The 144,179-nt window shown below is 40.9% G+C and overlaps 3 protein-coding genes across 3 annotated transcripts in view; 1 reads left to right on the forward strand and 2 right to left on the reverse strand.

Annotated features, from left to right (window-relative positions):
• Positions 1 to 24,548: 24,548 nt before the first annotated feature.
• On the reverse strand, positions 24,549 to 53,883 carry dcp1b (decapping mRNA 1B). The gene is made up of 11 exons (XM_034163904.1): positions 53,613 to 53,883; positions 47,600 to 47,640; positions 45,626 to 45,753; positions 33,624 to 33,690; positions 33,295 to 33,436; positions 30,312 to 30,410; positions 29,460 to 30,225; positions 29,292 to 29,342; positions 28,122 to 28,351; positions 27,729 to 27,941; positions 24,549 to 24,955 (listed from the first exon to the last, which is right to left on the reverse strand). The coding sequence occupies exons 1-11, from the start codon at positions 53,763 to 53,765 to the stop codon at positions 24,878 to 24,880; spliced, it is 1,968 nt and encodes a 655-aa protein (XP_034019795.1). The 5' UTR covers positions 53,766 to 53,883; the 3' UTR covers positions 24,549 to 24,877.
• Positions 53,884 to 54,809: 926 nt separating this feature from the next.
• LOC117504493 (mRNA-decapping enzyme 1B-like) lies at positions 54,810 to 75,523 on the reverse strand. Its single transcript, XM_034163952.1, has 5 exons — positions 75,137 to 75,523; positions 69,113 to 69,153; positions 67,140 to 67,267; positions 55,154 to 55,220; positions 54,810 to 54,969 (listed from the first exon to the last, which is right to left on the reverse strand). The coding sequence occupies exons 1-5, from the start codon at positions 75,287 to 75,289 to the stop codon at positions 54,810 to 54,812; spliced, it is 549 nt and encodes a 182-aa protein (XP_034019843.1). The 5' UTR covers positions 75,290 to 75,523.
• Positions 75,524 to 94,010: 18,487 nt separating this feature from the next.
• Positions 94,011 to 144,179, forward strand: part of cacna1c (calcium channel, voltage-dependent, L type, alpha 1C subunit) — a 531,481-nt gene continuing 481,312 nt past the window's right edge. The window contains exons 1-2 of the mRNA XM_034163903.1: positions 94,011 to 94,460; positions 94,987 to 95,101. Coding sequence (XP_034019794.1) covers positions 95,044 to 95,101 — 58 coding nt within the window. The 5' untranslated portion in view covers positions 94,011 to 94,460; positions 94,987 to 95,043. The remainder of the gene's footprint in view (positions 94,461 to 94,986; positions 95,102 to 144,179) is intronic.

Genomic DNA, 144,179 nt, shown 5'->3' on the forward strand with positions numbered 1-144,179 from the left:
AAGCAGTAAATCGTAGCATTAGAAGCCACAGTTTATCTTTGCATTATATTTATAAACTGTTACAAGAACAGCTCACCCATGTTGCATTCAACACGATTGGTAAAATCTACACCTCACCCATCGCGTTGAGCTTCCCCCACCGAAGAAAACCCACGTATGTTTTGTATTTACATAAAAATACAGCAGTAAGTGTCTATTCACTTTTAAAAAGTAAAGATTTGCATGGACACGCTATCTTTAAAGCAGACACAGTAACTACGGGACCACCGGCCTGACCGTTGCAGACACACAACAGACACATGATTGGTTTTAAGGTTTACAAATGTTTTTGACCATTAAACTTTGCTCACTTTACCAGCAAAAAAAAAAAAATTTTTTAGTGGACTGAAAGTTAGCAGAATTAAATTTAGTGGAACCTAATTGGTCCACTGATGATTTTCAAAGTTAGCTGAAAAGCTAATCCGGTAACAAAAAAAGGTATGCTAGTTAGCAGTTATTTACTTGTGTAGAGCACGCAGGGTATGCATGCTTTTCATTTTTTATACTAATTCCTTAAGCCTGTGTTGAGACCCCGTACAGTTCTCACGGAGGTGGAAATCAAGGCTGTAATCGTGTTTATTTCTGCTCTAAAGTTGGACATTTTAACATGGACTCCTACGGGAATGTGCTGCAACAAGTTCGACTTCCAGGAAGGCGTCAAAACACGCCATCGAATTACCACTTGGTGACACAGAGCACTGCAACTGTTTTTTGTTTTCACAGATATTTTTTTCTGTCTTTTCTGTGTCCAATTTAATAAACTGTACACACAGTTCTGTCATGTGGACATGTTTCTACAGTATTTTTTATGTGTGAAGCACCATGTAATGTGGTGTTTTTATCAACTGGTGCTGCTAATATTGGCTAACAGTGACTAGCTAGCCAGCCCTACAAACCCAGCAGTAAATTAAAACACAGATGTAACTTGTGTCCTCTTTTGTGGACAGCATGTTGTATCACTCTACAGACCCTTCAGACATAAACTTTTTTTCCCCTGTAGGGTCTCAGCATATCTTCATTCCAGCGATGATACTGTTATGTAGCTAATTAGCTTCCCATGTGCATCTATTCATTTCCTTACGTGAAACCATATTTGTCCATTCATCACAAAAATTGCTGGTGACCTTTATGCACGCCGCAGACATCTAACCTCTGAATTCCAATTTTAAAGGGCATTTTTAAACACATTTTAAAGGGCAATTCTGAGACTTTTATGTGTAAACACGCAGGATCTGCACATTTTCTGGAACCCTAGTGTTTGTGAAATTGCTCCATTGCCAGAAACCTATTTCCAAAAATACGTACACAATAATGTTGTTGATCCTAATGTTAAATTCCATGATTTGTCAGTCTTGGCACAGGTATGTGTTCACAGAGTGATATTCTAGATTGTGTGTGTGGTCTTTTACCTTCTGTAGCAGCTTGGCTCCAGAGTATCTGGCCGAGAGGGCAACCATCTCTTTACCAAAGGAAACGGCCCACTGCTGCACCCTGTACACACAGAGGACACACGATCCCTGATCGGTCATCCCAACAATACGGATGAAAACAATGTATCAAATTTAAAATCAGTACTGGCTCGACTTGAGAGATACACATACAGTACAGTACAGTACATACAGTACATATGGACAGTACAGAGAGGAAACTTATTACTACAAACAAAGGATGCTACTGAACTTGAAGTGTCCTTGAATAAGATAGCTCATCCTTGGGGTGCACACAATGGTACAAAACTCTTAGAGAAGAATTAATATCTTAACCAAGGAGATTTTGCTTTTGTTGCTGTTCTTGGCCCGTCTTTGTCAGACTGCCAGACAACTACTACAACTTGGTGGAACTTTTGGAAGTTATGAATGGAAAAGTCCTTTAAAGTTTGTTACAGATCCATCTTGATCTCTTTTTTGACTATCAAGATTTGATCTCCTGCACTTACAGATGAAGGACAACCTGTCCAACTAAAGGAGCGATAGTTTGCTCAGTGGATAATCTCCACACCATCATAGTGTCGTGCATCTGACGGCTAATTTCAGACCTTCATTTGATGTAATCGCATGTTGTCATTGACATCAGAGGTCTGACACATGTTTTAGCCTCAGGAGGACAGCAGAGGTCAATGCAGAAACATAGCATTTCAAGTGTGGTCATCTATCCATTTTCTATTACCTCTGATTTGTAACCACCACTTGACTGGTGGTTGGCTCTTACTGCGGTATTGTATCACTTCCTGTTCCGGAGCACAGCGGTGTTTTGCTGTATCTGTTAGCTGTTTAATCTGCGCAGTTAGATTGATCTAGTTAACTAGATAACGATTTGTTTCACAGTTTAATCTTCACGTGCCTTAACTAAAGCACTCCCTCTGCTGAATCACCTCTAAATTATTTACACATTATTCACTTTGTGTGTTTTTAGGAATCCGCTAGCTTAGCGCAGCTACTAGCTCTTAGCCGATTTAGCATGGCGGCTTCTCCTGTCTCTCCTGGACTTTTCTGCTCTGGGTGTGAAATGTTTAGTTATTCCTCGGCCTCCTTTAGCAGTAATGGTACTTGGAATAAGTGTAGCTTATTCGTAGCTTTGGAGGCCAGGCTGGGCGAATTGGAGACTCGGCTCCGCACCGTGGAAAATTCTACAGCTAGCCAGGCCCCTGTAGTCGGTGCAGACCAAGGTAGCTTAGCCACCGTTAGTTCCCTTCCAGCAGATCCCGAGCAGCCGGGAAAGCAGGCCAACTGGGTGACTGTGAGGAAGAAGCATAGTTCTAAACAGAAGCTCCGTGTACACCGCCAACCCGTTCACATTTCTAACCGTTTTTCCCACTCGGCGACACACCCACCGAGGATCAAACTCTGGTTATTGGCGACTCTGTTTTGAGAAATGTGAAGTTAGCGACACCAGCAACCATAGTCAATTGTCTTCCGGTGGCCAGAGCAGGTGACATTGAAGGAAATTTGAAACTGCTGGCTAAGGCTAAGCGTAAATTTGGTAAGATTGTAATTCACGTCGGCAGTAATGACACCTGGTTACGCCAATCGGAGGTCACTAAAATTAACACTGAATCGGTGTGTAACTTTGCAAAAACAATGTCGGACTCTGTAGTTTTCTCTGGGCCCCTCCCCAATCGGACCGGGAGTGACATGTTTAGCCGCATGTTCTCCTTGAATTGCTGGCTGTCTGAGTGGTGTCCAAAAAATGAGGTGGGCTTCATAGATAATTGGCAAAGCTTCTGGGGAAAACCTGGTCCTTGTTAGGAGAGACGGCATCCATCCCACTTTGGATGGAGCAGCTCTCATTTCTAGAAATCTGGCCAATTTTCTTAAATCCTCCAAACCGTGACTATCCAGGGTTGGGACCAGGAAGCAGAGTTGTAGTCTTACACACCTCTCTGCAGCTTCTCTCCCCCTGCCATCCCCTCATTACCCCATCCCTGTAGAGACGGTGCCTGCTCCCAGACCACCAATAACCAGTAAAAATCTATTTAAGCATAAAAATTCAAAAAGAAAAAATAATATAGCACCTTCAACTGCACCACAGACTAAAACAGTTAAATGTGGTCTATTAAACATTAGGTCTCTCTCTTCTAAGTCCCTGTTAGTAAATGATATAATAATTGATCAACATATTGATTTATTCTGCCTTACAGAAACCTGGTTACAGCAGGATGAATATGTTAGTTTAAATGAGTCAACACCCCCGAGTCACACTAACTGCCAGAACGCTCGTAGCCCGGGCCGAGGTGGAGGATTAGCAGCTCAGATAAGATAATTATAGTGGGCGATTTTAACATCCACACAGATGCTGAGAATGACAGCCTCAACACTGCATTTAATCTATTATTAGACTCAATTGGCTTTGCTCAAAATGTAAATGAGTCCACCCACCACTTTAATCATATCTTAGATCTTGTTCTGACTTATGGTATGGAAATTGAAGACTTAACAGTATTCCCTGAAAACTCCCTTCTGTCTGATCATTTCTTAATAACATTTACATTTACTCTGATGGACTACCCAGCAGTGGGGAATAAGTTTCATTACACTAGAAGTCTTTCAGAAAGCACTGTAACTAGGTTTAAGGATATGATTCCTTCTTTATGTTCTCTAATGACACATACCAACACAGTGCAGAGTAGCTACCTAAACTCTGTAAGTGAGATAGAGTATCTCATCAATAGTTTTACATCCTCATTGAGGACAACTCTGGATGCTGTAGCTCCTCTGAAAAAGAGAGCCTTAAATCAGAAGTGCCTGACTCCGTGGTATAACTCACAAACTCGCAGCTTAAAGCAGATAACCCGTAAGTTGGAGAGGAAATGGCGTCTCACTAATTTAGAAGATCTTCACTTAGCCTGGAAAAAGAGTCTGTTGCTTTACAAAAAAAAAAAAGCCCTCCGTAAAGCTAGGACATCTTTCTACTCATCACTAATTGAAGAAAATAAGAACAACCCCAGGTTTCTTTTCAGCACTGTAGCCAGGCTGACAAAGAGACAGAGCTCTATTGAGCTGAGTATTCCTTTAACTTTAACTAGTAATGACTTCATGACTTTCTTTGCTAATAAAATTTGAACTATTAGAGAAAAAATTACTCATAACCATCCCAAAGACGTATCGTTATCTTTGGCTGCTTTCAGTGATGCCGGTATTTGGTTAGACTCTTTCTCTCCGATTGTTCTGTCTGAGTTATTTTCATTAGTTACTTCCTCCAAACCATCAACATGTCTATTAGACCCCATTCCTACCAGGCTGCTCAAGGAAGCCCTACCATTAATTAATGCTTCGATCTTAAATATGATCAATCTATCTTTATTAGTTGGCTGTGTACCACAGGCTTTTAAGGTGGCAGTAATTAAACCATTACTTAAAAAGCCATCACTTGACCCAGCTCTCTTAGCTAATTGTAGGCCAATCTCCAACCTTCCTTTTCTCTCAAAAATTCTTGAAAGGGTAGTTGTAAAACAGCTAACTGATCATCTGCAGAGGAATGGTCTATTTGAAGAGTTTCAGTCAGGTTTTAGAATTCATCATAGTACAGAAACAACATTAGTGAAGGTTACAAATGATCTTCTTATGGCCTCAGACAGTGGACTCATCTCTGTGCTTGTTCTGTTAGACCTCAGTGCTGCTTTTGATACTGTTGACCATAAAATTTTATTACAGAGATTAGAGCATGCCATAGGTATTAAAGGCACTGCGCTGCGGTGGTTTGAATCATATTTATCTAATAGATTACAATTTGTTCATGTAAACGGGGAATCTTCTTCACAGACTAAGGTTAATTATGGAGTTCCACAAGGTTCTGTGCTAGGACCAATTTTATTCACTTTATACATGCTTCCCTTAGGCAGTATTATTAGACAGCATTGCTTAAATTTTCATTGTTACGCAGATGATACCCAGCTTTATCTATCCATGAAGCCAGAGGACACACACCAATTAGCTAAACTGCAGGATTGTCTTACAGACATAAAGACATGGATGACCTCTAATTTCCTGCTTTTAAACTCAGATAAAACTGAAGTTATTGTACTTGGCCCCACAAATCTTAGAAACATGGTGTCTAACCAGATCCTTACTCTGGATGGCATTACCCTGACCTCTAGTAATACTGTGAGAAATCTTGGAGTCATTTTTGATCAGGATATGTCATTCAAAGCGCATATTAAACAAATATGTAGGACTGCTTTTTTGCATTTACGCAATAGCTCTAAAATTAGAAAGGTCTTGTCTCAGAGTGATGCTGAAAAACTAATTCATGCATTTATTTCCTCTAGGCTGGACTATTGTAATTCATTATTATCAGGTTGTCTTAAAAGTTCCCTGAAAAGCCTTCAGTTAATTCAAAATGCTGCAGCTAGAGTACTAACGGGGACTAGAAGGAGAGAGCATATCTCACCCATATTGGCCTCTCTTCATTGGCTTCCTGTTAATTCTAGAATAGAATTTAAAATTCTTCTTCTTACTTATAAGGTTTTGAATAATCAGGTCTCATCTTATCTTAGGGACCTCATAGTACCATATCACCCCAATAGAGCGCTTCGCTCTCAGACTGCAGGCTTACTTGTAGTTCCTAGGGTTTGTAAGAGTAGAATGGGAGGCAGAGCCTTCAGCTTTCAGGCTCCTCTCCTGTGGAACCAGCTCCCAATTCAGATCAGGGAGACAGACACCCTCTCTACTTTTAAGATTAGGCTTAAAACTTTCCTTTTTGCTAAAGCTTATAGTTAGGGCTGGATCAGGTGACCCTGAACCATCCCTTAGTTATGCTGCTATAGACTTAGACTGCTGGGGGGTTCCCATGATGCACTGAGTGTTTCTTTCTCTTTTTGCTCTGTATGCACCACTCTGCATTTAATCATTAGTGATCGATCTCTGCTCCCCTCCACAGCATGTCTTTTTCCTGGTTCTCTCCCTCAGCCCCAACCAGTCCCAGCAGAAGACTGCCCCTCCCTGAGCCTGGTTCTGCTGGAGGTTTCTTCCTGTTAAAAGGGAGTTTTTCCTTCCCACTGTTGCCAAGTGCTTGCTCACAGGGGGTCGTTTTGACCGTTGGAGTTTTTCCGTAATTATTGTATGGCCTTGCCTTGCAGTGTGGGGCGCCTTGGGGCAGCTGTTTGTTGTGATTTGGCGCTATATAAATAAAATTGATTTGATTTGATTTAACCTACACCTTTTCTTGACCTGTGTTGCGAGGGCACAGACCACTGATTTTATTGCTCAAGTTTGATTGAAATTACTCTATAGATTTTAAAGAAATTACCATGGACAGTAAACAATTACTTTTGTCCTGATTTTGACCTTAGACCTCTTTTATATGACCTGTGTTGCAAGGAGATGGTCCACTGATGACATCTACTAAGTTTCACTGAAATTGCTATTGTTGCAGACAGTAGACAATGACCTCTGATTTGACCTTGACCTTAGACCTATGACCTTTGTATTACCTGTGTTGCAAGAAATGGTCCACTGAGTTTATCTACTAATTTTTATTGAAATTGCTATTGGCACACATATTAGACAATGACCTCTGATTTGACCTTGACCTTAGACCTATGACCTTTGTATTACCTGTGTTGCAAGAAGATGGTTCACTGAGTTTATCTACTAATTTTTATTGAAATTGCTATTGGCACGCATATTAGACAATGACCTCTGATTTGACCTTGACCGTACACCTATGACCTTTGTATTACCTGTGTTGCAAGAAGATGGCCCACTGAGTTTATCTACTAATTTTTATTGAAATTGCTATTGGTGCAGACAGTAGACAATGACCTCTGATTTGACCTTGATCTTAGATCTATGACCTTTGTATTACCTGTGTTGCAAGAAATGGTCCACTGAATTTATCTACTATTTTTTATTGAAATTGCTATTGTTGCAGACAGTAGACAATGACCTCTGATTTGACCTTGACCTTAGACCTATGGCCTTTGTATTACCTGTGTTGCAAGAAGATGGTCCACTGAGTTTATCTACTAATTTTTATTGAAATTGCTATTGGCACACATATTAGACAATGACCTCTGATTTGACCTTGACCTTACACCTATGACCGCTGTATTACCTGTGTTGCAAGAAGATGGTCCACTGAGTTTATCTACTCATTTTTATTGAAATTGCTACTGGCGCAGACAGTAGACAATGACCTCTGATTTGACCTTGAGCTTAGACCTATGACCTTTGTATTACCTGTGTTGCAAGATGATGGTCCACTGAGTTTATTTACTAAGTCTTACTGATATTGCTCTATGCAGTTTGAAGATATTGCCACAGACAGTAGATGATGACCTCTGATTTGACCATGACCTAACACTTATGGCCTAGATATAACCTGTTTTCCAAGAGGATGGTCCACTTAATTTATCTACCAACGTTGATTGAAACTGCTGACATACAAGCGTAAAGACCCCTGCATGGACCCCACAGATACCCACTTGTGGGATTTCCGGCACTGGGGATAAAAAGACAAGATCCTTTTCTGAAGGCATCATTAGTCAAAATCAGTTTGTTTCTATGTTGCGTATAAAATAAGTGTGATTATGAAGATGATACAGGTGGTGATTACTAACACATGCAGCCAATCATATTAGGAGGCGATCCAGCAATTTACGAATAACAGATTTACCCTGATCGCTGTAAAGGTGGCAGTAAAAGCTGAGAGTTGCCCAGGTGAAGGGTTTATTTGTTGCACCACAACATCTCGTAAATCTACAAATCCTCCAAGTGAAAGCAGCCTTGGTGAGAAAATAGAGGTTAGAAGGGTTGATAGGATGTGGCAGATGGCGCAACCTATAGGGAGTCAGCCAGCGCTGCTAGTAAACAAGCAGGGTGGTTTTGTTTTCAGTGCAGGCAACACAGCCTCTTTCATTTGTAGGCCAATCCGGGGATATCTACGTTGGTCCGGTGTGTGCGTATTCATCCCTGCTGCCAGAGGAAAGCTGTTCATTTTCAAAATTGTTGTTTTAAAATGCGGCGTAGGTATTGATGTTTGTTTTGTGTCAGTTATCTGATGTTGTAACGCCCTAGAGGCTAAAGACAGAAGCGTATTGGCCCAAAATGTTCAGGGTCATGGCCAAGATAACTTCCAGAACCAGAGGGAGTCGACTGTCAAATTTTCTCCAGCCGGAGAGCGCCGCTTTGGTCTTGGTGACCTGTGTTGGCCTGCTGAACTTTGCTGTCACTAGACGTTTAATCTGCTTCAGTCGCACCAAACAGCGCGCACACACACACACCGCGTTGCAGACTAGCCATGTAGCTACAGCAATGACATATACACAAACACTTAACTGCTGCATTTTCACAGTAAATTGTTGCATAATTTGAATTTAAAAGTCATTTTCTTCATCCACTAGACTAAAAGTGGCAAAAGAATGCAACGCAAAGTCAAGTTTGCAAAATGCAAAACATTTACAGCATTACTCAACTCAATTCAACTCAACTTTATTTATAAAGTGCTTTAGAACGACAACTGAAACAAACTGCTGTACATGGGGGGGTGTCATTAAAAAAACAACAAAACAACCCAACAACAATAAAAACAGCAGAGATCAAATAAAAATTAAAACAGAGTGAAATCTCATGCTTGATTTAAATATATTATTGGCAAAATTCAACATAGCGACTCACAAGACAACCACGTAATTAATCCATTCAGCAGTTGGTGCTCTGCATTTTTGCTAATGTTTCATTTTTCATGTTCATACAAGACAAATGGGTTTCTTGAAAGACATGCCTGTGACTGCTACTAAGCTGAATTGCGTTCCTGAAAAACTGGCCTCCACCGCCGTTCATTTAGGAAGAAAAGCTGATAGCTAAACTCTTAGCTGTTAGCTAAACTCTAAAAACAAAGAAAGAACACAAAGCTGACACTAACAAGTTTAGGAAAATAGGGAGCATTTAAAAAACAAGGTAAAATGAAGCAATAATGAAACATCAGAAATTAGCGATGTGACATCACCCATAGGTTTTCTGAAGAGCGGATGTGAAAGTTAAATGCGGCGGCTCAATATGTTGCCATCTTGACAATGCCTTAGCTAACTATGTAACTTGTGTGCGTAACATGGGCGGGAGTCGCGGCACTAATGAAACATGAACGCACACAAGTTACATTTAGCTGTGGTTCACAGGTTAAGCCACCTGAATTCAGATAATTAATGATACTTTTTGTACACTGGGTGGTGGTTCTTATAACGGGCTGCTTGGATATGGGTCTTAGTAACCATAAATAGTTGTGATAACATCACCAAGCCATCTATACCCGCTAATTAGTGCTAACAGTGCTAAATATACAAATAAAAAAAACAAAAACTAAAATTTCACTTAATGAAAACACTAGAGCAAAGTGTTCATAATGTTTTTTTAATGGTTTCTTAGTACATTTAACCACACAGCAAGATATATTATCTCAAATATTTGTAATAAAATGCTCATAAAGTGCAAATATGGCCCATAACAGCTAGCAGGCTCTGCTAGCAGCCTCTGCTCGTGAGGCCCTGAACCTGGCACAATAGTCACTCAGAGTGACCCTGTCTCTAATTCATAAATTTATGGCTTAAACTATCTTAAAAAGATGAGTGACATAAAAGATGGTGCTTACAATAATGACTGTCGACACCGTACTACAAAACAAGCAGTAAATTAAACCATGAATGTAACTTCTGTGTACCATTTGTTCTCTTCCATAAGGTCTACTTAGTGAAACAAATATATATATATATTATATATATATATATATATAATGGGTTTTATTCCAGGTTTGATTTTTTTTTTTTTTTTTTTTTACAGTTCTCTATACTCCAAAATTCTGGAGGTGGCCATCTTATTTTCCAACTTGCGGTGCTGTGTGAAAAATGGAACGCATTTGCCTTGGCTGTGAAGTTCCCAGTTACGACTTATGACTTCCGAGGTAAATGGAACACAGCAAAACATGGCACTCTATGGTGAGTCAACCTCAGTTGGCCATTCAAGGAAATGCAAGTTTTGGAATTTCTGTGTGGGCTTCATTTTTCAGCACCAGAGGTTGAGACTTGGTTTTACACAAGTACTAATGCTCTCTTTATAATGTGTATTTTTTTTTTTTTTTTTTTTTTATTTCATTGTCCATGGACGTGATTTTCTGTAAAATTTACAAAAATTGAGGAAAATAACCCCAATTTACTATGTAAAAAATAAAATAAACTTTTTTTTAAGTCCTGGATAATGGCCTTTATTCCTTTCCTGCTAAACAAACAAAACATGGGTGGAAATAGAACCTCCTTGGTGGAAATAATAAATCGACATAAAAGCAAATAAAACTGAATTTTCATCTCTGATATTTGTCTTCACAGCCACACACCATATCATATTTTTTAAAAATTATATATTAATTCTTGTGTGCCATTTGTACTGTCTTTATATCAGCTAATTCCAGTGTGTGTACATGTGATTAAAGTGCTGAGAGGCTCTATCAGAGTTTGGCAGCTGGTTACAGTCCCCACAGGGGCCAGGAGGAGTCAACTGTCCAATGTGTGTCTTCAAAAAGGATAACACTGCATGCAGATCAGCCGCAGAGGAAGCAGAGGAATGACTTCATAATGATGATGTAATGCAATATTGTGAGGTAATGTACTCCTTGTGGTCATCTATCATGTGTATGCATGAGCCGCTCACTTGTGCCTTTTCAACAGAAGTTTTCCCATCTGTGGCTGATGCAGAGCTCCGTTGTGAGAGATAAATACAACCCCTGGCAAAAATTATGGAATCACCGGCCTCGGAGGATGTTCATTCAGTTGTTTAATTTTGTAGAAAAAAAGCAGATCACAGACATGACACAAAACTAAAGTCATTTCAAATGGCAACTTTCTGGCTTTAAGAAACACTATAAGAAATCAAGAAAAAAAGATTGTGGCAGTCAGTAACTGTTACTTTTTTAGACCAAGCAGAGGAAAAAATATGGAATCACTTAATTCTGAGGAAAAAATTATGGAATCACCCTGTAAATTTTCATTCCCAAAACTAACACCTGCATCATATCAGATCTGCTCATTAGTCTGCATCTAAAAAGGAGTGATCACACCTTGGAGAGCTGTTGCACCAAGTGGACTGACATGAATCATGGCTCCAACACGAGAGATGTCAGTTGAAACAAAGGAGAGGATTATCAAACTCTTAAAAGAGAGTAAATCATCATGCAATGTTGCAAAAGATGTTGGTTGTTCACAGTCAGCTGTGTCTAAACTCAGGACCAAATACAAAAAAACATGGGAAGGTTGTTAAAGGCAAACATACTGGTAGACCAAGGAAGACGTCAAAGCGTCAAGACAGAAAACTTAAAGCAATATGTCTCAAAAATCCAAAAATGCACAACAAAACAAATGAGGAACGAATGGGAGGAAACTGGAGTCAACATCTATGACTGAACTGTAAGAAACCGCCTAAAGGAAATGGGATTTACATACAGAAAAGCTAAACGAAAGCCATCATTAACACCTAAACAGAATAAACAAGGTTACAATGGGCTAAGGAAAAGCAATCGTGGACTGTGGATGACTGGATGAAAGTGATATTCAGTGATGAATCTCAAATCTGCATTGGGCAAAGTGATGATGCTGGAACTTTTGTTTGGTCCCGTTCCAATGAGATTTATAAAGATGATTGCCTGAAGAGAACATCTAAATTTCCACAGTCATTGATGATATGGGGCTGCATGTCAGGTAAAGGCACTGGGGAGATGGCTGTCATTACATCATCAATAAATGCACAAGTTTACGTTGATATTTTGGACAATTGAAAGGATGTTTGGGGATGATGAAATCATTTTTCAAGATGATAATGCATCTTGCCATAGAGTAAAAACTGTGAAAACGTTCCTTGCAAAAAGACACATAGGATCAATGTCATGGCATAGGGTCAATGTCAATGAGCAGATCTGATTTGATGCAGGTTTTAGTTTGTGGGATGGAAATTTACAGGGTGATTCCATAATTTATTCCTCAGAATTGAGTGATTCCATATTTTTTTCCTCTGCTTGGTCTAAAAAAGTAACCGTTACTGACTGTCACAATCTTTTTTTCTTGATTTCTTATAGTGTTTCTTAAAGCCAGAAAGTTGTCATTTGAAATGACTTTAGTTTTGTGTCATGTCTGTGATCTGCTTTTTTTCTACAAAATTAAACAACTGAATGAACATCCTCCGAGGCCGGTGATTCCATAATTTTTGCCAGGGGTTGTACATATGGAACCAGGCCATTTCATTCAGCGCTCAAAAATGTAACTGTGCTTGCAAAAAGTATCATCATCTGCCATGAGTCAAGTTGCCAAGTGCACACAGAGAAATCAGACAGAAAATGACACCCTGCATGATATAAGTTATTACTGGGTGCTTTTGTGGATAATAACAAACACGGAAATACATTTATTTAGTACAGAATAGATTTTGTTGCTCACGTTTTCCAATGGCAGCATGCGCTGGCAAAATCATTTAAGTAGAACTATGGGAACGGATTATATGTAAAATAAGATTTTGGGCACAATACGTCTTTTCTATTTTGGTCTCTCCGTGGCCGCTGCAACGCTCGATTGACACCTTGATGTGGACTCCTTGCTGCTGCTCTTATTCTGGGTTTTAACTCCAGCGAAGTTAGGACGTTGTGTAAAATGTAAATAAAACAGAATACAATGATTTGCAAATCCTCTTCAACCTATATTCAATTGAATACACCACAAGACAAGATATTTAATGTTCAGACTGATAGACTTTTTTGTTTTTGTGCAAATATTTGCTCATTTTGAAATGGATGCCGGCAACACATTCCATAAAACCTGGGACAGGGGCAACAAAAGACAGGGAAAGTTGATCAATGCTCAAAACTACACTTTATTGATTTTATTCAAATATTTGCTCATTTTGAAATAGAACGATATACACAGACTGACTTCAAATATGAGTAAATTAAGCACTATTATTTATTTATTTATTTTTGTGTGTTTCTTGTAGCGTTTTGGAAATGAGAAAATACCTCCGTCCTGAAAAAGGTTCATGTATTCAGAGCGGGTGTGCCATCTAGTGTTCAAGAGATGAAACGTCAGCCATTGACCCAACAATAAATAAATGTATTTAATACTTTCACCAAAACACGAAATCTCAGCTTGCATCTTAGATGTACCTTTTGGCAACTTGTTGCTGTAGGTTTGAGATCTGCACAATAAATGTATCTGGGGTTTTTTTGTTGTTGTTGTTGTTATTATTGTTTTTTTAATTTTTTTTAATGAATCTAGCTTTGCTAAGGGACTATATAGCCCGTTGAGAAACACTTCCATTATAACTTTTACATTTAAGCTTATCTTGCGATATACACCATTACCATGAAGGGATTCAATTTATACCGCAATTTGAGTTTTAAGTTATATCGCCCAGCCCTACATGCAGGATTTTAAGTGGTCCATCTGAAACAATGCCTTTAGGAAACTCCACATCATGATTCATGGAAAAAATAGACAGTGCATGCCTGCATGTCTTTCAGTTATATCATCCAAAAATGGAGACAGCTGGGTCAGTAGGAGAAACGATGATTAAGATCTTCAGCATTGCATAAGATTCGATAGTGACAAAGCCTCCGTTTTTTTTGTTTGTTTGTTTGTTTGTTTTTCCAACATCACTGTGCTGGTGTAGGGGCAAAATCAGAAAAACTCTCACTGTCCCAATACTCATGTCCTGACTGTATATTTAAATGTCCTTAAAGTAACATAAATGTTATGTGGGCCGCTGAAGAGGAGGTACTGCTGGCCCACCACCACCAGAGGGCGCTCTGCTTGGAGTGCGGGCTCCAAGCACGAGAGGGCGCCAGACCCAGAAGAAGTGACAGCTGTCACTCATCCTCAGCTCCAGCTGTCACTCATTCCTCATCATCACCATCACCATAAAGGTCGGACTGCAACTCCACCTCCTCGCCGAGAAATCAACTACCGAAGAGGTAATATTCTCTGCTGACTCAAATCGTTGAGTGATAATCTGAACTTCTTTTGCAGCCGTTATCCTGTGGTGTTCTGCCTTATCTGTGGGATTGGCGTTTGGTGTGATCAGCGACGGCTTCGCCTCACACCCCAAACCAAGATAAGTGGTTAAACAGGAGCTGCACGAGTGTGTGATTGGAGGTGGAGGTGCTCCCTCCTAACTGAGTGCAGACTGTGGATTACTGAGTGTGCGGAATCACACTCATTCATCTTGTCTTTGTTTTCTGCCAGCAGTACCAGGGTCGACAGCCGAAGGCAGAGGCCACCTGGGGATTCGGGACTTGGCGGCTCCGGTGTTCTTCAGACCGTTGGTGGTGGAAGCCGTGTGGGACGCGGCTCCTCTCTCGTCGGGGGTCTTCTATCTTCGAGCCTGCCCACACGTCACCTGGTGTTAATTGACTTTACTGATTTTGTGTGTTTAGTTGTGTGTTGTCACAACATTAAATTGTTACTTTTTGGCTTATTCATTGTCCGTTCTTTAGCGCCCCCTGTTGTGGGTCCGTGCTACGACACCTTCCCAACAATAAAAATTATTCTCATTCTGTTAATGGCTTTTCATTGACTGAAGTGTCACAGTTAAGAAAAGAAAGTATTTTTGTAGAACTGCCTTTGCTGTATTTTTTTTTAAACATAAGTTTATATTTTGGATACTAAAAATGTACTTTGGCCACCAGATTTAAAGGCTTGGCGATCAGCGGCAAAGTGAATCAAAATATTTGTGTCAAAAAGCAAAAAGTCACTCTCGGGGTAGTATCACTCACGTTTCTGGTGAGATCTTCATCTGGCCGTCGACCATGAGGCAGAGTGAGCTGGAGAGGATAATCCACAGCTGTATCCCCAGCCTCATCGTGTGCGGCCTGTGTCTGCCATTCCCTGCACTTTGCCGTCTTCTGTGGTCCATCCCTGCAGCTGCACTCTTTTGCATCAATCCACCGACTGTTGCACGCTGACTCCAAAGCAGGAGGATGAAACCGGACTGTGCAAAGTGAGATTAAGCGCACACAGGTCAAAGTGCTGAAACAGAAAAGGGGATGAGATAAAGGACCACACATATATGGTACGTATGCGGAGAAATCAGAAAATTAGTTACTTCCCTGATGAAGTCTAATGGAGGATTGTAGTTATTTAGTTTTTGGAAGAAATCTTGCAACATGTTTTCAAGTTTAATGTAAACTAAACCAGAATGACTATGTATTTTAAAGCTGCAGTGTGGAGGATTTAGTGCCATCCAGTGGTGAGGTTGTAGATTGCATTATGTCATCGCCAGTAACGATTTTGTTCCTCTTTATATTTTGGCATCTTTGCCAATGAGGATTCATGCTCCCTTGCCTTCTCTTGTGATAAGCAATCTACATGAAACACCATTTCACAAAAATGACGGTTCCTGTTAGCCTGTACAAACAATTTAATTCAATTTCATTTTAATTTATATAGTGCCAAATCACAACAAAGCTGCCTCAAGGCGCTTCACACAAGTAAGGTCTAACCTTATCGACCCCTAGAGCAAGCACACAGGCAACAGTGATAAGGAAAAAAACTCTCTCTGATGATATTGAGGAAGAAACCTTAAGCAGACCAGACTCAGAGGGGTGACCCACTGATTAGGCCATTCTAACAGGAGACATTGGCTGTGTCTCAATTTGGGGCTGCATCCTTCGAAGTCTGCATTCGCCAACCGCATACATCATAGTTGCGCGAGTAGACTGTCTCATGTCAAAGACTCCTTGGAATGTGTCCGATGAATGCAGCCTTCTTTTCCCTGAAAATGAAGGACACAACAGGTGTATCCTTTGTGGCCCAAATAATCTCAAAAGTCATTGCGTATTTTTTTTTAAAGACAGATTTTAAATTTACATTTTTCTTCAAAAATGTTTAAAAAAAAATTCTTTTTAAATGTGAAGCTTTAAAATAAATAAAAAAGTACAATTTCAGGGTCTATTTAATGTCTACAAGGAAAGTTTAAATAAGTATTGAAAAAATTGTTCAACTATGAGTTCGAGGAGGCAACTACGCTAGCTTGTGCAAGCGGCTGTCAAGGTTGCTAGGAAACAGGGGGTAGGGGATTATGCAAAATGTGGGCTCTGTGGGCTACACTGTCTCATTCCAGAATGGTTGGTTTGGCTTTCGCAGCCTCTGAAGGCCAGATCTCCGCAGAATGTGGCCTTTGAAGGATGCAGGAGTAATCACTCTTTCAACCGTCCTGCAGACGTTTGACCCTTTAGGGCTACTGTATCAATATGGCGGCCTCTATGAGGAAGTCCACGCCCATGTAGATATGATGGGCTCATTCTAAGTTGGTAAAAACACATTGATTTGTCATTGCAGCTGGTTATGAAAGCTACAAACAGCCCTAAATCCTCCATACTGCAGTTTTAAACAGAAATTAATCAGTTTTTTCAACTTACCTTGTGAAGTAACTTGCAAAAAAAAAAAAACCCTGTAAGAATCCAATTCAAAACTTGGTGAAAGTCATTCATGTACAGATTGTCCATAAAGTGAGCACAGGATGGCAGCGAGGAGTTAAAAATATTCAATAATCAAACGTGAGATGTGCAGATGTCCCAAGGACTTTGCATCCAAACAATCCTGTGCAGCTGCAGACACAAGATGTCATTCTGAAATCAGCCACGGATTCAAGGAAAATTCCTACTTCCCGGCAGACAAAACATGCACACAATCCCATCTGCTGTCTACAAACGCTAATTTGAAAGAAACGCATCATTGAGCCCTAAAGTAGGTTGCAGGAAGATTAAAACAAAACAAAAAAAACATCCGCCAAAGATTATTCATTATGCCTCGGTGAAAGTCATACAGCAAGAATTCCTTTGAGACATCTGGGTGTGCAAAGAAAGTTCAGCTGTGACAGAATAGATGTCAGCTGAGATGGGTACAAGCTGTAGGAAGCAAAGGTCAGCGTCAAAGGTCATTTCTGCACAGCAGGAGTCCCCGTCTCAGTCTGCAGACGCCCTCTGCTCCATTCTTCCTCCATCATCCAATTTTCCCGGGATTAAAACTTCTGTCCTGATGTGTATTCCTGATCGAGCAGCGTGATTGACCTGCAAACAATCCCCAAAAGGAATCCCGCTGCAGCACACTTTCTCTGCTAAACTGTGGAGTTCTCTCCTGATTGATAGCCGTCAGCTAACCTCCCGTTCCTGGTGGATCCGACCCAAAATTGCACCACGCCGGCCCGGACACTCAGATGGAGGAGGGCTTCCTCTCTCCAGCGTATCTCCGCCTGCTCTCTGGGGCTGGTTTATACAATAATCCCGCCAGGATTAAACCCCTCCTCCCTCCATCCCTTTCTCTCACTTGCGCTTATCTATCATTAACCCACCGTCTATTACTTCACACACACACACACACACACACACACACACACACACACACACACACACACACACACACACACACACACACACACACACATACACACACACACCCCTCCTGCCACCTCCTCCCTCCCTGTTATTTGTGATTCAAAGTGTGTGTTGTTCAAACATAAGGCGACATGGAAAAACTGGCAGTAAAAATCGGCCATGGGAGAGGAGCAGAGCTAAAAAGAAAAAATGAGGAGGGAGTGAAAAAGAAAGAAAAGTGAAATAGAAAATAGGATCAGGAGGAGGGACGAAAATCTGGAAACAGACAAAGGAATCTGGCAGGATGATGTATGTAAACAGACTACTACTGGACTCTCAAAATTGTAAAACAATTTGTCAACAGCAGCAATCTGAGGTTCCTGACATCCGCCAATCCGGATCTGGATCACCTCCAAAATTCAGTGGCATCTTCCATGACATAATATTTATCTGTGGTGCAAATTTGGTGAGAATCCGTGAAGTAGTTTTGATGTAATCCTTCAAAACCCATATAAAGTGAAATCCTGAGCCAGAATCCAGATCCGGTTCTGGATCACTTCAACAATTTAATGGAGTCTTCCATGGCCTAATATCTATCTGTGGTGCAAATTTAGTGAGAATCCGTGAAGTAATTTTGACGTAATCCTTCAAAGCCTATATAAAGTGATATCTTGATCCAGAATCCAGATCACCTCCAAAATTCAGTGGCGTCTTCCATGCCCTAATATCTATCTGTGGTGCAAATTTAGAGAGAATCCATGAAGTAATTTTGACGTAATCCTTCAAAGCCTACATAAAGTGATCTCTTGATCCAGAATCCAGATCTGGATCTGGATCACCTCCACAATTTAATGGAGTCTTCCATGGCCTAATATTTATCTGAGGTGCAAATTTGGTGATAATTCGTGTAGTTTTGACATAATCCTTCAAAGTCTATATAAAGTGAAACTTGATCCACAATCCAGATCTGGATAATGGAGTCTTCCATGGCCTAGTATGTACCTATGGTGAAAATTATGGCAAAATCTGTGCAGTAGTTTTGAATTAATCCCGTTAACAGACGCCAATGATTTTATTACGTTCTTGGCAGCCGTAATTACATAATGAATCAGTATATTATTATTATTATTTTTTTACGAGACAAGAAGAAAACACAGTGTCGTGGTTGAAATCGTTAACATATTTTGACCTTCAATTCAAGAGTGAGGAATGCACTATGGACTCGCAAATACACCTGCATGCTGAGATAATAACACTGTCTTTGAAATGTGCAAAAATAGCACACATTGTCTATTAGATTAGATTAGATTAGATAGAACTTTACTGATCCCTTGGGAAGACCCCCCTCAGGGAAGTTGAGGTTTCAGCAGCATTGTATAGCAGCACACAGGCTAAGAAGCACATAGTTTCAAAAGTGAACATATAAAACAAAAAACAGTTTGCAAGTGTCAATAAAAATACACAAATATAAATACCAGACATACTGATCGCTACTGGTTACTACTGTTCCTCTCCTTCCAGTCCTCTGTCTTCCTGTTACTCCTCCTCCCCCCTGAGTGAGGAGTTGTATTTAGCATGCTTGCATTCATGCATTTGCAATTACCAGTGTGTCCACCCGAGTGCGCAAATTTCTGGTGATACTTGCACATACAACACAATTTGTTAAGGTCAAAAGGAAGCAAGTGCTGATAGCTTGAAACTTTGCAGTTAACTAATTAGCTTGACAGAATGCTGTTCCAGCATTTGAGCATATTTAAAATAACATTTCCTCTGTGCTTGTTTCTTTCAGAATAAAAGTGCCCATGCGTAGGCGGACCACACGCACACGCGCAGGATGAACGATGCATGCTGTGACCACTGCAGTACCCATTCGCCAGTTTGCTTAACATGGAATATTAGAAGTACAGTTGGATATATTATTTAATATTTATATTTCTGTGCATGGTTTAAAAATTTAATAGCGCAAAAAATAAGATAATGTGATCTTTACAGTAACTGCACAACAGGACCTAATGCTGAAATAAAAAAATATATAGTGCACATATGTGCTGGGTGCTGCTGCAAACATGAAGCTGCATTTAACCAAATAAGAACACACAGAGATGCATAAACACAAATAAGCAGTGGAACACATGTGAAGTAAAAATAGCCAGTGTGCACGCATGCACACAGCAAAACATCTGTTCAGAGACTGACGGGAAAGAAAATGCTGTAAGTCCAGCACATGTACTGAAGCAGTAATGATGCAGTAAATGCATAAAGAATTGCATCGAGTAATACAAACGTTTCATACATTGCTGACAAGTCATATGTACGTGATGGAACGGACACGGCACAAAAACATGTGTCTGTGCAAAATTACTTAAAAATTGAAGCTCAATAACTGCAATATGTCAATCATTGCCAAAGGTCAATCACTTGATTCAAGGTCAAATTTTATGTTTTTTTCCACTCAGATTTGCACCAAAGTTGGCACACATATATGTAAGTGGGTTCTGAAATTGTGTGATATCAGATTCGCCAAAGGTCAGTCATTGGAGTCAAGGTCATAGGGGTCAAATGTCAAAATTTCACATTTTCATTCTGTTTTGCACCAACCGTGGCACACATATGGAGGTGGGTTCTGGAAAGTCTAAGGCAGAGTCACATTTGCCAACATCAATCATTATTAAATTGTATCCTGGCTAAAATGTATGTTTGTTTGTTTTTTGTCCCTCTGATTTGCAATAAACTTGGCAGATATTGAGGCTGGTTCTGGAATTGCCTGGGTAAGGTCAAGTTTGCCAAAGGGGTCAAGGCCGTGTCTGCCTGGATGTTCGTTTACTCTTCTTAAATCCTTTTGCTGATTTCTCCTAAACTTGGTATGTCATTGAAAATTAGCCCTGAAATTGCCAGAAAAGAAATGATGCTACAAGCGGCAGCAAGCAACAGAGGCAAAGTGGTGACTTGCCATTCATTCTCAATGACAGTGGGAGTTTTGAAATGGCAAGAGACAGTTGCTCTGCCACCGGCTGGGTGGGGCTAAAATGGACCAGAAGTCTATTTTATGCAAATGGTGAGCGACACGACACAACACGACATGACACGACACGACGCAGCAACTGTCAGTCAGAGTGAACAGGCAGCATAACGTCAGCTTGTTGTTCACTTGAACAAAATAATTCAAGATGGTGGAAAACACGCTAAAACAGCTGTTTCTGTATAAATCTAAGATGTTTCTTATATATTTTGTAAAAGTTAGCAAGAAATGAACAGTTCTAAAACTAAAAACACTTTTTGTAACCAGATAACACTTCTGAAGTGATTTACAGGACATCTTATGGAGATGTAGCTGGCACGCAATGGTAATGCCAATCAGGCAATAAAGCCAACTGCGTGTCGCCGTCATTTGTAGCTAATGTGACAGCAACATTATGGGCAACTTACTTAAATTCAGCTGGCTTGAGAATTAGTTTTAAGGTTTTAAGGTGAGCTCAGCCAGAACTGAGGTAAAACATACTAGCTCAAATATCACATTTTTAGCATTGTTATTCCAAGAAGCAAAAATAAAGACTTTGCAAGCGGGTTTGTGGGGATTAATGTTTTGCTCATGGGCATGTAGAATTGCAGGTTTTGAGCATAGGTAGAGGATTTACTTAAGCAAATCAAGCTACCCCTCTTTATTCCTTTCCTATGCCCTTGTTCTAACTTCCTTGTGTCAGTTGCTGCTTTGTCAGGTTGTACTGTGTGTACTTAAACATAACAAGCAAGACAGAGCAATTTAATATTAGGAATATTAATGTTACGACGAGTATTAGAGATAACTGGCCAACCTATATCAATACTGCTAAGTGTGTAAAAACAAGCTAATTAGTTATTTATAGTACTTGGCCCGTAAGCAATTGGACAGTAACAATATTTGTATTTTTGCCTCCGTACTCCACCACAGTAAAGTTAAACTAATCAAAATGCTCTTAAATGCTCTTGCAGTGAAGACTTCCAGCTATCATTCAAGAGGATTAACAAAAATAAAGGCAAAATTTCCAAATTGTATCAATATCTTTGATCCCAACTGTATTCAAGCGACATACAACTCAGTCATTAAAGTCCATATAAAAGGTGGAAAACAACAAAAATACTTCAGAGTATTTAATGTCAAACTTAGACATATTCCAGTTTGTGTAAGCGCAGAACATCCTTGGCAAGAGCAGACAGAGCTTCTGCAAAAAACAAAACAAAAATATATATATATATATATATTTATAACATTCCAACATTTGAATATCAATTTTACAATCAAAGTTTTCATAAAAAGGTTTATGACATCATTAAGATCAACTAGTAAACCAGATGTATATTCTTTTCAACTGCACATTTGACTACATGCTGGTAATTTGAACCACAAGAACATGTTTGTTCTTGAATTTAAAAAATACGACTTTTAAAAGTGTATTTGAAGGAAAAATTGGAGCAGTTTTCTCTCTGACTACTATACAAAATTAGAATGCGAGATGAAAACAAACAGGAAATCTGGACAAAATGAAACATTTTTACCAATAGATTTCTGTGTTTTGTGAAATAACATTCGAACATAACTGCGTATTACTTACTTCATTGTCTACTTTAACGCCTACTTATATCATACTTCTATATCATACTCAAACTCTTACACAGTAAATACCCGGGGTAACAAAAAACAACCAAAAAAACAAAAAAAAAACAAAAAAAAAAACATTGTTTCAATTTTATAAGATTTATACAAGTCATCTGGCTTTAACACAATTTGCCATACAAGTTGACAAATCTGATTCACTACGCAGAAATTGGTGAGAAAGTTAAAAGAACTGAAGCATGAACAGAAAGTTATAATTTGTCAGATAAAACTAAGACAAAGTACAAAACACTGACATTTCACTGATTTAAAGTGATGTCAGTTATTCTGTAATCATGAATTCCATTTTGACCCGTTGAAAAAGAAATCCTTACTTGGTTAGAAAACCTTTTAAACCACATAAATGACAGCTAATAACACAGGTACACCACTGAACGAGCTCTGTGAGGTAGCACACGTTCCTGCAGATTCGTCAAGCTGGATACCACACTATTTTACCACGCCAAGACTAACAAGACAAATCACGGACAGTTACTGACCAAAAACTGTGAAAAACAGAGTCTTATTGCCCGAGAAGGGGAAATATATGTTCAGAAAAATTAAAATCCTGTTAGCACAGTTACATGAAAGAAAAAACATACAACCTCAACAATAAATGTTGCTACAGGCTACCAAATTCTACCAAAACCATGGGTCAATACTTAGTTAAAGGGTCATATTTTGTAAAATTATTTGCAACTGTTGGCATTTTATGATAAGCATCCTCAAAGTCCCACATATGACTAAAAATAGGATTACAATAAAAATCCTATATCTATGAGTGCATTAGGGTCATCATAATTTGACAAAAATCAGAATTTCCAACTTTAAACACTAATGTTCTCTGTGATTAAAAGCCATAAATGTGACAAAAGCTCACAAATTAAAACAAAACAACAACAAAAAATGTGTATTCCGTGACAATATAAAGTCATGAATTCTCAAATCTCAAATTTAAGTCAAGTTTAGATATTCTTTCAAATTGTAACATCATAAATTTGTAAACTTGGACATTCTCTGAGATTACAAAATCTTACATTTGTGAGAAAAATTTACAAGGAAAAAAACTGGGATAGTCTAAGATTCTCTGAGTTTAAAGTTACAAATTTCTGACAAAAAAGTTGGGGGAGAAAAAAAACTGAACACAGCTGCATATTAATATCATCGTACTGACTGTTGTATTATTTGAACAAAATATACAGAAAACCCATTATAAAACAGATAAAACAACTGATAATATGACATTAATATGTAGCCATGCTCAACTTGTAAAGTGTTCTGGTTCTGTGAAGAGAACAACCCTTCCCCCCCCCACACACACACAGAATTTTTTGTTGGGGGGTAAAATTGTGACTGTAATCTCAGAGAATGGCTGTTTTCCTTGTAAACTGCTGACCTCATAATCTGAGACACTATGCAAGATTTTTCCTCTCAAAATCTACAACTTTAAATCCCCCATAACATTTTTTAACCCTACAATGGCTCTAATACACTGTCATGAACAAGTTCTTAAGTCACCTGATAAACTGTATCAGCTCCCTCGGGTGTATAATGCAACCCCTTTAAGTAAAATACCAATCAATACCAATTCTAACGAACAGCTAGTGTTGATTATGATTTTAAAAAGTAATTACACCCCGTTAATTTTAAAAGCATTTTGATTAAAACAAAATACATTTATCATTTCTGAAACGTGTACCCCAATAAGACCCTAATTTAAAAGAACTGGAAATTTGACATTCCAATGAATTCTGGCTACATTAAACAGTCTGTAGTTTCCCTCTATGAGGAAAGAAACAAGTCTGACATGTTTTATAATTTACTTGAAAAAGCTCCAAGTCACTTTGGGCATGTTCTTCAACAACTAGTTTTTCAGGGGAGGAAGACTTGTCTTAAGGTGCAGAGGCCTGGCTGGTGTTAGATAAATGTAAACAACTAAACAGACTATAACAAGAAAATAAAATAATGCTCTGCTACATTTGGTGAAAAAAATATAGTGCAGGGTACTTTGAATTGACCTTTGAAAAAAATAAGTGAGATTTTAGGATGGGGTGCGTTTTCCCTTAAATCCAGGTAAGGTAAAAAGTGTCAGGAGAACCACGTTTAGTTAAATGACATTAGTGGTCCTTAGTTTGAGAGAGGGGACTACACAGAAATACACAGTGAAAAGTTTTCTTTATACACTTATTTCTTTAAGATATCAAAAACCACTGCTGTGATTAATTTTAACCCTGCAGAATTACAATACTCGTATATGAGCATTTTTATTTGGGGAGTTCAGGATGACGTGAGAGCAACTTGCTGATTTCTGTGGTCATGTTTATCTGGCATCCCCTTGCTAGTATGTGTGTTTGCACGCACAGACAGCGGGTCTCAGTACTTGGAGGTGGAGTTGACTGCAAGCTGCCGGACGAAGGCTTCGTAGATGGTGTCCAAGAAGGAACCGTCGGTCTGAAACACACAAGGATCACCAAACTTTAGGTTAATGATGCAAGCAGCAGGTGTGCAGTTTACTGACTTTGCAAGTTTTTGTTCAGTCATTTTTCTGGATGATGAAAAGTGACCAGGAGTACTGCTCAATCAGCAACAACGAGGCTTCACAAGCCAACCTGATAGCTTCACTGGTTCTCACCTGTAACTATCAGAACAGAAACAGACACAATGACTGTCCAACGGACTCACTGTTTCACTAACTGACTGATTCACCATTCTATCCTGCAATGACTGACTGACTCATTCACTCATTCTATGCTGCAATGACTGACTCATTCACTGACTAACTGTCCCACTGGCTCAATGACCAGCTGATTCACTCACTGACTGACTGTCTCACTGACTGATTAACTCACTGACTGACTGATTAACTTACTGACTGTCCTAATGGCTCAATGACTGCCTGATTAACTCACTGACTGACTGCCTCACTGACTGATTAACTCACTGACTGTCCCAGTGGCTCAATGACTGCCTGATTAACTCACTGACTGACTGCCTCACTGACTGATTAACTCACTGACTGTCCCAGTGGCTCAATGACTGACTGATTAACTCACTGACTGACTGCCTCACTGACTGATTAACTCTCTGACTGTCCCAGTGGCTCAATGACTGACTGATTAACTTACTGACAGTCCCAGTGGCTCAATGACTGACTGACTAACTCACTGACTGTCCCAGTGGCTCAATTACTGACTGATTAACTTACTGATGGTCCCAGTGGCTCAATGACTGACTGATTAACTCACTGACTGCCCTAGTAGCTCAATGACTGACTGATTAACTCACTGGTGGTCCCAGTGGCTCAATGACTGACTGACTAACTAACTCACTGACTGTCCCAGTGGGTTACTCACTGAATGATTAACTTACTGATTGTCCCACTGGGTTACTCACTGACTGATTAACTCACTGACTGCCCCAATGGGTCAACAACTGACTGATTAACTCACTGATTGTCCCACTGGGTTACTCACTGACTGATTAACTCACTGATTGTCCCACCAGGTTACTCACTGACTGTCCCAGTGGCTCAATGGCTGACTGATTAATTCACTGATTGTCCCACTGGGTTACTCACTGAATGATTAACTCGCTGATTGTCCCACTGGGTTACTCACTCACTGATTAACTCACTGACTGTCCCAGTGGGTCAACGACTGACTGATTAACTCACTGATTGTCCCACTGGGTTACTCACTGACTGATTGACTCACTGACTGTCCCAGTGGCTCAATGACTGACTGATTAATTCACTGATTGTCCCACTGGGTTACTCACTGAATGATTAACTCGCTGACTGTCCCACTGGGTTACTCACTCACTGATTAACTCACTGACTGTCCCAGTGGGTCAACGACTGACTGATTAACTCACTGATTGTCCCACTGGGTTACTCACTGACTGATTGACTCACTGACTGTCCCAGTGGCTCAATGACTGACTGATTAATTCACTGATTGTCCCACTGGGTTACTCACTGAATGATTAACTCGCTGATTGTCCCACTGGGTTACTCACTGACTGATTAACTCACTGACTGTCCCAGTGGGTCAACGACTGACTGATTAACTCACTGATTATCCCACTGGGTTACTCACTGACTGTCCCAGTGGGCCAATGTCTGACTGATTAAGCCACTGATTGCCTCACTGGGTTACTCACTGACTGATTAACTCACCAACTATCCTAGTGGCTCAATGACTGACTGATTAACTCACCGATTGTCCCACTGGGTTACTCACTGACTGTCCCAGTGGCTCAGTGACTGACTGATTAACTCACTGATTGTCCCACTGGGTTACTCACTGACTGTCCTAGTGGCTCAGTGACTGACTGATTAACTCACTGATTGTCCCACTGGGTTACTCACTGACTGATTCACTGTCACTGTTCACTGACTGAATGATTGACTCCATTTTCCCTATGCTTGATTTGGTAACTGCAGAGAGTGTAAACTGATTTTTGTTTTTCATATCTGTTCAAAGTTGTCAACTACATTCTGAGTCTTTGGAAAAGCCCGAGCATGGACTCTATAAAATGCAGATTAGACCAGAGCTGCACAAATCTATTCATGAAGGGCATCTGCCCTGCATGTTTTTTTTCATTCTCCTTGCTCCACCCACAGCTAGTTAACTTGGACAGACGTGCTCAGAGGAGCTGGGAAACAACAAAGTTAAATAATCATGTGTGAGTAAATCAGGTGGACATGGAAACAGGCAGAGCAGGTGATATCCAGGAACAGATTTGGGCAGCCTTGGATTAGACAGATAGATGAGTCTATCCCCACCAGTTTGTTAAAATTATCATAGGCTATACTGCCACTCACAAAATAAAAAAATGCACACAACAAAGACAAATCCATCCAAATCGGGTGAACTGATGCACCAGATAAATCTAAAATCAGCTGTTTTTCCTGGGTCATATCCGATAGATGTGTCATCCACGTGCAGGTTGGTTGGTGTAAACTGGACTGATGATGCATGAGGAGAAAGTCTGGTTGCCAGACAGATCATTTCCAACAGTTATGATTTAAGACTCAAATAACACTGTCACAACTCAACACAACCTTGCAGAAAGGATTAAGCAAACACGTCTTCTTTCTCGCTGTTATTATCAAAATACATGTAGAGTTGAAGGCACATTTAACTTGAAATAAGTTTATTTAACAGTTCCCTTCATTAACAAAACCCCAGACTACTGATTACTACTGCTTGTTCATTTTAACCTGAATGAGATGCAGCAGCGTCGCTTGGAGCTGGTTTCTGGACAGAACTCTGAGTTCCCCCTCCGATGGAGGTCTGGGGAGAGTTGAGGCGGTCAGGCAGCTGTCCTGGGTAACTGCTGGCAGTCCGCTGCTCGACTTTGCCTGAGTGAAGACACTGGGGGAGAGGAGCAGTGTGGGGGCCACAGTGGCAGGTATCGTCTGGGGTGAATTCACCTGGACCGGGGAGGACACTTAGTTAGTACTTCACTATACCTGTACTGAACCTGTACCTAGCCAAGCAAGTAGCCAAGAGTCCATTTAAACTCCAGAAAATTTTGAACAGGTTCAAAACTGGCACATGGCACCAAACTTGGCCAAGCGTAAGAGCTGCTTCACTGTAAACTCAGTGGTTACCTGAAACTGTAGCACAGATTTTTGAGCTGTGGTGACTGCAGTTTGGTTTGGGCCCGGACCTACATCAGGAAGCGTCCCCTGACTTTGGACAGGACTGAAGAATCGCGGTGCCAGTGCCGGGCAGTGTCGAGGAGGATCATGGGAAGTCCAACTTTGTTTTTGCTGGACAAGTTGGAGTTTATGGAGAAGTTCGTGAGGGGACACGACGCCTGACATGTGTGAAGATGGACCTGGCAACAGTGAATGAATGAAAATTTTTAAGATGAAGAATGAAGATCTATATATTATTATACTACTACTACTATTATACCCTTTAAATTCACAGTGAAAATAAACCTCCACAACATGGCATATGTAAAGCAATTAATAACATCAAAGCCAAAACAATACATGATGGAAAGTAGAGGCAGGTGTGGTGGAAGTTACAGGTCACTTGAAATGAGTTTGCCAGCTGCTCTCCCCCCAAAACAATTTAAAAATCCTATGTTTGGTGGCCACCAAGGCAACCACTGACTATGTTACTTAAGACCAAAACCAAAGATATATATATATATATATATATATATATATATATATTATTTATTTATTTATTTTTTTACTGACATCCCCCCATCCCGTCTCCACATTACTTGGAATTAAAAATTAAAAACTCCCATATTTAAGATTCAATAACTCCAGAAATTTACAACCCCAATTCCAATGAAGTTGGGACACTGTGTGAAATGTAAATAAAAACAGAATACAATGATTTGCAAATCCTCTTCAACCTATATTCCATTGAATACACCAGACAAGATATTTAATATTCAAACTGATAAACTTTATTGTTTTTGTGCAAATATTTGCTCATTTTGTAATCGATGCCTGCAACACGTTTCAAAAAAGCTGGGACAGTGGTATGTTTACCACTGTGTTAGATCACCTTTCCTTCTAACAACACTCAATAAGCGTTTGGGAACTGAGGACACTAATGATTGGGTATAAAAGGAGCATCCCCAAAAGTCTCAGCTGTTCACACTCACACAAAAAAAAAAAAAACATGATAACAACAGATGTGATGGTTAGTTACTATGTAATATGTTAGTTGCCCTTCATGTCCTGAGCTCATTGGGGGAAAATGAACAAAATGTACTGTGATCGACCAGTGTAGAAAGGTGAGTGATGTCATACCTTGAGAAAGTTGAAGACCTTGGCCATTAAGCACCTGAGAAGGCAGCAAACCTGGCACAATAAATACAAATAATGAATAAAATTACTATTTAGTATGAATGAATATGTTATGTAATGCTACTCTGTTACAAGAAGGAGTATGTGGTTGTAGTAATGGTACTATAATACCTGCTGTTGACTGACTGCTGTGCTGGAGTCTGGGCTTGGAGAGGTTGAAAAACAGCGTCTGGCTGGTTTGCGGTTGAGACTGTGACAGTGAGACAAAGTCCATCGAGGGTGGGGAAGAGACAAGGGGGGCCTGGTGCAGTGCTGGATGGTTGGGGCAATAAGGAGGTGGTGGGAGGCTTGTTATGGAGGTGGTGGGAGGAGGAGGAGGAGGTGGCTGAATCTGGAAAAGTCTCTTGAGTGGGTCAGCTTGGACTTGCTGTTGTTGTTGTAGATGATGATGATGGTGGTGATGCTCTAGCGGCACCCCGTTGTCACACAGTCTGTTCTCGGGGGACTCGGACACGGTCTGAAGCACCCCTCCAACTCCTCTCTGTCCCTGAACGAGCTTCTGGATGACCAGGCTGTGCTGTTGCTTGTTCCCGGTGGAGGTGGGACTCGTCAGCACGCCTGCGTCAGAACCCTGAACTACCTTTGGCCCCGTGACTCTGCCGTCTTCCTGCACGGTTTGCCCCCCAATTACAGACCTCACTCCTACAGCTGAACACGCGGCGTGGGCGATGTTCCCTCCCGCTGACGTGACATTTTTGCAAACTGCGTCTCCATACGTCAGGGTTCGAGCTACGTGAGGGCGAGCGACTCTTCCAGATGACGATCCGGTCCCGGAGCTGGCCAAAGGAGACACAGGATCAGGTTGGAACGGGTGTTGAGGTTGAGTGCCAAACAGAGTAGCCAGGGAGAGAGGTTTGGGCTCAGCACCTTCACCATCCTGAATGACACAAACAGAAAAGGACAGAAGAGTAAAGACACAGCATGAGAAAGAGGATCTTCCTGGACTGGAACTGAGTGTGTCACCTGAGTGTTGGGTTTAACAGGTATTGGCTTGATCAGGTTAGGGTTTCCAAACAGAACACTGCTGCCGCCAATCTCCTTTGGCTCTGATGTAGATTTTTCCTGTGTGATGTGCAGAGAGAGGAGAGAAACAAAAAGGAGACAGAGAGCTGTAACAACATCCACCCAGCGCAGTGCCAAGTGTCACGCTCCAAACCAAAACACCTCAAACTGCAACAAGAAATTATTATTTTTTTAATGAAATAAAAGTAAACTAATGGAAAAATACAAAACTTTCTAAGCTCCAATTTATATCCAGCCCAGTCTCATGTTTGTTTTTTGTGACTTTTTTTTATTTTTCTATTTATAATCTTCCCCTTCTACTAGTGTAAGTGTGTACCCTCCCCAAACATTAACCCTGACCCCTCCAGACCATGCCCTTCACCCCACATTTTGTGCCTCCTCGTCATGAAATTAATTTGTGGCCCCATTACGAAAAACGCCCCATTTTTGTACCCCCACCGTCACAAACCCATAGATTAAGGTACTTTTTGTAACCCAGTCCCACGAACTGGCGTGAGACTGGGTTTTTTATATATCACACTGTGTGCAGACTGACTTTGAAATTCTTCTACAGATCTCCTTTGTGGAACTAATGAAGAAATATGTTGTATCTTTCAGCGTTCTTCTTGGGGCTGCGATATGGTAGATCGTAAATGGACTGCATTTATATAGCGTTTTCCATCTGCATCAGACGCTCAAAGTGCTTTACAATAATGCTTCACATTCACCCGATAACAGGGTGCTGCCATCCAAGGCGCTCACTACACACTGGGAGCAACAAGGGGATTAAGGACTTTGCACAAGGGCCCTTAGTGATTTTCCAGTCAGGCTGGGATTTGAAGCGAGGATCTTCTGGTCTCAAGACCAATCTTAACCACTAGATCATCAACTCCCCTGATTGATATGTGAAAATGATGCTTGAAAATGTAAAATGTCGCACTGGTTTCACAATAAAAACATCTGTTGAAACCTGTTTAAAAGCCCTCGATGTGGCTACCAGTTAGTCGCCAATTTCATCTTCACTTGAAGGCTCATAGGTACATTCACAAAACCAATAGTCAGTTGGCAATTTGACGAACTCGAAGCATTAACTAATGCGATATCAATCATTTTCAAGCATCCACAGCGCTTTGAGTGCTGTTTCCCTCAAACACAGTCTACTGTGGAGTAACCGTTTTTCAGAAGTCATGTGACAGCAGCTTTAGTCTGCTTTTTTAAATTATTTTATCTAACAGGATGTCAGCGGAAGGTTAAAAACTCCACACTAGTCAGAAGGCAACTGATGTCACAATTTGAGATCTGTTCAGCACATTTTGACTTAAGAAAACATGTTATTCATGGACTTGGAAATGTGCATGTATCCTTCCCCTCACTTCTTTGAAGAAAACTGGCAACAATACAAGAGTATTTACATGTTTTACCAAAGGGGCCCATTACTTATGTAACCTATCATCTTGCCTTTGATAGTAAGTCCCTTCGGCTGCTCCCTTGTTTGCACTCGGGGTCACCACAGCAAATCCATTTTTGAACCCATCCAAATTTGAACCCAGAGCCTTCTGAACTGATACCAAGTGCATTAACCACTTGATATTTTTATTTAATTTATATCTAGTTCTAGAGATTTACTTTGAGTTTGAGGAAAACAATTTTTGAAATGTTAATACTGAGAAGCCTGAATTACTTTTTGGATATGAAATGGGCATAAACAAATTACAATGTGTAAAATCCCAACGTGCACCAATTGATAGCGCACTTTTCTTTGACAGATGATAAATTTAATTCAGGTTTTACCCAAAATACACTCAAGAATAACTAAGGCACTAAAAACAACTCACTTGCCCCTTCAGAAATTTCAATTTCAGAAATTGAAGAAGCGAATTGAAAATACCTTTAATTGAAATAGGTGTAAAAAAAAAAAAAAAATCTGTCCAACGTTGTTAAAAACAAGAGAGTGGCTATACGCCCAACCGTTGGGTCAATAAAGTAAATACGTCAGCATATATGCCCAACCACAACCGACCAATGAGCACGCTTGTAAGCTCACTTCTGGTTTCAACGAGGGAGGAAAAAAAGGCAGATATTTTCTCGCCGGCTGCGGGAGGGCTCGCAGCCCGCGGAGGAGGTGTGATCTAAAGCGGTTCTGTTTGGTTCATCACACCCAGGGAACAGTGTCAAACTAACACCATCTTACAGCCAACAAGCAGCATTTTGTTCAAAAACTGTTTCGTCGTCGTTAACAGGCTTAAGTTCAAAATGCTTATCAAGTTTGTCTGTTTTCATCCATTGCGGTGTTTTTGCAGTAATTAAAGACGGCGCCATTAAATATGTCAAACATACGTCACAATAGAGCCTTAAAAATGTAAAAAACGTGGTTTAGATACACAAAACATGTCAAATACACAATCACGGTTGGGCGAATAAGATAAGACATTATATTTATCTGCCCAACGGTTGGGCGTATAGCCTTTGCCTAAAAAAATATGCATGCTTTAGGTTTTTTCCCATTTCAAAAAAGCCTAGTTGTTAAAAACACCAATGGTCACACATTTTTGCTATTACAGGTCACATGACATGCAGAAGGAGTCACATGACCTTCTAAAATGGACAGAGTGGTATGTATAGACGTAATAAGAGACGGTGAGCTTGTTAAATTATATACAAGATGACACTGCGGCAATATCGGATTAACAACCCCCCCCGCCCCAAAAATACAAAATGGCAATATTTAAGGAGACTTCTGTTCAGCCACTGTGTCTACTGGACTTACAGTTTTCACAAGAGCTTCACTAGAATGACAGTTGTCGACATTCTGAAAATATCGCTAAACTTTTGTGCAAATATGTAATGGAAGTGCACTTGTTTTAATTCTTATTATTTACATTTGAAATAACCTTCAGTCACTCAATCGATAAAACAAAAGCAGTGTTCACTGGTGTTTTCCTACCTTGTCGTATTCACTGCGCGCTTTGGTCAGCATCTGGATGATGTCGACCGCCTTCGCGTCGCCTCCCCTGCCTCCTCCACCTCCGTCTGGAGACAACCAACCGCCCTGCGACTGAGCCACGGCCTGCTCCTGCTGCGTCAGACTAAACAAACACACACACACACACACACACACACACACACACACACACAGCAAAAGATTCTCAAACAGAGCCATTAAGCAAACATGTCACTATAAAAAAAAAAAACTGTCATGTGCAGACGAAGACATCAGACACATGACGTCATTGTTTAACAAAAACAGACTTTTCCTGCCATAGGAGTACTTACATCTTCATCATCTGTGCAATGCGGTGACAGTCTTCCTTATCATAGAACCAAATCCCGTGGATAGCCACTGTTTTTGGGGGGGGTAGTGCAGTGTTGTGGGGCAAAGACAGACAAAAAGTACAAATCAAACTTTTGAACATCTTCATCAACAACAACGCTCCTGGTCTGGATTCGTGTCCCACAAGATATTCAACATGCGAGCTGTGTATTATTAACCCCTCAGGGTTTACAGTCAGGGTCTTAAAATTAGTCATTCCCAACCGGGCAAAAAGGGAAAACAAGACATCGGTGCAATTATACAGTGAAACATGGGCCCCAGGAGTCCCCTGACGTGCACGAATGCGGCCAGTCGAGGAGAAAAGAGCAAAGCTAACACACATTAGTCAGCACGTGACACAGAAGTAACAATGATGTGGTACATTACAGAATGAGGACGTCTGATAACAGATTTACTAAGTAGACTTTAGACATAATTATCCAGTTCTGGTGAGTGATGACAGACTCAAAATTTAGCAACTGGATTTAAAGGACAAGTTCACTTTTTTTGTAAACATTCGAGCCTTTGAGTGCTCTACTTTCTTTTGATAATCTCTTGCTATATAAAGACAATAATGTGTGTGTGAGATACTTATAGAAATCTACAATTCTGATCCCATCTACACCAAATTTGGGCCACTGGGCTCCACATGGGCATATTTAAAATATTTTTACGAAGCATTTAACACAATATGTGGATTCAATTTTCTTAATCTATACTGTTTAAATCATGGGCAGCCATTCTGTGATTATAAATAGCTTAGCGGTGCTTACTTTGCTGATGTCCTGGCCAACTAACAAATGGGATGGAAAAGCGTCAGTTAGCTGAGTGAAATTAATGCAACCCACACCCAATCCATCTCGAAGTTACCAAACAACCTAAAGCTAACAGGCAGGCTATCCTTGGTTTGGGTGTTTTACTAAAGCATATATTTGTGGACTGGGCAGTGGTTTTCATGACAGGTAGCTTGGTTGTTTGTATTAAAATTATGACTGGCTTATTAACTCACTGACCGTGGAGTGTTAGGGTTAGTGTGGCGTGGAGCTAATGTCAGCGAAGCTACAATACCTGCTAATGCCGCTAACATAAAAAAAATTAATAACACGAAAATTTCGCTCAATGTTTACTGGAGCAGAGAGTTCTTAGATGATCAATTAAGGCAGTCCTCCCTATGGTATGTAGGCAAAATCAACACAGAATGTATTGCGTTGTTAACAATCAGTATGGTTTGTTTTTTCCCCCAGTGAACCAAAATTTCAGTCACATTCACACTGTAAATATTTTCAGTTTAGAAGGCCTTGCAATTATGTTTTATTTCTACGGTCATCTATGAGAAAGTTGACAGATTTGTCCAATCAGTACAGCAGACTGCTCTGTTAACTGTTATGGGCAGACGCAGGTTGAGGAGCAGACCAACGTCTGAGCGAACCCAGCGCTAAATAACCAGAAAGTGGTTCCACAAACAAAACGACTTTATTTCCCCCTCTAGTGCAATAATTAGTGTACAACATAAATATGTGGTTTGTCTGGTGGAGTGAAGGACGGCGCGCTCTCCAGCGCCCAAAAGGATCGAAGCCTCGGCGCTTCTGGACCCAGACTCACCGCCAAACACCCCCCAGGTGGACACGACAAACTGACTCTGTGAAGGATGGAAAAGGTGAGGTAAGTCAACAGAGCTACAGCAAATCTCTTTCAGAGGCACACACTATCAGCAACACATTCAGGTCTGAATTTAAGCTTTATGTAAATGAGCAGCTTCTCACAACAGGTGGAGGATCATCAGTCCGTACGCCACGGCAGTGAGAAGCAAACTGCACAATTCTCATCAATGTTCAAATATACTGCGTAACAAAATGCCAAATTACTATTAACGATCATTCAGACAATAATCATCTCTGATGTGTGCTGACAGCATGTGTCCCTCACCCGTCCTCCTTCACAGGCACGATGTGTCAAACCCTGGCGCGGTCCTCAGCATCTCACAAACGAACGTCACAAGGTCGAGTTCCCGGCAATTCTGCTTGAACCACTCATGGCTTAAATGCAGAACGCCATCTCATTATCTGCTTCAGCTGAAAGTCTTTAAGTTTACACGTGAGCATCATCCACAGGTGCAGCTAATAATGCTGATGAGGGTGAAGGACTCTTCTGCCAGCACCGTCTCCACAGACAAAAACCAGTTTGCATACCACCTGGAGAGCAAAGAAAAGAAAACAACACAAAAACATCCAGCCAAACCCCCCAACACACAACAGTTAACAATCTTAACGAAAGAGCTAACAGTTAGCATTGCAATGAATGATCACATGGGTCTGCTGTATGAACAGATGGATCAGTCAGCCTCAAGTGGCCATTCAAGGAACTGCAACTTTTTCCGTTTTTTTTGGGTAGATGTCATGATTGAAGGGAGGTGGAGGCCCGGGTACACTGCTACTGTGTGATATAAGGCAGTGGTTCCCAACCTTTTTTCATTGGAGAACCCCTACTTGTACTTAAGAAAGGCCTAAGGGGGCCTCCAACCCCAGGCTGAGAAGGACTGACATAACCAAATCACATTTTCAAAAGAAACTGTTGAAAAATGGTATCGTTAGTTCTCTAAATAAACTTCAACCACATTTTTTTGTAGCCTGAGTGCACAGTAGGCCGCTACACTAACTTTGAAATGCAGCTGCCCACAGGATGGGTAACTTTGAAGATGAACCTGCTTCATTCCATATTGAACCCATATGATTTTTACAGACTGAGATGAAAAGATGTTTAAGAAAAACACAGATGGTGAAGAGTCACTGATTAACTTTGAGTCCCCGTCCACAGAGCTGTCCTGACATAGTGAGAGCTAAACACTAACCCTACTTTCCTGCAGCTGGTTTGTAAAAACTCAAACGTCTGCTCAAACTGACAAAACTCATCATATTCCAATATTTTTGAGCCTCTGTTAATGAAAGAAAGGATATAAACATTAGAAAAATCAATTAAAGCTCTTAGCAGATTAGAGGACACAAGACACGGTGACAGACAGAAAGCACAGACCAAAGAGGTCTGTGGTGGACCTGTCCATCAGCAGTCCCAGCAAAGAAGAAAAAAAAAAAATGGACACATATTCCCACACAGACAGAAATGCACCAAAAAACACACGGCTACAAATGACGCTGGACAAGTCACTAAGGTCAAGCTAGAAGAGGGAAATGGTGCGGGAGGGAAGGAGAGAGAGAGCCTGGGAAAAACAGTCCCGTCCCAAATAAGTAACTGCAGTGGGAGACTGTCTGGTGGAGCCAAAACCACTTAGGGCTTACTGGGGATGAAGACAGTTTGACAGAGACAGACGGGCATATGGTTAAAGCCAGAGAGCTGGAAAATTGAGGAAAAATGAGCAAGAAGGAGATGAACTTGGAAGAACTAGTGAGGTGTGCTGACAGAGCATAATCAACAACTCCATCAGGAGAGGAACGACTCGTCCGGAAAGCGCTTCAACTGGAAACAGAACTGGAGTTCTGCCAATGTATAAAACATCTCAACCTGAGCTAAAATGAGAAAAGAGGACACGAACCCGTGACCTTCTGACTTCAGGATGATTCATCTGACCGACTCTTCCGATTTGCACCAAAAAGAAAAAAAACTAAAGATAGAAAATCCCGACGTTTGCCGTCTTCACCTGCAGAACTCCAGTGGGCTGTGACCTCAATGAGACAGAAACCCCTCAGGGACAAAAACGAGAGTGAAGGAGTACAATCAGGTGTACCAAAAAAAAGGCAACTGTAGCCGCAAAGTTCCGCTGCCAGTGTGAATGACAGAGACAGACAGAGGATGTCTGCGCTGTGTGCATGACGCAAGCTGACGAGGGAATTGGACCACATGGGCGCACGACTTCAGCAGGACAACTAAACTCTGAAGAGCAGTGACCCCTTAAAACCACCCTAAAGCATGAATACCGTCAACTCCGAACACCACGTCCTCCCTCTTCGCTTTGAACGGGGCCTAATTTACACTTGAGGGAATCTCGATAAGCCGGTAAACGCTCCTTTCAAACCCTCTGTGACAAAATGGGACAAACCAGTGAGCCTCTGGCACATGATTGATCTCTGCTAAAACCTCTGTTGGGATCCTAAAGCCTGGAGTTTTGTGTATTTTTATACCTGAATGCTGTAACCCAAAGAGAATTAGCACTTTCACTATAACAACTATCACCATCTACTCGGACAATTCCACTGGAATTGATCTAATTAATGTGTTTAGTTGCACTTGCTGAGCAACACTGCATTCCTCTGAGGTATAAATGTGCTTTGACAATACAGTCATTGTTTTTGGCTGGAACTCAAACTATGCAACTGGGACTTGTCGACTCAAAGCATATTTTTTTTGTCAAGGTTTTGTTTAGTTTTGTATATTTGAGCTATTTGTAAGCAGCATTCTTGTTCCGAGGAGGATTAGGTGTGCCATAACTATGCCATTAGCTTTGAGCAGAGCGCCTGCGTCCATCATGAGAAATGACATTAATGTGAGTTTGCTGAGGGTCTGTGAAATACAGGCTCCCTTACAGGCGCCCAAACAGAACTAACACCGAGTTTTGTTTGTATATGAATGGAAGTGAATATCAAGAAGCAGTAAGCATTAAGACTGGGAGCTGCTGAATGCCCTTCCTGTCAAACGTATACCTTACTGTTGGTACTATTAAATTCCACTAGTAGGCATTGTGAAGAATCTACAATTAGATGTTTTGCTACTGAATCAGACTTCTGAGAAAACATTAGCCAAGCTGCTGCACAACACGACACTCCTAAAGGCACTGAGATAGTCTCAATACCTACTTTATTGCTGAAGAAGAAACATCTCCCCAAAGGAACGACCACAGTACCTCGGCAACAATTTTATTGGAACATTTGTCAAAGAAGGAGCTAAACCAATAAAACACCTTGAAGAGACATTTACTACTGCAGTGCCAGATTATCGAGAGAGGAGCCATGCTGAGAGGCTTGTTTCAGAGAAAACCTAAACATGAGAGACTGGAGGAGGAACCTGAGGTCAGATTTAAGGGCTCAGTGGTGTCAGAGGCAGACCTGGGATATACGTTTGTTCAACCTGGAGGTAAGACCACATCCTAGTGACGGCTTGTGTTGATTACAACTACAAATCTGTGATAAAGCAAAAAAACAAAAAACAAAAAACACCACACCCCCTGCCGAAATGCCGTAATAGTTAGGTTATAAATCAGCAAGATAGAGAGAAGCTACCGAGCTTAGTCAACTTTTTTACTCAACGTCTCAGCTTTTGCTCTTGTTTTACCATTCGTGTTCACCATCTTCTTTGTTTTCTTCTTCTGTGTTTATATACAGCATGCAAGCTTTATGCCATTGACCTGTAGCCATTACTGGATAGCTCACTGGCCTGCACACTCAGTACAATCTGCTGAAGCAAAGTGGCGGCCATCTTGCCACTCCCAACTTATGCAGACCGCACATAGCTTATTAGAACGTCAACGATTTCAAGTAATAACTGAGTTGATTCTCTCATTTACTTATTTTTATTCTTCGGATAATCTATGCTTGCCATGATTAGCTATTTGATTTATTTTCTTTCTTTCTTTCTTTCTTTCTTTTATTACTTTGACACTTTCAATTACTCATATCTCACTGGGACAAATACTCAATTATAAAAATTATCATTCCTTAATCAAAGTTTATACAAGTTTTGCGGAATCATCAGCATATTATTATTATTATCTTTGCCTATATGCTGGAATAAGGGAGAGAAATCTTCAAATCATTGTTCATTACTTCCCATTTCAATCATACTTAGAGGTGAAATATTCGCCCACAGTCTTTGATCTGGTGATTTGCGCAGTTTATAGATGCACATAAAGGTTTTTTTTTTTTATGACAAAGAATAAGGTTGCATGCGCCTCATTAAAGATTAATAGAAAAGAGCCTTCAGGAGCGGAACATCGGACTGGTAATATGACGGCCGGTTTGCTTCAAAATATTGGTCAATGAGCGATCCAGTAATATATAGAGATCAGTGCTTTATGTATGCTCCTTGTCTTCTTCTCTTTTTTGTGGGAGTATTACAGCGCCACATGCAGGCCTGGTATATATACTACAGCGATTTCAACAATTTGGTGTGTACGCAGATATTTCCTGAAATGGTGCCGTGTTTATGCAACACTATTTGAAAAGGACAAAGAAAAAGATTGTACAGGGAAAGTTCTGTTTCCATGTGGACAAGGCATCATTAGAAGAGGAGCATGACAACGTGGATGAAACACCTCATCATTCCATTAACCCAACTGTTTAAAATCACCAGTATCAAATAATATCCAGCCCAAACACCTCAACTGTTGTATTTTTCTGAAGATCTTGAATACTTTTCTACTGGTCACAAAAAAAAAAAAACACAGCTGTGATGAGCAATTTTCAGTATTTTCTAGCACTTTATAGATTACGATGTATAATAATTTTTCATTCTAGGCCTACTATAGTTGTTCCCGTTGTGTAGTGAGTGCCTTGCATGGCAGCACCCGGACATCGGTGTGTGAGTGCATTTGTGTGAATGGGTGAATGTGAGGCATCATTGTAAAGTGCTTTGAGCTTATGACACAGATGGAAAAGTGCCACATAAATGCAGTAACCCATACCGAGCACAGCACATCAGAGTCCTGGAATGCCAGAAACAGCTGTGAATCTCATTATAAAACTGATCAAAGTATTCTAAAGGTTACTGGACCCTCAACTTTGAAGAGAATGCCTGTGATTTGACCACAAATGGAATTTTAGACTCAAATATCAGTCAAATTAAATGTTGTAAATACACGCAAGCACAGTCAAATTTAGCAGCCACAGCCAAAATTCAAAACACTAACATGTCCACGGTGTAGATAATGCTTGAAATGCGAGGTGGCAAAGCGCAACTGGACCATACACCAAGAAAAAACAAACAAATCATGCCTTTTTATCCCAGTTGAATTTCATGCTGCTGAATCTTGCTTTGTTCTGTGGTATATTGCCGCCATATATTTTTAGCTTGGGGCGCCACTTTGTGCCAACTGCCATTACGGCAGCACTGAGAGCTTCATGTTTGTCTAATGATAAGATTTCATGACCTCGCTGCACAGAGGTTATTACACGGTGCAGCCGGCAGCATTACCGGCAGCCTGGGGACAAAGTGTCCAAACAGCCTCACCAATCAGAAGACAGCCGGTGAAACTGAACTTCCTTTCTTGAAGCTGTGTTTCCAATTTTCTGGAGAGCATTCTTTCAGCACTGCACATGCAGTCGGTCCTGTAAATGCTCCATGAATGACGGCTTGTTCTGCCTGTACGTTGGCAGTGAGATGGTTGATGTCTCCCAGACACCCAAGTGCACCGTGACTCTGTTCTTTTGGCTCAAACCTGTCTCCTAGTTATTCCCTTCCAATTTTAGCTCATCTTTAAAGTGTCCCAAGAGCAGATAAAACTGGATGAAAACATTCAAAGGGGTCAGTTATAAACGTTTATGGCGTTGGTCTTATTTCAGAGAACCTTCAGCTCATTTCTTGACCGTTGCGTATTAGTGTCACTACGACTGATACAGCGATACAGACTGAGATCCAAAGCAGGCATCGGGAATCGGCTGATATCTAAACAGCGCATTCTGAAGGATGATGTGAGACAATGAGAAAGGAGGAGGAGGTCTGTACTGTTTGTGGCAGTGGTTCGTATGTGTTTATATTATCAGTGACTGTTGCGGTGTATCTAATCTCTCCCAGCTGGTTTTGTAGTGCCATCAGACTGGTGTCCGGCTCGTAAGTATATGCAGGTCTGTGTGCGCGGATAAGCTCGATGTCGCTCTCAGCGATACGAGGAGACAGGCCGATGGAATTCGAGACACCAGAATATCTCTGCTCCTTTTATGGCTCTATTGGCTCTGTTAAAATGAATGGCACGCTACACCTTTCCTTCACTCTCTATCAAGTTCTCCCTCGAGCTGTCTGCCAGTCTGACATTATGTGGCTGGAGACACACCTGTCAATTCAAAGTGATCTGATCACAGTGGCAGTTACAGCTTTAAAGGTACAAGGACGTGATCAGACGTAGAATATCAGGTAGGGATGTCATGATCCCTTTGTTTTTGTTTTTTTCTGAACCGATCAGAGCCATTTAATATCAAGTATCTGCTGATACAGAGTCCCGATCCGACGTCTGCATTTCCCTAGATAATAAATTTGCACTGTAATGACATCAATGCCAATCCAGTATACATGCTTGACTGAACAGCTCTGCAAAGCCATCAGTAAAAAAACAACACTTGCAATCCAACTGAATTATTCTTGATTTTCAACATAATAAACAGATTTTATATATGTCTTGTGTACAAGCGACATATGCGCTACTCCATGTACAGACCCGACACAGTCTTGCAATGTGAAATTCATAATTTGATACGTATGGTCATTACTGAATCATTCAGCAGGTGGCAGCACCGCATGTGACGGTTTCCTTTCCATCCAGATATTCTGACACAATGCCCCAAACATGGGTGCTTTAGAAATTATGAAAGCTTTTGTCATGATAAATCTGCAGTACCAATGACAAGTTTTGTTATTATCCATACTCACATGTTCTACCCATCGCTTAATTCTGGTTTTACTGAAATTGCATGTAAACAAACAGCCTATTTCATGTGTGCCTACCTAAACAAGTGCAGACACGTCCCACTGTGACAACTTTTATACTAATATACAAAAAAGTAACAGCAATTTATGTTAACAAAAGAAATCTCAATATGGCCCAAAATAGGAGGTTCACGTGTGTTCATGTGTATCTACCACAATTCAAAATTTTGGAGCTGAACGTGCCACAGTTTTTCTATTATTTGATGGTGTATATTACAACCCCAAACTGATTTTAATGTTCACAGATAAATATAATACTTTCACATAGCTAACAAACAAGATCAGTTTTGTTCAATTTACAAAAATACACTCAACAAAAATATAAACGCAACACTTTTGGTTTTGCTCCCATTTTGTATGAGATGAAGTCAAAGATCTAAAACGTTTTCCACATACACAATATCATCATTTCCCTCAAATATTGTTCACAAACCAGTCTAAATCTGTGATAGTGAGCACTTCTCCTTTGCTGAGATAATCCATCCCACCTCACAGGTGTGCCATATCAAGATGCTGATTAGACACCATGATTAGTGCACAGGTGTGCCTTAGACTGCCCACAATAAAAGGCCACTCTGAAAGGTGCAGTTTTGTTTTATTGGGGGGGGATACCAGTCAGTATCTGGTGTGACCACCATTTGCCTCATGCAGTGCAACACATCTCCTTCGCATAGAGTTGATCAGGTTGTCAATTGTGGCCTGTGGAATGTTGGTCCACTCCTCTTCAATGGCTGTGCAAAGTTGCTGGATATTGGCAGGAACTGGTACACGCTGTCGTATACGCCGGTCCAGAGCATCCCAAACATGCTCAATGGGTGACATGTCCGGTGAGTAACCCCACCGCCACCATGGGCCACTCGATCCACAACATTGACATCAGAAAACTGCTCACCCACACAACGCCACACACGCTGTCTGCCATCTGCCCTGAACAGTGTGAACCGGGATTCATCCGTGAAGAGAACACCTCTCCAACGTGCCAAACGCCAGCAAATGTGAGCATTTGCCCACTCAAGTCGGTTACGACGATGAACTGGAGTCAGGTCGAGACCCCGATGAGGACGACGAGCATGCAGATGAGCTTCCCTGAGACGGTTTCTGACAGTTTGTGCAGAAATTCTTTGGTTATGCAAACCGATTGTTTCAGCAGCTGTCCGAGTGGCTGATCTCAGACGATCTTGGAGTTGAACATGCTGGATGTGGAGGTCCTGGGCTGGTGTGGTTACATGTGGTCTGCGGTTGTGAGGCTGGTTGGATGTACTGCCAAATTCTCTGAAACGCCTTTGGAGACAGCTTATGGTAGAGAAATGAACATTCAATACACGAGCAACAGCTCTGGTTGACATTCCTGCTGTCAGCATGCCAACTGCACGCTCCCTCAAATCTTGCGACATCTGTGGCATTGTGCTGTGTGATAGAACTGCACCTTTCAGAGTGACCCTTTATTGTGGGCAGTCTAAGGCACACCTGTGCACTAATCATGGTGTCTAATCAGCATCTTGATATGGCACACCTGTGAGGTGGGATGGATTATCTCAGCAAAGAAGTGCTCACTATGACAGATTTAGACTGGTTTGTGAACAACATTTGAGGGAAATGGTGATATTGTGTATGTGGAAAAAGTTTTAGATCTTTGAGTTCATCTCATACAAAATGGGAGCAAAACCAAAAGTGTTGCATTTATATTTTTGTTGAGTGTAAAACATAAGATTCTGTTGACATATACCAGGGGTGGCCAAGTTTGGTCCTCGAGAGCCACCTTCCTGACACTTAGTTGTCTCCCTGCTCCAACACACCTGAATCCAATGAAAGACTCGTTAGCAGACTTTTGATGAGCCTTTCATTGGATTCAGGTGTGTTGGAGCAGGGAGACAACTAAGTGTCAGGAAGGTGGCTCTCGAGGACCGAACTTGGCCACCAATGACATACACCATGAATGACCTTTAACTGTACTGTTGTCTATAAATCTGTTGAATTTAAAATCAACAAATAATGGTAATTCACCATAATTAAATGTTTTATTTTTATTGTCACACTTTTTTTAAGCATGCCATAAATGTAAAAACAACTTCAACATGCTCTCTTTAATACTAGGGCTAGGAGACCCTAGGAATAGTGGGAAGCTCCCCTTTTAATTCATTTTATTAGGAAACGGAGCGGGCCGCGGCTTTATCTAAATTCTGGGTCTTTTAGTGAAGCTTAGGGCTCGTGGCCAGCGATCACCTTAGTATTTCTTCTGTTTTTCTTGTTGTTTAATGCTGAACAAATTGTACTTTATTTGTTGTCTTTCTGATGCCTGATTCTGTTTTTTCTCTCTGTTTTAGGTGCGGCTCCATCCAGAGGTGGGAGTGGTGTCTACTTCTGCAACCCTTCCATCCTGTGCACCAGCAAAATTTCTTGTATATTTGTTTTGTAAATTGTGTCAGTAGTATGGTTCAAGCAGAGAGTCACCCCTTTGAGTCTGGTCTGCTTGAGGTTTCGTCCTCAAATCAGAGGGAATTTTTTCTTACCACTGTTGCCTAGGTGCTTGCTCTGGGGGTTGGTAAGGTTAGAACTTACTTGTGTGAAGCGCCTTGAGGCAACTTTGTTGTGATTTGGCACTATGTAAATAAAAATAAATTGAAAGTTGCCTTTTTATAGAGTTAGAGGACATTTTGCAGGTTCAGTAACTCAATGAATAATTGACTCTGTTAATCCTGTGTATGTCCTGCTAATCACATTGAATATTTCATGTGGACATTATGGTTCTCACCGTGATTGATATCTAATGTTGTTAGCTCACGTGAAAGTGGGCAATGCCTTGACAGACAGGTCTATGGGATATTATACAGGTGTAACAAAACTGCTTGTTTGATTAATCGAATGCATCAAAATTCACCAGATATTCATCAGCTTCTCCCGATTATATGCCCTTTTAAGATGTAGATGTACAAAAGAATAACATTTACTGGTTTTGAGTTATTGCTTACACAAGCTAGATGGGAAGGACCAACCCACATAATCATCTAAATTTTGTACTGCAATGTCACCAGTGCAGTAAACAGTAAAAGCACATCAGATTTTGCAGTCAAAATTAGCCTTGTGGTGAACAAATAACATTCACAAAATTAAAAGATCACATCATGTTTTGCTGGCTTAGAGAAATATTTGCAAGTCTGTCAAGTCTGTCATTATGCTCCTCTTCTCCTCAAGACTTCAAAGACTAATAAAAGCAGAATTGACCATAAGTGTATATATGGAAGACACAAACATGAAGCTATAAATCCTATAGTGGCAGCTGTTACAGTGCCGGAGTCTCTGTGTGTATTTGTGTAGTGCCTACACCGAGCGTTGCGGTAGAGCAGAAAGGGGTCCTGGAGTTGAAAGTCCAAGTCTTTGGTGATTGGCTCTGTCAGGTTCTCCATGCTGAGTCTGTTCTTAATCGTGAAGCCATGGCGGGGAGACGCTAGTCTGAAATACACAAAGACATAACACAGAAATTCCACATGTTGACAATGCTTAAACAAGCTGCTGACAACTGGAACAAAACATTAAAAGAATGACAAACATAGCTTGATGATGAATTTTACAACAATACCTTATATTAGTGTCCACAGAAACAGTTGCCATAAAAGATGTCAAACTCTATGCATCAACAAAGAGTTGTAATAATTTAATAATACAAGAATGATGCAGTTAATCACATTTTTCTTCAGCAAAGATTTGATGCATTATGTTTTTTTTCTTTTTGCTTACTTACAGATTTGAGTCAGTCAGATTTAATTACAGTGGGGGAAATAAGTATTTGATCCACTGTCAATTTTGCAAGTTTTCCCACCTAAAAAGAATGGAGAGGTCTGTAAGTTTTATTGTAGGTACACTTCAACTGTGAGAGATAGAATCTAAAAACAAAATCAACATATGATTTTTAAATTAATCATTTGCATTTTATTACATGAAATAAGAATTTGATCCACTGGAAAAAAAAAGACCTTAAAATTTGGTACTGAAAGATTTGTCTGCCATTAGACGTTTCCTGTAGTTCTTGACCAAGTTTTCGCACACTGCAGCATTTTGGTCCACTCCTCCATACAGATCTTCTCCAGATCTTTCAGGTTTAGAGTTTCAGCTCCCTCCAAAGATTTTCTATTGAGTTCAGGTCTGGAGACTGGCCAGGCCACTCCAGGACCTTGAAATGCTTCTTACAGAGCCCCTCCTTAGTTGCCCTGGCCCTCAATGCTCTTACTGAGGGAAGGAGGTTGTTTGCCAAAATCTCACAATACATGACCCCATCCATCCTCCCTTCAATACGGTGCAGTCGTCTTGTCCCCTTTGCAGAAAAGCACCCTCAAAGTATGATGTTTCCACCCCCATGCTTCATGGTTGGGATGGTTTTCTTGGGGTTGTTCTCATCCTCTAAACATGGTAAGTGGGGTTGATTCCAAAAAGCTCTATTCTGGTCTCATCTGACCACATGACCTTCTCCCATGCCTCCTCTGGATCATCCAGATGGTCACTGGTGAACTTCAAACAGGCCTGGACATGTGCTGGCTTGAGCAGGGGGGCCTTGCTGCCCTGCAGGATTTTAAACCATGACAGCATCATGTGTTACTAATGTAATCTTTGTGACTGTGGTCCCAGCTCTCTTCAGGTCATTAACCAGGTCCTCCTGTGTAGTTCTGAGCTTTCTCAGAATCATCCTTACCCCACAAAATGAGATCTTGCATGGAATCCCAGACTGAGGGAGATTGACAGTCATCTTGTGTTTCTTCCACTTTCTAATAAATAATCATAACAGTTGTTGTCTTCTACCAAGCTGCTTGCTTATTGTCCTGTAGTCCATCCCAGCCTTGTGCAGGTCTACAGTTTTGTCCCTGGTGTCCTTAGACAGTTCTTTGGTCTTGACTATGGTGGACAGGTTGGAGTGTGATTGATTGAGTGGGTGAACAGGTGTCTTTTATACAGGTAATAAGTTCAAACAGGTGCAATTAATACAGGTAAAGAGTGCAGAATAAGAGGGCTTCTTAAAGAAAAATTAACAGGTCTGTGAGAGCAAGAATATTATTTACTACAATAAAATGCAAATTAATTATTTAAAAATCATACAATGTGATTTTCTGGATTTTTTTTAGCTTCTGTCTCTCACTGTTGAAGTGTATCTACGATAAAAATTACAGACACTGAACAACAGTAGCATTTGTTTCATTTAAAAATTCCAGCACAATAATTAACAAAGCTGAAGTCACATATTTCGAGATCACACCACAGACCTAATCAAATAATTGACTTTTTTTTTCTTATCACCTTCTGTCATTACCTTGTGTAGATAAAAAGTGTGCCTTCCACCTCAGTCTTCTCCTGAAAACATACAGAAATAAGCAAATTAAAATAAGAATAAAATAAGAAAGAAAAGCTTGATATAACTGTGCCTTTGTGAAGGTTTTGGCATAAGATGAGATACTTGTCTATTTGATTTGTCTTCACTGGGTGAAATTCATGCTCACGTCCTCACAATAATCACTGAAATTTCTGACAAATCTGTACACGGCTCATTATTCATGGCGTTATTATTCGTGGGACCAGGGATTAAGTCCCTTCAGCTGCTCCCTTGTTTTCACTCAGGATCCAATGTGAATCTACACCAAAACCAAGTGCACTAACCACTTGGCCACCACACATATCCCAGTTTCTGTCTGGAAGTAGTTGGTCAAATTAAATATAAGGATTATAACCTCTGTCAACAAAGTTGGAAGAGGTTATGTTTTGGAGCCCACAATTTGTCATATATCGTTATGATGTTTTTTACTGAAGATTCATATTCTGATAGTCAAGAACTGATTCAGTTTTCAAGGTCATAGGTCAAAGGGCAAAGTCAGGAAAAATCCCTATCTTTAACATTGAACAAATTCTAAAAATTCATAACTCAGACAAAAAAGATCAAACTTCTTTCTTCTTTTTATGCAGGATGGTATCCTTTATCGACTGACAAAGTTTGATCTGGATCGGAACCAGATTACAGCTTTTGTGGCCATTTAAATGTAACATTGAAAAGCACATCTGGTGTGCATTTTGCATTATATCTCAATCAAAAGTGTCTCAATCACTCTTAAGAGGTTCAAACTGATCTGTATTGTGGGATTTGATTTTAACATTGAAAAGTCGTTTTGATCTATATTTTGTATTATATTTTAGTTTATGAAAAAGCCACTTCTAACAGGACTTTGACCTTAAAAATTTTTCCAAGGTAAAAATATGTGAAATTGGAAACTAGTGTTGGAGGAGGTTTGCGCTCTACGAGCACGGTGCTCTAGTTATTAACAAATATTTACAGTTTTAGCCATGTTTCTTCTTATTCCTTTAGATAAGTCACTGAATATGTCTTGGACTTCACATTAATCATTAAGAAATATAAACACGATGGTACTGTATTTTAAATCTGTGAGGAGTTGGCACTTGGCATTCTAAAAAAACTGAATGAGTGCCTGTCAAGAGAGAGAAGTGAGGGAAGCCATCAAGACACCCATGACAATTCTGAAGGGATTAGAGGCTCTTCTGTAGTTGTAATTGGACAAACTGTGCATAGTGCAACATTTGCCTGGTGGGCCACCAGTCACAACGTCATGGTGGAATGGAACAAAGTTTTTAACTAACAAAAAAAAAAGCAATAACCGATCTTTGCCTCCAAGCAAACTGTAGTTGAAATTTCAAATCTTCTTTTTAGGAAAAGCTTTCTTCTGTCCCTTGTCTGTAACACTCCATCATGAAGGTGTTTAACTGGTGATGCAACAGACATAACTGAGACTCTCACGCATGCAGAGACTCTCCAAACACAGTTACAGAATACTATGTTTCTTGGTAGGTTCCATCTCTGAGCCATGTTTCGTTGAATTCTGAGTTGGCTTGAATCACAGCCCGCCTGATCCTTAAAAAAAATTGGCTATTAAATTAATACTCAATGCAATGTTTTAGATTCAACACTCAGTACACTGTGCCGTAATGGAGTTAGGACTTTAGCACGTTGGGTTTTAGTGACCCTTCCAGGTCACTTTGACATCCAGGAGAACTCATGGACCAGTTTTCTTTACCACCTGCACCATAAATCCAAAGCAGTGCTTGTTCTTTCAATAAATGTGTGTAATCTGTACTATTGTGCTTTTGTCGTTTCAGTCCAATATATATAAACATCTGAGTCTGCCTCAGTCAAATGAAAAAGACTCAAATTTCATCTGAGGATCAGTTTTTGTGAGATATGTTTGCACAATATGACTGCCTGTAGCTACAGTATGTTGGTAGAACAAGTTATTCACCACCAGGTTCAGTACCTGACTGCTTCTTTTATCAGAGTGTGACATGCTGAAAAACAATGTTACGTTATTACATTCATTTAAGATGATATAACTCAAATTATGTATTTTAAGTACATAAATGGAAAAAAGGCATTCAATTGCATCATTAGTTCTGCTAACTTATTGTGTTCACATTGAAGGTAAACAGTGACTTAGAAAAGAGAAACGAGACCAAACCAAAAGAAATAACTGGAATTGGTTACACTCAGAAGAATTAAATTGATCTAACAACTTGTCATAAATACTACTTGTTAAGTTCATTTGGATCAACCTAATTCATGTGAGTATTATCAATTTGAAGAACTTTAAGTTGGTCCAACAGCTGTCTTTTTTCAGTGTTACTTTGTTAAAAGAAAACTGGCTTCACAAGTGATTATTTGTTTTAAATAATAATAATACAATAACATGCTTTTGGAGGGCGATATGCATTTTCTGAGTCCCTCCGTTCACACCCAGTCGCCCCAAATGACAGATATTCGCCCTCGTCTAACTCGGGCGAATATCTGTCATTTGGGGCGACACACTTCTCGCCTTTTCATCTTTTCCTCTGCGGACATTTTTTTTTTTCCCCTCTGCGGACAGTCCTTGGGCTGCGCACTTACAGCGGGCGGGTATAGCCAGGTAGCATTGACGTAAATCTACGATACCGGCCTAGCAACGCCCCGGTAAAGTGATAATAATCATATTTAATTTATCCACTTACTCTTGTCCTCTGAAAATGGAGTGACTGTGCATATGACTGTAATTCTTAAATGGATTATACAATAAAAAAAAACAAACCAACCTTGAATTAAAGCTGACCATTTACATGACATGCACATTTCATTCAACTCCACTGTGGTGGTGCATATGTAACAGTGGTCAACCTGTCTAAAACCAGGTTTTAGCTAGTTTATCCATCTAAAACTGGTGAATATTCCTATGAATATTCATATGACAAATATTTAGATGTCATATACCTCTGTGTACATTTGATGTAATACATGTACATGTTGTCTGATAACTGTAGAGTAGTTTACAGGCTATTTATAATGTGGTAAAAATTTAGATAATATGACAAAAACATTAGGTCCGCGGCAAAGTATAGAGAATTTGGATTTGTGGAGAGGGGTGAAATTGGCACAATATTAATAACATGCAAGTTGATACACTTGTATTAGAATGGTTTTACTAACATTCTGATGGGTGCTGAGCCAAAAAGGTGACTCTCTCGATCAACTGGTCAATCTTTGTTCTGACTCTCACCTATGGTCATTAGGGTTGGGTCATGACCAAAAGAACTAGAATGCAGGTACAAGCAGCTGAAATGGGCTTCCTCAGGAGGGTGACTGGTGTCTCCCTTAGACATAAGATGAGAAGCTCGGTCATCCGAAGGAGCTCAGAATAGAGCCACTTCGCCTTCGCATTGAAATTAACCAGCTGAGGTGGTTTCGGCATCTGGTAGGATGCCTCCTGGGGCGCCTCCTTAGGGAGGAGTTCCAGGTATGTGCAGAAGGGAGGAGACCCCAGGGAAGTGACGAGATCACATCTTCACACTGGTCTGGGAACACCTCGGTATCCCCCATCAGAGGTGGTTAATGTGGCCCGGGAAAGGGAAGTTTGGGGTCCCTTGCTGGAGGTGTTTCCACTGCAACCTGATCCCAGATAAGTGGTATAAGATGAGTGAGTGATGACTGTAGAAGCATCTCTGGAAACAAAGACTCCGATCAGACTGGGGTTGACAGTTTGGCTTGAGTTGGATTCAATCCGGACTGGTTTTTAGCTGGACAGCATTCAGATCTGCTTTGAACTCCAGCTCATCGTACACATGCATCCAAACTCAAATAGTTTTCAAGCAGAATTCAAGCAGTGTGTGTGTGTGTGTCTGGACTTACGCTGTGTTAACTCCTTTCTGTAATATCATGCAAGTGTTCAGGTTTACCTGTTTGAAGCCAGGAGAAGCTCTGCAATTAAATAATCCATCTCTCGCTGTTCATTTGTCCTCCTTGTCAAAGACAAAACACAGTCAGCCGCCACCTCCGGCTGTGACCACAACAGCCGCACGCCACGATGATACTTGCTCTCAAAAATTAAAAATTTTCAACTCTGATTGCTTACCGAGGTGACAAAGACAAACTGGACGCTGTTTATATTTAACAAGGAGGAACAATAGACAACGAGGCATTGATTATTTTAGCTGCTTAACGTGAATAACTGTGATTATTACAGAAAGTTAACTTTTTAAGCTGCCAACAGATCCGGGGTTTCTGGTTTTAATAAAATGCTGCGCAAAAGACTACAATTCTGTATCTTTCAATTAAAATATTGTCCGTGTCATTATCATTGAAAAATTATGGTGCCTCCTGTTATCACCTGCAGTCTGTCACCGCAGATGACAGAAATTCTGCGGTAACAATTGCTGTGGCAGTTTCCATGATGCTGATATCTGAAAGAGAGCTTTACTGAGCATTTTAATCAATCAATCAATCAATTTTTTTTATATAGCGCCAAATCACAACAAACAGTTGCCCCAAGAGAAGACACTGTGGGTGCACGAATGTAGTGAATACGTTTGATGTCATGATGCCAGAGCTACTCAGATTCTAGCCACATTTCCGTTCAGACCTCCGTGAATCTTGCTCAAATCTCACTCAACTCACCTCTCAGAGGTGACAGAAAACAATCCATCTTAAATCTGATTTGCACCGTTCAGATTCAGGAAAAAAAAGCTATCTGGCTTGAGCTGGCCAACATCAGTCTGAACGGGGTCAAAGAGAAATATTTTTGCCACTTCTTTTTAAGTAGGTGTGAAAAACGTATATGCAAGAATTTGGACAATCTGATAAACTTTTCCATAATTATATTTTGTCACACTGTGTTTTTGCCACATACATATGGGCCAAACTATGTTACCACATTTATCACAAATTTTGTTATGATATATGTTTTTATGCAGTTATTTTACTTTTAGACAAATTTCAAAAATATGTTTTCCTACTTTAAAGATATTTTGTTTTTGCCAGCAAAAACTGTCTCAAACCCGTTTTCACCATGTAGCGAGATGAAGGCCTTGGGTCCTGATTAAAAAATTGTTCCCGCTAGCTTGGCTAATGGAGAATTCCCCTTTGGTTGACCTGGTAAAGGAATGGTCTTTACTGCGAGCCTTCCTGGTTCGATCCCACTGCCGTCCGGGCCACAAAGGTCCTACGGTCACAATCTGGTGTCACGAACAAGATGTGGGTAGTCACAGAACATGCTTAAATGCACCTGTGACTTCGAGACGAAGTCAAAATGGTGGGGAGATATGTAGCGGGATTAAGGTCCCGGGTCCTGATTGAAAAAATGTTCCCGCTAGCTTGGCTAATGGAGAATTCCCCTTTGGTTGACCTGGTAAAGGAATGGTCTTTAGCGTGAGCCTTCCTGGTTCGATCCCACTGCCATCCCGGCCACAAAGGTCCTACAAGTCACAATCAGGTTGGATTTGAAAGGTTTTAATCATCATGATACTTCTAAAATGTCCCAACCTCATTCTGAATATGTACTTATTTAACTGACTGACTGCCGATTTTCTGGACAGTGTTCTTGATCTGGCTGGTTGCCATACAGATAATGAATTTTCTCCTCTTTTTCTTTTTCTAGGGTAACACCTGTCTGCTTCACAGGCAGTGACAGCCAGGTCAAACTAATTCCAAATACGAATGACATACTTTGAAATCAACTTGTAATCTGCTGATTTGCAAATAATAGAACATGAAGGAAAACCTTCAATCAACAGGGAAAGTCTGCACTTTACTTTGAACCCCAACATGGAGCGGTAGAAAGTTAAAACAATATGAATCTTGACATTGTCCAAATATTTTGAACTTAAATATGGAATTTTTTTAGTGGATGGTATGGTATTATAAACAAAGGGGACAACACAGGATGACAGGTAACTAACTGTCTGACACGTCAGTGATAAAGCGCACCAGGAACTAAACTAACACAATGTAAGTTCAAACTCACCCACTCATGTGTCCTGTTGTTATAAGTATAGAGAGCGACTTGGCAAGCCACATCCACGATGTTATTGATGTATGGGTCCTGTCTCTGCAGAGCAGCTAAACTGATATCCAGTCCTTTGGCAGTCAGGCAACTGCTGTTAGCTCCAGCACTCATTGTTTCCTACGGAGGAGTTAGCTTAAGACGCTAACCATTCAGAAACACGCGATAAAAAGCCACCCCGATACAAGCGTAAAGAAGAAAAGAAAACCTCTCACTGCATGGTTGCCTTTCCAGAAAAGGAACCGGGCAAAATAATTTTTCCCCCGAGTTATCAAGCTTTAAGTGTCATGAGTGTCTGGTTTCAACGAGGGAGGAAAAAAAGGCAGATATTTTCTCGCCGGCTGCGGGAGGGCTCGCAGCCCGCGGAGGAGGTGTGATCTAAAGCGGTTTGTTTGGTTCATCACCCAGGGAACAGTGTCAAACTAACACCATCTTACAGCCAACAAGCAGCATTTTGTTCAAAAACTGTTTCGTCGTCGTTAACAGGCTTAAGTTCAAAATGCTTATCAAGTTTGTCTGTTTTCATCCATTGCGGTGTTTTTGCAGTAATTAAGACGGCGCCATTAAATATGTCAAACATACGTCACAATAGAGCCTTAAAAATGTAAAAAACGTGGTTTAGATACACAAACATGTCAAACACAATCACGGTTGGGCGAATAAGATAAGACATTATATTTCTCTGCCCAACGGTTGGGCGTATAGCCTTTGCCTAAAAAAATATGCATGCTTTAGGTTTTTTCCCATTTCAAAAAAGCCTAGTTTTAAACACCAATGGTCACACATTTTGCTATTACAGGTCACATGACATGCAGAAGGAGTCACTGACCTTCTAAAATGGACAGAGTGGTATGTATAGACGTAATAAGAGACGGTGAGCTTGTTAAATTATATACAAGATGACACTGCGGCAATATCGGATTAACAACCCCCCCCGCCCCAAAAATACAAAATGGCAATATTTAAGGAGACTTCTGTTCAGCCACTGTGTCTACTGGACTTACAGTTTTCACAAGAGCTTCACTAGAATGACAGTTGTCGACATTCTGAAAATATCGCTAAACTTTTGTGCAAATGTAATGGTGCACTTGTTTTAATTCTTATTATTTACATTTGAAATAACCTTCAGTCACTCAATCGATAAAACAAAAGCAGTGTTCACTGGTGTTTTCCTACCTTGTCGTATTCACTGCGCGCTTTGGTCAGCATCTGGATGATGTCGACCGCCTTCGCGTCGCCTCCCCTGCCTCCTCCACCTCCGTCTGGAGACAACCAACCGCCCTGCGACTGAGCCACGGCCTGCTCCTGCTGCGTCAGACTAAACAAACACACACACACACACACACACACACACACACACACACAGCAAAAGATTCTCAAACAGAGCCATTAAGCAAACATGTCACTATAAAAAAAAAAACTGTCATGTGCAGACGAAGACATCAGACACATGACGTCATTGTTTAACAAAAACAGACTTTTCCTGCCATAGGAGTACTTACATCTTCATCATCTGTGCAATGCGGTGACAGTCTTCCTTATCATAGAACCAAATCCCGTGGATAGCCACTGTTTTTGGGGGGGGTAGTGCAGTGTTGTGGGGCAAAGACAGACAAAAAGTACAAATCAAACTTTTGAACATCTTCATCAACAACAACGCTCCTGGTCTGGATTCGTGTCCCACAAGATATTCAACATGCGAGCTGTGTATTATTAACCCCTCAGGGTTTACAGTCAGGGTCTTAAAATTAGTCATTCCCAACCGGGCAAAAAGGGAAAACAAGACATCGGTGCAATTATACAGTGAAACATGGGCCCCAGGAGTCCCCTGACGTGCACGAATGCGGCCAGTCGAGGAGAAAAGAGCAAAGCTAACACACATTAGTCAGCACGTGACACAGAAGTAACAATGATGTGGTACATTACAGAATGAGGACGTCTGATAACAGATTTACTAAGTAGACTTTAGACATAATTATCCAGTTCTGGTGAGTGATGACAGACTCAAAATTTAGCAACTGGATTTAAAGGACAAGTTCACTTTTTTTGTAAACATTCGAGCCTTTGAGTGCTCTACTTTCTTTTGATAATCTCTTGCTATATAAAGACAATAATGTGTGTGAGATACTTATAGAAATCTACAATTCTGATCCCATCTACACCAAATTTGGGCCACTGGGCTCCACATGGGCATATTTAAAATATTTTTACGAAGCATTTAACACAATATGTGGATTCAATTTTCTTAATCTATACTGTTTAAATCATGGGCAGCCATTCTGTGATTATAAATAGCTTAGCGGTGCTTACTTTGCTGATGTCCTGGCCAACTAACAAATGGGATGGAAAAGCGTCAGTTAGCTGAGTGAAATTAATGCAACCCACACCCAATCCATCTCGAAGTTACCAAACAACCTAAAGCTAACAGGCAGGCTATCCTTGGTTTGGGTGTTTTACTAAAGCATATATTTGTGGACTGGGCAGTGGTTTTCATGACAGGTAGCTTGGTTGTTTGTATTAAAATTATGACTGGCTTATTAACTCACTGACCGTGGAGTGTTAGGGTTAGTGTGGCGTGGAGCTAATGTCAGCGAAGCTACAATACCTGCTAATGCCGCTAACATAAAAAAAATTAATACACGAAAATTTCGCTCAATGTTTACTGGAGCAGAGAGTTCTTAGATGATCAATTAAGGCAGTCCTCCCTATGGTATGTAGGCAAAATCAACACAGAATGTATTGCGTTGTTAACAATCAGTATGGTTTGTTTTTTCCCCCAGTGAACCAAAATTTCAGTCACATTCACACTGTAAATATTTTCAGTTTAGAAGGCCTTGCAATTATGTTTTATTTCTACGGTCATCTATGAGAAAGTTGACAGATTTGTCCAATCAGTACAGCGACTGCTCTGTTAACTGTTATGGGCAGACGCAGGTTGAGGAGCAGACCAACGTCTGAGCGAACCCAGCGCTAAATAACCAGAAAGTGGTTCCACAAACAAAACGACTTTATTCCCCCTCTAGTGCAATAATTAGTGTACAACATAAATATGTGGTTTGTCTGGTGGAGTGAAGGACGGCGCGCTCTCCAGCGCCCAAAAGGATCGAAGCCTCGGCGCTTCTGGACCCAGACTCACCGCCAAACACCCCCCAGGTGGACACGACAAACTGACTCTGTGAAGGATGGAAAAGGTGAGGTAAGTCAACAGAGCTACAGCAAATCTCTTTCAGAGGCACACACTATCAGCAACACATTCAGGTCTGAATTTAAGCTTTATGTAAATGAGCAGCTTCTCACAACAGGTGGAGGATCATCAGTCCGTACGCCACGGCAGTGAGAAGCAAACTGCACAATTCTCTCAATGTTCAAATAGCGTAACAAAATGCCAAATTACTATTAACGATCATTCAGACAATAATCATCTCTGATGTGTGCTGACAGCATGTGTCCCTCACCCGTCCTCCTTCACAGGCACGATGTGTCAAACCCTGGCGCGGTCCTCAGCATCTCACAAACGAACGTCACAAGGTCGAGTTCCCGGCAATTCTGCTTGAACCACTCATGGCTTAAATGCAGAACGCCATCTCATTATCTGCTTCAGCTGAAAGTCTTTAAGTTTACACGTGAGCATCATCCACAGGTGCAGCTAATAATGCTGATGAGGGTGAAGGACTCTTCTGCCAGCACCGTCTCCACAGACAAAAACCAGTTTGCATACCACCTGGAGAGCAAAGAAAAGAAAACAACACAAAAACATCCAGCCAAACCCCCCAACACACAACAGTTAACAATCTTAACGAAAGAGCTAACAGTTAGCATTGCAATGAATGATCACATGGGTCTGCTGTATGAACAGATGGATCAGTCAGCCTCAAGTGGCCATTCAAGGAACTGCAACTTTTTCCGTTTTTTTGGGTAGATGTCATGATTGAAGGGAGGTGGAGGCCCGGGTACACTGCTACTGTGTGATATAAGGCAGTGGTTCCCAACCTTTTTTCATTGGAGAACCCCTACTTGTACTTAAGAAAGGCCTAAGGGGGCCTCCAACCCCAGGCTGAGAAGGACTGACATAACCAAATCACATTTTCAAAAGAAACTGTTGAAAAATGGTATCGTTAGTTCTCTAAATAAACTTCAACCACATTTTTTTGTAGCCTGAGTGCACAGTAGGCCGCTACACTAACTTTGAAATGCAGCTGCCCACAGGATGGGTAACTTTGAAGATGAACCTGCTTCATTCCATATTGAACCCATATGATTTTTACAGACTGAGATGAAAAGATGTTTAAGAAAAACACAGATGGTGAAGAGTCACTGATTAACTTTGAGTCCCCGTCCACAGAGCTGTCCTGACATAGTGAGAGCTAAACACTAACCCTACTTTCCTGCAGCTGGTTTGTAAAAACTCAAACGTCTGCTCAAACTGACAAAACTCATCATATTCCAATATTTTTGAGCCTCTGTTAATGAAAGAAAGGATATAAACATTAGAAAAATCAATTAAAGCTCTTAGCAGATTAGAGGACACAAGACACGGTGACAGACAGAAAGCACAGACCAAAGAGGTCTGTGGTGGACCTGTCCATCAGCAGTCCCAGCAAAGAAGAAAAAAAAAAATGGACACATATTCCCACACAGACAGAAATGCACCAAAAAACACACGGCTACAAATGACGCTGGACAAGTCACTAAGGTCAAGCTAGAAGAGGGAAATGGTGCGGGAGGGAAGGAGAGAGAGAGCCTGGGAAAAACAGTCCCGTCCCAAATAAGTAACTGCAGTGGGAGACTGTCTGGTGGAGCCAAAACCACTTAGGGCTTACTGGGGATGAAGACAGTTTGACAGAGACAGACGGGCATATGGTTAAAGCCAGAGAGCTGGAAAATTGAGGAAAAATGAGCAAGAAGGAGATGAACTTGGAAGAACTAGTGAGGTGTGCTGACAGAGCATAATCACAACTCCATCAGGAGAGGAACGACTCGTCCGGAAAGCGCTTCAACTGGAAACAGAACTGGAGTTCTGCCAATGTATAAAACATCTCAACCTGAGCTAAAATGAGAAAAGAGGACACGAACCCGTGACCTTCTGACTTCAGGATGATTCATCTGACCGACTCTTCCGATTTGCACCAAAAAGAAAAAAAACTAAAGATAGAAAATCCCGACGTTTGCCGTCTTCACCTGCAGAACTCCAGTGGGCTGTGACCTCAATGAGACAGAAACCCCTCAGGGACAAAAACGAGAGTGAAGGAGTACAATCAGGTGTACCAAAAAAAAGGCAACTGTAGCCGCAAAGTTCCGCTGCCAGTGTGAATGACAGAGACAGACAGAGGATGTCTGCGCTGTGTGCATGACGCAAGCTGACGAGGGAATTGGACCACATGGGCGCACGACTTCAGCAGGACAACTAAACTCTGAAGAGCAGTGACCCCTTAAAACCACCCTAAAGCATGAATACCGTCAACTCCGAACACCACGTCCTCCCTCTTCGCTTTGAACGGGGCCTAATTTACACTTGAGGGAATCTCGATAAGCCGTAAACGCTCCTTTCAAACCCTCTGTGACAAAATGGGACAAACCAGTGAGCCTCTGGCACATGATTGATCTCTGCTAAAACCTCTGTTGGGATCCTAAAGCCTGGAGTTTTGTGTATTTTTATACCTGAATGCTGTAACCCAAAGAGAATTAGCACTTTCACTATAACAACTATCACCATCTACTCGGACAATTCCACTGGAATTGATCTAATTAATGTGTTTAGTTGCACTTGCTGAGCAACACTGCATTCCTCTGAGGTATAAATGTGCTTTGACAATACAGTCATTGTTTTTGGCTGGAACTCAAACTATGCAACTGGGACTTGTCGACTCAAAGCATATTTTTTTTGTCAAGGTTTTGTTTAGTTTTGTATATTTGAGCTATTTGTAAGCAGCATTCTTGTTCCGAGGAGGATTAGGTGTGCCATAACTATGCCATTAGCTTTGAGCAGAGCGCCTGCGTCCATCATGAGAAATGACATTAATGTGAGTTTGCTGAGGGTCTGTGAAATACAGGCTCCCTTACAGGCGCCCAAACAGAACTAACACCGAGTTTTTGTTTGTATATGAATGGAAGTGAATATCAAGAAGCAGTAAGCATTAAGACTGGGAGCTGCTGAATGCCCTTCCTGTCAAACGTATACCTTACTGTTGGTACTATTAAATTCCACTAGTAGGCATTGTGAAGAATCTACAATTAGATGTTTTGCTACTGAATCAGACTTCTGAGAAAACATTAGCCAAGCTGCTGCACAACACGACACTCCTAAAGGCACTGAGATAGTCTCAATACCTACTTTATTGCTGAAGAAGAAATCTCCCCAAAGGAACGACCACAGTACCTCGGCAACAATTTTATTGGAACATTTGTCAAAGAAGGAGCTAAACCAATAAAACACCTTGAAGAGACATTTACTACTGCAGTGCCAGATTATCGAGAGAGGAGCCATGCTGAGAGGCTTGTTTCAGAGAAAACCTAAACATGAGAGACTGGAGGAGGAACCTGAGGTCAGATTTAAGGGCTCAGTGGTGTCAGAGGCAGACCTGGGATATACGTTTGTTCAACCTGGAGGTAAGACCACATCCTAGTGACGGCTTGTGTTGATTACAACTACAAATCTGTGATAAAGCAAAAAAACAAAAAACAAAAAACACCACACCCCCTGCCGAAATGCCGTAATAGTTAGGTTATAAAGCACAAGATAGAGAGAAGCTACCGAGCTTAGTCAACTTTTTTACTCAACGTCTCAGCTTTTGCTCTTGTTTTACCATTCGTGTTCACCATCTTCTTTGTTTTCTTCTTCGTGTTTATATACAGCATGCAAGCTTTATGCCATTGACCTGTAGCCATTACTGGATAGCTCACTGGCCTGCACACTCAGTACAATCTGCTGAAGCAAAGTGGCGGCCATCTTGCCACTCCCAACTTATGCAGACCGCACATAGCTTATTAGAACGTCAACGATTTCAAGTAATAACTGAGTTGATTCTCTCATTTACTTATTTTTATTCTTCGGATAATCTATGCTTGCCATGATTAGCTTTCTTTCTTTCTTCTTTCTTTTCTTTTTTCTTTCTTTCTTTCTTTTGCTTAACTTGACACTTTCAATTACTCATATCTCACTGGGACAAATACTCAATTATAAAAATTATCATTCCTTAATCAAAGTTTATACAAGTTTTGCGGAATCATCAGCATATTATTATTATTATCTTTGCCTATATGCTGGAATAAGGGAGAGAAATCTTCAAATCATTGTTCATTACTTCCCATTTCAATCATACTTAGAGGTGAAATATTCGCCCACAGTCTTTGATCTGGTGATTTGCGCAGTTTATAGATGCACATAAAGGTTTTTTTTTTTATGACAAAGAATAAGGTTGCATGCGCCTCATTAAAGATTAATAGAAAAGCCTTCAGGAGCGGAACATCGGACTGGTAATATGACGGCCGGTTTGCTTCAAAATATTGGTCAATGAGCGATCCAGTAATATATGAGATCAGTGCTTTATGTATGCTCCTTGTCTTCTTCTCTTTTTTGTGGGAGTATTACAGCCACATGCAGGCCTGGTATATATACTACAGCGATTTCAACAATTTGGTGTGTACGCAGATATTTCCTGAAATGGTGCCGTGTTTATGCACACTATTTGAAAAGGACAAAGAAAAAGATTGTACAGGGAAAGTTCTGTTTCCATGTGGACAAGGCATCATTAGAAGAGCATGACAACGTGGATGAAACACCTCATCATTCCATTAACCCAACTGTTTAAAATCACCAGTATCAAATAATATCCAGCCCAAACACCTCAACTGTTGTATTTTTGAAGATCTTGAATACTTTTCTACTGGTCACAAAAAAAAAAAAAAAACAGCTGTGATGAGCAATTTTCAGTATTTTCTAGCACTTTATAGATTACGATGTATAATAATTTTTCATTCTAGGCCTACTATAGTTGTTCCCGTTGTGTAGTGAGTGCCTTGCATGGCAGCACCCGGACATCGGTGTGTGAGTGCATTTGTGTGAATGGGTGAATGTGAGGCATCATTGTAAAGTGCTTTGAGCTTATGACACAGATGGAAAAGTGCCACATAAATGCAGTAACCCATACCGAGCACAGCACATCAGAGTCCTGGAATGCCAGAAACAGCTGTGAATCTCATTATAAACTGATCAAAGTATTCTAAAGGTTACTGGACCCTCAACTTTGAAGAGAATGCCTGTGATTTGACCACAAATGGAATTTTAGACTCAAATATCAGTCAAATTAAATGTTGTAAATACACGCAAGCACAGTCAAATTTAGCAGCCACAGCCAAAATTCAAAACACTAACATGTCCACGGTGTAGATAATGCTTGAAATGCGAGGTGGCAAAGCGCAACTGGACCATACACCAAGAAAAACAAACAAATCATGCCTTTTTATCCCAGTTGAATTTCATGCTGCTGAATCTTGCTTTGTTCTGTGGTATATTGCCGCCATATATTTTTAGCTTGGGGCGCCACTTTGTGCCAACTGCCATTACGGCAGCACTGAGAGCTTCATGTTGTCTAATGATAGATTTCATGACCTCGCTGCACAGAGGTTATTACACGGTGCAGCCGGCAGCATTACCGGCAGCCTGGGGACAAAGTGTCCAAACAGCCTCACCAATCAGAAGACAGCCGGTGAAACTGAACTTCCTTTCTTGAAGCTGTGTTTCCAATTTTCTGGAGAGCATTCTTTCAGCACTGCACATGCAGTCGGTCCTGTAAATGCTCCATGAATGACGGCTTGTTCTGCCTGTACGTTGGCAGTGAGATGGTTGATGTCTCCCAGACACCCAAGTGCACCGTGACTCTGTTCTTTTGGCTCAAACCTGTCTCCTAGTTATTCCCTTCCAATTTTAGCTCATCTTTAAAGTGTCCCAAGAGCAGATAAAACTGGATGAAAATTCAAAGGGGTCAGTTATAAACGTTTATGGCGTTGGTCTTATTTCAGAGAACCTTCAGCTCATTTCTTGACCGTTGCGTATTAGTGTCACTACGACTGATACAGCGATACAGACTGAGATCCAAAGCAGGCATCGGGAATCGGCTGATATCTAAACAGCGCATTCTGAAGGATGATGTGAGACAATGAGAAAGGAGGAGGTCTGTACTGTTTGTGGCAGTGGTTCGTATGTGTTTATATTATCAGTGACTGTTGCGGTGTATCTAATCTCTCCCAGCTGGTTTTGTAGTGCCATCAGACTGGTGTCCGGCTCGTAAGTATATGCAGGTCTGTGTGCGCGGATAAGCTCGATGTCGCTCTCAGCGATACGAGGAGACAGGCCGATGGAATTCGAGACACCAGAATATCTCTGCTCCTTTTATGGCTCTATTGGCTCTGTTAAAATGAATGGCACGCTACAACACCTTTCCTTCACTCTCTATCAAGTTCTCCCTCGAGCTGTCTGCCAGTCTGACATTATGTGGCTGGAGACACACCTGTCAATTCAAAGTGATCTGATCACAGTGGCAGTTACAGCTTTAAAGGTACAAGGACGTGATCAGACGTAGAATATCAGGTAGGGATGTCATGATCCCTTTGTTTTTGTTTTTTTCTGAAACCGATCAGAGCCATTTAATATCAAGTATCTGCTGATACAGAGTCCCGATCCGACGTCTGCATTTCCCTAGATAATAAATTTGCACTGTAATGACATCAATTGCCATCCAGTATACATGCTTGACTGAACAGCTCTGCAAAGCCATCAGTAAAAAAAACAACACTTGCAATCCAACTGAATTATTCTTGATTTTCAACATAATAAACAGATTTTATATATGTCTTGTGTACAAGCGACATATGCGCTACTTCCATGTACAGACCCGACACAGTCTTGCAATGTGAAATTCATAATTTGATACGTATGGTCATTAACTGAATCATTCAGCAGGTGGCAGCACCGCATGTGACGGTTTCCTTGTCCATCCGATATTCTGACACAATGCCCCAAACATGGGTGCTTTAGAAATTATGAAAGCTTTGTCATGATAAATCTGCAGTACCCAATGACAAGTTTTGTTATTATCCATACTCACATGTCTACTAACCCATCGCTTAATTCTGGTTTAACTGAAATTGCATGTAAACAAACAGCCTATTTCATGTGTGCCTACCTAAACAAGTGCAGACACGTCCCACTGTGACAACTTTTATACTAATATACAAAAAAGTAACAGCAATTTATGTTAACAAAAGAAATCTCAATATGGCCCAAAATAGGGAGGTTCACGTGTGTTCATGGTGTATCTACCACAATTCAAAATTTTGGAGGCTGAACGTGCCACAGTTTTTCTATTATTTGATGGTGTATATTACAACCCCAAACTGATTTTAATGTTCACAGATAAATATAATACTTCACATAGCTAACAAACAAGATCAGTTTTGTTCAATTTACAAAAATACACTCAACAAAAATATAAACGCAACACTTTTGGTTTTGCTCCCATTTTGTATGAGATGAAGTCAAAGATCTAAAACGTTTTCCACATACACAATATCATCATTTCCCTCAAATAGTTGTTCACAAACCAGTCTAAATCTGTGATAGTGAGCACTTCTCCTTTGCTGAGATAATCCATCCCACCTCACAGGTGTGCCATATCAAGATGCTGATTAGACACCATGATTAGTGCACAGGTGTGCCTTAGACTGCCCACAATAAAAGGCCACTCTGAAAGGTGCAGTTTTGTTTTATTGGGGGGGGATACCAGTCAGTATCTGGTGTGACCACCATTTGCCTCATGCAGTGCAACACATCTCCTTCGCATAGAGTTGATCAGGTTGTCAATTGTGGCCTGTGGAATGTTGGTCCACTCCTCTTCAATGGCTGTGCAAAGTTGCTGGATATTGGCAGGAACTGGTACACGCTGTCGTATACGCCGGTCCAGAGCATCCCAAACATGCTCAATGGGTGACATGTCCGGTGAGTAACCCCACCGCCACCATGGGCCACTCGATCCACAACATTGACATCAGAAAACTGCTCACCCACACAACGCCACACACGCTGTCTGCCATCTGCCCTGAACAGTGTGAACCGGGATTCATCCGTGAAGAGAACACCTCTCCAACGTGCCAAACGCCAGCAAATGTGAGCATTTGCCCACTCAAGTCGGTTACGACGATGAACTGGAGTCAGGTCGAGACCCCGATGAGGACGACGAGCATGCAGATGAGCTTCCCTGAGACGGTTTCTGACAGTTTGTGCAGAAATTCTTTGGTTATGCAAACCGATTGTTTCAGCAGCTGTCCGAGTGGCTGATCTCAGACGATCTTGGAGTTGAACATGCTGGATGTGGAGGTCCTGGGCTGGTGTGGTTACATGTGGTCTGCGGTTGTGAGGCTGGTTGGATGTACTGCCAAATTCTCTGAAACGCCTTTGGAGACAGCTTATGGTAGAGAAATGAACATTCAATACACGAGCAACAGCTCTGGTTGACATTCCTGCTGTCAGCATGCCAACTGCACGCTCCCTCAAATCTTGCGACATCTGTGGCATTGTGCTGTGTGATAGAACTGCACCTTTCAGAGTGACCCTTTATTGTGGGCAGTCTAAGGCACACCTGTGCACTAATCATGGTGTCTAATCAGCATCTTGATATGGCACACCTGTGAGGTGGGATGGATTATCTCAGCAAAGAAGTGCTCACTATGACAGATTTAGACTGGTTTGTGAACAACATTTGAGGGAAATGGTGATATTGTGTATGTGGAAAAAGTTTTAGATCTTTGAGTTCATCTCATACAAAATGGGAGCAAAACCAAAAGTGTTGCATTTATATTTTTGTTGAGTGTAAAACATAAGATTCTGTTGACATATACCAGGGGTGGCCAAGTTTGGTCCTCGAGAGCCACCTTCCTGACACTTAGTTGTCTCCCTGCTCCAACACACCTGAATCCAATGAAAGACTCGTTAGCAGACTTTTGATGAGCCTTTCATTGGATTCAGGTGTGTTGGAGCAGGGAGACAACTAAGTGTCAGGAAGGTGGCTCTCGAGGACCGAACTTGGCCACCAATGACATACACCATGAATGACCTTTAACTGTACTGTTGTCTATAAATCTGTTGAATTTAAAATCAACAAATAATGGTAATTCACCATAATTAAATGTTTTATTTTTATTGTCACACTTTTTTTAAGCATGCCATAAATGTAAAAACAACTTCAACATGCTCTCTTTAATACTAGGGCTAGGAGACCCTAGGAATAGTGGGAAGCTCCCCTTTTAATTCATTTTATTAGGAAACGGAGCGGGCCGCGGCTTTATCTAAATTCTGGGTCTTTTAGTGAAGCTTAGGGCTCGTGGCCAGCGATCACCTTAGTATTTCTTCTGTTTTTCTTGTTGTTTAATGCTGAACAAATTATACTTTATTTGTTGTCTTTCTGATGCCTGATTCTGTTTTTTCTCTCTGTTTTAGGTGCGGCTCCATCCAGAGGTGGGAGTGGTGTCTACTTCTGCAACCCTTCCGTCCTGTGCACCAGCAAAATTTCTTGTATATTTGTTTTGTAAATTGTGTCAGTAGTATGGTTCAAGCAGAGAGTCACCCCTTTGAGTCTGGTCTGCTTGAGGTTTCGTCCTCAAATCAGAGGGAATTTTTTCTTACCACTGTTGCCTAGGTGCTTGCTCTGGGGGTTGGTAAGGTTAGAACTTACTTGTGTGAAGCGCCTTGAGGCAACTTTGTTGTGATTTGGCACTATGTAAATAAAAATAAATTGAAAGTTGCCTTTTTATAGAGTTAGAGGACATTTTGCAGGTTCAGTAACTCAATGAATAATTGACTCTGTTAATCCTGTGTATGTCCTGCTAATCACATTGAATATTTCATGTGGACATTATGGTTCTCACCGTGATTGATATCTAATGTTGTTAGCTCACGTGAAAGTGGGCAATGCCTTGACAGACAGGTCTATGGGATATTATACAGGTGTAACAAAACTGCTTGTTTGATTAATCGAATGCATCAAAATTCACCAGATATTCATCAGCTTCTCCCGATTATATGCCCTTTTAAGATGTAGATGTACAAAAGAATAACATTTACTGGTTTTGAGTTATTGCTTACACAAGCTAGATGGGAAGGACCAACCCACATAATCATCTAAATTTTGTACTGCAATGTCACCAGTGCAGTAAACAGTAAAAGCACATCAGATTTTGCAGTCAAAATTAGCCTTGTGGTGAACAAATAACATTCACAAAATTAAAAGATCACATCATGTTTTGCTGGCTTAGAGAAATATTTGCAAGTCTGTCAAGTCTGTCATTATGCTCCTCTTCTCCTCAAGACTTCAAAGACTAATAAAAGCAGAATTGACCATAAGTGTATATATGGAAGACACAAACATGAAGCTATAAATCCTATAGTGGCAGCTGTTACAGTGCCGGAGTCTCTGTGTGTATTTGTGTAGTGCCTACACCGAGCGTTGCGGTAGAGCAGAAAGGGGTCCTGGAGTTGAAAGTCCAAGTCTTTGGTGATTGGCTCTGTCAGGTTCTCCATGCTGAGTCTGTTCTTAATCGTGAAGCCATGGCGGGGAGACGCTAGTCTGAAATACACAAAGACATAACACAGAAATTCCACATGTTGACAATGCTTAAACAAGCTGCTGACAACTGGAACAAAACATTAAAAGAATGACAAACATAGTTGATGATGAATTTTACAACAATACCTTATATTAGTGTCCACAGAAACAGTTGCCATAAAAGATGTCAAACTCTATGCATCAACAAAGAGTTGTAATAATTTAATAATACAAGAATGATGCAGTTAATCACATTTTTCTTCAGCAAAGATTTGATGCATTATGTTTTTTTTCTTTTTGCTTACTTACAGATTTGAGTCAGTCAGATTTAATTACAGTGGGGGAAATAAGTATTTGATCCACTGTCAATTTTGCAAGTTTTCCCACCTAAAAAGAATGGAGAGGTCTGTAAGTTTTATTGTAGGTACACTTCAACTGTGAGAGATAGAATCTAAAAACAAAATCAACATATGATTTTTAAATTAATCATTTGCATTTTATTACATGAAATAAGAATTTGATCCACTGGAAAAAAAAAGACCTTAAAATTTGGTACTGAAAGATTTGTCTGCCATTAGACGTTTCCTGTAGTTCTGACCAAGTTTTCGCACACTGCAGCATTTTGGTCCACTCCTCCATACAGATCTTCTCCAGATCTTTCAGGTTTAGAGTTTCAGCTCCCTCCAAAGATTTTCTATTGAGTTCAGGTCTGGAGACTGGCCAGGCCACTCCAGGACCTTGAAATGCTTCTTACAGAGCCCCTCCTTAGTTGCCCTGGCCCTCAATGCTCTTACTGAGGGAAGGAGGTTGTTTGCCAAAATCTCACAATACATGACCCCATCCATCCTCCCTTCAATACGGTGCAGTCGTCTTGTCCCCTTTGCAGAAAAGCACCCTCAAAGTATGATGTTTCCACCCCCATGCTTCATGGTTGGGATGGTTTTCTTGGGGTTGTTCTCATCCTCTAAACATGGTAAGTGGGGTTGATTCCAAAAAGCTCTATTCTGGTCTCATCTGACCACATGACCTTCTCCCATGCCTCCTCTGGATCATCCAGATGGTCACTGGTGAACTTCAAACAGGCCTGGACATGTGCTGGCTTGAGCAGGGGGGCCTTGCTGCCCTGCAGGATTTTAAACCATGACAGCATCATGTGTTACTAATGTAATCTTTGTGACTGTGGTCCCAGCTCTCTTCAGGTCATTAACCAGGTCCTCCTGTGTAGTTCTGAGCTTTCTCAGAATCATCCTTACCCCACAAAATGAGATCTTGCATGGAATCCCAGACTGAGGGAGATTGACAGTCATCTTGTGTTTCTTCCACTTTCTAATAAATAATCATAACAGTTGTTGTCTTCTACCAAGCTGCTTGCTTATTGTCCTGTAGTCCATCCCAGCCTTGTGCAGGTCTACAGTTTTGTCCCTGGTGTCCTTAGACAGCTCTTTGGTCTTGACTATGGTGGACAGGTTGGAGTGTGATTGATTGAGTGGGTGAACAGGTGTCTTTTATACAGGTAATAAGTTCAAACAGGTGCAATTAATACAGGTAAAGAGTGCAGAATAAGAGGGCTTCTTAAAGAAAAATTAACAGGTCTGTGAGAGCAAGAATATTATTTACTACAATAAAATGCAAATTAATTATTTAAAAATCATACAATGTGATTTTCTGGATTTTTTTTAGCTTCTGTCTCTCACTGTTGAAGTGTATCTACGATAAAAATTACAGACACTGAACAACAGTAGCATTTGTTTCATTTAAAAATTCCAGCACAATAATTAACAAAGCTGAAGTCACATATTTCGAGATCACACCACAGACCTAATCAAATAATTGACTTTTTTTTTTCTTATCACCTTCTGTCATTACCTTGTGTAGATAAAAAGTGTGCCTTCCACCTCAGTCTTCTCCTGAAAACATACAGAAATAAGCAAATTAAAATAAGAATAAAATAAGAAAGAAAAGCTTGATATAACTGTGCCTTTGTGAAGGTTTTGGCATAAGATGAGATACTTGTCTATTTGATTTGTCTTCACTGGGTGAAATTCATGCTCACGTCCTCACAATAATCACTGAAATTTCTGACAAATCTGTACACGGCTCATTATTCATGGCGTTATTATTCGGTGGGACCAGGGATTAAGTCCCTTCAGCTGCTCCCTTGTTTTCACTCAGGATCCAATGTGAATCTACACCAAAACCAAGTGCACTAACCACTTGGCCACCACACATATCCCAGTTTCTGTCTGGAAGTAGTTGGTCAAATTAAATATAAGGATTATTACCTCTGTCAACAAAGTTGGAAGAGGTTATGTTTTTGGAGCCCACAATTTGTCATATATCGTTATGATGTTTTTACTGAAGATTCATATTCTGATAGTCAAGAACTGATTCAGTTTTCAAGGTCATAGGTCAAAGGGCAAAGTCAGGAAAAATCCCTATCTTTAACATTGAACAAATTCTAAAAATTCATAACTCAGACAAAAAAGATCAAACTTCTTTCTTCTTTTTATGCAGGATGGTATCCTTTATCGACTGACAAAGTTTGATCTGGATCGGAACCAGATTACAGCTTTTGTGGCCATTTAAATGTAACATTGAAAAGCACATCTGGTGTGCATTTTGCATTATATCTCAATCAAAAGTGTCTCAATCACTCTTAAGAGGTTCAAACTGATCTGTATTGTGGATTTGATTTTAACATTGAAAAGTCGTTTTGATCTATATTTTGTATTATATTTTAGTTTATGAAAAGCCACTTCTAACAGGACTTTGACCTTAAAAATTTTTCCAAGGTAAAAATATGTGAAATTGGAAACTAGTGTTGGAGGAGGTTTGCGCTCTACGAGCACGGTGCTCTAGTTATTAACAAATATTTACAGTTTTAGCCATGTTTCTTCTTATTCCTTTAGATAAGTCACTGAATATGTCTTGGACTTCACATTAATCATTAAGAAATATAAACACGATGGTACTGTATTTTAAATCTGTGAGGAGTTGGCACTTGGCATTCTAAAAAAACTGAATGAGTGCCTGTCAAAGAGAGAAGTGAGGGAAGCCATCAAGACACCCATGACAATTCTGAAGGGATTAGAGGCTCTTCTGTAGTTGTAATTGGACAAACTGTGCATAGTGCAACATTTGCCTGGTGGGCCACCAGTCACAACGTCATGGTGGAATGGAACAAAGTTTTTAACTAACAAAAAAAAAAGCAATAACCGATCTTTGCCTCCAAGCAAACTGTAGTTGAAATTTCAAATCTTCTTTTTAGGAAAAGCTTTCTTTCTGTCCCTTGTCTGTAACACTCCATCATGAAGGTGTTTAACTGGTGATGCAACAGACATAACTGAGACTCTCACGCATGCAGAGACTCTCCAAACACAGTTACAGAATACTATGTTTCTTGGTAGGTTCCATCTCTGAGCCATGTTTCGTTGAATTCTGAGTTGGCTTGAATCACAGCCCGCCTGATCCTTAAAAAAAATTGGCTATTAAATTAATACTCAATGCAATGTTTTAGATTCAACACTCAGTACACTGTGCCGTAATGGAGTTAGGACTTTAGCACGTTGGGTTTTAGTGACCCTTCCAGGTCACTTTGACATCCAGGAGAACTCATGGACCAGTTTCTTTACCACCTGCACCATAAATCCAAAGCAGTGCTTGTTCTTTCAATAAATGTGTGTAATCTGTACTATTGTGCTTTTGTCGTTTCAGTCCAATATATATATAACATCTGAGTCTGCCTCAGTCAAATGAAAAAGACTCAAATTTCATCTGAGGATCAGTTTTTGTGAGATATGTTTGCACAATATGACTGCCTGTAGCTACAGTATGTTGGTAGAACAAGTTATTCACCAACCAGGTTCAGTACCTGACTGCTTCTTTTTATCAGAGTGTGACATGCTGAAAAACAATGTTACGTTATTACATTCATTTAAGATGATATAACTCAAATTATGTATTTTAAGTACATAAATGGAAAAAAGGCATTCAATTGCATCATTAGTTCTGCTAACTTATTTGTGTTCACATTGAAGGTAAACAGTGACTTAGAAAAGAGAAACGAGACCAAACCAAAAGAAATAACTGGAATTGGTTACACTCAGAAGAATTAAATTGATCTAACAACTTGTCATAAATACTACTTGTTAAGTTCATTTGGATCAACCTAATTCATGTGAGTATTATCAATTGAAGAACTTTAAGTTGGTCCAACAGCTGTCTTTTTTCAGTGTTACTTTGTTAAAAGAAAACTGGCTTCACAAGTGATTATTTGTTTAAATAATAATAATACAATAACATGCTTTTGGAGGGCGATATGCATTTTCTGAGTCCCTCCGTTCACACCCAGTCGCCCCAAATGACAGATATTCGCCCTCGTCTAACTCGGGCGAATATCTGTCATTTGGGGCGACACACTTCTCGCCTTTTCATCTTTTCCTCTGCGGACATTTTTTTTTTCCCCTCTGCGGACAGTCCTTGGGCTGCGCACTTACAGCGGGCGGGTATAGCCAGGTAGCATTGACGTAAATCTACGATACCGGCCTAGCAACGCCCCGGTAAAGTGATAATAATCATATTTAATTTATCCACTTACTCTTGTCCTCTGAAAATGGAGTGACTGTGCATATGACTGTAATTCTTAAATGGATTATACAATAAAAAAAACAAACCAACCTTGAATTAAAGCTGACCATTTACATGACATGCACATTTCATTTCAACTCCACTGTGGTGGTGCATATGTAACAGTGGTCAACCTGTCTAAAACCAGTTTTAGCTAGTTTAATCCATCTAAAACTGGTGAATATTCCTATGAATATTCATATGACAAATATTTAGATGTCATATACTCTCTGTGTACATTTGATGTAATACATGTACATGTTGTCTGATAACTGTAGAGTAGTTTACAGGCTATTTATAATGTGGTAAAAATTTAGATAATATGACAAAAACATTAGGTCAGCGGCAAAGTATAGAGAATTTGGATTTTGGAGAGGGGTGAAATTGGCACAATATTAATAACATGCAAGTTGATACACTTGTATTAGAATGTTTTACTAACATTCTGATGGGTGCTGAGCCAAAAGGTGACTCTCTCGATCAACTGGTCAATCTTTGTTCTGACTCTCACCTATGGTCATTAGGGTTGGGTCATGACCAAAAGAACTAGAATGCAGGTACAAGCAGCTGAAATGGGCTTCCTCAGGAGGGTGACTGGTGTCTCCCTTAGACATAAGATGAGAAGCTCGGTCATCCGTAAGGAGCTCAGAATAGAGCCACTTCGCCTTCGCATTGAAATTAACCAGCTGAGGTGGTTTCGGCATCTGGTAAGGATGCCTCCTGGGCGCCTCCTTAGGGAGGAGTTCCAGGTATGTGCAGAAGGGAGGAGACCCCAGGGAAGTGACGAGATCACATCTTCACACTGGTCTGGGAACACCTCGGTATCCCCCCATCAGAGGTGGTTAATGTGGCCCGGGAAAGGGAAGTTTGGGGTCCCTTGCTGGAGGTGTTTCCACTGCAACCTGATCCCAGATAAGTGGTATAAGATGAGTGAGTGATGACTGTAGAAGCATCTCTGGAAACAAAGACTCCGATCAGACTGGGGTTGACAGTTTGGCTTGAGTTGGATTCAATCCGGACTGGTTTTTAGCTGGACAGCATTCAGATCTGCTTTTGAACTCCAGCTCATCGTACACATGCATCCAAACTCAAATAGTTTCAAGCAGAATTCAAGCAGTGTGTGTGTGTGTGTGTCTGGACTTACGCTGTGTTAACTCCTTTCTGTAATATCATGCAAGTGTTCAGGTTTACCTGTTTGAAGCCAGGAGAAGCTCTGCAATTAAATAATCCATCTCTCGCTGTTCATTTGTCCTCCTTGTCAAAGACAAAACACAGTCAGCCGCCACCTCCGGCTGTGACCACAACAGCCGCACGCCACGATGATACTTGCTCTCAAAAATTAAAAATTTTCAACTCTGATTGCTTACCGAGGTGACAAAGACAAACTGGACGCTGTTTTATATTTAACAAGGAGGAACAATAGACAACGAGGCATTGATTATTTTAGCTGCTTAACGTGAATAACTGTGATTATTACAGAAAGTTAACTTTTTAAGCTGCCAACAGATCCGGGGTTTCTGGTTTTAATAAAATGCTGCGCAAAAGACTACAATTCTGTATCTTTCAATTAAGTAAAATATTGTCCGTGTCATTATCATTGAAAAATTATGGTGCCTCCTGTTATCACCTGCAGTCTGTCACCGCAGATGACAGAAATTCTGCGGTAACAATTGCTGTGGCAGTTTCCATGATGCTGATATCTGAAAGAGAGCTTTACTGAGCATTTTAATCAATCAATCAATCAATTTTTTTTATATAGCGCCAAATCACAACAAACAGTTGCCCCAAGAGAAGACACTGTGGGTGCACGAATGTAGTGAATACGTTTGATGTCATGATGCCAGAGCTACTCAGATTCTAGCCACATTTCCGTTCAGACCTCCGTGAATCTTGCTCAAATCTCACTCAACTCACCTCTCAGAGGTGACAGAAAACAATCCATCTTAAATCTGATTTGCACCGTTCAGATTCAGGAAAAAAAAGCTATCTGGCTTGAGCTGGCCAACATCAGTCTGAACGGGGTCAAAGAGAAATATATTTTTGCCACTTCTTTTTAAGTAGGTGTGAAAAACGTATATGCAAGAATTTGGACAATCTGATAAACTTTTCCATAATTATATTTTGTCACACTGTGTTTTTGCCACATACATATGGGCCAAACTATGTTACCACATTTATCACAAAATTTTGTTATGATATATGTTTTTATGCAGTTATTTTACTTTTAGACAAATTTCAAAAATATGTTTTCCTACTTTAAAGATATTTTGTTTTTGCCAGCAAAAACTGTCTCAAACCCGTTTTCACCATGTAGCGAGATGAAGGCCTTGGGTCCTGATTAAAAAATTGTTCCCGCTAGCTTGGCTAATGGAGAATTCCCCTTTGGTTGACCTGGTAAAGGAATGGTCTTTACTGCGAGCCTTCCTGGTTCGATCCCACTGCCGTCCGGGCCACAAAGGTCCTACGGTCACAATCTGGTGTCACGAACAAGATGTGGGTAGTCACAGAACATGCTTAAATGCACCTGTGACTTCGAGACGAAGTCAAAAATGGTGGGGAGATATGTAGCGGGATTAAGGTCCCGGGTCCTGATTGAAAAAATGTTCCCGCTAGCTTGGCTAATGGAGAATTCCCCTTTGGTTGACCTGGTAAAGGAATGGTCTTTAGCGTGAGCCTTCCTGGTTCGATCCCACTGCCATCCCGGCCACAAAGGTCCTACAAGTCACAATCAGGTTGGATTTGAAAGGTTTTAATCATCATGATACTTCTAAAATGTCCCAACCTCATTCTGAATATGTACTTATTTAACTGACTGACTGCCGATTTTCTGGACAGTGTTCTTGATCTGGCTGGTTGCCATACAGATAATGAATTTTCTCCTCTTTTTTTTTTTCTAGGGTAACACCTGTCTGCTTCACAGGCAGTGACAGCCAGGTCAAACTAATTCCAAATACGAATGACATACTTTGAAATCAACTTGTAATCTGCTGATTTGCAAATAATAGAACATGAAGGAAAACCTTCAATCAACAGGGAAAGTCTGCACTTTACTTTGAACCCCAACATGGAGCGGTAGAAAGTTAAAACAATATGAATCTTGACATTGTCCAAATATTTTGAACTTAAATATGGAATTTTTTTAGTGGATGGTATGGTATTATAAAACAAAGGGGACAACACAGGATGACAGGTAACTAACTGTCTGACACGTCAGTGATAAAGCGCACCAGGAACTAAACTAACACAATGTAAGTTCAAACTCACCCACTCATGTGTCCTGTTGTTATAAGTATAGAGAGCGACTTGGCAAGCCACATCCACGATGTTATTGATGTATGGGTCCTGTCTCTGCAGAGCAGCTAAACTGATATCCAGTCCTTTGGCAGTCAGGCAACTGCTGTTAGCTCCAGCACTCATTGTTTCCTACGGAGGAGTTAGCTTAAGACGCTAACCATTCAGAAACACGCGATAAAAAGCCACCCCGATACAAGCGTAAAGAAGAAAAGAAAACCTCTCACTGCATGGTTGCCTTTCCAGAAAAGGAAACCGGGCAAAATAATTTTTCCCCCGAGTTATCAAGCTTTAAGTGTCATGAGTGAGTTTGTCATCCGCCATGTTTAGTCCGACAGACTGTAAACAAGAAGGCGTGAGCAGTCGCGCGGAGGTAACGGAACGTCATTCAGCCTTATCAATCAATCTGGAAAAATCGATGGACCAGCTCTTCGTGTGTGTTTCAAAAAAATTGATGTAAATATCGGAGTAACTACATAGTCTAGGCAAATGAAATTAAACAGACTTAATGCTGGGCTAAATAAGATTAATTCATCTAATTTTGAAAGAGAAATTCAAAGGTATGTGCATTTCCTGAATGATTTTGCAAGTTTTCAATGTGCGCATTGCCTGCAAGATGGCACATGTCAAGTCGGTCGACACACCAAACTGTCCAATCTTGCTCATATTATGGACTTCTTGGGGCTTCACAAAAATGTTTCCCGCACCCGTTTGACCATCTCTTCCAAATAACGGTGGTCGTCCAGCTCCTTTTGCCCTGCACAGACAGAACTTCCTCTATGAACTTTTGTAACATGTCGAAATCTGCATTGGAGTTGGTGCACTGTTAGCAAATTCTCTCAAAAATGCACACTGCGCAGTCTTGTTTGACTGTGTTTGAGCATACTCTAATACACAAAATGTCTTTTCGTTCCCAGTGAATGGCATTTCTATACCTGAACAGAAAAAAACATAAAATATCAAACATACGAGGTCTGTTAGAAAAGTATCGGACCTTTTTATTTTTTTCAAAAACCTGATGGATTTGAATCACGTGTGCTTGCATGAGCCAACCTTGAACCTTCGTGCGCATGCGTGAATTTTTTCACGCCTGTCGATTGCGTCATTTGCTTGTGAGCAGCCTTTGTGTGAGGATGGGTGTAGTCTCTCGTCGTTTTTTCTTTGCGAGGAAGTGGTGGAACGACTGGAGCAGCGCGACTGCATCAAATTTTGCCAGAAACCATTGTGGAAACCATTCGGATTATTCAGATGGCTTTCGGTGACGATGCTATGGGCATCACACAGATTAAGGAGCGGTACAACCGGTTTAAAGAAGTCCGCACAACGGTGGAGAGCGAGCCGCGCTCCGGGCGGCCATCAACATGCTGAAATGACCAGATCATTTCCAAAGTGAACAACGAGAGACTCCACCCATCCTCACACAAAGGCTGCTTACAAGCAAATGACGCAGTCGACAGGCGTGAAAAAATTCCCGCATGTGCACGAAGGTTCAAGGTTGGCTCATGCAAGCACATGTGATTCAAATCCATCAGGTTTTTTGAAAAAATAAAAAGGTCCGATACTTTTCCAACAGACCTTGTATAATTTTGAGTTGTTTCTGCACATGCTGTTAAAATTTGAGATCATTTGAACAAAAATTGGCCAAGTTATTAGATTGCAAATTGATATAAATTTTTCTGAAACAGTATATAAACACTTCCGCAGTGGCCCAGATGGGCAAATTGACTGACTGTAATGACTATATTTTTAAAATAATTAAACCGATGAAGTGTTTATTTCTATAATCTGAATATCTTATATAAACTAAATGTTTGGTCATCTAATTTATCATTTATATGGGTATATAGTAGAGGTGGGCGATACTAGGAATTTTGGTACTGAGCCGATACCAAGTAAATACAGGCCCAGTATCGCCGATATCGATACCGATACCGATACTTTTTCATATTTAAGCTTCATAGATCCAAAGGATCCAAAAGACCTAGGACAGAATTTCACCAAACACTGTACGTGACAACAAAATACTTTATTCTCACAATCAACATTTTTGTTAAAAAAATAAATCACTCACAACTTAAAACAAAATCTCCTGAGGTAGAGGACTGACAAACCACAATACAAGGGTGCGCTGCTCCGTGTTGTATGACACAGCGCAGCGCTGCTCTTACAGACAGAGAGTAGACTTTGATGAATCTGCATGCGGGAGAGAAAAAAAGCTTCAGTATCGATCTTTTTACACGAGGATCGTTCAATATCAATACCAGCACTGGTATCGATATTATCAATATTAGGATCAATCCGCCCACCTGTAGTATATATTAGATGTCTGTGACCCTTAATATGAATAAACAGGGTTTAGAAAATAAATTAAATATTTGAGATGTTTTTCTAAGAGAAAAAAGGAAACATTTAATTGTCATCTACACGCTCTAATGTTTTATGTGTTATCGGAGGAGGTGGTTGCGCGGAGACGAGGCGCGTTGGTGAAGGATGCTTCCTTTGATTCCAGCTTACGAAGGTGCCTTTGAGCAATACCTTTAATCCTCAAGTTACTCCTCATGTGTAGTTGAGCACTTTACGGCAGCATCATCATATGAGTGTGTGTGCGTACGTGTGCGTGCACATCTGCATATTATTATTATTATAATTATGGAGCTGGACTATATCAGAATTCCAGTCTTGTTTATAACTTCCAGAAATGTGCAAAGCCATCCCCAACTCCATTGTGCAAACCGGAAGTGGCTGCATGCACTTTCAGGAGTGGCACCTAATTTCGGATATTGTGCTCTGTTGTCCCCCCACTGAATGTCAAGGAATAGTATGTATTTTGTTGGAGTACAATTTTACATGATCTTCCATAACTGTGCATGGCCACTATCAGAATTACCCCCAGACATTGCACACTTCTGGAAGTGTGTAAATGTGTTTGTTTTGGTTGCTCCCATTTTTGCTGAAGGTTGCAGCAGCAGATGGTGTTTTGGCATAAGTTTTACGCCGAATGCTCTTCCTTTTATACATACAGGTGTGTGTGTGTGTGAAACCAGAGACCTTCTCACTGGTCGGCATGCCTACATAATAATAAGGAATAATGATAATAACAAAGTGATTTTCTTCCTTCTGATTCGAATGGCTGCACTTTAATTCTCAAGTAATCATCATAAGTAAATATTCCAATAATTGGAATATTTAATTCAATTCTATTTTAAAGTGATTTTTTTTCCGCTGGAAAATAAAAATGTTTTGTAGTGGCTGTATACATTTCTGAACTACTTTGTAGATTTATTTATTCAATTAAGAATAATCCTGATTGCCCCGCGGTTGAAGATGAGTGGGTGTGTGATAATCCTGATTGACATTTGTGACCCTTCCTGCTTCTGTCACCTTTCTCACATTTCCCTTCTGAGACACTAGGGGGCATTAAAGAGATGAGAAAAAGCAACAGACGACAGTGTTTCTGTAAGTGCCCTCAGAAGAGTTTTTGACTTACTTGCAAAAAAAGGGACACCCCTACAAACAGCTCAGGAGCCTTTATTTCTCTCTCTTTCTTCCCTTGAAAATCTGTCCATCTCCTCCTCCTCTTGTGCTTAAAGTGCATGGGGTGTTTTTATTGCTGCAGCCACTCTTCTGTCTGTTTGATGTTGGGTGATAAAGCCATCCATCCGTCCATTTTTTTTATACCCGCTTACTCCAAGGGGTCACAGGAGTCACCTAAGCTGCATGTCTTTGGGTGTCGGAGAAAGCCGGACCATCCAGAGGTAACCCACGCAAACACGGGGAGAACACGCAAATTCCACACAGAAAGGCCCCAGGTGGGAATCGAACCCAAGACTTTCTTGCTGTGAGACAATAATACTAACCACTAATCCACCGTGCTGCTGGGTGATAAAGCAAAGAAAAAAATCATTACCTTCTTTGAGAAGAAATGTCTAATGTGTTGTTCACAGTCATGCACAGAAAAACACAACGGTTGGAAAAAGCAGTGATTTCAAAAGTGTGGGCCGCGGTCCTGTGGTGGGCCATAAAGAACTGTAGGTGGGCCATGGCCCCCTGGTGAACAGGAAGGTACTGCAGGTGAGCCACGAGAAGTCATTAAAAAGGACTTTTGAGAAGTCTATGATTTTCAAACTTTATAATAAAGTGAATAATGATCTTAAAATAATAATAACTAGCGTGTTGCCCGTGAGCCATGGCCTCTAGATTGGATAGTGTGTATAAAATAGGTAGCTGACATTTTTCAAGGGTGGCAATAAATTATGGAAAGTTTCTATAATGAGTTGGAATGGCATGTAAGTCCAGAATGTTTTTAGAACCTTAGACCTCAACAGTTTTTAGAAGAACTTATCATATTCACACTATTATTATTTTATTTTACTATTACTGCTATTTTGTCATTTGATTTTAAAATGGACCACAACAGAAATAAGTGTTTTCACTTTCTTATGTAATCCATATACGAGGTCTATTAGAAAAGTATCCGACCTTATTATTTTTTTTCAAAAACCATATGGATTTGAATCACGTGTGATTACATCAGACATGCTTGAACCCTCGTGGGCATGCGAGAGTTTTTTCATGCCTGTCGGTTACGTCATTCGCCTGTGGGCAGTCTTTGAGTGAGGAGTCGCCCACCCTCTCGTTGTTTTTTCATTGTTTAGGAATGGCTCAGAGACTGCTGCTTTGTGTGATCAAAATTTTTTCAAAACTGTAAGGCACAACTGAGTGGACACCATTCAATAAATTCAGCTGGTTTTCGGTAAAAATTTTAACGGCTGATGAGAGATTTTGGTCTGGTAGTGTCACTTTAAGGATGGTCCACGGCGCCTGACGGCGATCTGCGCTTCGAGGCGGCAGCGTCTCGCCGTTTCAAGTTGAAAACTTCCACATTTCAGGCTCTGTTGACCCAGTAAGTCGTCAGAGAACAGAGAACTTTCAGAAGAAGTCGGCATGAGGAGTTTATTCGGACATTCCATTGTTAACGGACATTTTGTAATGAAAGAACGTACGGGCAGAGTCGCATGTCGGGCCGGACCCGACCGCGGGGGGTCGCGACAGGAAAAACACCTCCGTTGGAAACCTTAACGGGCAAGTTGGAACATGCCCAAGCTGTTAAACAATTTCTCAGTTACTCACTTGTTGAAAGCCCTCAAAAGCCGTCTGAATTTTACAAATTGTTTTCAACACGGAGGTGTTTTTCCTGTCGCGGCGCACACAGATTTACCGAGTTGTCACGGAAACGACTCGGCGAATTTGCTCGCACGTCTTTCATTAAAAAAATGTCCTTAAACAGTGGAATGTCCGCATAAATTCCTCATGCCGGCCTCTTCTGAATCTTCTCTGTTCTCTCACGACGTCCTGGGTGAATTAAGTCTTAAATTAGGATGTTTTCAGCTCGAAACAGGCCGACAACGGCGCCTGGAAGCGCTGCAGGACGTCCCGCTCCGTGGGAAGTCCTTACAGCGACAGAAACACCCCATAATCTCTCATCAGCCGTTAAACTTTTCACCGAAAACCAGTTTAATTTCTTGAATAGTGTCCACTCGGATATTCCTCACAGGTCCAGAAAAATTTTTGATAAAGCAACGCGTGCCGTCTGGAGCAGCGTGTGAAACAAAGGAATTCAGCCGAGAGGGCGGGACCACATCTCACTCAAGGCCTGCCCACAGGGAAATGACGTCACCGACACGCATGAAAAAACTCACGCATGCGCACGAGGGTTCAAGCATGATTGGTGTAATCACACGTCATTCAAATCCATATAGTTAAAAAAAAAAATAAAAGGGTCGGTTTATTGTCTAATAGACCTCGTATGTTTAACGTATTTACAATTATATTATGTACTTACACTGAACTTACTGAACTGAAATAAAATTCCATACGCACACACACACAGATGCACGCTTTTAATAAAAAGATGATTTACCGCCCCCTGTTGGAACGGCATGTTAGTCCAGAATGTAATTAGCAATGTTAGCTAATATCCGTAGTTTCTCCAAAAATACTAGTCCAATCAAGTTCCATTTTTCCAATATTCATCCTTGGCCCAAAATATATCAGCATACCAAATGGCAAATGTCAGCTCTCCACAGTTTGTCCATGATCGAAATAATACACATGCACGCACACTCAGGTTTTTATCTTTTCAGCATTCTGCCGTAAGCAGGTGCTTCTAATTTGGCACATGCACAAACAGAGATGGTTGCAGAAGACATCAAACACAATATGCTTTTCAGTCATGGTAACAGCAACATGACCCTTAACTAAACTGACTAAACCAATTGAACTACAAAGACACAGTAAATCAATAACACTAACAATGCTGCTAAACTAACATGAACCATAATAACATGTAAAACCCCCAAACCCTGAACTCCCATGGTGCATTGCAGCACAACATCCATTGTTTACTGTTTAGCAAAAACTGCTGATTACCCCAAAAATATTTGTCCTACCAACTTTCAGTTTTGCAGCATTCATCCTTGACTCAAAATAAATAAGCATACGAAACGGCAAAATGTCAGCTCTCTCCGGTTTGTCTGTGATCAAAGCCATACACATGCACATACGTGCACATATGTTTGTGGCTCTGTTGGTGTCTGTGTCGGCATCGCCAATGGCACTCTTGGCATAGTAGCTTTCTGTGTGCATAAGACACCACTTCATTTGATGGAAAACTGCAGCAGATGCACAGAGAAAGCTGGCGCTCTGACAGAGTGACCATTGGGTTCTTGGTCACCCCCCTGACTAAGGCCTTCTCCCCAATCGCTCAGTTTAGAAGGGCAGCCAGCTCTAGGTGGATCCAAACTTCTTCCATTTACGGATGATGGAGGCCACTGTACTCACTGGGACTTTTAAAGTAGCAGAAATGTTTCTGTTCTCTTCCCCAGATTTGTGTCTCAAGATAATCCTATGTCGGAGGTCTACAGACAATTCCTTTGACTTCATTCTATGCTTTGTGTTCTGACATGCACTGTCAACTGTGGGACCTTATATGTAGACAGGTGTGTACATTTCCAAATCATGTCCAATCAACTGAATGTACCCCAGGTGGACTCCAATTAAGCTGTAGAAACATCTCAAGTATGGAAACAGGATGCACCTGAACTCAATTTTGAGCTTCGTGGCAAAGACTCTGAATACCGATGTACATGTGAGTTCTTAGTTTTTCTTATTTTTAAGAAATTTGCAAAAATCTCTAACTTTTTCACATTGTCATTATGGGGTACTGTGTGTAGAGTTTTGAGGAAAAAAATGAATTTCATTCCTTTTTTTTCGAATAACGCTGTAACATAAAAAAAATGTGAAAAGTGAAGTGCTGTGAATACTTTCTAGATGCTCTGTATCTTTATTACGAGGTCTCATTGGAGGATCCTTGGGTACCGCTTGAATAACTGTATCAATCAAGTGGTAGATGATGTGTAGTATTTGCATTATGAGGACACTTCAGCTACGACATTTAGGTCTTGTGGCATGCATGCAGGTACCTCAGTTTTGAGGACCCCAACATTTGGAGAAGTCCAAGGAAAGGCCCACGTTGCACCCGGATATGGTAGAAAGATCATTACTACTAACTCAAGGAGGTGATGGTTGAGATGCTACAGAGGTTTGATTCCCTGTCAGACCACAAAAAAAACAACTAAGGTACCTTTAGCAAGTTCCTTAATCTCCACTTTGTGCACCTCTCAACTGTATGTGTGTGAATATGAGGCATCATTGCAAAGCTCTTTGACCATCGTCACCACATGGGAAGGAGTGATTTTGTTTTGAGAGATGGAGATGTACCAGTTGTCTGCCACCCAGAACCAAAGGTGATTCTGTAGTGTGGCGGCACAAGCGCCCACTTAACCTGGCGAGAGTTCACAGCAAGATGTTTTAGGTCCGAATTTAGGTTGTAGTCTGTTTGTTTCTACATGCATAATCAAAATTGTCCTCCAGTTATATCAATGTCGCTGTATGTTGCTGATTTCGATGGAATATGTATCCTTTCCTGTTCGGAAAGTTGACGCTCAAGGACAGGAAAGTAAGCGATACTGAATGAGTCTGAGAGGACATTCAGGACTGCGAGTTCTTGAAATTCATCTCACTTATTCCCATATCACACCATATCAGCTTTCTTAACCATCAGCAAGGTCTCATATTTACTTGTCCTTCTCTGTTTCTTAAGAAAAATGGACCAATGTATACCAGAAATTGCGCACTGCGGCTTGCATTGTGTTCCATGTGCACATGGTTGCTTGTTGTAGAACAATGAAAAACTTGATAATGTCACAGAGGTAGACGGTCAAATTGGTTTAATCAGTTTATGATCCCATGTTAAACATTGTATTAGCTTCACTACAACCCAGGCCTCTTCTCTCCTGAATGGTGCCCCTATCACTTCTTTACGGTAGTGATGGGTTGGTTTCAAGGTTGTCACACCGTATAAAAAGCCATATTTTGTAAAAAATAAATAAATAAATCCAGCTGTATGCAGTTTACATTTACATGTGGTATAGGTTTCGTGATAAACATCCATAAAGTCAAACATCCAGGAGCTAGATCTGACATTCCAGAGGCCGTGACTTTGAGTCCAATGTGAGACAGACACAATGCAGGTTACACATATAGAATATTTCGGCCTGAAATGTCTTATTTTAGATTTTATGGCACAGAAATCAATGGGTCGTACTCAAGCCCCAACCTCCAGTCACCAATAATGAAGTCACCTGGAAGAGGAAAACGTTGCAGTTCCTGGAATGGCCACTTGAGGCTGGATCCAAAAACAACCAGAATCTTATAGAAGCCCATGTTAAAATGTCAACCATCAGAGGAGAATAAATAACTTTATAGCCTGGTACAAAAAAAAAAAAGATTTGGTCTGTATAGCTATAGTTTCCCCTTCCATGACACTTCTACAGCCTATGATTTTTTTTTTCTTTTTACAACTGTTTCGTTTAAGATGCCATAACGTTATGCATCATTAGGGGCGTGGCCACTTTGAGTGACAGGTAGTGTGCGTTTAGAGTGCTCTGGTTGCAGACACCGCTATCTGTGGCTCCTAGCTGTTGCCAAGGATAGTGTCTGTCCTTTCTATTTTATTACAAATATCAGCAATAATTTGGCTTGCTATGTGGTTAAATTTAATTTCACCTGTCGGCTATTTATCTATCAGTTATTGTTACTTTGAATTGTAAATATCTGTATGTGTATTTTGTCTTAATTGTTTTTCTGTCATGATTAATTTACTTTGGTATGTTGTGTTGTCTTAGTCTGTTTTTATGTTACTGGGACTACGGATGGAAATTAGCATCTTGCTATAATCTGCCATATTTACATGTAACTATGTCCATATATATATATATATATATATATATATATATATATATATATATATATATATATATATATATATATATATATATATATATATATAGACATAGTTACATGTAAATATGGCGGATTATAATCCGCTATATTTATATATATATATGTATATATATATGTCCTAGTGGATCATTTAAGAAGTCTGCTACAGTATTTCTGTTCAGTGAAATTTTAGTGTTATTTAATTTTGGGTGTTAGCTAGAAATGTTTACATTTTTAGCAGCTATCGGTAGCTTGATGATGTTACGTCCAGTTGCTTCATCTCAGGGAGCTTTGGCGGCTGCTCTCCACTCACACACTAATGTATTGCATGTTGATCCACTGATGCAACAGTAAACCTCCCACCAAATTTCATCAACTCAAAGTTGATGAAACCCAAGATACATCCATAATTAATTAAGAGAATAAGTACAACCCCTCTACACACTATTGGTTGTCAATATGGGGTCTTGGTTCAGAGTTCCTGCTTTCTCTGTGAGACATGTTGACACAGCTGTTGCTCTCTGCAAAACACTCAACACTGAAGAGAAAAAAGTAAAAAAAGTTACTGGTTGCTCGTACAGGCTAGCGGATTTGCGAACCCTCACTTTGGTGAAATGGATTATTATACATGTTGCTTATCACAAGAAAAAGCAAGGGAGCATGAATCCCTATCACCAAAGAGGCAAAAATGTGAAGAATCATGATCGCCAACAGAATAATGAAATGGACAACCTCACCACTAGATGACACTACATCTTGCATACTGTAGGTTTAAAGATACATGGCCTCTATAAGCAGTAATATCTGATTTTAAGGCCCCGTTGAACAATATTACTTGGGTAAAATGTGTGTACAGTATTTTTAGCACTCTACGTCGCGGTGCTGAGTAAAGTTTGCTGTGATTGGTGGGGAGCGCATGTTGTCTGACGCATTGTTGATTTGCAACATGGAACAGCAGAGATTCCCAGTCAAACTCATGCAACGGAGTCACGACCTGCAAATATAGAACAGTCATAAATAGATCTGATACTGCGTGTGTGTATATGTGTATGTGTGTGTGTGTGTGTGTTTGTTCCCATGACCTGCCCTGCACACAGCACCCTTCCATGATTCTGTCCCTCTGTGCTTCCAGTCATTGTAATCACACAGACGCTGATTTGTCATGAGACACGTAGACGGGCGTTATCCCACTCCGTCCGTCTGTCTCACTGTCCGCACAGAGCGTATCACACTCTGTCCCTTCTTCAGTCCTGTCTCCACAATCACCCGACCCTTCTCTGTACTGGTCTCAGCCCTGTAGACCAGCCAATCACTTTGCCTTTCTTTTCCTTTTATCAAGCCACAGCACAATTCAACCTAACCTGGAACAGTGTAGAATTTTGACCCATGTGGGTTAAAATACAGCAACAATATGACGTGAGACACTTTTTGTTACAATGTCGTCTTTGTGTCATTTCAAGAATGAAACATCTGTTTCATTCTTTTCCGTTGTCACTCAACCATACAGAACAGACGACCTTTAACAGCCTCTTAACTAGAGGTGGGCGGATCGATCCTAATATCGATAATATCGATACCAACGCTGGTACTGATATTGAACGATCCTCGTGTAAAAAGATCAATACTTAAGCTTTTTTTCTCTCCTGCACGCAGGTTCATCAAAGTCTACTCTCTGTCTGTAAGAGCAGCGCTGTGCTGTGTCACAACATGGAGCAGCGCACCCTTGTATTGTGGTTTGTCAGCCCTCTACCTCAGGAGATTTTGTTTTAAGTTGTGTTGAGTGATATTTTTTCAACAAAAATGTTGATTGTGATAATAAAGTATTTTGTTGTCACGTACAATGTTTGGCAAAATTCTGTCCTAGGTCTTTTGGATCCTTTGGATCTACGAAGCTTAAATATGAAAAAGTATCGGTATCGATATCGGCAATACTGGGCCTGTATTTACTTGGTATCGGATCAATACCAAAATTCCCGGTATCGCCTACCTTTAACTCTGACTAGCTCTCACACTCCTCTCAGTGTGTGTCACTCTATAATCAGTTCCCTGGAAAACACATGAACTAGGAACCACAGTTCTATTGTTACAACATACGTAATCAACCACTTTGAAATGAGGTCTAAACCACAGATTTTTACATCCGCCAAGGACATAATAAAATCATCTGCATTTATTTATTTGTCTGTCTGTCTGTCTGTCTGTTAGCAGGATTACGTCAAAAACTACAGCACGGATTTTGACGTAATTTTCACCACAGATACATATTAGGCCATGGAAGAACCCATTAAATTTTGGCTGTGATCTGGATCTGAATCTGGATACTGGGTCAAGATTTCACTTTGTACAGGCTTTCAAGGATTACATCAGAACTGCTTCACAGATTCTTGCCAAATTTGCACCACAGATAAATATTAGGATATTAGGCCATGGAAGAACCCATTAAATTTTGGCTGTGATCTGGATCGGGATCCAGATTCTGGATCAAGTTTCACTTTATAAAGGCTTTGAAGGATTACGTCAAAACTACTTCACAGATTCTCACCAAATTTGCACCACAGATAGATATTAGGCCATGGAAGATTCCATTAAACTGTGGAGGTGATCCAGATCTGAATTCAGATTCTGGAACAAGATTTCACTTTATATAGGCTTTCAAGATTACGCCAAAACTACTTCACGGATTCTCACCAAATTTGCACCACAGATAGATATTAAGGCATGGAAGACTCCATTAAATTTTGGAGGTGATCCAGATACAGATTGGTGGCCGTCAGAAATCTCTGATTGCTCTTCTTTTGCTACCCATTTGTGTATTCAGCATAACCTGTAGTTTAGCAATAATTATTGGTTGAAATAAAAGGATCAATAAATGAAATAGTTTTGACTGTGTTGAATGCTTTGTCTCCAAAGTAAAGGTCAAACAAGGTCAACATCTATTGGATTCTATGACATGTGACATATGTTACCCTGTAACATGATACCTAAGCATGACAGATGGTGCAAACTATTCCTTTTTAGAACCCTATTAACCCAAACAATAATTTGCATAATTTTTTACTGAAATTGGAGCAACTTTAATATTTGACCCCTGTACAAACTGAAATCGACCTTTGTCACCATTTTTGCTGTTTTGACCCCATAACTCCAGAACATTCCATCATAGATAGTCCAAACTATACCTTTTTGGAATTGTTATGATCAGACAAGTAATGTGATATAGTTTTCAACATGACTGGAGCATTTTTATAGAGATGACCTCTGTGTAATTCTTCATTGACCCCTACCTGGCTACAGCTACCACCCTGGGATGGCTATCATACATTTTTGTGTAGGCCATGATACACTGAGGCGGGATTCTCATTGTCGTTTTTTTCCCCTTAAGTGGTACCGAAAACCTGCTTGGCCCATGGACTAACTGTCCCTAGGTTCTTGTGGGCTAGAAGGACAGAACAACACAAATATTTTGAGATCACTGCTTGAAACCTTTCAGAACGGTTTGGACACACCAGCATTTATCCTTCTTTGGTCTGGATCACAAACTATGTGTTATCTGCCTGCTTTCTGTTGCTATCTAGTGTGAATTGACATTTGTGATGTGTCACAAGGTCATAGATCAAATCTGCAATTGTCTTGCAACAATGGGCTCAGTATGTATAAATTCTAAAAATACGGCTTGTAGAGCAACTGTATATAATGTTGAGGAGAAGACAATCCAATCTGTCAGATGCCAACAAGAGATTAATTATGTCATTGTCTCTCTTTCTATACCACGTCAACAGAGACAAACGTGGACAAAAGGTTTGTTCTATTAGAAGATGGTGGGTGGTACTTCTGCACTATGCCACTGAACAAAATGAGTACAGGCTGGGTTGAGTCATCAGATTCTACTTCTGATTATAGCCCACAGTGAAGCAGACATGAGGAATGAACATTCTGTAGTTCATGTTTGAGTTGGTCAGTACTGTAATAACGTGCAATACACCCTATTCAACCTCGGCTCTTTAGTTCACTTTCTTGATGTCATTTTTTTAAGCATTTTGTGTGTTTGGCTCATTGCTGAGCATGTGCAAAGATACAAACTGTGCTTTTTAAAATAAGTGCCACCGCAAAACTCAGCGGGTATATGTGTCTTCCTGTTCTGTCTTATATATCAACGGGCCCTTGGACAGATTGGGTGAAAATTGCTTAATTTGCGAAATAATACATTATTTGTGCAAGTGGCGCTACCCAAAGCCTGCAGGGTCACGTAGATGCAATGTCTAAAAAACGTTTAGTTTATAGCTGTTGGCATTTGCCTAAAATACCCTTAATTTCATTGTTGCGCAACCTGAGAAGTTTGAACATTCCAAGTTTGATATTTTAGGTTCTGACATCCATTGGTGGCACTTATCACCAGAATACATTCACTACATCTGAATACTTAGCATATTTTCCAGAGAAACTGGCACAAAATACAGTGTACTAGTATGCTATATATTAGGAAAAAAGCAGTATGTTACCATCTGTAGAGTGTGCGAATACTCAGTAGACATTTGGGAGTATTCGAGAGGTACCCAGATGATCTACTACCTCTATGGTGTGCAAACGGACCACAATATGTTGTTCCATGAGGCATCTGGAGTCTGGTAACTGAAGAAGAACAACTTCCCAGGAAAATGCGAGAGGATAATGGGCATTATTGAAAAGTCTGCAGTTGCAAAATACGGCATCTGTAAACATCCAGGTGAAATGACAGGTAAGGTCTGAACTGTATTCAATTCAATTTAAATTTATTTATTTGTTTATTTTTGGTATAGCGCCAAATCACAACAATGCTTCCTCAAGGTGCTTCACACGAGTAAGGTCTAACCTTGCCAACCCCTAGAGCAAGCACACAGGCGACAGTGGTAAGCAAAGACTCCCTCTGGTGATACTGAGGAAGAAGCCTCAAGCAGACCAGACTTTGAGGGGTGACCCACTGCTTAGGTCATTCTAACAGTTACAGTTACAGGTTTTTACAGATTGTGCAAGAATTTCTTAATAAACAGAAACAGAAAAAAACAGAAGAGCAACAAAAACAGAGTCCTTACTTGAAACTAAAATAGAGTCCATCTTAGGATCTCTAATCCAGTCGTCCATGTCCAGCACCAGTAGTCTTCAGAGACACAACCTCCAGTCATTGGTGCAACAGACAGGGCATCCCGAGATCAGTCCAACGCCCCGGAGTGCAGGGCCGGCCTTCATCGTTGGTGTTGTCAGTGCCTTGGACAGAGAGAAAAAGAGCAGAATCAGTCGGACGGAAATAACTGCACCTGAGGCATTAGCAATCCCGAAGTGATCCTCCAACCTATTGAGTAGTATGCGATGATTCACTGTGTCGAATGCAGCATGAAGATCTAACAGTGATAGAACCGTGGTGGTGTCCGAATCCATTGCAAGTCTGAATCCATTGCAATGGATGCAATCCAACTACTCACTCGCTTACTTCCAGTTCATACTACAGTGATGCTGGGTAGTATGTACTAACCAGTGTTAGGCAGTACTAAGCATTCAGATGCAGGGGAAGTCTCCCCATGGATGGGACACCGGTCCATCACAGGTTACTTCCCCAGCAAAGGCTGGCACCCATTTACAGCTGGGTGTATTGGGATGATACAGATGAAGTGGTTTATCCAAAGACACAGACAGGCAGAGTGTAAAGTACCTTGCACAGGGTCGGCCAACTGTCATGGAAAATTTGTATTAAAGCATATGGAAAAAAATGCACCAAAGATTGTACATGTTCATACATATTTCTGAGTGAAAATCGTTCATGTGCTACATATTTTCTGTCTGGAGTCAATGATAACATTGCTGACTACAAGATAGCAGATCATCTATGCAAAAAAGTCATCTCTTACTGAATATTTTTATTATTCTAACCCTAACCTAATCCATACCCCAACTTTAAAGGTGTACGGCCACTGAGTTTTTTTTTTTTTTACATTTAAGATATAAAAAGAATTTTCTTTGGCACCACTATAATTTTATTCCTTAACCTTTAAATAGGGGATTCATAATATGTCATTGCAAATATGATAAAAAAATTTGCATGGAAACAAGTAACAATTAATTCCCCTGAGGGGAAAAATTTCAAACAAACAGATGACCACGAACTTCTTTTGGTAGTAACCATAGCAACGTAGTAGATCATGTGGGGGCTTGCAACATGTTTCAAACATAAACCTATATATAATGCTTGGATTGCAGTAAACTTTGTCAGTTTAGTGAAATTTGACAGGCTGTACAGCTTCATCCAAAATGCAAACATGCATTTCTGAACATTATATGCAAAACATGCACTGCTCATGTGCACGCCAAGTCATAGGAATATACATCCAGTACTTTACTTTTCATTTTATATCATACAAAATGCATCAAGAGACTATGCTGACAGGGTGCACTGTATGCACATTAAAGTCACTTAGATTAGACTAGATAGCACTTTATTGATCCCTTGGGAAGAATCCCTCGGGGAAAATTGAGGTTCCAGCAGCATTGTATAGCAGGACACAGGGAAAGAAGCACACAGAGTATCAAAAGTGAAAGTAAAAAAAAAAACACTTTGCATATATAAATGCACAAATATAAATACCAGACATACTGCTCGCTACTGTTTTACTGGCTACTACTGTTCCTCTCCTTCCCGTCCTCTGTCTTCCTGTTACTCCTTCTCCCCCTGAGCATATACACTTCCAATGTATATGCATGTCAGCTGTATTTTAGTTGTTAAAAATGCATTAATGATAATAATATTACAAGAAGAAGAAGAGTTATTATTATTATTGTTATTATGATTAGTCAGTCAAGCTCTGTGCGTTTTTGCTAGTGCTTTTATTTTGACAGTTTTTGTTGGTTTTTATTTCTGTGGCTTTCTTACTGGTCACGTGCACTCCCATTTCCTGTTCACAGCAACCAATGTTTCCTCACTGTGTTACTATCTATTTAGTCTTCCAATCCCCATCATTCCAGTGCAAGTACATCATTTTCCTCGCAAGTCTTCTTGTGCCGTTTTTCTGTGTTTTGCTTTCCTGTTGCAGACGAAGCCTCCCATCGTGTTTTGTTCAGAGATTTCACATGAATTTGTACGTCCTCCTGGTATGACTGTTGCCTGTTTTTTGACCTCCTGCCTGTAGTTTTGGTCCACCTCTGTGTTTATTCCCTCACGGACATTGTTGCCTTGCAGACTGCTTTTGGAGTGCTTACTGAGCTTGCTTGTCTTTTGATCACGATTAAAGCCTTTTCAATAAACGCGACAAAGATGTATTTAAAATATGTCTTCAAAGTGGGCCTTTACACACCTGGGTGGGGTGTGAAGAGCTTTTCACCACTCGCTCTGCTGGCTATAGGCCTGTACAGTGAAAACCAGTGGTGGGCACAGCTAACTGAAAAGTTAGCTTCAATAACCATTAAACCGCTAAGTGAAAAGTTAACTTTTATCATGCTAAACTGATAAACTGCTAAAAAAAATTCAGCGGACGTTACCGCTAACCGCTAACTTTTAATATTGACTCGGACAGTGTCGGCTACTGATAAGCCCATTTCAAGTTTAAGCGCCGCAGGGACTGCTGGGTAAATTCAACGGCAATCACAAACACAAAACAAACACATGAAAAAAAATAAATAAATAAATAAAACCCCAAACATGGTCATTATCTTTATAAAAAGCAGTAAATCGCAGTATTAGAAGCCACAGTTTATCTCTATATTATATATTTATAAATTGTTAACGGAACTACGGCTCACCCGTATTGCGTACACAAACACAAATTAAATGCATGAAAAATAAATAAATAAAAATACTGACATTTGAGCTGCTTACATATCCTTTTTGTCCACAGTGTAACTTGTCTTCTTGACAGCGCTTGTGTGCTTTGACCTGTGAACCGGAAGTGTTAGCTAGCTCTCTGCGTTCATAAGGGTTTACAAACATTTTTGACTGTTAAATTTACTCACTTTACCTGCAAAAAAAAAAGTTAGTGGACTGAGAGTTAGCGGAACTAAATTTAGCAGAAGCTAACTGGTCTGCTTATGGTTTTCAAAGTTAGCTCTAAAGCTAATCTTCGAACAAAAATGTTAGCTTCACTAATTAGTGGTTAGGGGATTAGCGGAACTGTTCCCACCACTGAAGAATACACAGTCAAGACAATGAAAACAAAACAAAACAGAACAAAAGCCTGTGTATTCATGTGTATAGTGCTTCCTGATCAGACAGAAAAACACGGAATGCACCACTGAACAAAAAGGGTGTGTTTGAAGTGAACCAGAGCATAAATATGCTTTTAAAATGTGCGCTGTGGTGCTGCTGATGACCTACCACCAAGAACTTATAGAAGAATCACTGCAGCTCACTTGGCACCACAATGCGAGACACATACCGAATTTGATCAATCTAAGAAAAAAAAAATACCTTAATCGAGTCTGATTCTATTCACTCTGATTTGATCGAAGCATATTCACTGAGATGCTTTAACTTTGAAACTTTAAGTGATAAAATTGCTGTGTTGCTGTGACACTAGCACTGCTTTGGGTGCTGAAATAGGCATTTTTACCCTGTGCATTGGCAAAGTGGTGAGCAGGGTATATTGCTTTCACTGGCATGTGTTTGTGGACAAGATAACTCAAAAACGACCTGATGGATTTCCTTCAAACTTGGTGGGAATATTATTTGGATGGATATCTAAAGGTGATTCGAATTTGGTGCAGTTTGGGTAAAGGTCATAGGTCAAGGTCAAAGAGAAACTTTTTTTGTATATCTCAACAACCAAGAAGCCTAGATGGATAAACATAAGCATACACTGATCAGCAAAATATTGGTGATTGATTGTGACTGAAGTCTTCATAAAGTCAAAAACACCATCACAGACAAATATATTTGCTTGTACATTTATATCATGGTGTGCGTGCATCAGCCCTCTGATGCCTTTCATTGTTTTTTAGATCAACGGATTTTGCGTTTACATTTTGAACCCAGAGCTCACGAGCACACTGTCTCCACCTCATGAGGTTTGAATCTGTATTTATCCAAAGATCTGAAAATTCCCTGTGGTTTCTCTCTGCTTTAGAAAGACATGAAAAGATCAGAGTTTGAGTCACAAAGCCAAGATCTTTACTGTCTGTGTAAACACAGGCTGGGCCAAAGAAAAGAACGGGGGGCAGAGAACTGGTCCAGATGTGCAACAGTCAGAAACAGGAATAATAATCGAATAAATGTCCTGGTGTCCACAACAAATCTCTGCTCTGGAGGTCCAGAGTCTGGTTAATGGCTTATTATCTCCCTTCTATCTCACCAAACATCATCATCCCTCAACATCACCTTCATCGTCATCATCTGGATACCAGCCTCTGTGCACTCCTCCTCCTCCCTCCCTCCCGCACACACACAGACACACACACACACACACACACACACACACACACACACACACACACACACACACACACACACACCACACACACACACACACACACACACACACACACACACACACACACACATCTGGAAACAGTCAGAGCGTCTACATGCACGAGGAGGAGGGGGGCTACCTCTCTCTCTCTCTCTCTCTCTCTCTCTCTCTCTCTCTCTCTCTCTCTCTCTCGGTATCACTGCAGAGCTGAGCTGCAGCAGAGGCAGAGAGGAGAAGAGTGAGCTCCAAGTCCCGATCAGTGAGACACAGAAAGACAGACAGACAGGCGCACAGACTGACAGACAGACCGGCGGACCATAGACTGGATCAGGACAGAGAACCCGGTCTCCGGATGAGACAGGACGGCCTTGCTTCTCTCTTTTTGGGGGAGAATAACCGACAACCTTTTGGGAGATTGAACCCCGCGCTGCCCACCATGGAATACCTACACTCTTCTCATTTTCTAATTTTTCTCCAAAACCTCCTCCTCCTCCTCCCCGTCCTCTCCTCCCCCTCCACCTCCTCTTCTCCATCCTCTCTCATTTTGACACGCTGCTGAAGATGCGCACGAATGCGCGCTTTTGCGCACTTCCATTGCGACCGACACTGACGGCGCCCCGTGCGTTCTAACCTTGTGATATTTCTTTTTACAGTAATTTTGAAGAAGAGAGGAGAGAGAGAGAGAGGAGAGAGAGAGAGAGAGAGAGAGAGAGAGAGAGAGAGAGAGAGAGAGAGAGAGAGAGAGAGAGAGAGGGGGTGAATCCAATCAAACGTGGTTCTGGTCTCATGTTTGTCTCCTAGGGCCCGGATGTGCCGAGGGATGCACCGGTGCGTTTTCCCAACCGGTTCCGCCGAAAGCTCCCTCTTTTTTCTCGCCTTCACCTCCATCATGGGGATTAGGTAATATTCACTCCATCCGAAGAAACCCTCCCCACAAACAAAACACCGGAATATCCAAAACTGTCAGTGTCAGACAGTATTTTATTTTTTTAATTTTTATTTCTTTATTTTTAGGGGGGTTTCCCCCCCTTCATCTTGGTTACCTTCCCTCCTCCTCTCCAGCTGTTTCCCCTCTCTTCCATTCACCTACAGGGATAACCTCGGACTACATTTATGGTAAATGAAAGCAAAAACATGTACATCCCGGAGGACACCCTTGAGAATCATCAAGGTACGTGCTGCGCCTTTTCTTTCTTTCTTTCTTTCTTTTTTAAATGGGCTGTAACTGGAGAAACATCTTGTAGCTGTGCATGAGAGCAAGAGGGAGGGAGGTATCTGGAAATGGGGGGAGCAGCAGGGGAAGGAAAAGCTCTCTTCGTTTGCAACAGATGGACAGATGCAGCTGTCTTTCCTCCACTTTCTTCGCGTCCCTCTGCGCGCAGATTGTTTAATTCCCTTCATGCGCTATTGAGCTTTGTGCAGCATCTTGCGCGCAAAGCTGCGTGCAGGTACATGGATGAGGCCCTTCTTTCTTTCTCTCTTTGTTTTTTCCTTGATTCTCTCCACACGTGTGCATCCCGACAGGCCTGTCAATCAGCAAGCGGTGGCACATAATGGGTGGGTCAGTTTTCGCCAATAGAGCAAGTGCGTAAAAGCGCGTTTGTGCGCATTGTTTTGGAGATTTAATTCAAAGCCCACCAAAAAAAAAAAAAAAAAAAAAAAAAAAAAAAAAATCCACCGATGCGCACTCGATCACTATCGATCTGGAATCAGTAGTCACATTTTCTCACGTTCTGATCCAAGTTTTCTGTGCGGGGTTCGGAATGACACAGAGGTGACAGGTGGCAGAGGGGGACGCAACCGATTTACTGATGTGCTGAGCGAGAACACTGCGCTTTTTTTATGGGATGGGGTTGAAGTTGATCGTGTTGACTTTTTTTTTTAAAGCAATTCAGGGAAAGAGTGCAGCCGAATCGGGCCTGTGGTCTGTGTGTTGGTGAGGAAAGGGTCTGTTTGCATTGCGCAGTATTGCGCGTCGCTCCTTCCACCCACGTTGCAGAGAGCAAAGCGACACGCTGGTTTGCCAACCCGGACCTTGTTATTGTATAACTGCAATCTTCATAACCACCTTTACGATCCTCCTCAACCTCATCCTCAGTAGCATCATCATCATCATCATCATCATCATCAGCGGCATCGTCGTCGCCTTCGTCCACCACTTTCATCACAACCTCATACCTTGGCGCCTTGGTGACAGGTTCCATAGCAACAGGGGATGGGGAGAGGGGGTGGCGGTGTGTGCGTGCACATGCATGTGTATGCGTCTGTGTCGCTCCAGCAGTTCGTTTTAAGCAACAACTGATCATTTTGGTGATGTCACCTTCATCAACTTCTGCAGTGATTTTAATTTACCGCGTAAAACAAATGAGTTATGGTGTGCGATGATGTAATCCTCTTTAATTAAAGAAAATTAAAGGGGGCCTCTTTGTTCAAGTTGTCCAAGCAAGATCACTGATCATCATCTTTGTAAATCCTGCAGGACACCACTGAGGAGATCATTTCTGTGTATAAAGTGGAAAAGTGGAACTGTAGCAGTTCTAAGAACCCATTTGCAAACACGTGTTACTAAAAAGCTGGATGCAACCTCTTATATTTAAACTTATGACTGCCGCTGATATCCTCTGCCCTCTGGATGCCCAGTGGCAGAATTCAAATGCCACACCAGAAAGTGTTTCAATTTATAGGCCACTGCAAATGGAATGGATTTGGCATGTTTTCTTAATGGGATGCATAAGAAGACAAACTGCAGTGGATTTATTCTTGGAGAACGTAGACCTCCACCAAGACCGATGGTCTGCTCTTCTATGATACATTCGCAGTGCAACATATTATCTCATGACACGTTTCGTATGATGTGACACGAAAAGTTAATCTTGATATTTTGTGCATATTCCCACAAATAACTTTCACATTTTGCATTATGATACATACGTTCACATTTTGTAAAAGATGACAACGCATTATTTTTTCGAGCTTGGAGTGGAGCTGCTGCTCCTCCACATCAAAAGGAGTCAGTTGAGGTGGCTCGGGCATCTTTTCCGGATGCCCCCTGGACGCCTCGTTGGAGAGGTGTTCTGGGCACGTCCCATTGGGAGGAGGCCCCTTGGAAGACCCAGGACATGCTGGAGGGACTACATCTCTTGGCTGGCTTGGGAATGCCTTGGGGTTCCCCCGGAGATGCTGGGGGAGGTGTGTAAGGATTGGGAGGTCTGGGCGGCTTTGCTTGAGCTGCTGCCCCCGCGACCCAACTCCGGATAAAGCGGAAGAAAATGGATGGATGGATGGATGGATGGATGATCCGCCATCTTGTCGGTGACATCATAACCACCTTCCATCTGAGAAATACATGAATTATGTACAATAGATAGATAGATAGATTTTATTGTCATTACAACAAATGCAACAAATTTACAAGTGCAACAAAATTATCTTCACATCCAGTCACCTCAGACAAAAATACAGCAATTAATCCACTATTATTACTAGTTGAATGTAATAATTGCAAACATCAGAATTAAAACAACCATACATATACATTTGATTGTTTATGTATGCTAAACTTTAAGACAGTCCGTCATCCAAATTGAGGCAGTGTGAGTGTGGCGTGGCCGCAGCAGTATCCCGCACAGCCGCGAGCTCGGGGGAGTGTGTCATGTGTGCAGATGAGATGAGTTCGTATCAGTCAAATGAGCTTGTAACAGTTTCTGTCGGTGTGTGCATAATGTCTGGAGTTGCCTTGACAACATCAAACTGTAGGGGAGGGCAGAAGATAAGAGGGGCAGCCGAATGGTTCACCAAGGCTGTATAGATTCTTCTGGAGGAAAACATAAAGATAGATCTTTATTAATCCCTTGGAGACTCCCTCGGAGAAATTGATGTTCTAGCAACATTGTATAGGAGCACAGAGGGTAAGAAGCACACAGAGTATCAAAAGTGCAAATAAAAAACAATTTGAAAATATAAATATAAACGCACAAATATAAATACCACAAATACTGCTCGCTACTGTTTTACTGGCTACTACTGTTCCTCTCCTTCCCTTCCTCTGTCTTCCCGTTACTCCTCCCCCTGAGTGAGGAGATGTACAGTCTGATGTATAAATGTTTCTCAAAATTATGGAGCAATATGCATGACCTTTTTGTGCATTATGTTTTCATACATTTTATGCCCATTTTTTGTGAGAATAGTCCAAATAATGATACAAATTAAGATCACACATCCGAAGAAAACAGATTTTGTTACACTGGATCCAAATTGGTTTTCAGAATCACAAAACTCAACTACATATTCATATTTTTCCCTAAAGATGAATGCGATATATCATGAGGAATTAATTTTAATTAAAAAAAATAAAAATATATAAATGTGTTTGCTGTCTTGCAATATTAAAGAAAGAAAAAGGCCTTCCTGGATCAGCTCCAAAATTTTATTTCTTCTTTCTTGCTCAGTGTTTCAAACCGCCAACACGTTTTTGGAAAATCAGCATCAACATTTTGTTGTTATTACGTAATGCATGGCAAGAGGGCTCAAAGTGTGACCCCTAATTGTCTTTAATGTTTGAATCTTCCTTCCTTATTAATTCACATCTGGTTTTATGATCAGTTGCTTGGGTTTTGTTGCAATAATATCAGTCTTGAATCTGTCTGGGTGTTGGGTTCAGCACCATGGACAGTTCAGTTTTGGGTGGTTTTTGTTGACCTCGACCTGACAGTTATTGATGACTTACAAAGACACACATGCTGTCAGTGCACCCACTGGGATACTGCTTGAATATAATCATAGTTTTAAAAAAAAGTGGTACAATTTATGCATTTACACACTGTCAATAAAAAGCTAATAAGTAAATAAATAAAATATATAGCAACATAGACGATATACAGCGTGCAACCTTTGGCACATTTAATATGGCTAAAATATTTTAAAATATAATGGAATGCTAGAATACTCTCGGCTATATGGCATTGTCTTTATAATTTGCAGTTGTTTAATTGGTATCCCAGTGTAAAGTATATATATATATATATATATATATATATATATATATATATATATATATATATAGTAATTTACATGAATTATTATTAATAATTATAGGCTATTGTCTTACGTAAAACATGTACATGTTCAATAAAGCACCTCTAATAATCAATCAATCAATTAATCAATCATAAACAATGTTTACGTTTTAACGGTGTCTGCAGGAGGGCATGCGTGTGCGCATACCTGAGCTTATGACAAGAGTGGAAGTTAGCTTTGAATTAGCGGACATTAGCGTGCACACTGACGTCTGCAAAATGCCTTTCAGTTTTAGAAGTGTATATTTCTCGCTAGCTTTTACATAATATATGACAAAGAGGTTATATTTACACACAAACGAAACAGAATTTGTAGCTAGCTAGACCAGCCTGTGACATCACCACTCTAAAACCTGCGAAATGTTTTGTAAATCAATCCAGAGGTGTTATCAGGTTCCAAAATCAGCGTTTTCAGTTTTAGAAGTGTTTATTTCTCACTAGCTTTTATATAATATATGACAAAGAGGTTATATTTACACACAAACGAAATAGAATTTGTAGCTAACTAGACCAGCCTGTGATGTCACCATGTGAACACCTGTGAAATGCCTTGTAAGTAAGTAAGTAAGTAAACTTTATTTATATAGCGCTTTTCGCAGACAGGGGTCACAAAGCGCTTTACAAGGTAAAACAATAAAAATATACAGTAAAAATACACACTCAGTACTAAAAGATTATTGGCCATGAAAAGCCTGTTTAAAAAGTAGAGTCTTTAGTTGCTTTTTGAACATCTCAACAGAGTCCAGGGATCGCAGGGACAGAGGGAGTTCGTTCCAGAGACGAGGCGCTATGGCGTTAAAATCAAATTGTAAATCAAATTGTAAATCACTCCAGAGGTGTTATCAGGTTACAGAAACAGCATTTTCAGTTTTAGAAGTGTATAATTCTTGCTAGCTTTTACATAATATATGGCAAAGAGGTTATATTTACACACAAATGAAATGGAGTTTGTAGCTAGCTACCAGCCTGTGATGTCACCACGCTAACACCTGCGAAATGTCTTGTAAATCACTCCAGAGGTGTTACCAGGTTCCAAAATCAGCGTTTTCAGTTTTAGAAGTGTTTATTTCTCGCTAGCTTTTGCATAATATATGGCAAAGAAGTTATATTTACACACAAATGAAATGGAGTTTGCAGCTAGCTAGACCAGCCACTGACATCACATTGCCCCTCAACTCTGATTGGCTGTAAGCCCTGCCACTCAAAAAAAAAAAAAAAAAAAAAGTAAAAGGAACAGAATTAAGCAGAATGTGACATTTTAAGTTCTTAAAATATCTCTTAAAATAGGTCAAGGATAACCATCTTTGACCTTTTCCAAGGTCTGTGTTCTAAGAATGTTCCCTGTGAATTTGAAGCCTCTGGCGGGTAATAGGACTGGACTTACACAGACAGACGGACAGAACACATGGGCGGATGCAAAGTCTTCGCAATACCTGATGGCCATATTTGATGACCTTGAGTAAATCCAAATGACATATAATGTTTTAGGCAGCGCCCTGTAATTTTTCTGAAAATGTGGTAATTTTGGTAATGAAAGCAAACTATGCCATTTATTTCACATGAAAATGAGGGTTATAGCTAGATAATTTTAATAATTTCTTTGACAAAAATGTGGTGAACAATCTCATGATTTTTGTTGGAATAGTGTCAAATATAATTTTCTGTTGAGCCACTGATCGATAGAAAAAACCCCAACATTTCAGTTTAACAATCAAAATTCTTGTGTGCTTAAAGCTTTTGCTCAGTACTGCATCATAAAATGAGGCATATGTATCAATTCTATTTCACCATTAAATGGTACAACAGGTTGGGCTACAAATATGAAGACGTGGGTTCAATTCCCGGTCACATTACCCTTCTATTTGCTTGGATGAGACAGTTTGCCCACATTGTCACAGTCCACACAGCTTTAAGTGTGTATTCGGTGGAAAAAATAGACGATGTAATATTTATTTTTAGCATATAATAATCAGTTCTTAAAGTCCAGAATCAATATAATCCAAATTCAATTAATTATTCAGAAAAGGGCGCAGTGTAATTGTTGAAGACCTAATCTGAGTATTACGAGGCAGCCAAAGAGTGCTAAAAATGTAGGATATGGGTGAGTCTTTATATTGATTTGAAATAGCTCAGATGTGCTGATTGGGAGATTGGCTGAGTGAGAAAAATGTGACGTGCACTGTTTTTGTAAATCTTACTAATAACAATTGCAGACTCTGTCTCTGTTTCTGCTCCTCGTTCCGTCGGTACCATCCCCTAGGGATATAGGCTTCAAACTTTCCCTCAATACCCGTCAAGTCCCACAGGGTGGCCAGAGGGATTCTCAAGTTTCTGTTTGCAGCAATTAAATGTTATACTGCAAAGAATTGTTTGGTTGTGTACTACCAGGAGCTACCAGGATACAGGCTGGTTACAGCAGAAACCTAAATCTCCATGCTATAAGCCAAGGTGAATCCCTATAATGAGGCTGTCCAGTCACACTGAAGTGAATTATCTGAATTTAATTGATATGACAGGAACATGTGCAAAACAAAAGCAAAAGCAAACAAAAAACACAATATATTGTAATATTACATTGCAACACTTGTAGAATTACATTTGATAACAGTTGTGATATGTATTGACAGGGCCGGCCCATGGCACGGGCAGTATACGCAAATGCTAGGGGCAACAATGACCCCAGGGGGCTCGTCAAAAAAGTGAGGGTTTTTTATGTATTACGACTACTACTTTGATTCATTCACTGGAAGATTTAATTGTAAATATTAGAAAATAACCTTCAAAGTAGTTAGCTCCTTATAAAGAAACAAGAACACGATGAAAGCACAGATTAAGCATTCACTTATCACAGCCCTCCACAACATTAGACGACAACAACAAGGCCTTAAAGACTTTCTGTTCAAAACCGATTTTAATAACCAAGAAAGAAGTGAAAGCGTGTCTGTTAAATATAATTTACGCTCATGTTGCTTCATCACATTAACATCACAATGACATCTATACAACTTTAACAATGTCACCACAAAAACAGCATAAAACATTCTCAAATAGCAAGACTAATAAAAAAAAAAAAAATTATCATTGCAGTTATCCCAGAATCTTTTTCATGGATACGATGTGAAGTCCTCCTTGACTTTTTTCTGGTGGCATGAAGCAGATTGTTTCCTTCCTCAAATTTTATTAAATTTGCTGCTCAACTTTAATTTTCAAAACTGTGCAGCCAATGAGTGCAGTGGCACATTTACTTCACAGCGGTGCAAATAATTCTGGGAGAATGTAGTGAAAAATAATTGTTTACAGTATATAGTCTGTTATTGGATAATGTTTTGTGCTGGTTATTGTGGTGAGCTTGTCAAAGTTCAGTAGATAAGTGTTTATGATGTCAAACTGAAGAAAGAACATTCAGCACCATGAGCGTAAATTACATCTCACAAACTGACTTTCACTTCTTGCTGCCACCTAGTGATCTGGAGGAATGGAGTATTTGAATGTTTCATCTATGGTTTTCAAGGGAATTTTTTTTTCTTTTTTGTTTTGGGAGAATTATGTACTTATAATTTTCTTTTGTTTGTTTATAATATAAACAAAGTATTGAAGACACAATCTGTCCCATTTCTGTGCAAGTGCATGAACACAGGAACTCATTCATTCATACCCACTTACTCCAATCAAGCGTCACGGGGGGCTGGAGCATATCCCAGCAGTCAAAGGGTGCGAGGCGGGGTACACCCTGAACAGGACGCCAGTCTGTAATTGGGCTGAACACAGTAACTGGTGGTTACTTAGTTGTAATATAGGGACACAAATAAAACTTTTTCCTAGGGTACTACATTTGTCTACGTATTGAATCGGCACTCAAGTATTGTGATGCATATCGGAGTAGGAAGCAAGAGTATCGTGCCAACCCTATTGGGTACCAGTGTTCTGACAATTTGTGCTGCTTTGTTGAAATTTGCTGCCACGACACCAATCGATAGCAGAGTCCTGTCCTGGCATCCGTCCGTCTGCAGGAGACGATGGTGTAGGACTAATCAATAGCAGAGTCCATCCTATCTGTCCTATCAAAAAATGCTGACGGTAATTATGGGCAGCATTTCCAGTGTATTATAGATCAGAAGACACAACGAGAAGACATTTTAAGACTTTCCATGCAGTTCTGTAATGTTAATTCAACAAGGTTGCACGGAGTATTGGGCATAGAAACAGATTTCCGAAATATGGCACAAGGAAGCACATCTCGCTAGGGAGCATATAGCCACAGAACACCGACCTTGGCTGGGGAAGTAATCTAGATTACTTCCTACAGGGGACTCTCATCCACTCCACGCCACAGAATTTGGGAACAGGCCAATGGGCACCAATGAACCTCAAAGCCAATATAAGATTTATATTTATTCTCTACCATTAAATGGAATAATGGATTGAAATCTTTGTGCCTGTTTTTCATCTGTCTATAAAGCAAGAAGCGTCTGTGTGAATGCGAGTATGTGACTTGCGTATCTCTGTATTTGTCAGATCGGCCTCAGCTTTCGGATATGGCTTGTGCATAGTACGATGATGTGCAGCCTTTATTATGAAAATTTTGGGAATTAATTTTCAAAACTTAGATTTTGATTAACACTGTAACAATCATACTTCCAAGATGGCGTGGCTCGCTGATGTTACTGGTAGCAAAGTTAAACAACATCAGATAGTTCATATTGATTGCACCATTTCACAATTAAGCATTTAATTCCAGCGTCCCAGCAAATACTTTTACTGTGAAAGGCATGTTGTCAGTGTTCCTTGTGACTGAGTTTAACTTGACAACACTGCTAAAAGACAGCTAAAATCCATTTTTTGTTAACACCAACAAATTATTTCAGTAAGTACATAAGGTGGATTAAATATATTCGCTATGAGTTCAAGTTCAGAAGGTTGGGAGTACTGAGATTTAAATATTCTAAATGTTCTGTTTAATTTTGTCTGAGTCTCTTCCAATAACCTGTTCAATAGGAATCCTTTTTTCATATAATTGATAATAAAACTGATTTTTGAAAACAATATGAAATACTATATTCAAATAATAATATAATGTAACATATCAATCAAAACATGGCATAAAAGTGCTTATTAACTCCACATGTGGATCAAATATCTTTAATTTGTGTCAAGTGGCTTTTTGAATGTTTGTATTGGATCAAAATTGATATTATTCTACCTCAAATGGTAGAATATTAGTTGTCGGTTCACATGTGACTCATATATTGATCCACACATTTCACAACATACCTAAATGTCCCTGACTCACATTGTCAATAACTACTGTATACTGGTTATTCCTTCCTATATCTCTATGTGTGTACATGTGTCTGACCATGTTGGATGAATGTCAGTCTTTTCTTAAATTTACTGTATTTGCATCTCTTTATTTCTCAGTGTCAACCCATGTCTTAACAAACGTACACTTTGTCTGTTAAAACTATGTAAGAGTAAGTACACCTCTTTGTACATCCCACACTGAAACACAGCCTCTTACGACCGTCCGTGAAAAATCTACTTGAACTCACAATCTTCTATAGGAATTTAAACTTCCTACAGGCACTGCACTAGTAAAGCAAATGCAAGCTCTCTTTTGGGTAACTTTACACATCGCCTACAGAGATATTTGTGGTTGACAACAGCTGAGAGATATTTGATAAACTGAGCAGAAATGGAACTTGTATTACATCCTGTACAAAACATTGTTCCTGATCCATAACACCAACGTACAATTAGTTTCCGCTCTTACATGAACTCTGTAATTCAAACAGAATTGACGTTGCAGATGACTGCGCGGGAAGCTCACTGAAGCGGTTGCATGCAAATAAAAAGTTGTAATTGTGTACTTAAGACACGCAAACACAAAAGCACACTCAGTTGAACAAATACACATCTTGTAAGTTGAGCAGGGAAATGTTTTTTGAGCGACAGTTTTCAGTGGTGCCATCAGCAAGTTTCTTGTAGGCATCACGCCAGAGGCGTGATACCTCCTTTAGGGACCTTAATTGGTTTCCAGTGGTTACCCCAGGTTGCTGGCCATCTGCCAAATCACCTCACCCTGACTTAAGATGATGGATGTACACAATGATTCCAGTGAAGGCATCTTTTACTGCAACATCCAAAAATTCTCATTGTATCATTGCTTCAAGCACTTATAAAGAATTCGCTTCACTAGTTGGATGTCACCCATTCTGGTCGAGCAAATTTAGCATTTTATTTTTAAGAGAGTGACTTTTATGTGCAATTTCTTAGGTGGAAACAGAGCAAGTGGTGTTTTGCTGGGGAAAAAAACTATTTATTTAAATTGTTGCAAGTGGAATTCACAGGAGTAGGCAAACAACTCAGCAAGCTCAGCCATCCATCAGTATACCTGACATAGATGGAAGCTCAGGCAATTAAACAACAATCTACTGTTAGTCAATGCAGGTGGTGCTCAATGTCAGCTTTGAGTTAACTCCTAGCATGGTGGTTCAGCATTTAGACATCTTTTTAAAAGAAGCTGAGTGAAGAATCAGAGTTTCTGGGTTTGCAACTGTCGTGAATCAAGACTAAGATCAAGGCTTTCAATGATGTCTAGAGTCAACCATCAGAAGTGTACCTATGCAGTGAAAGTGTTATCTTGGGAGTGGAATTCATGTCTCTAGGTCCTTGGACTTTGACATCGAGAGAGGCCTGGGAAGAGCTTGTGGACAGAGGCATTTGTCAATGCCAATATGTTTTCAGGAGAACAAAGGTCCAAGCCTTTAGGGTCCTAATGCTTCCTGTCTTACTGTATGATTGCAAGACTTAGACACTAACCAGTGTCTCAAGGTGATGACTAGAAGTCTTTGGTATTACATCTCTTCTGGGATACTGGGATACATCTGGAATGTTTTTTGTCAAAGAAGTTGTAGGATGGTATTGTTGCATTGTAACACAGCATTAACTTTGACATTTTGGCAGGGGAACTTGGAAAACCGGTTGACCAATCAGGTTGTACTTTTCGTGTTAGGTATGAGGCAGATTTACATCAAAGTAAATTAAGTTTGGGATCAGAAGATCAAACATCAAGGTGACTGTCAACTTTTTAAAACCAATAATTGATTGAGTGGGGGATCATCGCCTGTACATTAATGACTAATAAAAAGTTTATGATGTATAACTCCAGCCACTCCACTGATTTAAGGGTAAAAGGTCCAAACTCAAGGGAAATATTGTTCTTAACCTAAAATTTGCTTGTGAGTGCAGTAGCATCTGCTGTTTTTGATCATCATGAAACTTGGTATGTTGCATTGCCTGACTTTAAGAACACTGTTGATTTTGCGCTGTGAATCTGAAAAACCAACATCAGTGGAAGTGTTTTTATCATGTAAGTTGCTTTATAAGTAACCAATATTTACCTTTGGCTGACAGGTGCACACTGTAATTGCTTTTATAGCATTGCAGACCATCTTAAATGCTGGCTTTTGAAGGGAAAATTCTTCTTTATCATCTCTAGATGCATTAAAAAAAAAACTATCACATTTTGCTATATCTTATAATACAACCACCCCCAAAAGCAACCTTGCCCACCTGTCTTGTGTGCCGAAGTCAAACGTGCAAGTTTAATCAATGGAATATCCCTCATTATAGTAGCGTTCTACTCATGCATGTAGGATTATTTCCATTTCAGACCAAGATATGATGAGCTTGAAATGAAGAGGTTTGTGTAAATTGGAAGATACAACACCCCACAATACAGTTAAAATGATTAAAGTTCAAGGTTTGATCAAATATGACATTGAAATTCCTGATAATTGAATGTGCTAAAAATAAAAGAGAGTTGATTGTGACAAAACTGGCTGTGGAACATTTAAGAGCTTCTGGTTTGTCTCTATAATTGTAAAAAATATAATCTGCTATAAAATACTTGATAACACTGAGACAGTCTTGAAGATATAACCGAGATATAATCAAGCTATAACTGAATATCATCTGCATACAGTAGCAGTGTAAAGCGATACCTTCAGGTCAGGGCTTCAAACCATAACTTATTTATTTATTTTGGAGTCAGTGTGCTGTGAGCAGAATCTGTATTTTAAAGTTTACAGTTGTGGATTATACCTATTAAATGATCATTCTCAAACCAGTTAATAACATTCCATGTAAGGCTGTGTAACATAAAAATATGTATCATTTGGACATTAGAAAAATCTCTAATGATATAGGCTATATATGATGCCATAGTATGTGGCTAATGCTGTAGGTAACAAGCTAGGCTATGCTGCACATGCACTAAGCCTAACTGGTGCTAGCTAATTATTTACAAAAAAATTCTTTATGTTAGCCTGTCTATCAAATATTGATGAAGTTGATGTCTACAACCAACATTTGTAAGATACGTACCACAATATTTACCTCCATTGGATGGAAACTGAAAGCTCACACAGCATTTTACTTTAGTTGCCTATCGCTAGTAAATATTTCTTTGCCCTTCAAAGATGTGCATGCCATAGATGAAGACAGGAAGTGAACTCAGCACCATGTTGTTGCAATAATTAAATATCTAAATTTGTAATAAAATAACAAAAATGTAATGTTATTAACCAGTTGCCATTATTTCAAACACACCTTTCTGTTCCAGAATATTAAATAATATAAAGTTTGTAGTTTTGTTTTTGATCTGAGCCATATATAAATAGTTTCTGGTTTTGTCTTTGTTCCTTGAATCAGTTCAAAGCCTTACTTCACATATATTTTATAAGTATCCAAGAGGAAGTACATATAGCACAAACAAAATGGGTTCTAGAATAGAACCTTGGGGCACACCAGCAAACAGAAATGTAGAAGAGGACGCACACGGAAAAACTCTTACTTCCTGACACTTATTTTCACGAAGCGCGGGTCAGAGAATCTTTTTTTTCACTGACTATTAGTTGACACAGCTTAGAATGTTTTCGCCTTTCATAATTCAGTGCAGAAGCACAGAAGCCGAAGTAAAAAGACACGTTTGTCACTTGCATGTTTCAATTAATTTGCCCAGAATGGGTTTCCATGATCTGTTACATTTTCTCAACACCACATTTACTCAAATGCAATAAAAATCCGTCCTGAACCAGTTTTACGAAGTTATTAATTTTGTAGTGGAATCACTTTTTATTGCAACAGTATGCAACGTTGCTTCTGTGGCTTTTCTTGCCAGCTGTATTCTACAAGAAGGACGCACTGTCTGACAGAAGACATCATCTCCGACATTTCTGCCAAACCTGGTTTTTGGTTAGTTTGAATGTCAGAAGTGATAATAGAGGTTTTAATGTAGCACTGCTCCGAGGGTTCAACAATCCCGTCCTCGCTGTGAATGCTTTAGGCTTCAAAAGCAGGGTGGAATCCACAGTGGCTACACCATGTGCGTTTAAAATGTACGTTAAGCACAACAAGGCTCTAGCAGCTGTAGTTGAGGATGTAATGACCAATTAAAGGCCCTTCAGACTTAAAGACGTTTATATTAGGCTTTAACTTAAGGACTCAACGAGAGACATTGTTAACATTTGAGAGGCAAAACCATACATGGTGGGAAAGAAAGAAAGAAGGAGGGTCAGATGGACCAGATTGGTGAAGAAACAGAGAACAGAGTAGGTTAGAGGTGACAAAAATAGAGTGAGTGAGGCAACAGTGGGAGGGATAGAGGAGAACTGAGGGAGCACAGGAGGAGGACAGGAGGGAGGATTATCCATGACTCCGTCTATCTTAAGCCTCTGGTTGCACATTGAAAATCTATCCAGAGGCCGTCCGTTGGTCTCACCGCTATCAGACCCCAGTTTTTGTTTCTGGTGAGACAACATGCCATGAGTGTGAAAGTGTGAAAGAGAGAGTGTGTGTAGTTGGAACTGGCGACCTGCCCTCATGCATTGTACCTGCTTGGATGCCTATACATGGGATGTATGGATGGGTATTGATAAAATTTTATCAATATCGATACCATTATCGATTCCACTTATCGACCCGATTCCTTATCAATTCCCTTATCGATCCCGCTTGTGAATTTTCTGTGTACTAAAAGTAGGCTTTACAGGTTTTCTATGTCACCAACATTTTATTGAGTCTTAAAGTAAATAAATGTGAAATTGGTCACTGGATCCTTAAACTCTGGACTTAATAAACCTGGCATGCCCAACCAGTCGATTGTCGATCGCATAAAAAAAAAAAAAAAACCTGTTTCTGGACTCGAGAAGATTTAGTGCTGCTATAACAGACTGATGCAGCAGGTGGCAGCAATTCACTTACAAGGATGCCGGCTGCTGTTAAACGCCAGAGTAGAAGAACAGCTCTTCTTCTATGGTAGATAACAAGACTTGTAATTTTGATCTTGTATTATTTTTTTCATTTATTCCAATGGCAAATCCATCTGTCTTATCGGCAGTGCACATGTGGCTTTACTGAAGAAAGGGAATTTGGAGCGGCATTTCAGACGATTCACAAAAAATACGATGCTAACTTCTAATGCTAACCCGGCTAAATCCCCCCTGCTCGCTTGAAAAGTCCTGGAATTGAGAAGTCGGCGAGCAGCACAATGATTCATGGTCCATAAATATGAAGAGTGATGAAAGTGACGAACAAGACTGCAGTGTTCTGTTCAGGCCAGGAGTCTGAGGACGCATTTATTCTCTTCGCACCTGGAGGAGACTCAGCAGAGGTTTGGTGGCTGCTGTATCACTGTATTACGTTACTAAACCATATATATTGATTTATAACACAAAACTGTCAAAAGGAGTAATAAGTATAAGTGTAAAGATGGTTGAATATATCATCAGAGCAGTAAACTACTCCGTGTGAACACCGTGCAGATCGCTGCTGCGTTCAGTTACCGTCGGAAATTACAACTTGTGTGCTTGAATTTTTTATGTGGGTGGGGGGTCTGCTTCACTGGGCTCAGGCACCTTATATAGGCCAGAATTAATCTTTTGTGAGGATACAATGATTTTTTTAAAAACCAAAAACCACACACCTGCCACAACCAACTACTGAGTTTGGAACAACAAAAAAGTGTAATTTCCGACGGTACATGAACGCAGCATCGTTCTGCACAATGTTCACGTGGACTGATCAATGTACTGCCCTGATGATATATTCAGTCATCTTTACACTCATGTCTGTTGGCCCTTTTGACAGTTTTGGGTTATAAATCAATATATATGACTTAGTAACGCAATAAAATTGATACAGCAGCCACCACAGCACACAAGCGGGTTTTTGTCAGGCCTTCTGCACACTCCTGGGATCTTTTCGGCTCCTGCGCGTCCTGCGCCTTTCGGTCCAGCCTTTTCTGGAGTGGTCTTCTGTCTGAATTTAAAGAATTGCTGTAAAGTTCAAACCATGCTGAATATGCACAGCTTTTGGATTTGAAAGCAAGTTTAAAAGCATATTATATGTGCTGTCAAGCAGGTTGCAACAGTGTGACCTGCAGAACTTTCCACACGTGGACACAGAACTTAAGTACCAGGACAAAGACTGTTGAGCCTAAGAGTGCACGTTATGATCACATGCAGAGCATCTTGTCAGAATTTGACAGGCGCTTCACTGACTTTGCATCCAAAGAGCCTGTTGTCAGTTTTCTCTGTTTTCCATTTGGGGAAAATATAGATGTGGACTGTATATCGTCCAAAGTGGCATCACTCTTCAACCTGGATCCTCACAATGAAAAATGACATTGAGCTCAAATCCAGAGCAGCACCTGACATGAATGTCTAAAACTGGAATCTAATGCAGACAGAGTGCCTGAGTGCCTGCTTACGGCTGCACTCAGCTCCTACTGTCCGGACTATGAGAGACCAGCTTCCTCCTCTCGGTGTCAGAAGTCCCACTAAGGTAGGGAACAACTTTTCCAGCTTGAGGCCAGTCCTAGGCCTACTTGTGCTTATTCTATTCTACCGTGCACATTTACTTCAATGGTGCATTATTATTGTTAAAACCTGCCAGAAAATTGTGTTATTATATTGGTGCTCAGTATATTGCGGCTACGCTGTGGCGTTCCATATGGCTTACTAGATCTCGATACACTGTCGACTTTAAAAGTAGATCTCAGTTCAAAAAAGGTTGGGGACCCCTGTAATAAACTCTTCATGGTGGATCCTTGATCTCTGGACATAAATAGAAATAAACAAAATCTGTAGTTTTTGTCAAAAGCATTTCCTTTCAGACATTATTGGCATGAATGTCTTTCCATATGTCTGAGCTGAACTCTTGCTGTGCTGCATGTCAGGATGTAATTCATAAAGAACGCAGGACGTCTCATTTTGGGAGGAAAAAAAACGTTTTAGTTGATTGTAGTTTATTGTCTGTATTACAGCGTTTGGAAAGAGTTGTCATTTTATTTAAAGCGCCGATTTGTTTTGAAATTATTAATTCCGAGCGGACTCTGTCTCGGCAGAGAGCCATGCAGTGTTTGCAACTGTGCCAACGGAACGGAGGATGATTCTCGTTTCTTGACTGCAACAAGACATGAGTCCCAGTTAGTCACTTTAATCCACACAAAAGTGACTCACGATTAACATATTTTAATTTTAATTGAGAGGAGTTAAGAAGCGGACTTACCGCTTCTGAAGAGCAGTGAATCAAAGAACCAATGAGCCAGCGGATCGAAGCATTGATTCATTGGTTCACGCTTCAAACTGGAGTTGCGCTGCAGAAACTGTTGATTACAGAGCCGCTGCAGGGTCTGTAATCAACATAGAGAAATTATAATTTTCCTGACAAACACCCTCAAAAACAACAGCTGCTCTGAAGGACCGATAAGGGAATGGTTAAGCAAAAAGACTATTGATATCGGTAGATGGAATCATTTCTTAACGATACCTGAAAAGAACTGGTTCTCGATACCTAACCCTACTGGGATGTAGACACGTCCTACCTTTGTAATCTGCAACCACCCCCTTGTCCTGTTTTTGATCTTATATGACTCAAGTACAAAGCGATATTATTGGTAGCTGTTTGAGTAAAGATCGTAAAAATCTAATAAAAAATAAATATATATATATATCATTGAAGGAAAGTTCATCAATTTAATTTGGTGGGTTTGGCTTTATGGGTATAGAAACCTTGAAATCTTAAAGAAGTACTTCGATTTAGAGTACTTTGCCCATAATCTTACTTTTGTGCGTATGCATCCCGGAAGGTCACAATTTGAAACCTTGTTCAAACCTTGGAAAATGGTACAGGGTCTGTTAAAAAAGCACTTCAGAAAATTTTGAAGAAAACGTTAAATTTCATGGGGGGCTAATGCTTTTATCCCCATCTGTCATTTTTCTTTCAAGACCAGGAAGAGTCAATATGAAGACCAAAATTTGCTGCTCTGGGTGTCATCACATTGGATCGCGCTTTGCCTACATCACCAGTTACACATATTTGGATAAAGAGGTGGCACGTGGGTGATGCAGTGCGTGAACTCGGCAGGATGAAAGAAGTACATGCCCCTCCCCCAAATTTTAATTACCTTGGTTTGGATGTTTATTCTGTCATATTTTTGGGGACTGAGCAGTGGTTCTCATTATGCTTGGGTTTTGTGTGGCCATTAAAAATGATCACCCACTTATTTTCTCGGTAATTGTAAATTAGCAAGACTTAACGGATCAAGCTACCAATAGCTGCTAAAATTGCTAATGCCATCATCATTGATACACTTAATAGAAATATTGCACCGCGGACATCTTACAGACATGTACAACACGTATAGTCACCATGAGAGAGCCATGCTGAGCTAGGAATCAGAGACGCTTTGTGACTCAAAACGTCCACTTGCCAAATTCTACATAACTTGGTGGCTTAAAACATCTTAAGCTGCATTAAAAACCCCTGGACAGTTATCATGGACGGAAAACTAGCTATAGTTTACCTAGCTATAGCTACTAAACTGTGAACATGTTCATTTCTCTTGTAAATTTCATTTTAACATGAACTCCTATGGGAATGTGCTTCCTATCGGAGCCAGCCTCAAGTGGCCAGTCAAGCAACTGCAACTTTTTCTAATTCCAGGTGTGCCTCATTTGGGACCGTCAATGGTTACCGCTTGGTTACGTCACTAACTAAACAGTCAAGAGTTATATGAAGGAAAGGTATTGAGACTATCCACTCTTATGTTTCAGCTAAATTTAAAGCTAAAATATGCTAACATTATTATATACAACATATAGCTTCCATTATCCCAATGCCAGTCTTGTGCTTTCACATCAAATTTGCATATCAAAGTCGAATATTCTATGCAGAATATTTGTGTTTTACTGGAGTGATTATCCCAAAGATGATGCTAATTTGCTTTGGAATGAATGTAAATATATCTGTAAATTTTTGCTGCATATTTGTGACCAAAAATCTGATTTATAATGTAAATAAAGCAACTGAGCCCGTGCGTTCATGAACCCTTATCTGTGGCTGCTTCCAAAGTTACAGAAGAGGCATATTGATGAAGACAGACAGAAAACAGCCTTTATTATTCATGTCAAGCCGTGTTTTTTCCTCTCTCTCTTTACCTCATCTGCACTCTCTTCTACCGTTTGTCTCTGTGTGTCGCACAAAGGGCCTTCTTTAGGAAAGGTGCTGCAGCCTGGGATTCCAAGGTTTTGGAAGGCTCCTTGGCAGGCATATATGACTTAGACTTAGACTCCGTTTTTATTGTCATTCAGTAAAAAAAAATCACAAATGCTGTCACAGAATGACCTATCGATGCACTGCATGAATAGATAAAAACACAGAATAAAGCATAGAATACCGGTCCTAGGTGTGTGATAGTGATGATTTTTTTTTTGGTTCTAAACCCAACGATAACTGTCTCTGAATCCGTGAATACACAACATACAATAAATAAATAAAGGACATGGGATATTGCACATATGAAGAAGGATATGCTAGAGTGTACTTTATATTCTACATTCTGTATTGCACAGTTCTTTCTATTGATTTGTATTAAATTGTTTTAGGGTGGTTGGGTAAAAGCTGTCCCTGAATCTGTGTGTTTTGTAACTCAGGCTACGGTACCGTCTACCTGAAAGTAGGAGGGAAAATGGATTGTTAATGGGACGTGAAGTGTCCCTGATTAAGTAGCGCTGTTCTGCCAGTTCACCAATGGTTGGCAGCCTGGCCCTATAATCTTCTCTGCTGCCCTCACGACCCTCCCCAGTGCCTTCCTGGCTGCGAGGTTGCTACTTTCATGCTACAGAGAGATACTACTGGTTCACACACTCGCTATTGTTCCTCTCTAGAAGGAGGTGAGGACAGCTGGCTGAGATGGGCCACGGTGCTCGGCCAGAAAATGACTCTTTCTTTTTTGAGTTTAAGAGTTTTAAAGGAGTCACATTGTGCAAAATCAGTTATATTCTGTCTTTTGCATTTGCAAAATTGGAGGTTTCATTTTAAATATTTGCAAAGCTGCACAACTGCAAGACTGTGCAGTTAGAAATTATGATTGTGAGAAAAATTTAAGCTAAATATGGCCACCAGGTATTGTGAAGGCTTTCCGTCCGCCCGTCTGTCTGTGCTCAGCATAAGTCCAGTCCTACTACTGCCACAGTCTTCAAATTGACATTCTTGGGACACATACCTTGGACAAGTTCAAAGATGGCTAACCTTGACCTATTTTAAGAGGTTAAAATGTCACATTCTGTACCTAATTTTATGGTATGATCTCGCAGATGTTATGCCACTTCTCGGGGTTGAGAGCTGCTAACTTCGCTTCATTTTTTGACAAGAAATAACACCTTTCTCATATATTATGTAAAAGCTAGCAAGAAATAAACACTTCTAAAACTGAAAATGCTGTTTTTGTAAGTAACCTGATAACACCTCTGGAAGGATTTACAAAACATTTAGCGGACGGTAGCATGGTGACATCACTTCCTGATGTTGCTACCTGCTAACTTCGCTTTGTTTTTGGCTAGAAATAAAACCTTCCTCATATATTATGTAGAAGCAAATGAGAAATAAACACTTCTAAAACTGAAAACGCTGTTTTTGTAACCTGATAACAACTCTGGAAGGATTTTTAAAACATTTAGTGGATGTTAGCATGGTGACATCACTTCCTGATGTTGTTGTTGATGTTCCCCTACCTGCTAACTTTGCTTTGTTTTTGGCTAGAAATAACACCTTTCTCATGTATTATGTAAATACTAGTGAGAAATACACACTTATATCACTGAAAATGCTGCTTTTGGAATGTAATAACACCTCTGGAATGATTTATAAGACATTTCACAGATGTCACCATGCAGGCTAACTTCCGCTAACTTCCTATAGGGTTAAATTTGTCTCATTAATAACTGCAAATGCAGAGGGTGATCTACAAATATTCCTTGATTTGCAAAACTTCCACTCTTGTCAAAAGCTCATGTACACGCACACACATGCAAGGCCTCCTGCAGATGCAGTTAAAACATAAATGTTGTTTTAATTGATTGATTGATAGATAGCGGGGCTTTATTGACCATGTACAAATTGTACGCAAGACAACAAGATCTTAATAAATATTTAAACAACTGCAAATTATAAAGAACACAATGCTCATACGGCCGAGGGTATTTTAGCATTGCATTATAATTTTAGAAACAAGTGAGGGAAGCCACCAAGACAACTCTGAAGACCTCTGTGACTGTGATTGAACCAACTGTGTATGGAGCAACTTTTGACTGTTGCACCAGCTTTATAATGGAGCAGCATAAAGAAGGAATTTCATACAAGAAATCAAAGCAACTCTAGGCTTGTGCCTCCCATGTGCCATCTGACAAACAGCATTTGAAATTTCACATCTTCTTTTGAAGAAAATAAATATTATTTATGTTTCCGACTCCACTATGAAGCTACAGTATATATAATAACTGGTGCTGCAACAGACAAAAGTTGAACTGTGGCTGTTTTGGTGGCTTCCCTCACTATTCTTCTGGCACTTCGTTTTTAGAACTATCTACTGTAGACAGATTTTCCATGGAGGATCACACTGTTTGTATTCCTGAATGTTTGATGAAGTGAAATCCAAGATATGTTCACTGACTTGGGAATGTTCATGTATGCATCCCAACACGTCATAAGAAAACGGAATAAAAAGTGATATATATATATTTAGTTGACTACATTTAATTCTACATGTATTTAGTTAAACACTTTGAATTACAGCTGGATGTCACTGTCCAAATACTTACGGACCTGTCTGTGTACACCAGGCTGAAGCTTGCTTTGAAATCTGAAAGAAAATGTTCCAGGCTTTTTCCCACAATGTGTTATTTGTTGGCAATGGGAATGGAAGAAAATACATATTGTTTTTGCATTGATTTAATAATGCATTAATTCATTGTAAACTTTGTTGCTGGGTTGAGCTGCATGTCCTTTCCGCTGCAAAATAGTCAGCCCATCTGCCTGCATTTACCGTAACCGTTGCTCCACTTGCAGTTAATCTAACCACATAAAAGCGAGCTGAAGCACCATTTGCTGTCCTATGGGGGAGTTTAGCTCAAGACGAAAACACTACACAACACACCCCCCTGTACATAAACGACAACAACTTCTATAACCGCTGTATGCACTCTAAACGAACCACTTCCATATTGTTTCAGATATTAGCTTGTGGTTGCAGTTTAATTCTAGCGCATTTATTCAACAGAATAAATAACATGGAAGTGGAAAAACCTGCAGTTCCTTGAATGGCCAGTTTGGGGCTGCCTCTATAATGGGTCAGTCCCCGTAGACCCTCATGTTAAAATGTCAAACTTTTCAGCAAAAATCAGCATGTTTACAGACTGGCAAAAAGAAAACAAGCAAAAAATTTAAGGGTTTTGGGCTCTATATCTAGTTTCTCTGTTAAGATTTTTCTGGCATGCCCAACCAGTCGATCGAATGGTCAATCGTGGGCTGAGCTCCAGTTGATCACATGAAAAAAAAAAATCTGTCGCAGGATTCGAGAGGATTTAGTGTTGCTATACCAGACTGATGCAGCAGGTGGCAGCAATGCACGAACAAGGATGCCAGTTGCGGTTAAGCGCTATAGAAGAAGAGCTCTTCTTCTGTGGTGGATAAGAAACAAAAATTTATGATTTTCAATCAATCAATTTTCAATCAATTTTTTTATATAGCGCCAAATCACAACAAACAGTTGCCCCAAGGCGCTTTATATTGTAAGGCAAGGCCATACAATAATTATGTAAAACCCCAATGGTCAAAACGACCCCCTGTGAGCAAGCACTTGGCTACAGTGGGAAGGAAAAACTCCCTTTTAACAGGAAGAAACCTCCAGCAGAACCAGGCTCAGGGAGGGGCAGTCTTCTGCTGGGACTGGTTGGGGCTGAGGGAGAGAACCAAGAAAAAGACATGCTGTGGAGGGGAGCAGAGATCGATCACTAATGATTAAATGCAGAGTGGTGCATACAGAGCAAAAAGAGAAAGAAACAGTGCATCATGGGAACCCCCCAGCAGTCTACGTCTATAGCAGCATAACTAAGGGATGGTTCAGGGTCACCTGATCCAGCCCTAACTATAAGCTTTAGCAAAAAGGAAAGTTTTAAGCCTAATCTTAAAAGTAGAGAGGGTGTCTGTCTCCCTGATCTGAATTGGGAGCTGGTTCCACAGGAGAGGAGCCTGAAAGCTGAAGGCTCTGCCTCCCATTCTACTCTTACAAACCCTAGGAACTACAAGTAAGCCTGCAGTCTGAGAGCGAAGCGCTCTATTGGGGTGATATGGTACTACGAGGTCCCTAAGATAAGATGGGACCTGATTATTCAAAACCTTATAAGTAAGAAGAAGAATTTTAAATTCTATTCTAGAATTAACAGGAAGCCAATGAAGAGAGGCCAATATGGGTGAGATATGCTCTCTCCTTCTAGTCCCCGTCAGTACTCTAGCTGCAGCATTTTGAATTAACTGAAGGCTTTTTAGGGAACTTTTAGGACAACCTGATAATAATGAATTACAATAGTCCAGCCTAGAGGAAATAAATGCATGAATTAGTTTTTCAGCATCACTCTGAGACAAGACCTTTCTGATTTTAGAGATATTGCGTAAATGCAAAAAAGCAGTCCTACATATTTGTTTAATATGCGCTTTGAATGACATATCCTGATCAAAAATGACTCCAAGATTTCTCACAGTATTACTAGAGGTCAGGGTAATGCCATCCAGAGTAAGGATCTGGTTAGACACCATGTTTCTAAGATTTGTGGGGCCAAGTACAATAACTTCAGTTTTATCTGAGTTTAAAAGCAGGAAATTAGAGGTCATCCATGTCTTTATGTCTGTAAGACAATCCTGCAGTTTAGCTAATTGGTGTGTGTCCTCTGGCTTCATGGATAGATAAAGCTGGGTATCATCTGCGTAACAATGAAAATTTAAGCAATACCGTCTAATAATACTGCCTAAGGGAAGCATGTATAAAGTAAATAAAATTGGTCCTAGCACAGAACCTTGTGGAACTCCATAATTAACTTTAGTCTGTGAAGAAGATTCCCCATTTACATGAACAAATTGTAATCTATTAGACAAATATGATTCAAACCACCGCAGCGCAGTGCCTTTAATACCTATGGCATGCTCTAATCTCTGTAATAAAATTTTATGGTCAACAGTATCAAAAGCAGCACTGAGGTCTAACAGAACAAGCACAGAGATGAGTCCACTGTCCGAGGCCATAAGAAGATCATTTGTAACCTTCACGAATGCTGTTTCTGTACTATGATGAATTCTAAAACCTGACTGAAACTCTTCAAATAGACCATTCCTCTGCAGATGATCAGTTAGCTGTTTTACAACTACCCTTTCAAGAATTTTTGAGAGAAAAGGAAGGTTGGAGATTGGCCTATAATTAGCTAAGATAGCTGGGTCAAGTGATGGCTTTTAAGTAATGGTTTAATTACTGCCACCTTAAAAGCCTGTGGTACATAGCCAACTAACAAAGATAGATTGATCATATTTAAGATCGAAGCATTAAATAATGGTAGGGCTTCCTTGAGCAGCCTGGTAGGAATGGGGTCTAATAAACATGTTGATGGTTTGGATGAAGTAACTAATGAGAATAACTCAGACAGAACAATCGGAGAGAAAGAGTCTAACCAAATACCGGCATCACTGAAAGCAGCCAAAGATAACGATACGTCTTTGGGATGGTTATGAGTAATTTTTTCTCTAATAGTTAAAATTTTGTTAGCAAAGAAAGTCATGAAGTCATTACTAGTTAAAGTTAATGGAATACTCAGCTCAATAGAGCTCTGACTCTTTGTCAGCCTGGCTACAGTGCTGAAAAGAAACGTGGGGTTGTTCTTATTTTCTTCAATTAGTGATGAGTAGAAAGATGTCCTAGCTTTACGGAGGGCTTTTTTATAGAGCAACAGACTCTTTTTCCAGGCTAAGTGAAGATCTTCTAAATTAGTGAGACGCCATTTCCTCTCCAACTTACGGGTTATCTGCTTTAAGCTACGAGTTTGTGAGTTATACCACGGAGTCAGACACTTCTGATTTAAAGCTCTCTTTTTCAGAGGAGCTACAGCATCCAAAGTTGTCTTCAATGAGGATGTAAAACTATTGACGAGATACTCTATCTCCCTTACAGAGTTTAGGTAGCTACTCTGCACTGTGTTGGTATATGGCATTAGAGAACATAAAGAAGGAATCATATCCTTAAACCTAGTTACAGCGCTTTCTGAAAGACTTCTAGTGTAATGAAACTTATTCCCCACTGCTGGGTAGTCCATCAGAGTAAATGTAAATGTTATTAAGAAATGATCAGACAGAAGGGAGTTTTCAGGGAATACTGTTAAGTCTTCTATTTCCATACCATAAGTCAGAACAAGATCTAAGATATGATTAAAGTGGTGGGTGGACTCATTTACTTTTTGAGCAAAGCCAATAGAGTCTAATAATAGATTAAATGCAGTGTTGAGGCTGTCATTCTCAGCATCTGTGTGGATGTTAAAATCGCCCACTATAATTATCTTATCTGAGCTAAGCACTAAGTCAGACAAAAGGTCTGAAAATTCACAGAGAAACTCACAGTAACGACCAGGTGGACGATAGATAATAACAAATAAAACTGGTTTTTGGGACTTCCAATTTGGATGGACAAGACTAAGAGACAAGCTTTCAAATGAATTAAAGCTCTGTCTGGGTTTTGGATTAATTAATAAGCTGGAATGGAAGATTGCTGCTAATCCTCCACCCCGGCCCGTGCTATGAGCATTCTGACAGTTAGTGTGACTCGGGGGTGTTGACTCATTTAAACTAACATATTCATCCTGCTGTAACCAGGTTTCTGTTAGGCAGAATAAATCAATATGTTGATCAATTATTATATCATTTACCAACAGGGACTTAGAAGAGAGAGACCTAATGTTTAATAGACCACATTTAACTGTTTTAGTCTGTGGTGCAGTTGAAGGTGCTATATTATTTTTTCTTTTTGAATTTTTATGCTTAAATAGATTTTTGCTGGTTATTGGTAGTCTGGGAGCAGGCACCGTCTCTACGGGGATGGGGTAATGAGGGGATGGCAGAGGGAGAGAAGCTGCAGAGAGGTGTGTAAGACTACAACTCTGCTTCCTGGTCCCAACCCTGGATAGTCACGGTTTGGAGGATTTAAGAAAATTGGCCAGATTTCTAGAAATGAGAGCTGCTCCATCCAAAGTGGGATGGATGCCGTCTCTCCTAACAAGACCAGGTTTTCCCCAGAAGCTTTGCCAATTATCTATGAAGCCCACCTCATTTTTTTGGACACCACTCAGACAGCCAGCAATTCAAGGAGAACATGCGGCTAAACATGTCACTCCCGGTCCGATTGGGGAGGGGCCCAGTGAAAACTACAGAGTCCGACATTGTTTTTGCAAAGTTACACACCGATTTAATGTTAATTTTAGTGACCTCCGATTGGCGTAACCGGGTGTCATTACTGCCGACGTGAATTACAATCTTACCAAATTTACGCTTAGCCTTAGCCAGCAGTTTCAAATTTCCTTCAATGTCGCCTGCTCTGGCCCCCGGAAGACAATTGACTATGGTTGCTGGTGTCGCTAACTTCACATTTCTCAAAACAGAGTCGCCAATAACCAGAGTTTGATCCTCGGCGGGTGTGTCGTCGAGTGGGAAAAAACGGTTAGAGATGTGAACGGGTTGGCGGTGTACACGGGGCTTCTGTTTAGGGCTACGCTTCCTCCTCACAGTCACCCAGTCGGCCTGCTTTCCCGGCTGCTCGGGATCTGCCAGGGGGGAACTAACGGCGGCTAAGCTACCTTGGTCCGCACCGACTACAGGGGCCTTGCTAGCTGTAGAATTTTCCACGGTGCGGAGCCGAGTCTCCAATTCGCCCAGCCTGGCCTCCAAAGCTACGAATAAGCTACACTTATTACAAGTACCATTACTGCTAAAGGAGGCCGAGGAATAACTAAACATTTCACACCCAGAGCAGAAAAGTGCGGGAGAGACAGGAGAAGCCGCCATGCTAAATCGGCTAAGAGCTAGTAGCTACGCTAAGCTAGCGGATTCCTAAAAACACGCAAAGTGAATAATGTGTAAATAATTTAGAGGTGATTCAGCAGAAGGAGTGCTTTAGTTAAGGCACGTAAAGATTACACTGGGAAACAAATCGTAATCTAGATAACTAGATCAATCTAACTGCGCAGATTAAACAGCTAACAGATACAGAAAAACACCGCTGTGCTCCGGAACAGGAAGTGATACAATACCGCAGTGAGAGCCAACCACCAGTAGAGGCAAGCAAGAGAGTTAATTTTCACCCTGCATTATTTTTTTTCATTTATTCCAATGGCAAATCCATCTGAAATTTGGGAATTTCAGAATTTGGAGCGGCATTGCAGACGATTCACAAGAAATACGATGCTAACTTCTAATGCTAACCGGGCTAAATCAGCTCCACTCGCCCGAAAAGTCCAAGAATTGAATAGTCGATGAGTAGCACAATGATTTATGGTCCATAAATATGAAGAGTGATGAATGTAGCGAACAAGATGGCAGTGTTCTGTTCGGGCCAGGAGTCTGAGGATACATTTATTCTGTTCGCAACTGAAGGAGAAACACATCTGCTTTACACAGATGTTAGGTGGCTCAGCAGAGGTAAATTTCTGGATTGGTCCTTTGCCTGAAATGAAAGAATTTCCAAAACGTCCAAACCATGCTGAATATGCACAGCTTTTTGATTTGAAAATGTGTTATCAAGCAGGATGCAACAGTGCGACCTACAGAACTTTCCACACATGGACACAGAACTTAAGTATCAGCACAAAGACTGTGGAGCCAAGAGTGCACATTATGATGATCATGTGCAGAGCATCTTGTCAGAATTTGACAGGTGCTTAACTGACTTTGCATCCAAAGAGCCTGTTGTCAGTTTTCTCTGTTTTCCATTTGGGGAAAATATAGATGTGGACTGTATATCATCCAAAGCGGCATCACTCTTCAACCTGGATCCTCACAATGAAAAATGACATTGAGCTCAAATCCAGAGCAGCACCTGACATCAATGTGCAAATCTGGAATCTAATGCAGACAGAGAGTGTCTGCTTACGGCTGCACTCAGCTCCTACTGTCCGGACTATGAGACATTAGCTTCCTCCTCTCGGTGCCAGAATTCCCACTAAGGCAGGGAACAACTTTTATAACAATGATTTGCTAATCCTCTTCAGTCTATATTCAATTGAATACACCACAAAGACAAGATATTTAATGTTCAAACTGATAAACTTTATTGTTTTTGTGCAAATATTTGCTCATTTTGAAATGGATGCCTGCAACACGTTTCAAAAAAGCTGGGACAGTGGTATGTTTACCACTGTGTTACATCACCTTTCCTTCTGACAACACTCAATAAGTGCTTGGGAACTGAGGACACTAATTGTTGAAGCTTTGTAGGTGGAATTCTTTCCCATTCTTGCTTGATGTATGACTTTAGGTGTTCAACAGTCCGGGGTCTCCGTTGTCATATTTTGCGCTTCATAATGCGCCACACATTTTCAGTGGGCGACAGGTCTGGACTGCAGGCAGGCCAGTCTAGTACCCGCACTCTTTTACTACGAAACCACACTGTTGTAACACATGCAGAATGTGGCTTGGCATTGTCTTGCTGAAATAAGCAGAGACGTCCCTGAAAAAGATGTTGCTTGGATGGCAGCATGTGTTGCTCCAAAACCTGGATGTACCTTTCAGCATTGATGGTGCCATCACAGATGCGTAAGTTGCCCATGTCATGGGCACTAACACACCCCCATACCATCACAGATGCTGGCTTTTGAACTTTGCGCTGGTAACAATCTAGATGGTCTTTTTCCTCTTGTCCGGAGGAAACGACGTCCATGATTTCCAAAAACAATTTGAAATGTGGACTCATTAGACCACAGCACACTTTTCCACTTTGCATTTGTCCATTTCAAATGAGCTCAGGCCCAGAGAAGGTGGCAGCGTTTCTGGATGTTGTTGATGTATAGCTTTTGCTTTGCATGGTAAAGTTTTAACTTGCACTTGCAGATGTAGCAAGATGTAGACGAACTGTGTTAACTGACAATGGTTTTCTGAAGTGTTCCTGAGCCCATGCGGCAAGATCCTTTACGCAATGATGTTGGTTTTTAATGCAGTGCTGCCTGAGGGATCGAAGCTCACGGGCATTCAATGTTGGTTTTCAGCCTTGCCGCTTCCATGTACAAAGTTCTCCAGATTCTCTGAATCGTCTGATTATATTATGGACTGTAGATGATGGAATCCTTAAATTCCTTGCAATTGAATGTTGAGAAACATTGTTCTTAAACTGTTGGACTATTTTTTTCACACAGTTGTTCACAAAGTAGTTATCCTCACCCCATCTTTGCTTGTGAACAGCTGAGCCTTTTGGGGATACTCCTTTTATACCCAATCATGGATCACCACTTAGATGTGATTGGGTTATGTGAAACCTGGCTTAAACCTACAGCTGTCCTCCCCTTAAATGAGGCCTGCCCACCGGCGTACACATTTAGTCATGCCCCTCATGATGCGAAGCAAGGTGGGGGTGTGGCTCTTGTCTATAAATCTAGGTTTAGTTTATTAGCTGTTGAGGGTCATAAATATAATTTGTTTGAACATCTGATTCCCCGCTCTGCCCACGATGCTACGTATTGCCAAGTTCACAACAATAAAAATCAGCCGTATTAATTTGTCACTGTACGAATATATATGTATATATCGTATATAGGCCTCTGGCCCGTACTCTGTATTCTTAGATGATTTTGGTGAGTTTATCTCTAACTTGTCAGCGACTACAGATAACATTCTGATTATTGGTGACTTCAACATTCATATAAATAAGCCTTCTGATCCCCTCTGCAAATCATTTATGGAAATTATGGATGTATTAGGATCCCAGCAATACATTCAGGATTCGATGCACATCAGTGGAAATACCCCGTATTTGGTTCTCGTACGTGGTATTGTTGTCACAAATATAGACATCGTAGTGCAGCAGATAACTGAAACTGTCGTGCAAATGGTGATACAAGCACCAAAATTGGCACAAATACTCCTTAGACATTACTCTTTTGAAAAAACTGACTGGTCACTTGAATTTTGAATAGGCGGCCAGGTAGGGGTCAATTGAAGAATTATACAGGGGTGAAAATTAAAAATGCTCAAATCATTTTGAAAACTACACCACATTATTTGTCTGATCGTTAAGATTCCAAAAAGATATATTTTGGACTATCTATGACTAAATGATCAGGAGTTATGGGGTAAAAACAGCAAAAATGGTGACAAAGGTCAGTTTCATTTTGTACAGGGGTCAAAAGTTAAAGTTCCTTCAATTTTGGTAAAAAGTAATGAAATTTATTGGTTGAGCTAATAGGATTAATAAATGGAATAGTTTTGATTGTGTTGAATATTTGGTCTCAAGTAAAGGTCAAACAAGGTCAACGTCCATTAGATTCTATGACATGTGACATATGTTACCCCGTAACATGATAACTAACGAGGATACATGGTCCAAACTATTCCTTTTTAAAACCCTGTTAACTCAACTAATAATTTACAGAATTTACATTTAAAGAATTACATTTGCAGAATTTGATAGTATCTCACTAGGCATGCTGACAAAACTCATAAATTCTACAAAAAGCACAATCTGCTTAATTGATCCTATACCAGCAAAACTGTTTAAGGACCTATGGCCTACTCTTGGGACGACTGTGCTGGAAATTATTCATTTCTGGATCTGTTCCTAAATGTTTCAAATCTACAGGGACTAAACTATTACTTAAGAAATCTAATTTTAACCCTAGTGTATTGAAAAACTATAGGCCAATATCAAATCTATAATTTTGCTCTAAAATTCTGGAAAAGGTGGTTTCATCGCAGCTTTTCTGAGAATAATCCTTTTGAGCCACTGCAGTTTGCTTTTAGAAAATATCATTCCACAGAGACAGTTGTCACTAAAGTGGTGAATGATCTTCTTCTTGCAATAAATTCGGACACCACTATGGTTCTGGTGCTGTTAGATCTCAGTGCTGCATATGATACTGTGGCTCAGCATATTCTACTTGATAGGCTGGAGAATCATTTTGTGATTACTGGGAATGACCTTGCATGGCTGACGTCATACTTGACCAGTCGTTCTCACTGTGTTTTGTACCATAACACTACTTCTAACCTTAGTGACATGAAATTTGGGGTTCCACAGGGGTCTGTCTTAGGCCCCCTGCTTTTCTCCCTTTATATGGGGAGGTGATGGTCTAGTGGTTAAGGCATTGGACTTGAGCAGAAGATCCTTGGTTCAAATCACTATAAGGGCCCTTGGGCAAGGTCTTTAATCCCCCTATTGCTCCCGGTGTGTAGTGAGCGCCTTATATGGCAGCACCCTCACATCGGGGTGAATGTAAGGCATTATTTCTAAAGTGCTTTAAGCATCTGATGCAGACCATATAACATATAGCACCCCTTGAACACATATTGTGGTGTGTTGGGATTACCTTTCATTGCTATGCTGATGATACTCAGTTATACATAACCAATAACTGATGGTAATCTCATCCACATAAAATCCTTAGAAGATTGCCTTGCATCAGTGAAAACCTGGATGTCTAGCAATTTCCTACTTTTAAACTCTGATAAGACTTGGCATCAATTTGATCAGCTAACACTTAGCCTAGGCTCATGTGTCATACATCACACTGACAAAGTAAGGAACCTTAAGGTAATTTTTGATTCTACGTTATTATAAAGACTGCTTTCTTCCACTTGCAAAATATAGCGAAGATTCGTCCCATCCTGTCTGTGGCTGATGCTGAGACCCTGATTCATGCATTTGTCTCTTCTAGATTGGAGTACTGCAGTGTTCTATTTTCTGGTTTATGGCAGTCCAGCATTACGGCTCTCCAATTGCTTCAAAATGCTGCTGCCAGACTTTTGACAGGAAGTAAAACATTTGACCACATTACACCCATTTTGGCATCTCTTCACTGGCTTCCTGTCCCTGTGAGATCAGATTTTAAGGTTCCGTTACTAACCTATAAAATTATTCACGGACTAGCCCCTCCCTACTTAGCTGACCTACTTAAACCATACGTACCGGCCTGGGTTCTGCATTCTCAGGGTGCAGGAAAATAACAAGTCTGCGGGTCACAGAGCTTTCACGTATAATGCAGCTGTTCTGTGGACTGATCTCCCTGTGTCAATAAAATAGTCAGATTCTGTAGAGACTTTCAAGTCCAGACCTAAGAAGCACTTATTTTCCCTTTTGTATGGCTAGCATGCTGGCATAGTATGTTACTATGCTTTTTACCCTTTTAAATTCATTTTATTATTAAACAGAACAGGCCACGGCCTTGACTTCATCTAAACTCTGGGTCTGTTAGTGAAGCTTAGGGCTAGTGGCCGGCGATCGCCTTAGTATTTCTTCTGTTTTTCTTGTTGCTAAATGCTGATAAATTATACTGTATTTGTTGTCTTTCTGCCACCTGATTCTATTTGTTTCTCTCTGTTTAAGGTGCAGCTGCATCCAGACATGGAAGTGGGTGTTTTTCTTCTGCAGACTCCCAAAATCTCCCAAAATTTCCTGTATTGTCTATTGTGTCTGTAGCATGGCCCAAGCAGAGGGTCACCCCTTTGAGTCTGGTTTGCTTGAGGTTTCTTTCTCAAATCATCAGAGGGAGTCTTTCCTTACCACTGTCACCTGTGTGCTTGCTCTAGGGGTTGGTAAGGTTAGACCTTACGTGTGTGAAGCGCTGTGAGGCAACTTTGTTGTGATTTGGCGCTATATGAATGAAATTAAATTAAAATTGAATGGACCAACATCTCTGAGGAATGTTTCCAACACCTTGTTGAATCTATGGCACAAAGAATTAAGGCAGTTCTGAAGGCAAAAGATGGTCCAACCCAGTACTAGCAAGTTGTACCTAATAAAGCGGCCGGCGAGTGTATATTCCTAGTGTCCATGGTGACTCAGATTAAACACTCTGTGTCTTTGTCTGCTGTCAGCATCACACAATCGCTTGGTAGCAAGGCAGACAAAGAGAAGTGAACATTATATCTCCAGGACCATTACTACAAGGTATGTGCACGTTGGTGCGCATGCATTTATATCAACCCAATATGTCAATTTTAGAGTAAATTCCTCCGAAAAACTAATCTCGTTTGTTACCTGCGGAGCAGCTAATTGAAAGCGGGAAGATTAAAATTGGAATCCTGTTGCTTGAAGTGTATTTTCTGTTTGAAGCACCATAAATTATTGCATTGGATGACCGGCAAATTGTTTTACAGCATCATAAACGTGTGTATTTTTAGTCTGAATGGCCCCGGCAGGGAATCGGGAATAAGATCTGTACATAAAATAGTCAGAATGTTTTCCAGTTGTGCCGCAGCCGATACGTCACACCTGATCCGGCGCCTGAGCAAACCGTGACATAAACGATTCTTCGCACAGCAGTGGGCGTGCACATCTGACCGATTGGCACTTCTGACTGGAGTGGAAGGTTATGTGTTTATGTCGGGCTCTTGTGGTTTTTTTTAGCGTTGCCTTCGCCGTGCACGGTGCTCTGTTGCTTTGCCTGTGAGTGTTGCCCCGCTGGGTGACGGTGCCCACAAAATAACACACATTCAGCTCAGAAAAGAGCAGCTACTCCATCTGTGTGTGTGAGTTTTCTGCCTCTGGGTGTGTGAATATGCTTTTTTTGGGGCGGGAGGCACAATCGTCTGTGTGCATGTCTGTGAGTGTTGCGGCTGATAACTGTGAGATCACTTCTTGCAGCTAAGAATCATGGGCAAGAAACTCTTTCTGTAGCCTGCAGCACTGAACACCTATATACTGTTCCCTTTTTTTATTTAGAAAATTTTCCATCCAGGCAGGAAACGGTTGAATTTCAGTTGATTTATTTTCATTTGTATAGAGCCAAATCACAACAAAGTTGCCTCAAGGCACTTCACAGAAGTAAGGTCTAACCTTACTAACCCCCAAAGCAACAGTGGTAAGGAAAAACTCCCTCTGAGGAAGAAACCTCAAGCAGACCAGACTCAAAGGGGTGAAGAGTGAAGAGGAGCTGCTGCAAATTTCATCGGCTCTGATCACTTCTTATCACTGCATATATCAATGCCGCGCCGACACAGAGCAGATGTTAAACGTCTGTGTTGTGTGTTGCTTGTTATTACCTGCACTGTGAGCCAATGCACATCACAGTGCATAAATAAATATAGGCAGTCAAGGATCCAGGTTTTGATCTGAGATTTTTTCATTTTAAGGACCCCTATGACCCACCCTGCCTGGGTCTTGACTCCTCAATGTCTTGGTACTGACTTGATATCAACTCCACAAAGTATTGTTCTTGACTAAGTCTTGCCCTGCCTTGGTCTTAGCTCCACAGAAATCTTAGTTTTGACTTGGCCACAACTCTACAAAGTCTTGGTTTTGGCTTAGTGTCATCCAGTCTTGGTCTTGACTCCTAAAATCCTTGGCATTGACATTGTCTCTACTCCACAAAGTATTGTGTTTGACTTGGTTTTGCCATGCCATGGTCTTAACTCCACAGAAATCTTGGTTTTGACGAGGCCTCAACTCTACAAAGTCTTGGTCTTGGCTCAATGTCATCCAGTCTTGGTCATGACTCCTAAAATCCTTGGCATTGACATTGTCTCTACTCTATAAAGTATTGTGTTTGATTTGGTCTTGCCCTGCCTTGGTCTTGGTCTTGACTTCATCTTAATCCATCAAAGTCTTGGTCTCACCATTCCTTGGTTTAGGTCATGACTGTTTTTGTGGTCCTGACTACTCCACTGCAGTATAAAAGTGTGCCCGCATGAAACACCTTCATTTGGAGTTCTCGGTAGTTGGAGGTCAAGTCAGGTCTGGGAGTGCAACCCCATCTCACGGCATTTCGTGATGGTATCACGAAAAGTATATTAATCTAGTAGTTCTTGATACCGTCAGGAAAACTGCAGCATTTTTGTGGCAGGAGCATGAATTCATTTCGTGAAGGGAGCACGAAATCTGCCAAGTGAAATGTTGCACTTTATTGTTTTTGTCATCCTCTCATCAGCATCCCCCTCTGTTGGTTATGTGGCCCCTAGCGGGGTGCCCGCCCACATGTTGACAACCACTGCATCAGCTAACAGCCCCTGAGGTCACCTCTTTGTGGATTTCTCAGCACAATAAAAAAAACAGTGCATGATCTGTCATTAAGTTGATTAAGAAGCATCGACTGCTATGCTGGAGAGTAACCATGGCAACAGGTGACGGGTAGCTCCATCAAAGTGGGCAGCCTTGAAGATATAAAGTAAATTTATGATGCGGTATTTTTACAGTCGTTATCATATCTGTTCTGTTCTGCCTCACCCGTCTGCATTCTGTTCTGTTCTTTTCATCATTTGTTGCCATAGTGACAGAGGCTGAACTGAAACTTAGACAGGCAGTCTTTGAATATCCCACTCATCTCCTCTTTCCTTCTCTGTTCTTTTGTTCTCTGACTGCATTTCATCCCATTCTGTTTTACTTCCACTTTTTCCATTCCTCTCCTTTCTGCATGTTCCTTCTTTCTGGTCTCATCACGTGGTCTTGTTCAGGCAGGAGTGAGGTGTTCCAGGATGAAACGCCGGAACTATATAGGCCAGGAGTGTGTCCTTGAGTGTGTATGTGTGTAAACGGGAGGAGGCTGGTATGTGTGTGTGTCCTGCCGTCCCGTCTATCTAGGCCAGTCGTGGTGTGTGTGTGTGTGTGTGTGTGTGTGTGGAACAGTCCACTTCCCAAAAGACCAGACTCACTTTCACACTGTGGAGTCATAATGGCTAAAACAGGCTCCTTAAAGGACTCCGTGCATGCGCACATGCGCATGTTTTCCATCTCCAAAGCCATGTATCTACAGTGAACTCCACAATTTTCTCGATGTTGTATTGAGCGGCACTCGTGGGACCCGTTCCACCTGTATTAGCAAGTTCAGGAGTCGCTGATGCACACTCTACACACCGCAATATAAAAGTACAACTACATCTACATACAATATGCCAGTAATGGTGTTTCTTGACTATGCATGACTTCAAAATGATGTAATTTGTACCAATGAATCACATATTTTGCTTATCAATATATGCTCTAGGTCAGTCAGCTAGGCTTGTTGTCGATATACGAGGTCTGTTAGAAAAGTATCCGATCTTATTATTTTTTTCAAAAACCATATGGATTTGAATCACGTGTGATTACATCAGACATGCTTGAACCCTCGTGGGCATGCGAGAGTTTTTTCACGCCTGTCGGTTACGTCATTTGCCTGTGGGCAGTCTTTGAGTGAGGAGTCGCCCACCCTCTCGTCATTTTTTTCATTGTTTAGGAATGGCTCAGAGACTGCTGCTTTGTTTGATCAAATTGTTTTCAAAACTGTAAGGCACAACTGAGTGGACACCATTCGATAAATTCAGCTGGTTTTCGGTAAAAATTTTAACGGCTGATGAGAGATTTTGGTCTGGTAGTGTCGCCGTAAGGACGGCCCACGGTGCCTGACGGCGATCTGCGCTTCGAGGCGGCAGCGTCTCGCCGTTTCAAGTTGAAAACTTCCACATGTCAGGCTCTGTTGACTCAGTAAGTCGTCAGAGAACAGAGAACGTATATACGTATATATACGTATGTATATACGTATATACGTATATACGTATATATGTATATACGTATATATGTATGTATATACGTATATATACATATATATACGTATATACGTATGTATATATGTATATATGTATGTATATATGTATATATATATGTGTGTGTATATATACACTTGTTTTACTTAGCTTTGACCTTTGAACTTTGACCAAACTACAAAATATAATCACCTCTAGCTATTTAGTCAAGAAAAATTCCCACCATGTTTTTTTTAATCCATCTAGGTTTAAATTTTTCATACCATGTTTTTCTTAACCTATAAACTTTGACCATTTACCAACCTACTCAAACATCTAATCACCTCTCACTATCTACCAAAGTAAAATTCCCACCACGTTTGAAGGAAATCCATTTGGTCGTTTTTGAGTTATCTTGTCCACAGACACACACACACGCACGCACCAGTGAAAACAATACCCTACTTGTTGAAATGTCCAGCTTTAATAGCAGAAATAAACTTGTTTATAGCTTGGTACAAAAAACAGTTTTGGTTTCTATAGCTAGTATATAGCTAGACAGCTGTACAGGGGCTGAACTCATTAGTTTAAGATATTTGAAGCCACTGCTGTTTTGGGTGACTGCTAGTGTCCTGAGCTCCACTCGAAGATACCGCTAGCAGTGACCGTGACTGTCCTGTCTGAGGACTTTACTACAGATATCAGTAATAGTACGGTTTGTTGTGTGGTTAATTGTCCTAATGGACACCTAAGAAGTATGTGCTCCAGTATTTCTGTCGAGTGAAGTTTCCATGTTATTTAGTTTTATGTTATTGCCTGTTGGCAGTGCTAGCAGGTATTAGTAGGTTAGCTGATGTAAGCGCTACTTCACATTCATGCTAACCCTCCATGCTAGCACTCCACAGTTATGGAGGCAATAAGCCCATCATAATATTCAATAACCATACCCAAACTACCCCTCAAGAAAACCACAGTCCAGTTGTTGAAAATATGCTTTAATAAAATACCCAAACCAAGATTAGCCTGTTAGCTTTCACAAGATTGGTGAGTCTGAGATGGGGGCATGTACTGGCTTTATTTGTCCTGTCCAGGTCAAATGCTCCGCCTTTTTACCCATTTTCAAAATGGCAAATCTACTGGTCCAGATGACTTTATGTCAACCATTCCGTTGGGAGAACAGAGATTCTGGCCACAAATGTGTCCATACTTCATCCCAAAGTCGCCTGGTATGGTATTGAGACAGGTGGGTGTGGCTACAGCTCAGATATGACTATTTCCTCTCCTCTGCATCCCACTCCTTCTTCATCACCTCTTTTTGCTCCTGCACATCTCGTCTTTGCTTCTGTGATTTGTATTCCGGATCAATAAAGGCGGGAGTGAGAGGGATGGGAGGGGCAGTTTGTTTGGGGGCGGGGGGATTGGCTTGGCGCCTGTGATGATGTCATCAGTACAGAAGGTGCGACATTGCCTGTCTGTTGTCATGTCAACCAAAAGAGATTCAACATGCTCATAAGGACAGCGATAGACAGATTAAAGGTGGGAACAGAAGGATAGAAACGACAGAGAGTCTGTGCAATATGTCGAATTTTACAAATCTAGGTTTTTGTTTTTTTTTTTGTTTTTTTTCACGCGTGTGATGTCACCTGAATGTTACCAGGGCGCTGAGAAATATGTGCCATTTCCTGCTCCGCGTGCATGTATCTGGGCTGCAAAGCGATAAAGTTGATGATTAACAACATTACATCAACATGGCAGACCGGTAACCATGGCGATACCATGTTAAACAAACACCACGTTCTTGGGGAGGAGGAAGGAAAGAGATGGGCGAGATGAACCGCATGAGGCGGATGTATTTTCTAAGTGATTTATTCTTCTGGTAGCAGCAGTTAAAATATAGCCAGCTGCAGGTATGGTGTATAAAAATGAATAAATAAATTTAAGTAATTTGTGCCGAATTTTTCACAGTTTGTATATTGAAATCATATTAAAATGGCATGTTGCAAATTTAAGGAAAAATTTCTTCCCTGCTACGAATGATGAAAATAAAAAAATAAAAAAATAATATTACAAAACTCCAGTTAATACAACCCCTGGCAAAAATTATGGAATCACCGGCCTCAGAGGATGTTCATTCAGTTGTTTAATTTTGTAGAAAAAAAGCAGATCACAGACATGACACAAAACTAAAGTCATTTCAAATGGCAACTTTCTGGCTTTAAGAAACACTATAAGAAATCAAGAAAAAAAGATTGTGGCAGTCAGTAATGGTTACTTTTTTAGACCAAGCAGAGGGAAAAAAATATGGAATCACTCAATTCTGAGGAAAAAATTATGGAATCACCCTGTAAATTTTCATCCCCCAAATTAACACCTGCATCAAATCAGATCTGCTCATTGACATTGACCCTATGTGTCTTTTTGCAAGGAATGTTTTTGCAGTTTTTGCTCTATGGCAAGATGCATTATCATCTTGAAAAATGATTTCATCATCCCCAAACATCCTTTCAGTTGTCCAAAATATCAACATAAACTTGTGCATTTATTGATGATGTAATGACAGCCATCTCCCCAGTGCCTTTACCTGACATGCAGCCCCATATCATCAATGACTGTGGAAATTTACATGTTGTCTTCAGGCAGTCATCTTTATAAATCTCATTGGAAAGGCACCAAACAAAAGTTCCAGCATCATCACTCTGGAACTTTTGGCTCTCACTGCGGTATTGTATCACTTCCTGTTCCGGAGCACAGCGGTGTTTTTCTGTATCTGTTAGCTGTTTAATCTGCGCAGTTAGATTGATCTAGTTATCTAGATTACGATTTGTTTCCCAGTGTAATCTTTACGTGCCTTAACTAAAGCACTCCTTCTGCTGAATCACCTCTAAATTATTTACACATTATTCACTTTGCGTGTTTTTAGGAATCCGCTAGCTTAGCATAGCTACTAGCTCTTAGCCGATTTAGCATGGCGGCTTCTCCTGTCTCTCCCGCACTTTTCTGCTCTGGGTGTGAAATGTTTAGTTATTCCTCGGCCTCCTTTAGCAGTAACGGTACTTGTAATAAGTGTAGCTTATTCGTAGATTTGGAGGCCAGGCTGGGTGAATTGGAGACTCGGCTCCGCACCGTGGAAAATTCTACAGCTAGCCAGGCCCCTGTAGTCGGTGCGGACCAAGGTAGCTTAGCCGCCGTTAGTTCCCCCCTGGCAGATCCCGAGCAGCCGGGAAAGCAGGCTGACTGGGTGACTGTGAGGAGGAAGCGTAGCCCTAAACAGAAGCCCCGTGTACACCGCCAACCCGTTCACATCTCTAACCGTTTTTCCCCACTCGACGACACACCCGCCGAGGATCAAACTCTGGTTATTGGCGACTCTGTTTTGAGAAATGTGAAGTTAGCGACACCTGCAACCATAGTCAATTGTCTTCCGGGGGCCAGAGCAGGTGACATTGAAGGAAATTTGAAACTGCTGGCTAAGGCTAAGCGTAAATTTGGTAAGATTGTAATTCACGTCGGCAGTAATGACACCCGGTTACGCCAATCGGAGGTCACTAAAATTAACATTAAATCGGTGTGTAACTTTGCAAAAACAATGTCGGACTCTGTAGTTTTCTCTGGGCCCCTCCCCAATCGGACCGGGAGTGACATGTTTAGCCGCATGTTCTCCTTGAATTGCTGGCTGTCTGAGTGGTGTCCAAAAAATGAGGTGGGCTTCATAGATAATTGGCAAAGCTTCTGGGGAAAACCTGGTCTTGTTAGGAGAGACGGCATCCATCCCACTTTGGATGGAGCAGCTCTCATTTCTAGAAATCTGGCCAATTTTCTTAAATCCTCCAAATCGTGACTATCCAGGGTTGGGACCAGGAAGCAGAGTTGTAGTCTTACACACCTCTCTGCAGCTTCTCTCCCCCTGCCATCCCCTCATTACCCCATCCCCGTAGAGACGGTGCCTGCTCCCAGACTACCAATAACCAGCAATAATCTATTTAAGCATAAAAATTCAAAAAGAAAAAATAATATAGCACCTTCAACTGCACCACAGACTAAAACAGTTAAATGTGGTCTATTAAACATTAGGTCTCTCTCTTCTAAGTCCCTGTTGGTAAATGATATAATAATTGATCAACATATTGATTTATTCTGCCTAACAGAAACCTGGTTACAGCAGGATGAATATGTTAGTTTAAATGAGTCAACACCCCCTAGTCACACTAACTGTCAGAATGCTCGTAGCACGGGCCGGGGCGGAGGATTAGCAGCAATCTTCCATTCCAGCTTATTAATTAATCAAAAACCCAGACAGAGCTTTAATTCATTTGAAAGCTTGTCTCTTAGTCTTGTCCATCCAAATTGGAAGTCCCAAAAAACAGTTTTATTTGTTATTATCTATCGTCCACCTGGTCGTTACTGTGAGTTTCTCTGTGAATTTTCAGACCTTTTGTCTGACTTAGTGCTTAGCTCAGATAAGATAATTATAGTGGGCGATTTTAACATCCACACAGATGCTGAGAATGACAGCCTCAACACTGCATTTAATCTATTATTAGACTCTACTGGCTTTGCTCAAAAAGTAAATGAGTCCACCCACCACTTTAATCATATCTTAGATCTTGTTCTGACTTATGGTATGGAAATAGAAGACTTAACAGTATTCCCTGAAAACTCCCTTCTGTCTGATCATTTCTTAATAACATTTACATTTACTCTGATGGACTACCCAGCAGTGGGGAATAAGTTTCATTACACTAGAAGTCTTTCAGAAAACGCTGTAACTAGGTTTAAGGATATGATTCCTTCTTTATGTTCTCTAATGCCATATACCAACACAGTGCAGAGTAGCTACCTAAACTCTGTAAGGGAGATAGAGTATCTCGTCAATAGTTTTACATCCTCATTGAAGACAACTTTGGATGCTGTAGCTCCTCTGAAAAAGAGAGCTTTAAATCAGAAGTGTCTGACTCCGTGGTATAACTCACAAACTCGTAGCTTAAAGCAGATAACCCGTAAGTTGGAGAGGAAATGGCGTCTCACTAATTTAGAAGATCTTCACTTAGCCTGGAAAAAGAGTCTGTTGCTCTATAAAAAAGCCCTCCGTAAAGCTAGGACATCTTTCTACTCATCACTAATTGAAGAAAATAAGAACAACCCCACGTTTCTTTTCAGCACTGTAGCCAGGCTGACAAAGAGTCAGAGCTCTATTGAGCTGAGTATTCCATTAACTTTAACTAGTAATGACTTCATGACTTTCTTTGCTAACAAAATTTTAACTATTAGAGAAAAAATTACTCATAACCATCCCAAAGACGTATCGTTATCTTTGGCTGCTTTCAGTGATGCCGGTATTTGGTTAGACTCTTTCTCTCCGATTGTTCTGTCTGAGTTATTTTCATTAGTTACTTCATCCAAACCATCAACATGTTTATTAGACCCCATTCCTACCAGGCTGCTCAAGGAAGCCCTACCATTATTTAATGCTTCGATCTTAAATATGATCAATCTATCTTTGTTAGTTGGCTATGTACCACAGGCTTTTAAGGTGGCAGTAATTAAACCATTACTTAAAAAGCCATCACTTGACCCAGCTATCTTAGCTAATTATAGGCCAATCTCCAACCTTCCTTTTCTCTCAAAAATTCTTGAAAGGGTAGTTGTAAAACAGCTAACTGATCATCTGCAGAGGAATGGTCTATTTGAAGAGTTTCAGTCAGGTTTTAGAATTCATCATAGTACAGAAACAGCATTAGTGAAGGTTACAAATGATCTTCTTATGGCCTCGGACAGTGGACTCATCTCTGTGCTTGTTCTGTTAGACCTCAGTGCTGCTTTTGATACTGTTGACCATAAAATTTTATTACAGAGATTAGAGCATGTCATAGGTATTAAAGGCACTGCGCTGCGGTGGTTTGAATCATATTTGTCTAATAGATTACAATTTGTTCATGTAAATGGGGAATCTTCTTCACAGACTAAAGTTAATTATGGAGTTCCACAAGGTTCTGTGCTAGGACCAATTTTATTCACTTTATACATGCTTCCCTTAGGCAGTATTATTAGACGGTATTGCTTAAATTTTCATTGTTACGCAGATGATACCCAGCTTTATCTATCCATGAAGCCAGAGGACACACACCAATTAGCTAAACTGCAGGATTGTCTTACAGACATAAAGACATGGATGACCTCTAATTTCCTGCTTTTAAACTCAGATAAAACTGAAGTTATTGTACTTGGCCCCACAAATCTTAGAAACATGGTGTCTAACCAGATCCTTACTGTGGATGGCATTACCCTGACCTCTAGTAATACTGTGAGAAATCTTGGAGTCATTTTTGATCAGGATATGTCATTCAAAGCGCATATTAAACAAATATGTAGGACTGCTTTTTTGCATTTACGCAATATCTCTAAAATCAGAAAGGTCTTGTCTCAGAGTGATGCTGAAAAACTAATTCATGCATTTATTTCCTCTAGGCTGGACTATTGTAATTCATTATTATCAGGTTGTCCTAAAAGTTCCCTAAAAAGCCTTCAGTTAATTCAAAATGCTGCAGCTAGAGTACTGACGGGGACTAGAAGGAGAGAGCATATCTCACCCATATTGGCCTCTCTTCATTGGCTTCCTGTTAATTCTAGAATAGAATTTAAAATTCTTCTTCTTACTTATAAGGTTTTGAATAATCAGGTCCCATCTTATCTTAGGGACCTCGTAGTACCATATCACCCCAATAGAGCGCTTCGCTCTCAGACTGCAGGCTTACTTGTAGTTCCTAGGGTTTGTAAGAGTAGAATGGGAGGCAGAGCCTTCAGCTTTCAGGCTCCTCTCCTGTGGAACCAGCTCCCAATTCAGATCAGGGAGACAGACACCCTCTCTACTTTTAAGATTAGGCTTAAAACTTTCCTTTTTGCTAAAGCTTATAGTTAGGGCTGGATCAGGTGACCCTGAACCATCCCTTAGTTATGCTGCTATAGACGTAGACTGCTGGGGGGTTCCCATGATGCACTGTTTCTTTCTCTTTTTGCTCTGTATGCACCACTCTGCATTTAATCATTAGTGATCGATCTCTGCTCCCCTCCACAGCATGTGTTTTTCCTGGTTCTCTCCCTCAGCCCCAACCAGTCAATCAATCAATCAATCAACTTTTTTCTTGTATAGCGCCAAATCACAACAAACAGTTGCCCCAAGGCGCTCCACATTGCAAGGCAAGGCCATACAATAATTATGAAACACAGTCTACGTCTAAAGCAACATAACCAAGGGATGGTCCAGGGTCACCCGATCCAGCCCTAACTATAAGCTTTAGCAAAAAGGAAAGTTTTAAGCCTAATCTTAAAAGTAGAGAGGGTGTCTCTAGTCCCAGTCAACCAGTCCCAGCAGAAGACTGCCCCTCCCTGAGCCTGGTTCTGCTGGAGGTTTCTTCCTGTTAAAAGGGAGTTTTTCCTTCCCACTGTAGCCAAGTGCTTGCTCACAGGGGGTCGTTTTGACCGTTGGGGTTTTACATAATTATTGTATGGCCTTGCCTTACAATATAAAGCGCCTTGGGGCAACTGTTTGTTGTGATTTGGCGCTATATAAAAAAATTGATTGATTGATTGATTGATCACCTTGCCCAATGCAGATTCGAGATTCATCACTGAATATGACTTTCATCCAGTCATCCACAGTCCACAATTGCTTTTCCTTAGCCCATTGTAACCTTGTTTTTTTTCTGTTTAGGTGTTAATGATGCCTTTCGTTTAGCTTTTCTGTATGTAAATCCCATTTCCTTTAGGCGGTTTCTTACAGTTTGGTCACAGACGTTGACTCCAGTTTCCTCCCATTCGTTCCTCATTTGTTTTGTTGTACATTTTTCGATTTTTGAGACATATTGCTTTAAGTTTTCTGTCTTGACGCTTTGATGTCTTCCTTGGTCTACCAGTATGTTTGCCTTTAACAACCTTCCCATGTTGTTTGTATTTGGTCCAGAGTTTAGACACAGCTGACTGTGAACAACCAACATCTTTTGCAACATTGCGTGATGATTTACCCTCTTTTAAGAGTTTGATAATCCTCTCCTTTGTTTCAATTGACATCTCTCGTGTTGGAGCCATGATTCATGTCAGTCCACTTGGTGCAACAGCTCTCCAAGGTGTGTTCACTCCTTTTTAGATGCAGACTAACGAGCAGATCTGATATGATGCAGGTGTTAGTTTTGGGGATGAAAATTTACAGGGTGATTCCATAATTTTTTCCTCAGAATTGAGTGATTCCATATTTTTTTCCTCTGCTTGGTCTAAAAAAAGTAACCGTTACTGACTGCCACAATCTTTTTTTCTTGATTTCTTATAGTGTTTCTTAAAGCCAGAAAGTTGCCATTTGAAATGACTTTAGTTTTGTGTCATGTCTGTGATCTCCTTTTTTTCTACAAAATGAAACAACTGAATGAACATCCTCCGAGGCCGGTTATTCCATAATTTTTGCCAGGGGTTGTAAAAAGAAAGAAATTATATGATGGAATCAGAATGATTCAACCCTGTTGCGAATAAAAGGAACCTTAATGAAGTAACAATAATCACTCTGTTACATTAATTTGTGTTGTGAAAGTGTAGGAACACGGACCCACAACAGGGGGCACAATGAACGGACAATGGAGAGAGTAAATAACAAGATTTACTACTGAAACAAGCACGAGTAATACAACAAACACAATTTGGGGTCGAATCCGCTGGTGTCGTGTGGGCAGGCTCGAAGGTAGGAGACGTCTGTCTCAGTCGAACCGGAACCACCCAGATCTCCTCTGCCACCGAACCCTGGAAATACTGGAACCGCCAAGTCCCGAATTCCCAGGTGGCCACTGCCTCCGCTCGTCGGATCCGGTACTGCTGGCAGGAGAGAGCAACAACACACAGGAGTGGATGAACGCACCCAGTAACAGAGAGGGGAGAAGCCGCCTCCACCTCTTGGCAAAGTATAGCAGGAAGGTGAGTACTTATCCAAAGAATGAGGTTTTCAGTAGTCACCAGTCCTGAAAAAGGTTTTAACAGTCTTAGCTGATGATGCAATGTATAACTGCAGAGAATACTACCTTGGTCTTAGGCGATATCTCGGCACTGAGGTGGAGACGCCGTCCTCCTGATATACCTCGGTGCTGAGTAGAACAGCTGTGTCTGGTGATGGGTGACAGCTGTCACCCAGGCTACTCCCATGATGCGGCAGTGCCCTCTGGTGCCTGGAGCCCGCACTCCAGGCAGGGCGCCCTCTGGTGGTGGTGGGCCAGCAGTACCTCCTCTTCAGCGGCCCACACAACAGGACCCCCCCCTCAACGGGCGCCTCCTGGCGCACGACCGGGCTTGTCCGGATGGCGTCGGTAGAAGTCGGCCAGGAGGGCCGGGTCCAGGATGAAGCCCTTCTTCACCCAGGAGCGCTCCTCGGGGCCGTACCCCTCCCAGTCCACCAGATACTGAAAACCCCGGCCCATCCGACGGACGTCAAGGAGCCGGCGGACAGTCCAAGCCGGTGCTCCGTCGATGATCCGGGCAGGAGGCGGCGCCGGACCCGGGGTGCAGAGGGGTGAGGTGTGAAGAGGCTTGATCCGGGAAACATGGAAGACTGGATGGATCCGCAGTGAGGCCGGAAGCTGGAGCCTCACTGCGGCGGGGTTGATGACCTTGAGGATCTTATAAGGTCCGATGTACCGTTCTTGCAGTTTTGGAGATCAACCTGTAGGGGAATGTCCTTCGTGGACAACCAGACCTCCTGCCCAGGACGATACTTGGGGGCCGGGGCTCGCCGCCGGTCTGCATGTTTCTTCGCCCTCGTCCGGGCCTGCAACAAGGCAGAGCGGGCGGCCCGCCACACCCGACGGCACTTCCGTAGGTGGGCCTGGACCGGGGCACACCGACCTCTCCCTCAACCACCGGAAACAAGGGGGGCTGATACCCCAAGCACACCTCAAACGGGGAGAGGCCGGTGGCTGATGACACTTGGCTGTTGTGGGCGTACTCGATCCAGGCCAGGTGGGTACTCCAGGCCGTCGGGTGCGCGGCTGTCACACAGCGAAGTGTCTGCTCCAGTTCTTGATTCGCACCGCTCTGCCTGCCCGTTGGTCTGGGGTGGTACCCAGACGAGAGGCTGACCGTGGCCCCCAGTTCCCGGCAGAAGCTCCTCCAGACATGTGAGGTGAACTGGGGACCGCGATCGGAGACGATGTCTGATGGTATGCCATGCAGACGGACGACGTGGTGGACCAGGAGGTCCGCTGTCTCCTGGGCCGTAGGGAGCTTCGGGAGGGCCACGAAGTGGGCCGCCTTGGAGGAACGGTCCACTATCGTGAAGACGACGGTGTTTCCCTGGGACGGCGGGAGACCCGTGACGAAGTCCAGGCCGATGTGGGACCAGGGGCGATGAGGCACGGGCAATGGCTGTAGCTGCCCTGAGGTCTTCCTATGGTCGGCCTTGCCCTGGCGCAGGTGGTACAGGCCTGGACGTAGTCCCGGACGTCGGTCTCCAGGGATGCCCACCAGAAGCGTTGCCGGACGACTGCCACGGTCCTTCGCACCCCTGGGTGACAGGAGAGCTTAGAACCGTGACAGAAGTCCAGGACTGCAGCTCTAGCCTCTGGTGGGACGTATAGTCTGTTTTTTGGTCCGTTTCCGGGGTCCGGGACACGGGTCAGGGCCTCCCGGACGGTCTTCTCCACGTCCCAGGTGAGGGCGGCCACGATAGCGGACTCCGGGATGATGGGATCCGGGGGATCCGACGGTTCCGTTTTGACCTCATCTTCGTGCACCCGGGACAATGCATCCGATCTCTGATTCTTGGTCCCGGGACGGTAGGTAATCCGGAAGTCAAAACGGCCAAAGAACAGTGACCAGCGGGCTTGCCTGGGGTTCAGACGCTTGGCGGCTCTGATGTACTCCAGGTTCCGATGGTCAGTGAAAACCGTGAATGGCACGGCTGTTCCCTCCAACAGATGTCTCCACTCTTCGAGGGCCTCTTTCACAGCAAGGAGTTCCCGATTGCCGACGTCATAATTCCGTTCAGCGGGGGTCAACCTGCGAGAAAAATAGGCACACGGGTGAAGGACCTTATCGGTCTTCCCGCTCTGGGAGAGCACCGCTCCTATCCCTGAGTCCGAGGCGTCCACTTCAACCACTAACTGGCGGCTAGGATCGGGCTGCACCAGAACTGGTGCAGACGAGAAGCGCCGTTTCAACTCCTTGAACGCGGCCTCTCACCGGTCCGACCAGGTGAAGGGAACTTTTGGAGAGGTCAGGGCTGTCAGGGGGCTAACTACCTGACTGTAGCCCTTAAGAACCTCAGATATCAGTAATAGTACGGTTTGTTGTGTGGTTAATTGTCCTAATGGACACCTAAGAAGTATGTGCTCCAGTATTTCTGTCGAGTGAAGTTTCCATGTTATTTAGTTTTATGTTTATTGCCTGTTGGCAGTGCTAGCAGGTATTAGTAGTTAGCTGATGTAAGCGCTACTTCACATTCATGCTAACCCTCCATGCTAGCACTCCACAGTTTATGGAGGCAATAAGCCCATCATAATATTCAATAACCATACCCAAACTACCCCTCAAGAAAAACCACAGTCCAGTTGTTGAAATATGCTTTAATAAAATACCCAAACCAAGATTAGCCTGTTAGCTTTCACAAGATTGGTGAGTCTGAGATGGGGGCATGTACTGGCTTTATTTGTCCTGTCCAGGTCAAATGCTCCGCCTTTTTACCCATTTTCAAAATGGCAAATCTACTGGTCCAGATGACTTTATGTCAACCATTCCGTTGGAGAACGAGATTCTGGCCACAAATGTGTCCATACTTCATCCCAAAGTCGCCTGGTATGGTATTGAGACAGGTGGGTGTGGCTACAGCTCAGATATGACTATTTCCTCTCCTCTGCATCCCACTCCTTCTTCATCACCCTCTTTTTGCTCCTGCACATCTCGTCTTTGCTTCTGTGATTTGTTTATTCCGGATCAATAAGGCGGGAGTGAGGGGATGGGAGGGGCAGTTTGTTTGGGGGCGGGGGGATTGGCTTGGCGCCTGTGATGATGTCATCAGTACAGAAGGTGCGACATTGCCTGTCTGTTGTCATGTCAACCAAAAGAGATTCAACATGCTCATAAGGACAGCGATAGACAGATTAAAGGTGGGAACAGAAGGATAGAAACGACAGAGAGTCTGTGCAATATGTCGAATTTTACAATCTAGGTTTTTGTTTTTTTTTTTGTTTTTTTTTCACGCGTGTGATGTCACCTGAATGTTACCAGGCGCTGAGAAATATGCCATTTCCTGCTCCGCGTGCATGTATCTGGCTGCAAAGCGATAAAGTTGATGATTAACAACATTACATCAACATGGCAGACCGGTAACCATGGCGATACCATGTTAAACAAACACCACGTTCTTGGGGAGGAGGAAGGAAAGGAGATGGGCGAGATGAACCGCATGAGGCGGATGTATTTTCTAAGTGATTTATCTTCTGGTAGCAGCAGTTAAAATATAGCCAGCTGCAGGTATGGTGTATAAAAATGAATAAATAAATTTAAGTAATTTGTGCCGAATTTTTCACAGTTTGTATATTGAAATCATATTAAAATGGCATGTTGTGCAAAGTTAAGGAAAAATTCTTCCCTTGCTACGAATGATGAAAATAAAAAAATAAAAAAATAATATTACAAAAACTCCAGTTAATACAACCCCTGGCAAAAATTATGGAATCACCGGCCTCAGAGGATGTGTCATTCAGTTGTTAATTTTGTAGAAAAAAGCAGATCACAGACATGACACAAAACTAATAGTCATTTCAAATGGCAACTTTCTGGCTTTAAGAAACACTATAAGAAATCAAGAAAAAAGATTGTGGCAGTCAGTAATGGTTACTTTTTAGACCAAGCAGAGGGAAAAAAAATTATGGAATCACTCAATTCTGAGGAAAAAATTATGGAATCACCTGTAAATTTTCATCCCCCAAATTAACACCTGCATCAAATCAGATCTGCTCATTGACATTGACCCTATGTGTCTTTTTGCAAGGAATGTTTTTGCAGTTTTTTGCTCTATGGCAAGATGCATTATCATCTTGAAAAATGATTTCATCATCCCCAAACATCCTTTTCAGT

The sequence above is a fragment of the Thalassophryne amazonica genome, chromosome 22 (genome assembly GCF_902500255.1).
Source record: "Thalassophryne amazonica chromosome 22, fThaAma1.1, whole genome shotgun sequence".
In the NCBI taxonomy this organism is placed as follows: domain Eukaryota; kingdom Metazoa; phylum Chordata; class Actinopteri; order Batrachoidiformes; family Batrachoididae; genus Thalassophryne; species Thalassophryne amazonica.

Coding starts and splice junctions, on each gene's coding strand:
- dcp1b (XM_034163904.1), bottom strand. CDS start 53,765: ATGAGTGCTGGAGCTAACAGCAGTTGCCTGACTGCCAAAGGACTGGAT. Junction 33,437..33,623: donor ATTGCACAGATGATGAAGAT/GTAAGTACTCCT, acceptor GTGTTTGTTTAG/TCTGACGCAGCAGGAGCAGG. Junction 24,956..27,728: donor CGCTGCTGCATCTCATTCAG/GTTAAAATGAAC, acceptor TGTGTGTTTCAG/ACCGACGGTTCCTTCTTGGA.
- LOC117504493 (XM_034163952.1), bottom strand. CDS start 75,289: ATGAGTGCTGGAGCTAACAGCAGTTGCCTGACTGCCAAAGGACTGGAT. Junction 69,154..75,136: donor ACAACAGGACACATGAGTGG/GTGAGTTTGAAC, acceptor GTATGTTTTCAG/GAGAAGACTGAGGTGGAAGG. Junction 67,268..69,112: donor ACACTTTTTATCTACACAAG/GTAATGACAGAA, acceptor TGTGTATTTCAG/ACTAGCGTCTCCCCGCCATG.